Consider the following 144,179-nt stretch of genomic DNA (forward strand, 5'->3'; position numbering starts at 1 on the left):
CGTCCATTCTATTTTCATTCAAACTTCGATTTAAAAATTGTTGTCGTCGTTTTAGAAATCCAGTTAAATAATGTTAGTACTAATTGTTGCATTTAGTACGTTGCTGTAACAAAGTGACTGTATTCACTCTCTGCTAAATGTTTTGACAACCATTCAGATTTCAATAAGTGACTGGTATATAGAAAAAGATCACACTCAAAGGCACGTCTAAAGAAACAGTTGAATTTTTAATTGTTCGATTATCTTTCTACGGATCAAATTAATTTTTGGAATAAAGACAAAAACATCATTTAAAAACTCCTAAGGATTTTATTCGTATTGATCCCCTGTTCGATTACTTATCATTGTACGAGCACAATCACTTAAAAGAAACACTCGTTAAGTTTCAGTAAAAAGCGTGCAGCTGCTAATCTTATTCGAACGAGCACTGGAAAAGTATCCTGTATATGGCTTTGACGACAGATGGACACATTTATCCCATCATGAATCCATAATATCAGCTTAATTTTGATCGAATGTTCATTTACTCCCCAATTCGAAATAGGTCAAATTCACGTTTGTAACAGAGTGTCGATGACAATGTCCTTATGCCTATATTCAACATGGCACAAAAAGGGTTTAAGGTAATTAGGATCGCAGAGCAGACGCTCGTTATTTGTGTGTAATATGATGCCAGTGTTACACATATTTTGATTGTGTCTAACAACATGACTTCTTGTATGAGCCTATACTCGTCTCATTGCACACTTGCACTTTTTAATGCAATAAAACATAAATAGTATGTGCCTTTCTACATCTTTACGTGCAGAACGAGAAAATAACACAAGCACATAATCCAGAACTTTCATAGTATGTTTAAATGACGTGGACAATGTTCTGAAACAATTTTGCGCAAACATTTAAGAAAATAGCGAGCCGTTTTTATTTTGGAATTAGACACACGTTTCGTGTAAAAGAATCGATGAGATTATATTTTCAAATAAGCATATACAATGTCAAGTCACATGTGTCTGATTTGAACAATCAGATTTAAACGCACCGAACTCTATTAAATGATTATGCTGACTAACACTCGTATCAACTGACTGACTGTGCATTAAAATCTCACATTCTTCTTGACAAACTGATTCAATTTCCATAATTTGATATATTGGCTTTTAAGAAGAATGACACATTATTTGTATCAACGTTAAGGCCTTTCAGATGTGTCTTTCGAAGATGTATATACCTTACGCATTGAGGAAAAAGACTCCACGAGCCATCGCCCAGCCTTGCAGGTTGTATTGCATGTTTGTCACACTGCATAAGTAATTAAAGCCGTTGTCTTCAAAAAATCATCAAAATTGTCATTGGTTTCCATGTCTTAACAAATGGGTCACGGTATGGAAAAACGAGCCCTAAAAGGAATCTGTAAAAAAATTGTCATTCCAGATAAGCTTGTAAGGGCTTTTTTTTCTTCTTAGAGAATGGCCGTGGATGGCTATTTCACACTTTCGACATGGACATTTCACAACGCTAGCAAAGGCCACAATACTTGACAAAAACTGCAAATTTTAACTGTGAAAATCGGACTTGTTGGTCTTAAAACTGTCAAAAATGGCCATTTCACAATTCAAAATTTCAATTTGATTTAATAGTTTACAGGAGCGAGACAAGATATTGACATGGGTTAGGATTTTCTATGTTTTTAGATGAAGTTTACCCCTCAGAATATTTTTGATCTAAATGTAAGTTGTTATTTGTTGAAAGAAAGTGTCAATGAAAATATTATTTTAATGCATTATATAAATACATGTTAATATGATGCAAGTATTAAACGTGCTTTTACTATAGCAATTCTTAACCAACTGAAATTCTCAATTTTTACAAGTCAGCGACTCGTTTTCCTTAATTTTCAGAAGTTCGCGACTCATGTTTACAATTTTGAAAAGTTCGCGACTCATTTCTTCACAAAGTTATGGGGTCGGGACCTGTTCACAACATCAGTAAACATCTGGGACAATTTTTTTAGGCACATGTGTTAAGCCTCCTGTTCCCAGAGCAAGGCAAAAAGTTTTTACACCAATGATATTCCACCCCCCCCCCCTTTCACAGTAAAATTTTGCTTCTATTTCATAAGCCACCGCACTAAGTACTGTTTAACCAGCTTTCCTTGGAGAAGTAATGTTGACGATTGCAAAAAAACACAAATGAATCAAACGTTTTTGTCATACACAGAGAGCAGTGTTACCGAAGAACATGCACACGGTAGAGATGCTCTTGAACTGTGGGGCCGATCCCACCAGTCAGGACGCTTCCCCCTTAGCAACATCAACTGGGACAACATACGGACGTATGAACTCACACGCTTAATCAACGATAACGTGATGACTATCATATTTATGCTTGTCACTGCAGGGGCTTTTCTCAATACATACAGGTAAAGCCAATTAATATTTCGTTTTTCAGGCAACTTTTTAAAAGCGATTTGCCTAATCATGACGATTCTTTTTAGTGTTTTTTTTTTGTATGTTTGAACTTACATGAGCATGAAAGGATTTGGTCGAGCTTTTAGGACCAGCCATGGTCCTTCTTTGTGCATCCAAAATTTCTGTTAATGACATTTCCCTAACAACCTGGCCAATTTGTATGGTCCTCATAACCAGTTATGTAAATTGTTGTAGTTTGTTGCATATGAAGGGGCTAAAATCAGGTTGCATATTTAAGTATCACATTTAATCCCTCATAGACCACTCATTGGAATTGATAAACCTTGACAAGAGATGTTGATATATTTTAAAGTTGTTTAAATAACTTTCCTTTATCAAGTCATTGAGCTAAAATTAGGATTTGGGTATTAAAACTTTAAATGACATCCCTACATAAACAACATGATTATTTTTTCCAGATTTAATGATGTCTGCATAGTCTTGTTAGTTTTATTTAATATTTCCGGTGAAATAATTGTTCATAATGTAACATGTAATATGTTTAACAATTTAAATGTTATGGCAAAGTCAGATTTATCTTCTTTTTTTTACAGAAAAAAGTCTTATATGGCTCTCTTTCAAAGAAGAAACATATATTGCAATAAGGACTAAACATCGGTCGGGGTTGGTTTATTTTTGCTTCCATGTCAATATATGATAAGAAAAACATTTCACATTCCATGATTAGGCTTAATGTGCTTCTACCAATTAAAAAAGACCCGGACTGAAATAATATATTTGGATGTCGCCAATTTATAAGTTATATTTACAGTAACATAAAAAAACAAAAGTTGAGTGTATATACATATATCTCAGTGGTTATATGTAATGCCCTATCAAATGGGAGGCGTTAAGCATTGCTTTTGCCCATTTGTCTGTAAGTATGTCTCGAAGTGTTAGTTTTTTAACTCCTCTTTTTCTACTGGGTGGATCTCGCTTAAACTTTCACTGTTAAATGACCTTAACGTGAAGATGATGAATATAGTTATAGGTGCTACCTAATGTACTGGCAACAGCTTTTTAAGTTTTTGATAACCATATATTTTTTATAAATATATAGACATTATTGTGTTCAAAATATTATTTATTTTTTCAATAATAAAGTAATGCATCCAAAAAAATCAATCTTGAAACGAGAAAAATGATCCTAGCTTAAAGATCTAGCATTTTATAATTTTGTGTTGTCTAGCCGCAGGAATTTAAAGCTGGTTCAGTTGCTGCGGTATAGTGGATAGGGTGTCTGCTTACTGGCTTAAACACTGGGAGGTCTCTGTATTGATCCCTTAAGACGGAGCATTCTTTAGATAACCCTAAAGACACTAAGTACTGGTCCTTCCCTGGAAACAGTTTGTTTCATCAAATGTCTTAATTCAACTTAACACAGTGTGCAAAATTCGCACTAGCCCGAAGGGTTTTGGCTAGTGAAAATCCATTCGGGCTAGCGGGAATTAAAAAATTATATAGTCGGGCTAGTAAGAAATTTTACTTTTTATATATGTGTATAAGAATTTGGGCAATTGCTTGAAATCTGAATTTTGCACACTGTTAACAGCTTGCTAAAGCAGTTGCTTTTAGCATACAGGACACTGATTTAACATTATCAAAATCATGTTGTCAAATCAATTTCGATTGCCAAATTTGACAGCATTTTTATGACCCAGGAACGAAAGATCGGGATTATATTGTTTTGGCCTGTCTGTCATTTAATGTGTCCGTGTGTTTGTCCCAAAACTTTAACCAAAACTTTAACCTTCTTCCTAACTTTTGCAATATTGAACGTAGCAACTTGATATTTGGCATGCATGTGTATCTCATGAAGCTGCACATTTTGAGTGGTGAAAGGTCATGGTCATCCTTCAAGGTCAAAGGTCAAAAAATCATTCAAAGCGGCGCATTAGGGGGCTTTGTTTTTCTGAAAAAACACTTGTTTTTTAATCCAATAAGTTTAAGACTGTCAAATTACATCCACTAAGTATTGAAAGCCAAACCTGGAGGTTTCGTCCGTGTACTACGGACTTCATCAGAAGAATGATTTCTACTGTTGGGAAACGTTAACACCGCTAATTGTCTTTTTTTATAATCATTGTATAATAATGTGTAACAGCATGACAACATAATTGTTTTGCAATTAAAATATTTAATAAATACAGCTATCGTGCAGGGCTCTAAATTTTTTTGCAAACTATTGTTGAATAGTTTAAATTGTGTCGCCACTAAAAAGCTAGCCATTTTGTAGCAATTCTTAAATCACAGTCTAAACTGCATACACTCAGTTTGTAGCTCTATAGTTACAATTTGAATGCAAATATTAGAATGCATAATGTTATATCATCCATATTGTTTAATTAAAACATTAAAATAACACATACAATAAAACTTAGATCATCAGCAATCATATGTGCTTATTTATATGTCAGGCATTGTCTTTCTTAGCTATGCCGCTAGCAGAAGCATGTAAATGATGTAAGTATATATATATATATATATATATATTCAGTATATATATATAAGAAGGTATGTGGTATTGTGCGGAGGTACAAACCACTTCACATCATTTATTTGCACATGAAATAATAGTTACACAATAAGCAATACTAAAACACTGTCATCAACCTACAGTACAAGAATATTTACGTATATGCAATTACAAAGTGATGTTATCTTTTGCAAAATAGTGGAGTCAATGCAGTAACATTTTATTACCTTTTACAAAATTAACAATGCTGGTTTTGTACTAGCGCATAAAACATTGATCATGGAACAACAAGTAACAACACATTTACGGTATTAATTACACAATAGAAAGGAAACTATATTAATGGCATTATGCATTAACTAAACAAGCTATTTGCTACTGGTTAGAATTACACTATCTTACTAACAATGATTGCAACAGGTACTTAGTGCTTTTACATACTTGTATTAAGTTTTGTATTACTAGTTTGACATTTATTGGAAGACACTTGTCGATATACAGACTAGATTTTCATGGAAACCTTCATATTTCTTCAGCATAAGTGCCTTCAAATTGTTAATTTAACAAATTGCCTTCAAATTGTTAATTTAACAACCCTTTGACATTGTTTGCACATCTGATCTTATTTTGCCATAGCTGATTGTTGTTTCTAGATAGACATATATAGACTTCAAAGTTCTATAAAAGTTCACACATGTTCCATCCAAGTAAACCAACAGAACCAATAAATAAGATTACCACAAATAATTACTGTGTGTATAGCTTGGAAATTTTGATAGTTCAGGAATCTATCCTTTGTTGATTTCTTGAAACCAAAACTGTGAGTTTTGCTCGATAGAATGGCTTGTGTGATGCCCAGCTCTTGCCTTGGCAGAACAGATTCTCAAATCGGAAAACCAACAAATATCTTAAAATTAAATAAATGATGCAGACAATGTATGAATGTCTTGTTTTTGTGTTGATTTCGAATCTGGAAGATTTTTTACGTAAGATTTTGGTACGAAAATCCAACGGTATTAGATTTTGTAGTTTTAGGCCTAAACTTATTATAGTGATATGTAACCTTTCGGGATATCGGTAAAGTGCTAGCAGACGAGGTGTAAACATGTTAAAAACTAAAGCTAAAATACTAAAAAGTAAGATCGGAATATCTTTACATTTTGTGAAAAAATGTGTTTCTGATGGATAACAACGACAACTTACCAGAATATTGCTCATGATTACACGTAAAACTGCTTTCTGAGAGCGAATGGAAAATGCGTCACGAATTCTGACAAGTAAACCGTAGGTTGTCGTTATTGAAATACCGCGAGAATACTGTAGAATAGAACAAGCGTTTGTGATTTGTCATGATAATAATAACAATAAGATATCGAAAAGATCAAAGCAAATGAATTCAAAAGAAATCTGAGAATTGGGCAATGTATTGAAGACGAGTTATGTTTACACAAATTGTGTTTGGTAAAGACTGTCACTATATGTAGTGCACCAGTCTATGGCTTATACCCACTGAAGATGAGTATTCAGGGGAGCTAATTTGGTAATCTTAATTCTGGAACGGTAAACGCTCTATATGTAGCGGAGAAAAACAAATAATGCGAGAATATTTAGTGCGATTCGCTACACAATTATGATGCCATTTGTATACTTTTTCCTGAGGTATGTATTTACATGTGATTTATCATATGTCACAGTGTTTTTATTTGTTCAAGGTCATAAATAGCATCGCAAAAATATATGTCGCGTGGCAATTTTTTTTAAGGTGCATCCCTATGTCTTTTTTGCCTAAATTTCTATATGTATGAACGGTCAACGCCCGCTACGCGGGCTTTTGCCCGTATTAAAGAAGGAATTTATGATGCAACAAGTTGTTGAAGAATTATGATCCTTGGTTGGTTTTTTCACTACATAATATATGGTCCCAAAATTTGGTGTCTTCAACCCCTCTTTTTATATGCACTCGATCTTGCTGAAACTCTCACAGTTAATGTGATGTTGACACTTAAAAAGGGAATCTGTCAAAAGCTGCGGAAAATTATTCCATTTCTCTGTTTTTCCACTATTAATTTGATACACTGTAGTACAAAGCCTTTTTATGATATAAAACAAATCATATTTGAAGCTTTTTGATTGCATTTTAACACTGCAAAATATCACCTTTTGAGATGTCCATTCCCCTTTTTTTTTGCAACCAAAAAGATGTGGATCTCCTGTCCAAATTACTGCTACATCATACTTTTTGCAAGATGGGTGGAGGGTATTTATTCGTAAAATATTGTGATGAGCTATTGCTTCCATTCTTAAATTTTATCCTTCAAAAGATATAAACATTTCCTCAAATGTGTAATTGGGTATAAGCGGTAAGTCATGCTTTATTAAAGTATTATTTTAGGAAAATTAAAAACATTGACTTTTTGTATGGTTCGAAGAAATATAATTAATTCAGTTTTAGAGTTACCACCACAAACTACAGAGCAAAGCACGAGAGGTTCCGAACGCCTAGATACGTACACACACTGGCCTCAACATTTGTCCCAGAGCCCAGAACAATTGGCAGAGGCAGGGCTGTACTACACAGGTAGTAATAGCCTTGCTGTAAATTCGAGAATAATACCACACCATTGTTGACATAAGACGCAACATAACAGTATAACAATAAAAGTTGAAATGTTAAATGTTTAGACAATTTAAGATTCTCTTCAAATGTTCAACAGATAATAATAATAATAATGGGATCACTTAACGTTTATCGGCGCATGCCAACGTATATTTCATTGGTAAAAATGTCGGAAACATAAAACAAAAACTTGAAGCAATTGCAATCAAAATTCTTATCATAAAACAGTGTCAATCAAAATGAAATGTGACACTACGTACAGCAACCGTTGAAATATACCAAATTAGAAATAGTGTAGATAATGATCACAATCTTCATCACAACCAAGACATAAATTGTATGTTGGTCTTCCGTAGTTTAATTTACTTTAGTCCCTGGTTTGTGTCTAACGATGTAAATCTCATATGTCCATTTATCAAATGCCGTTGACATTAGTAAAATAAATTTAATTTCATTATTTGATCTTATCGGTCCATGATACCCGTTCTGATACATAGTATTTCACACGAGTTCAAATTTTAAAATGGTTAACGATCTTTCCCTGTACTCTTTTGTATGAACCCACTAACTCCGTTATGTAATTTGTCTCGGATATCCTTGAACAGTATCAATCTTCGAACCAAGTACTATTAATTGTCAAGTGATTTAAAGTTTAAAGAATTACAACCGTTGTGGTTTTGTTTTATATTACATGTGATATTTACAAATTTTTACTCATTGCAAGGTGTTGATGATCATTGTCGCTGCTTCGCCTGTGATGGTGGCTTAGGAAAATGGATACCAGGAGATGATCCCTGGATAGAACACTGTCGATGGTTTCCGGCTTGTCCTTATGCAAGAGAAATCAAGGGCGATGAATTTATCAACCTAATCCAACTCTGTGCCGATCATGCCTTGGAAGTGTGTTTCTTTTAATGAAATTATTAGTTACATATGACAGAAAATAAAAAGTTTTATTAAGCTATCATGTGTTTGCCGCCATTGTAATTTGTTCTGACACGAATTACAGGCTCTTTTCAGTATAATAAAAACATGTTTATGTTATCAAAGAATACGGAAACCGTAACATGTTAAGTTGCACTTCTCTGACGTTACAAAGCACAATGAGGTATACGTAGATTCTAGTTGTTAAATGCGATAATGCGTTTACTCTTTATTGCAGGAAAATGTATCAAATTCTCAAGACGAAACGAGTGGTGCTATGACGACGCAAATATTGAAATACTAGTGGAACAAAATAAAGACATTCTAGTTAAGGACATGGGGTTTTCTATTTCCGATGTAACAATCGCTATTTTCGAACTATCACAACAAGGTACATTCTGTTAAAATACTGATATGGTAATTTAATTAACGGATTGTGTTTTTGTCTTGAAATAGTTTGACATGATTATTTTACAACAATGAAACAACACAGTTACATGTTGAGCTGTTTCAGGCACCACTATCCCAGATATTGATGATATACTCACTCGACTGGAGGTTATAAGTGAGAGAAAGCAGCTCGAAGAACAATTAAAGCAAACACATGTACCACCAGATCCGGAAGGTACATTTTCGACAGGTCTGTGGTGGGCATTAGAAGTTATGAACGTTTTCGTTTATTCATTGAATTAGTTATACAATGACAGTTTAGTAAACAAAGTCTATATATTAAGATATAAGTTACAGTGTCTGAATGGCATCAATGTCCATGGTTTCAATTGTTTTCGTCATATGACAACAGTCTGTCCACATTCTAATCACGAAGCCAGTTTTATTGTAAGCGCTCGTATTGCAAATACTGATTATAACCACAATTCATGCAACAAAACTATGACAATTTTGTTTGATCATCTAGTTGTTTTTCTTGATGATTCAATATTTTGTAATGTGTTTAAAAATCTTGATTGTTATATCACTATGTACTTTGCAGAAAGACTACTGGAAGAAAACCAATGATTGAAGAGCCTGCTGCTGCGCTATTTATGCAACAAAAACCCAGTGAACGCATTGTTTCTACCTTGCACCCATCACAAATACTGTTTGGACTGCACAGAACACAGCGATAAATGTCCAGATTGTAACAGAACAATTCAAAAAAGGATTCACACATATATGACTTGAACCATTATCCTGATTATGATAAGTCAATATATTATGAGAGCTTTTGAGGCATCTAATTATAAGCGCTGTTTTGTTAACATTGAAGCAATCTCAATTCATATGATTTGCGTATTGTAAAAGTAACCATTTAAGTTTTACTTTTTTATAATTAGAAGATTATTAGATATATATGTGAAAACACTATGTGTAACACAATTTGTTCCCATTTTAGATGTCATTTTTACTTAATTAGATAAACACGAGTAACAGTCGAATGCCTCCCACCCACCTCAAGGTATTGCATTGACCCAAACGTATGAGCATGATCTTCAAAGTTGGGGACAACAAACACGTTTCATAAGTTGATTAAAATGTGTATTAATGATTGTTTTATATTCAATAAATGTTATACGGCTATGTTGTTGTTGTTTTTTGTGTGCGAAATATACACATATATAAATATTGATGAGATAATATTACAATTTACAATTTTTTTTTAAATATCTTCAATACTAAGGGAGTAATGCTCTGCATAATACTAGTTGACTAAAGGGCAATAACTCTGTAAATCCGAAAAAAAGAGGTATGGTTCATGTACATACTCACGGATAGAAGCCCGGATGAACGGACGAAATGAAATAAGGACGTTGCTATTACGATTCCGAATCCTGTGAGCCTACTGAAGAAACCGTCTCAGGACTCCAAGTGTTAAAGCGATCAAGAAAAGAAGCGATTACTATATATCTCCCTTCGGGGTTATAAACATATTGGATGGCTCTATTTTATTGCATATCAAGGTTATGATGCAGCGTCGTTGTACGTGTTATATCAAATGAAATACAAGCGTTTATCGAAAAAGGCCTCAATGGGCGTTTGCTTTAGAATATCTGAAATCGAAATATACATACTTACATGCAATATTGGTTTAAATGCTATAAAACATGGTACATGAAACATAATAAGGTTAAAGTAAATTAATAATAAAGGTCGTATTTGGACCATTTTCAAAAAAAAATATATATATATATATATATATATATATATATATATATATATATATATATATATATATATATATATATATATATATATATATATTATATAACTGTGTGAATTCTCCATACGATCAAAGCGCATAATGCTCTTCTTTCCAAGCAGCATATAGCAGTTGGTTAAAGCGATCTCAACTGTTTTCTTTATATGTCTCCTTAATCCAGATTTGACCAATACAGATTCAGGATTAAGTCGGCCAATACTGGTTTACTTGTTTGAACTCCATATTGAAAACGCTCAATAACTTTGGACTGTAAAACTTTGTTTCCATTAGATCACCGAGTTTCAAAACGAAACCTAGTGAACTTCTGACGACAACGACCCGGAAAACACAAATTTACTTCAAAGGAAATATTCACATTAATTTTGACATAATTAATTTGATGTACTTATTCTTTAATCTTTGGAAAACTGATTAAAGTAAAAGTTAGCCTATGAGCCAATGGAAACTTAAAAAAAAAAGATTAGGCGGCAATGGAAACTTAAAAAGAGACTACGAGACAATGCCGAAAATGTGTTATAATAATCATTTATCTAGTCGTTGTTATCCATCAAACATGTAGTGATTAAATAAGCCTATGGCCGAGCTTACATGGCATGGACTTTGTTAATTAAACAAAAGATGAGAGAATTTTAGCTTTCTCGACATCCCGACTCAGCTAACTCATGGCCACGAGTTAGTCAGCCAATCCATTTTTTTGGCACCGCTCTTTTTTTAATTGCACTCCTCTTTTATTTAGTTTTGCACTCCTCTTTTTTCTATCTCGTGGCCACGACATAGCTAACTCGTGGCAACGAGTTAGTAAGTCGTGGCCTCGAGACACTAAGTCGAGACAACTAGAAAAAAGAGCAGTGCGATTTAAAAAAAAAAGAGGCGTGAATGTCACCTCTATGCCAAAAAAATTGATTGGCTGACTTTCTCGTGGCCACGAGTTAGCTAAGTCGGGATCTCGAGATAGCTTAAATTCGCTCCTATTTTCTTTTATTCACCCTGCCTTTATTTACTGCACCGCTCTTTTTGTAATTGCATTCTTCTTTTATCTAGTTGAGCACTTCTTTTTTTTCAATCTCGTGGCCACGACATAGCTAACTCGTGGCCACGAGTTAGTAAATCGTGGCCTCGAGATACTAAGTCAAGGCCACGAGATAGAAACAAGAGGAGTGCGATTTAAAAAAAAGGAGTGAATGTCACCTCTATGCCAAACAAATTGATTGGCTGACTTACTTGTGGCCACGAGTTAGCTAAGTCGGGATCTCGAGATAGCTAAAATTCTCTCCTCTTTTGTTTTATGCACCCTGCCTTTATTTACTGCACCGCTCTTTTTTAAGTGCACTCCTCTTTTATCTAGTTTTGCACTCCTCTTTTTTCTATATCGTTGCAACGACAAAGCTAACTCGTGGCCACGAGTTAGTAAGTCGTGGCCCCGTGATACTAAGTCGAGGCCACGAGATAGAAAAAAGAGGAGTGCAATTTAAAAAAAAGAGGAGTGAATGTCACCTCTATGCCACCGTAATACACTGCCAAAAACCCATTTCCGATATTTGTGTTCGATCGTGCCCTTGCGAAAGTCACCCACGTCAGTGACACAGGTGGTTAGCGTGTGGCTATGATGTTAATTAGTGAAAACATCATTTTGAATGATAAATAATCATATAACGAAAAATTAACTTTTCTGAAAAAAAATATTTCACTATCAAATATATATATAACAAGGTATGCAACTCAAAATCACCCCAAAACGGGGTGCATCGCTTTGAACAGCCATATCTTCATCAATTGTGCAGCGATTTTCACGATCTCGGTCTTATTCAACGCAGAAATGAATTTCCTTTCTGGAAATGTATATGTCTTGCAATATTTTTACAAATGCTGGGTCACTTTTTAAGAAATAACACGATACACACCACGCATGACCCAGTTGACAGTGATCATGCATTCTTTATGAATGAAATCTCCAGTTGTAAAGACACACCTCCGTATTGGACCAATGAAATCACTCGTATGTATAAAATGTCAGTTAGTTAAAATGTATGTAAACAAAGGTTTCAAACGGCGCTGGACAGTTAGTCTTGATGCAGAATGTAACGACAAGAACGGTAATAATGTTTTTTTCATACGTTTTATTGAATTATGGTTTCGAACTACATGAACTTTGTAGGGAAGTTGCCCTTTACTCCGTGAAGATTTCAGTCTTAAAGACAGCATGATCACTGTCAACTGGGTCATGCGAGTTTGTATCGTGTTATTTCTTAAAAGTTGACCCAGCATTTGTAAAAATATTGCAAGACATATACATTTCCAGAAAGAAAATTCATTTCTGCGTTGAATAAGACCAAGATCGTGAAAATCGCTGCACAATTGATGAAGATATGGCTGTTCAAAGCGATGCACCCCGTTTTGGGTTTTTTTGAGTTGCATACCTTGTTATATATATATTTGATAGTGAAATATTTTTTTTTCAGAAAAGTTAATTTTTCGTTATAATATGATTATTTATCATTCAAAATGATGTTCACTAATTAATATCATAGCCACACGCTACCCACCTGTGGTCAGTGACACACTGTATGGTTATCAATAGTGCGCATGCGTTGTAATTCAATCACATTTTATTCATATTGATTTTTTACTACACCTGCGTAAAGTGACCCCGGGTCAAATTAGTATCATAATAACAATATATATTACGCTGTGTATACATAATAGAATAGACATATGTTTAAAAAAAAAATACAATTATTAAAGGCTATTTTTTTTTTTTGAAAATATAACACCGTATTAGCATTGCCGTGGATATGCCCCTTTAAAGCTGATGGACAGGTCGCGCTTAAATTAGATAATTATGTTGACGAAATATTGGGAACCCAGTTAAGCCAGTCTACCTGTGCCAAATACAGGACATATATTTTAAATGCGTGCAATTTATCTATGTCATAAGACCTACGGTATGTTAAGCTCTTATGTATTTCTTTATAAGCACTATTTCAGTGTAATTAACGTCATAACATTAGTTAAATGAAGCATGTATTATTGGATCTTCGTGATTTTTAAACATATTTAGTTTACATACGGAAGTCTTTTGAAGCCATGTTTGGTTTTTTACATATCGTAAGTGTAAAAAAGTGCCCTAATGTCACGATGCATATGCTTGAGATAGTATACGATTTTCAAAATGTAAACACTTGTTTTATAAAATCAAAATTGGTTGCATTTATGATGGCTATGAAGGTCCTCAATTACACGCATTAAGTTAATTAATATTGTTGATTTTACATATGACTGTTTATAACTTCTTAACTAACGTATATAATAATAATGATGATAATAATAATAAGAAGAAGAAGACGAACAAGAAGAAGAACGCCTCAATTTTACAATACATAAAACAAACATGATCACACTGATAGGCTTCTGTACTATTTAAAGGTGTTGTGTAATGTATTGGAATGTATGCCTGCCGTTATTTGCCATACTTAAGTTGCACACGGGTCTTATTTCAGAGTAAAAGGTAATCAAACTGAAAGGGCGACAGAGACCAACATTTGAAGCCGAAGCAAAAACACTGATGACATCTTGAAAAACCACCACCGTTTATGGTAATACACTTTTGAAACATAATTAACATAATGACATATAGTGATTTCAGGTTAACTATTTTTTAGTTACATTACTTACGTCAAATTATATTCATAATTATCACATTAATATTGCATCGCCATTTAATATATATTTATATATATATATTTGATGTTTTTGTTTTTTCAATCAAAATGCTAAAATGTGGTAACTAGTAATGATGAGGACGTTTCAACGGAGTTTGTCTTATACAGAATGGCGTAGACGTTCCACCACCGCTGTATGCCAGCAACAGAAATACTCTCATTGCCATCATTTTAAAAACGTCTACATTTCACGCAAGATATGTGCCCGCCAGATATGTTTCTAGCATACACATTATTAGTATCGCCAATGTTTCTACTGCAAATATACGGACTTCAGTTATTTGTAGAACGTATTCGTACTAGAAACATCCTTTTGATTAGGTTTGACGATTTAAATAAGACTCAACTAACATCGTTCGTAAAAGTCAATGGCATGAAGTGTTTTTTTCCAGTTTTTGAATTTTTTTAGAAACCTCCTCCCGATGCTGATACCCCTGTTCAAGTCACCGTAACAGAGATTATGGACACCCTAAATTAGAAGACAATGACCGCAGTAGCCCAAGGCAGCCAGAAAAAGGACAGGCATGATATAGGATAGGAAATGGAAGGCAGTCAATATTCAACATTCTATAAATGTTTACGACACTCTCAGATGTTTTGTCAGTGTAAATGTCATAAAAAAGAACACGCAGTGAGACATATTGAAACGTAAATTACAACTTATCCATAAAGGCCAAATACAATATAATTATATTAGATATATTTAGTACAAAAATACGAACATTCAAATCTTAAGTGGTGTTTGACAAAAACTCTACTGGTAACTTTGTTGGATTAACAATCAAACATTGTATTCTTATCACTTTTAGAATGTGAGTAAATTTAACAATTGACGCCACAACCCTTGCTGATTTATGTCGAAAAGGATTGTTATCGTTATATCTTAACCATGATAAACTTTAGCACTGTTTGAGTCGTTAGGAAAATACGACAATGATTAAAAATAGTATTACAGTAGCAAAAAAAAAACGCTTGCATAATAAAATAAGAACATTTCTAAAACGGTATCAGAACAGAAGTTCTATTTAACACCCGCTAGTCTCTACTTGAAGGGAAGTGACCGATTGCCCATCAATGAGGGACATTGCGTCAGCACTACATTGTGAAAAGTAATCAGGAAAAATCGAATGTAAATATGTCCATGAGTTTAAAATAGTGAATCAAGTATACAAAAGTGAAGATTGAGAGTCCAAGAAGTTTCTGTTGACGTCAATGTTGACCAGGTCTGCCGATGACATGTGTTCGTGTATGCCCTCAACAAATGCTACCGTTACGCCTTGCCACTGAACTTCTATTCCCATGTCACGGAACAGCAAACGGTGAAATGAGATCATGGGTGATCATCACTTGATCAAATACTTTATATATTAAAATGACTTTTTGCTATATATATATCCAATTATTCGCTCTGGAAACGAAGCGAACTATTAAATCTGAGAGTTATATGTGCTCTTTCTACCGTAAGCGAAAAAGAACATCATGATATTATGTTCGATTCCAATTTACTTCACAGTTAATATGTCTTGTCTAGGTATGTTTAATATATACATCAATTTATTGTTTTTTTTTGTACAAAGAAAAAAAATACTGTTTTTGTTTTAATCCTCCTTTGTATTTAAATAGTTGAAAAGACCATCATTACTCGGCATTAGCATGTAGTTCATGTATACGAACATTTTGGCGACAAGTAGATTATTCTCACTTATTATTGATATATTGTTGAGTTGGCTTAGAATAATATTTTTTCTTATTTGTTTACATAATCTTACTTTAAAACTATTTGAGCTTTTCAAATCTTTCGACACTAATTTCATCAAATGTGCACTACAGAGATCCGCAAATTGTATGGGAAATAAGCTCACAAATAGCTTGTATGTCCGCTCCAATTAACTGACATGCGTTATCTTTATTCACTTTTCACGTTCATTCAAAAGTGTTCAAGCGAAATAATATGACAATAAGATATAGCAGCAAAAACAAAATGTATTTCATATTTCACCAAAATACATTATTCCCACCGGCGCCTCTATTCAGCGACATATACCAACAGTTTGCTATTCAACACGCGCTTAATCGTGACATAATATGAGCTCGGCTACAAACCAGTCAACTTTCTTTGCGGTGGTTAGTGTTAACCTATTTCTGATTCAATTTGTAGTGTGTTGCCTTACCACAGTGTTAAAGCGGTGACGCTACCTCTCCGTTATTTATCTATCAAAATGCACAATTACTGCTATGTAATATGTCACTCACCGTTACATAATGATGTGTTTAGAGACAAATTACAAAACAAGAAGGAAAACAAACAGTTTCGACGTCTGTTTTTTGACAATGTAACACCGACAAAATCATTCGAATAATTAAGCTGTGTAACAAGCTTAATAAGCGTTTGTCCTATGTACAACTGCAATTATAAACGCAAATGAAATGATTGAATTCAAATGATTAAATTTCAGACATTAACACAGCGTTCAATATTGCATGTGAAAGTTGTATATATATTGTATGTATATGGTTGCTTATTATTCTCTTTAACCTTCTGTTTATGCTCCTGATATTACATGTAAATGTTCGTAACAAATGTAAATGCTGTCATACGGTAAGTTGGGCAAAAAACATTTATTTAGAGGAATATATGTACTCTCCGGTAGTTTTTTTATGAGGTTCTTGTCTCCTCGACCCCACCGCTAAAGTATACGACATTTGACAGCGTCAGCGCTAAATGTGTTTTTAGTAACGAGGTTAATATACCGTTTACATCAATAACATAAAAACGTTAATCTAGGCGGGATTCGAAACATATGCGGTAGTTCACAAGTATTGTCAGGCGATCTTTATATAAGTAAACTTAATGGAAATTATTGGATGGATCAGCCGAAAGATGACGCTGGGCAGCCAACAAGAAAAGAATTGTACAGTCCCGTCTTCAAGTCCGTTGTGGACACCCAATATCCATAGATGATGGACATCAGCGATCCCCAAACAATATGAAAGCTAGTTCACATAACCACTGCAAGGATTAAAAGACTTACAGTAAAATGATCATCAATATAAACTCAGCATGTTGTTTAAAGACGGTTACGAAAACATTGTACTGTAGTTTTAGAATACATACTTGAAAGATCAGTATAAGTAAAATAGATATGGAACATAATACTAAGGCTTCATGTTAAGTTTTTGTACTTTATAAGTCATAAACCTAGCATAAACTCACAGGACAAAACATGTCCCAGTACCGGGTATGTAATGTAGTTTATAATAAATCTGTATATGCCCTACGAAATATTTATAGTATATATCTTTATCTGTCAGACATGGCATTAATGTAATTAGATATTGGTTAAAGATAGTAAACAAACATGATCTAAATATGTAAAACTTGTTTATGATATAATGTTCCGAGAATTAGAAACAAACCCCAATTACAGATCTTGGGTCTACATGTTACAAAGTATGTTAGGTAATTATGGTTTTAACGATGTGTGGCTGAATCAAGGGGTTGGGGATGTAGACATATTTTTTTTTTAATTAGTAAGAGTTAAAGATATGTTTATACAAAATTAGAAAACCCTATTGAGTGAATCAACTAGAGCAAAATCATACATATTAATATCCGATTTTAAATTTCAGTCATCTTTAAGTGATGTAAACATTCGAAAAGACAGAATGGCCGTCTCTAGATTTAGAGTCACTGCACATAGGCTTAAAGGGGCCGTCCAACAGATAAAGCGTCGTATCGACGCGATTCGATATTTTGGGAAACTACGAGAATAGCTTATATAGCTAAACAATACATCCGCTCTGAATATGAGCGTGGATGGTCGAGTGGTTTAGGATGGAGGCTTTTTACTCCAGGACTCCAGGAATCCAGGGGCCAGTGTTTCGAGCCCTGTTGAGGGTTACTTTTGTTCCTTTTTTAAAATTGTATTCTTGTTTTTTTACTGGAGATTTATAGTTCACGTGTTTACATTTATCAATATAAAGCATTTAAAGCATTAAATGACAAGCTTCAATAAATGCCAAAATCTGTTGAACGGCCCCTTTAAAGTCGAAACGGGCAATGTCAAAAACCAATAGCTTTTCCTTATGAAGAAAGAAAATGTCCGTTATGCAATGTTTTAAAAGATAAGTACCACTTTGTTATGGATTGTACATTATATACTGATGTAAGCATATTTAAAACCATGTTATTACGTAAGACTTAATATGTTAAAGTTTATAGAAAATAGTAATATTGTTAGCAATTTGACTATGTTTATTTATAAAACATGGAAAATAAGAAATACTTATAATACATATTACGATTATGGTCGGATTTTTGGTATAGATTTTTACATCGCCTCTCGCTGTATATTGCATTCTCTAAAATAACAATATTTCGTTTTGACAATATACCGATTTAGTTTTGATGTTTATAGTTTGAATGAGCTGTGACTTTGTTTTATGTATATTTTATTGACAAATCATGTATACTCACGATCGTATTGTCTACTGTATTATCAAATAAACTGTAAACTGTATAAACTGGCTAAAGGAGAGGTTACGATTTCCACCTACGGCATGGTTACCGGATCGCACATATATTAATAAGTTACCTATGTTTATGTCATAGTAAAACATTGTATATAGCCTGTATTGTCGGTATCTTACGTTCATAACACACAGTGTTTCAATTACATAAGTGAATAGAGATACAAAACATAATTCGATGAAAACATACCAGTTAAGATATATTAACTGTTTTCTCTTGTATCTGAAAAACAGTACTTTGCAGCTAAATACATGATATATAACTTCAATATCTATGATGTTTGATGAAATCATTTAGACTCGTATTTTAGCGATCGCTATTGATTTATAACGTAGAGTGACTATACATGTGATATTTTGGTTATAGATAGAACCGATTTAACACCGTGTAACCTTATCGATCGGTCGAGCGTTTTGCGTCGTAATCTGACATAGATTGATACTAGACAAAGCGGTAGGTTTAATTCGCTTTTGTTAATAAATATAAACATTAAGCTGATATTGATATGTCATGTAATAACATATCATTATCTATACATATACTATCAATATTTCGTAGGGCATGTGCATATTTATTATAAACTACATTACATATCAATATCAGCTTTATATGTTTATCTCAATTGTGTAAATCATGCATATCTGTGTAAATCTATTTGTATATACACTGTTGGCATTGTTCTACTATGTAAAATAATAATTTGTTAATTGCAATTTCATATGTAAGTAGCATTAGGAAGTATCAAAAAAGAATGTATGTATTGTTTTCAAACAAATGAAATATAATTTCTGACTTATAAAAGTGTAACACAAATATTGGTTGGTTATGGATAATCATCAGTCGAAATCGGTAAAATAGTGACGTTAGTTGGTTTAAAAATAGGTATATGCACTGTAAATTTTATTGAAAAACAAAACAGTTCGACGAGTGTCGTTTGTGTCTGTCACAGTATTTTTGCTAGAGTGTTGAAATTATTAGACGTGTGTTAAACTTTTCATCGATACTTTTTGGTGGTTAGGGCGTTCGCTTAAAAAGTGAGCGATCAAAGGTTCAAACCTAACACGGGGCATGATCTGACATGGCTGCTTGCCTACCCAGCAGCTATTTAAATGAAGGTCTACCGATTGCCTTAATGCCAAGCAACTGACATAAAGGATAGGTTTAGGGAGTTAATATGTTCAAGAGCAAATGTGGCTCATACGTCAAACTGGTTCTTTATTGCGAGGGGCGACACTAAGAAAGAACATGTTTGTACTGACATACCGTTTAAAACGCGCTGCTATTTTCTAAAGCTTTAATTGAATCTTGGTAGATATTGCTTCCAATGGTCCCAGCATGGTATTCAAGTAGAGGCACAATGTCTTATTCAACTCTTTTTCTTGAAATTATAATTATTAAATGCTATTCCTTTTTTTTATATTTTAATTGAACAATTTCATGGTATTGTTTTAAAAAGAATACATACATATGTGAACAACTCCCTGTGAAAATGAGGTCTACAATTATTTTTTTCTAACATTTGTTTGTATTGTAATCAGTAAAGGCATTATTGCCTTTCCGAAAATATGTAAAGTGAGTAGGTTTAACATGAATAGTTGTGCTATGTTAATTCAATTCTTGTTAAATAACTGATGATATATATACTATTATTTTATCGATATTACATCATGTTTAACCGCATGACAACAACTTCACGGGGGCATGTGCATCTTCTATACGTAATATTTACACGCTGTTAGTGTTGATTTCCGTTTGTATTTTTATTTGTGACCTTGATTATGCAAAGGGACTGGTCATGTGTGCGATATCAAGTTCATCACTTCTTCTGTGAAGCTATTTAAAATTCCATCCATGAAACAAAAGACGGTTCTTGGAAGTGCTTATGTTAAAGATTGTTCATCAATACCTGATGTGAATACATATACCAACGTCAAAGTCATTATTCAACCCGTAAAGTTGTCACCCCGTACACTGGCCTATCCATATACAAATGATTGCATGATCTGTTTTTGTTCGCCATTTTGTTAACCTTACCAATATATTGTGCGTCCAACTGCCTTTACACTATGAAATGACAGCAAAGACGTCTCGTAACACCTCTTGCCAAACCCGCAGTAAACAGTTTGAATATTATTGGTTGGCGTAATAGTGCTCACTAAGTTATTGATAAAAAAGTCCTAGAAACAAATTTTAATCCACGCATCATCATACAAATGTTGCATCGGTAAAACGATATACCTTGAACTAAAGACCGTCCATAATAAAGTACTGTTCCCGATTTTTCTCCACAGATACCACTATAAATCGTATTTATACTGTACATGTATGCAGTTTTGAAAAAGGGGATAAAGAAATTATTTTTTTGAAAACGATAATTGCTTATTATGTTTCTCATTGTCACTCAAAACATTTTATATTCATATAAGATATAAGATCTTTCCGGTAAACATACTAATAATTATTATTAAAAATAATTTTGGGAACAGTAGTCTAATGGTAGGACGCTGGCTTAGGGATCTAGAGGTCCCAGGTTCGAACCCCGCCCTTACCACTGGAATTTCCTTGAGCAAGAAATTTATCCCACATCTGCTTCTCTCCACCCAGGTGTATAAATGAGTACCTTATGACCCGTTGATCAAAGAAAAATGTAAAGCGCCTCTGAACGCACATCTCGAGTATAAAAAGGGCGCTATATAAATGTGGTATAATTTTTTTTTGTCAATTATATACACAATTATTAGGATAACTGTACCTAGATAATATTTATGCTTTTGTTTTTGCACAAGAATGTACCCCAGAATCACGACAATGTCAAAACTTTGATAGACCTTCCTATTGTATAAATAATATTATCACATGTGTAATACAACATTTTTAAGCGTTTTGATTGGCTTAGTTTGCGTTCATAAACCAATCGTATTTTGTTACTTTGCTGAAATGACGTTGCAACGTCAAATGACGTCACGAAATGTCAAGAACATTCGGGATTTGTCATTATGTTTGCGTACATATTTATTTAATTTGCTCATTTAAAATCATGTCATGAAAAAGATCTGACACTCGTTGTCACATCATACCATATTTTATTAAACTCGTCCAGGAAATTCATTAGTAAGCTCGCCAAAGGCTCGCTTACTAACAAAATTCCTGAACTCGTTTAATAAAAAATTATATGATATGACAACTCGCGCCAGATCCTATATTTCCTTCTTTGAACTCTAACATCATTAACACACACACACACAACCATTGTGCATTAGTTGTTTGTATTTGCACGAAGGAAACGTTGCAACAACATACTGACTAACATGCAACAATGTACTTGCATTTAATCAAACAAGTTATTATAACGTACATGACATGTTTACACAACAACTATCATATAGGCTATCGCCTTGATGATACGCTCGCTGCTGAGTGGCGCAGGGAAGAAAGACGTTACCGCAGAGCACATTGGCGGAGTTTCATATACGAAAAGCACAATAGTAGTTCAATTAAAGGCAGTCTGTATGTTTCTTTCAGCTGTGTAAACTCGTATTCACTTTCCTTTTTTTAGAGACAGTGTTGTTTATGTTTTCTTTGGAGTTTTACATGTTTTGTTGTTCATCTACATTGTGTCGTAAAACTGAGTATAACTATGTAAATCAGTCAGCAAGAAAATATATAACGCTTACCTCTTTTGCCAACAGATGGATGCAGACCATTTAAAGATTCAGTAAATTGTACGCTGTGCTATAGAACATGAAATCTTGCTTACATAAATTGTATGCTGACTTAGTTATATCACTTGAGCGAGTGAAATAACTTAAACATGAGAGAGTGATGTTGTGAATTGCTTTAAATTACAAGAAGTTATACTTTAAATTGTAGATTTATCTAGAACAAATCTTGAGTTTGAAAGGTAACGCAAGTCTGGTTCCCTCTTTTGTCTTAATTGCGAGACGCTGGACTTTGAATAACATATCAATTATCGTACACAGTTTATTAACGCAAAGTATTCAAACATATGTACACTCATAGATGAAACAAATAGAGACTACCCCTTTCCAGATACCAGATGCCAATTATCATATCGTGAATTGAAGGCTGATGCTATCAAAACAATGACCAATTTCGACTTTTAATTATTTTTTCATTTTTGGAAGATTGCAAAAAATAAAATACCCGGGGTATTTGAATATGAGTTAGTGATAAGCATTGACCGTTCCAAGGCGGTGACTCCAGCCTTATTCTACTATGTTTATATGTTGTTTCGTTTTGTGCCGTACTGTACCTTTTATTTGACAATTGCTTCCTTGCCGTAAATAAAGGACCACAAAGGTGTGTATGTTGGGAATGCAATACTGCTTCTGGAGTTTTACTTCTTTATATTGATTCAAATATTCGGCCGATTTTCGACGAATACTCGAATATTCGTTCACATCCTTATTGACAATGACTGACCTATGACACTTACATGAATAGAACTTTTGCAAAGAGCCATGTCTTTTGATGTCATTTCTCATTCATTCAACTTTGCAAACATATTTAGAAGTTTCAAGAATATTTGCGTGCGCGTCTTGATATTTTGGTTCATTTTTTGTTCTTCAACCTAAGCGGATTTATGACCCGTTTGATTTACAAAATATAAACTCGAAAAGTATTGCTCATAGAGTGATGCTTCTTCACAAACCCATACATCAAAGTGTTAACTTGCATTTTTTACGAAATAAAATTTTTCGCATATTTTGACGTTATGAAATTTAATTGCGACACGAAGCTATTTGGTTTTGTATTGTTTGTACCTCTGGAAGTATTTTGCCAGAGTGGCGAATATTTTATAAACATATTTAACACCATGGCAATTTATGCAACATTTTATGTTGTCTCGTATTTTCTTATATACCGAGTGAGAGTCATGACCCACTTTAAGCAACCAATTACTTTTTGAATGTACGGACCTCGAAAAGAATTACTCATCATGTTATGATATTCTTCTATTATCAGAAAAAATACAAGCATTTGCTGCTTCTTTAATAAATAGTGTATGTACACCTAAATATAGTGTCTATATATTACTTGTTTGCTCTTTTCTTTTTGGTTGTTAATACGTACACGTTTGTACATAATGTTTGAACACTTTCATTGTAGTTTGTGTTTATTTGCATGATTGTTTTTTTTTTATTGTACTGATGCACTTTGACTATACTTTGTTAACTTGTATGTAAATGGTAAAAGGCGTTTTGCCGATATTCAAGCAAAAATCTTGAAGCTTGAAACTATTATCATACAGCCTATGAAGTCGTAAATTGATAATGTATTCGTTTTGAGTACCACTATGAGACAAAATTGGAAGGCGGATGTATCCTTGTCATATTGACACGTGTTTAGTTTGCTAGCTATTTTGTTGTAGGTCGGTCATTTAGTTACATTGCGCCGTGAAATTTTGCCCATCGACGGGTGTCCTCAAATAAAGGCTTTCACAGTGGTAGTAATTTTGTTGAGTATAAGTTTCTTCCCTTTTTGCAATCACTCAATACAAAAATTACATAGTTGTTTCCCTTTGTTATATTTCGCCATTACAGTTGACAAAAAAAATAATTAGCAGAGAGCATTTTGTTTTTCTCATTTTCATCATTCCAGGGTAATTTATAAGAATGATTTTATGGTATTCTCCTTTTATAAAACTTTGCAAAGAACTTATTCAAAATTTTATGATAGTGATTTCCTTGGTAAATACATCATGGGCAAAAAATTAAAGTGCAGTAGTGGTCGAATATTAATCATCAAATTCAACCGTACATTTGTGTATAGTACTTAATTGATTAAACAAAAATGAAACGTGTCAATGTATCTAAGATTTAAAATATTCGATGTATATTTCAGAGAATAATGGTGGATTCTGAACCACCGGATAAACGTGCCAGAACTGATTACTCATTATGCCTGGTTTGCCAGATTGACAATGGGGACAAACTTGTTGATACGACCTATACAACGTTTAAGGACACAACATATGATAGTTTGCTTGAAACAATCCACAAGAGAGCTGCTTTGGGACACCAAGAATATGTCATCATTAAAAAACGTCTCCATAATGTAACATCAGAGATTCTGAAGCATGAAGAAGCATCTTGGCATTCAGCATGCCTGGAAAGAACAATACAAAACTCAAAAAGGGATTACAAAAAAGCCGAAACCCAGATACACGGACAAGCAAGAAAACGAGGGCGACCAAGTAATATTTATAAATTATATATAATTGTTTATCTATTCCTATGTTTATATACTTTTCACCATGGTGAACTCTTAATGAAACCCCTGTTATATTTCTTGAAGGTGGGCCTTTTTAAAATGCATGGTCACTAGTAGTTTTGCAGCTATATGCTTATTTTAAACAATCTCAACAGAAATTAACGATCTTCTTTAACATTAATTCATACGAATGTTCCTCGGTTTACTTACGCTATGTATATGTAAATAAAACAAACAAGGCCGGGAGTTGGGTGGCCATTATTTAATATGACGATAAACAGATGATATTGCATCTTTAAAAACAAATTCATATGATTACAACATAATTTCATAAAATGAGCCTCAAACACAAACATAGCAATATCTTTGATCAATTGCTTTAAAAGGAATGGGTAAATCACAACGTTTAGCTTTGTATGTGTAAGCTCACTGCTCCGTCAAAACTTTCATGCCATGGGTCATGGGTCAGGTAATGGACTTATATGCATTTGGTTCTTAGTGAACTTTACACTTTTTTCAAACGTGCTTGCAGATGCTGTTAAATTTTGTAAATAACCAGTATCTTAAATCCAGGAGTTCCCATTCTTTATTCTTGTTGCTGCACTTTGTAACGGGGGGGGGGGGGGGGGTGCGGTATCGTCATTTTTCGCTACCTTTTGTCACGATTGTTGTATAAAGAACGGCTTCACATATTCAACTAAGGTTCATGTATTATTGGCATATGTGAATAACCATTAACTGCAGGTCATATGTCAATTTTGATCTCAAAATACCAAATGCTTAACGAGTAATGGAATCTTTTCGATTATATATTTTCGCTCCATAAAGATTGTTATAGAAAATGACTTTGGTTACTACTAATAACGTCATATACGAATTGGTTACTCAGTAATGACATTTGCGGAACGTTGTTACAATCCGTAAACAATTACCCAAGAATTCGTAAAACATTCGAATATGTATTATTCCACATTTACAACATAATGTTTTTATGTTTAACTTAGATGAAAATAAATACATTTTTATATAGTTGAAGTTTCTGTTGTGAACAAATATTCTATAAACATTTTTTCTTGATGGTTTCTAACAATATGAGACTTGAATATGTAATATTTCATGTAAAACGGTTCCACATTTTCGATATAGGTTATAAATCACAAACAGCGTATATTACCCATTTAAACTTGACGAATACTGGTAAGTATGTGCAACATTTTTAAATATCAGTGCAGGTCCGTTTCTTTGATTACAAAGCTGTATAAATTTAAAGAGATATGTTCACTTTGGAGTTGTTTTCCTTAATGATATGTTTCTGATTTAACTTTTTACATCATTTCATTCTGCGAGTTTGACATAGTTACATACAGGCCTAGTTTGACTTTGGTTGTAAACCACACAGAACTGACATAGTCATGGCCACTTTTCAAATTCCCAAAAGTCACTGTTTCCAGACGCATTCCATTTAACAAAACTCCAAACAAGTCTTCGCTGCAATATTTGAAGAGATGACATGGCATATACAGTTTTACTCTCGATATATTGATCATGACACAAGTCTTGATTTATGCACATTTGCATCTGTTCGTGTTCATATAACAAGCCGGTTTATTAAATGGCATCTCTTTAAATTATTTTTTTATTAACTTCAATTAGACATTGTGCAAGTATACTTGAATTCAATAACGAAACGAAAGAACAGTACTGTTACATCAATATGGAACATAAATATTCATCTTTCCCAGCAGAAATGCATTGCATTATCAGTGGTTTGTGTTCATTCAATATAACGTATTGTTTTGCAGCGTTAGTAATGGCGTTCTATCGCAAAGGAAACAAGTGTGTGATTATTGAATCATAACGGAGCAAACCGTTTGATAGGACGGGATCAAATGTGTGACCTTGTTTCAGGAGGTTCATTGAACTATGTATTTCCACGCTACACGAACCCACTGAATGAATCAGAATCCCCAAATGAAGAAAACGCTGGAACAGAAAACCAGACATCACAGGACGAGAACAACGCAGGTTTGTCATTGTTTGTTTTTACAAGTTTCCATGATACAAAATACACTGCTATGATACGTTAACTCGATAGAGCAATGGACTAGTAGGCCATTGAATATGATGCAATATGCGTCAAAAGCATGCACTATTGACCGACGGGTTGCCTCACTGATTTGTTTAAGTGAATGATATTACCTGAAAGATAACATTTAACCAACAACTCTATCGTATGATTGAAAAGTATGAGTCAAGAGCACACAGGGTAAGATAAAATAATGACAAATAATGTTGATGATCATAACATGTATGCAACTGCATAGATCTAATTATTTGGTTGGCATATTTAAATGTAGGGTTGTATGCCCTATTCACTTTTTCAAAAAGTCGTCCTTAAATCTTAAATCGAACAATACGTGATAATTCGATTGTATTTTATTATAACAGACGACATAATGTTATGAGCATAATTACGAAACTTAACGATAATTGAAATCTAATGTAGGAGTAATTTTAGATAAATTGGTATTATACATATGTCATTTAATATTGCTTAATACATATGTGTGGTTTATTGGTGTAAACGTTAAGCCTCTAAATAACGAACGAGTTTAACTTGAAGACCCCTTTGGAGATAAGATCGATGTTTGCTACATGTTTTCAGTATCATTATTTAGTTTAACTAAGAAATTAATGTTGTGGCTAAAGATCGGAGTCTACGGTATGAAACTTGGTCGTTGGCGGTTTGCTCTCCCTTAGAGTAAATAACTCGTGAAAAAAAGACAGCGAAAAGACAGTTGCATATGTTAAGTTTCGGGTACTTTCCATCATATCACAGGGCATACATATCGATTTCCTGTTGTCAATTCAGCCTAGTATGCTCTTTATAAAAAGGTAAATTAATAAGGGTAAAAAAATGCTAAATGCGTTGATGTTTCCTTAAATATTGATAAGTCCTTAAACTATTTGATAATTTGCATTTATTGGTAGCAGTTTAAGTTGCAATTCGGGTTGAAACGCTATAAGGCTAATACGTATTTACAATTAGTTGTATTTCAATTGCATATCAAAACAGTGGAACAGAGTGGTATGTACCTGAGCAGATCAGAGGACGTTGGTCATGAAAATAATCTAAAATGGAAGGTATATAGTTATACTACTACAATTTGAATCCAATTATGGTGAAAAGTATTTGTTTCGAATCGAACGCAAACTCCTTTTCTTATTGTTCAGCTTTAACAAGAAAACAAATAAACGTCCTGTTAATACATGTACCATACATTTAATTTTCGTCTTTAATATGCAGAATAATTCTTGAAAGTTAAATTGACTGTAAGCAGTGTTTTTGTGTCGTCAATTATGCATTGTTTGTAATTTATTTTATCAGGCAGCAAAATATCCAAAGTATGCGGATGCTGACAAAAGATTGGCAACTTACCACGGATGGCCGTTGGCAGAACCTAACCCGAACACTCTTTGTGTCGCTGGATTCTTTTTCACAGGTATCAAACAAACAACGAGTGTGGATGACACAAATGAAACTCCAGAAAAAATATCAGATGAAAAATTCTTTACCGCTAGTTTATTTTGTTATTTAAGGCAAATGCAACTAATTGACTGCACAAGACAATATATAAAATGCAGCATTACACAAACACATAATGGCTGAAACTGGGGTAACCTCCTTGCAACGACCAATTTAATGCAAAGGGGGTTCAACCGGTCTGTGGCTAGCCAAACCTCACACTTAGCCCAGAATCGCCCACAAACACACAAGAGTAAACAAATATTAACATTGAAACACCTTAATTAAAATGTATAAGCGATAAACGAGAATAACTTGAATGTATTGCACGTTAATTGTTTTGTGATTAATATACACCAGAGCAACTTAATTAAAATGTTCTGAAGCTAGATGAAATGACAAACGTACACGTATCAGCTAAATCCCTTCTTGTTATCAAGATTTCAGAACCTAGCATCATATAGAACAAAGACCAAATCATCGTAATGCAATTCTAAAGAAGTATTATTACAGGGTGCAAATTGCCCAATTACTTATGTTGGATGTTATGCAAAGTACTAAGAGTCTATATCATCAAGATCGAACATGTTTTAATTAATAGTTTAAATCAATTTTATTTTGTTGTAAATCTATTAAATTCATTACACAGCCGAGTAATGTTGACAAACTAACCAAAATTGTTTACCATCTTTTGAAGAAAGCATTATACTTCCATTATTCAACTTATTTTGAATCTTAATACGCTAATTTGACCAAGATAATAATGATATATTTTGAATAAGGTTTCAGTGAAACCAAATGGAATTATTAAATAACAATATTCTACTATATGCAAATGCAATTTTGCTGTCAAACATTTCTAACAATATTAGTTTTCTGTATTATTTATTGTTTATTCAAGGTCATGACTTCGACTGTGTACGGTGTTTCTGCTGCGGTATCGGTCTTAAAGACTTCTCTGACACAGATAATCCACTGCTGGAGCACGCAAAACACTCGTCCAACTGTCCGTATATTATTGATTATTTTGGAAGCCGATCTGCTTTAGAAGCATATAAGGTAGCTATCGTCATAGATGAATCGTTATTTCGAAAATAAAATGTCAACAAAAACATTAAACCATAATGAATAACAAAGATTTTGATATTTGCTTATCTTTTGTCCTTACAAAGAATACATTTTTTAGTCGACCGCTACATTGCTATTTCAGACAAGTAAGTACGTAATTATTGTAAATATCTTTATTTATAAATTTAACATTTTAGAATACCTAGAAATCTTAATAATTTTATAAAGCACATATTTGTTTTAGAAATCCAAGAAAATGTGAATAAATATCCGATTTCAACGGAAATGTAAGAATTTTAATGTAATGTTTAGTCTACATAGGTATATGATTTAGAAACTAACACAAACTTGTGAAACCTCCCAACCGGGGAAATGTGTTCTAAACCTACCAACCAGGAACCACAATTTCCAGACATTTTAGAACTCTAAAAAAGCGATAAACAACTCACAAGTTTACCATCCAAAACACGAGTTGTTCATGAACATAGAACATTGATTATGTATCATAAATAAGTGCTCATTCAAATCTCTTCCATTAAAAGAAAGGAAACAATGACCCAAAAACTTACCTTCCTGCCTATCTCAAATTAGCACTCATCGAAATGTTATATTTTATTTTTAGCAAAGGTTTGCGACCCAAGATCCTGAGGAAATAAGACGCAGTCAACGAGAACTGTATGAACGACAACAAGGTAACTTTCCTACACATGAATCATAATTATCCATCACAACTCAGCACGTATCTACCGTCCAAATTCGTATATATATGTAAACAAAGTGTGTTTGGTCTAATCATGGTGTAAAAAACAAATTACGTAATTATTATCGTTATAATTAGTTTGCATTATTTTGCGCATCCAGCTCTAATTATTCATTTGTACTTAAGATGGACTTGGTCATAGTTAACCTAAAAATCTGAGAGATGTGCCTGGTAAAAAAGTTGGTTGGCATTTTTAGGCATGGCTTTTTATGTTTTTTGGTATCTACATACCCTCTGCTAAAATCTAGAGGGGATGTCACCTTCTCAGGTGCTTGACATCCTTTTAATTAGGTCAAAGGTCAATCGGTACAGTTTTCAGTTATTTAGGAGATGAAATACATAGCATTGTGATGTATAACCAACATTGACAAGTTTAAGGTAGTAATATTGTCTGAAAATGAAACTGCTTAAATCTAATTAATTTTTTATCTATTCTAGTGTTCACTTATATAGGTCAAAAGGTCATTTAGTACACTTTTATGCCAAAATAAACATGACAACCTACATTGAAAATCAACGGAATAAAATATTATGTTCAAAAATTATTTTTTAAACAATGGGATAGTTTTTTGCTTATTTTGATTAACTCTATAAACAAATTTGTAGTAAAAAGAAAAATTAAAAGGTTCCATTATATATAAAAAGAAGTACAACGTACGCTTAAAAAAAAATTGAAACTCATTTGTGTATATCAGTATCTTATTACAATGTTTTTAAGTGTACATTTTTCATCCTGTTTAAACTGCATATATTTTATAGTGCTGATCTTATCCCTGCTGACTTCATGCTTTTACAGAAAACCCAATATAGTTAACCTAATATTAGTTACTGTGTCTCTAAAAGGAAGAAACTGACTCCTAAACATGTTGGAATTGGACTAACGCTGCATCAAGCAACTCGCTCAGAAGCACTTGTAAATTTGTTCCATGCATCAAACCAGTGTTTTCCGATAGTAACAATAAGATAATTAGACAATGCTATTGCTTATAAACTTCTAGAGAAGTACAGACAAAACGGGTATTTATTCATTCCGTCCTCAATTGCGCCGGATGTCCTTACACACTACTATTTTGACAATTTAAATGTATTTGAGTGTACCCTTGATGGAAAAATATATTTCACAGTACTCACGTTATGACATGACAACCTCAAACAGATGACCAAGAAACTCCGAACGTAGAGTTTGTTGTGAACATTGATAGCACAAAGCCCATTGACAAAGAGCTTATGGATGTATAAAAAACCATCGAACACTCCAACATGTCAGCAAATAAGCGTGCAACGCCAATAGAAACATACAAGGCTCTTGATATAAAAACTTGGACAATCGATACGAAAAGAGTAACAGATGACAAAGTTTTGACCTGGCTACTTTCTCGACATTCATCATCTGGAAAACAGTCTGTACCGCTCTGGGGCGCATATAATGAAGCAACATGTCAACAAAGTCATACTGTAACCAGACCGGGAATGCCACCTATTCTGTGTGCACCGGCGGATAAGTACCACACAATCGTAACTATCATAAATAGATTTGAAGGAATAAGTAGGCATGTTAAACAGAAATACACTGTTATAACTGCTGACCAGCTATTATATAGCAAAGGCAAAGAAATATTATGGGCAAATAAAGAACGTTACAAGAATGTTATTTTCATGATGGGAGGACTTCATGTATGCTTTAATTTCCTTCGAGCGATCGGTCAACATATGGAATATTCAGGATTTGAGGACGTATTTCTTGAAGCAGGTGTATTTGGACCAAATGCTGTTACTAAGGTAATAGATGGAAAGGCATATTATCGTGCGGTTAGGGGCCATATGATTGCATTTGAGGCGAATTCGAGATTAAAGTTAAGGTATTTTCGTCAGTGGATAGAATCTAAGGAAGAAGAAATTCCAGAACTTGAACATCTAGTAAGAGAGTTAGAGTTTGCTTTTGAAATGAAAAGTCGCTTGAACCAGGATGATATTCGTGAAGCTAATGATAATCTTCTTGAAGCAGTCGATGAAAAAAAGATAGGTGAATTACTAGATAGATTCGACAAAGAGATGAGTGAAGTGAAGAATTTTTTCTATCTGGAATTCCTTCCTACATTTGGTTGACATCCTTATGAAGTTCATTAAAGCACAAATAATAGGCGATTGGCTGTTGCATATTGAAGCCTTTTCCGAGATGCTATCGTGGCTAATGGTGTACGACCACATAAACTATGCCCGTTGAGGTCCTGTATATCTAGCAGACATAAAAGCATTAGAATATGCAGCACCTGAAGTGTTCAAAGAGTTAATTGAAGGTCCCTTTGTAGTCAGGCTGAAGGAAAAAGCATTCAACGGAGTACCTGTCGACCAAGCTACTAAGTGGATGAACAGAATGTCTAAAACGACAGGGGGTATTATTGGAATTACACGACAGGACCAGGCATGAAATAGTTTTTTTATTACGTGGTCAGTAAGATCTGAGGTTTCTAATAATACCATGAAATTGTTCAATCAACATATTGATGACGAAGATATTGGAATATTCAAGAATATAGCAGATGGAACTCGTTCGAGAGTTTCTTCAGAGGAAGAGTGCATCAAGAAAATGATGCAGCTCTTTGGTTCATATGATATATTAAGAGTGCATGAAGAGGAGAACAGACTGTTCTCAATAGCATCTAAGGCAGTTGCAACTTATGATATCAGAGATGATTTATTAGCCTGTGAAAGTACCAACGAAACTTCCATATTTTCAGAGAAACGGCTGAAAGAGCAGAATGTTGAATGTTATGCTCCTATTCAAAAGGTACAGTCCAAAACATTTGCATATCTGTATAACAGTCAGTGTAAAGCAGAAAGTGAAAAAGATTGTAAAGGCTGACAGAAAGCTAATGCAGAGACTTTTCAAAGCAGCTAATTCAGAGAGAGCCGTAGAAACAGCATCTGTACTAGAACATGAACTTTCTGATGTGCAATTATCATTTGCAAAGGCTAGTGGGATAAAGCGAGAAACCATGAAATTAAACATACTCCAAGTGCTTACAAAGGACAATGATATAGTGACGCCTCAAGTTGTTCCGACAACTACTGATGCAAGTCCACACGTTACTCTTCCGCAAATATTGGAACAGTATATCACACACGATGACAATAAAGCAGACTTGGCTGAATTTCTCTCAAACGAATTGCCAAAACAGTCAGAAAATCTTCCAGCAGGACCAACTATAGTTGTAGGAGGTGGATTACTAGGTGATGTTGATTCAAAGTCGAGTACTTTTGATGCGACAAACCTATGTGTAAATCATGAGGAGACAGATGCGCGGATGATATTGCACTCAAGGGACGCTATTGATAGAGGCTACAAGAGCTCTTATTAATATACCACCTTGGAGCTGACGCCGAGGTATATATGATATTTTGGTACAGGAAAACAAAGAAAATGTTAGTATGTGCACATAATATCTGAAGAAATAGGCGGCGATGTCAGAAGAAACATTTTGGGGTTTCTCGCTTAGACAGGATGCGACACCACGTCTGCTCTAAATGGAATAAGTAAGACACCCGCCTTGGTGAAGTATATCGCACAACCTGATACATTTGAGGGTGTTGGTAGAGATGGTAACGCTCTAGCAGTTTCTAAATTTCTGCGTGTGCTGTATGGCTGTTGTCAGGACCACCCACCAAACATTGACACATGTAGGTATCGGTTATTTTTGAAAGCCAGGCAGAGTTCGGATTTGTTACCCCCTAGACATGATGCGCTTGAACTTCACATTAAAAGGGCAAATTATCAGGCAAACATATGGCTAAATGCCACAGATAAGGATTTTCAGCCTGATGTTCATCTTGATACTGGCGCATGGAAACTTGAAGAAAATTCATTGAAACCGGTATGGATGAGTAAACCAAAGATCCCTGCAGCATGTGTCCAGTTAGTATCATGTAGCTGTCAAACCAAGTGTAGTACAGCACGATGTAAGTGCTATCGATCTGACCAAGGATGCTTGGTTGAATGCGAATGTGAAGCGAATGGCTGTTTAAACCCTAGATAAGTATTGTAAACGATAAAAGATACATATACTGCCATAGGCATTCATGTTTTGGAACACAACTGTGAATTTATGTAACGTATGTTAAATAAATCATCGCACAAGACCGACATTATCTTCAGCATGATATTCAGTCATAATAGTGCATTTGAGTAAAATGAACATTTGTTTCATATTATAAACGGTACTTTCTAATTAAAATAATATCTGTTTTACGTTATTCATATCAATCACAATGAATACTAATTTGGTGAAGTAAAAATAACTTATCTTGCATGAATATGACATTATAGAACGTACAGTATTAAGAACTTCACTAGAGTATAATTTTTGAGCTGAAATCTTTTCTGAAATTTAAAATAGTATTAAGCATAATATGCATTTAAAACAATATATATATTAAGACTGTAATAAGTATTAACATTCTAACAATTAACATTTTTTTCTTTTAATTGAGGTAACGTTATTTACAAAGTTAGGAACATTCACTTAAGATACAACAGAAAAATGCTCTTTTCATCATCAAAGTATCCATCTCTCATTGAAAAGTTACTTACAAATATATCGTACATGGAACTTTCGTTGGTTTTAACATACACTACAATTTACGTTCGTTCTATACGAGTTATAAAAGTGCACTTGATGACCTTAAACCTACTTATGAAAAGCCAAAATCAGTTTAAAAATGAGATAACCCTTCAAGTATCAAATATAGGTCAGTTCAGGAGTAAAATCAGTAATAGTATCTGATATTTCACAATTTTGGCAATTTTACCTCCATTTTTAAAGTAAAATGCACTCATTGACCTTTTGACCTAATTACAGGGTCGTCAAACATCCCAGAGGGTGACATCCCCTCCAGATTTGCTTTAATGTAATTGCAATCATTATAACATAAAAGGAAGCCATGCATAAGAAATGCCATCATATGTCAGATTCAGGAAATGTTAGGCCAACTATCACAGATTTTTGTCATTTTGAAAACAATATCATTAAATTAATGTACCAACGAAACTTCCATATTTGGAGTAGGTTTAAATAAAAGAAGTAACACTAAAAATGAAATAAATATGCCTGTTGGGACCTCTAGAAGTTAAAACCCTATGTTGGTAATACACGTTTTTGCTAAATTATCAATGAAAAGCGTTACAAACGATTGTGCAATGGCAAAAACGTACCCTAATACATCATTTGGCGCACATGGCGTTTCAATTTTAAAACTAAACTAGATGGTGCGATAATATCTCGCCTCAAAACGTTCACACACTGGCCTCAACATTTATCACAGAAACCAAAAGAGCTGGCAGATGCAGGGATGCATTACACAGGTTGTAACAAACTTTCTGAACAACATCAAGGACTGGCATTTAAAGGGACTTGTTCACATTTTTTTGCATGTTTTGAAGTGTGTCATTAAATACTTAAAGTTTATAAATGTAAACATATACAGTAAGCTTCAATATACAACAAAAATAAAATTATAGAAACAAACAAAAAATATTCATTCACACCTGGGCTCGAACCACTGACCCTTGGAGTAAACGTTAACAATCCTCGTAATGTCACAAAACATAACGATAACAACAGAACTTTCCAAATTATTCAATCCTTTTGCATTTGTAACGCTTTATAATTTTCAGGTTTTTAAATCGTCATAAGATGCATATAATATATATTTGAGAGCAGGGTTAATGCTCAGTGTTAATGTTTCCTTGCAAACAAAAAAACATTACTTCATCGACAATTTGCAAATCTGAAACTCTTTTTTTTGATTTTGTCAGTTTATCAAAACGTGAACAGGTCTCTTCAATATCAACCAAAAATACCATTGACCGTCCTTTTGGTTAAACTAACATCCATACATACAGTTTGTCTTTTTTGTATTTACCTTATTCTGCAAGTTATATTTACGTATTTTACTCATTGCAAGGTGTTGACGACACTTGCCGCTGCTTTGCATGTGACGGTGGTTTGAGGAACTGGGAACCAGGAGATGATCCCTGGATAGAACATTGCAGATGGTTTCCGGCGTGTCCTTATGCACGGGCGGTAAAAGGCGACGAGTTTATTAGCATCGTCCAACATTCTGCTGATCAGGCCTTGAAAGTATGTTTGTTTTATTGCGTCTCCTATATTACGAATACGTGGATTTTGAAATGCGCATAAAATGCCACCATAAAACAGAGTATGTGTTTGCGGGCGTAGATTTTGTGAAAATAACAAATATATATATATATCTGTTCCGACTTAGCGTACAAATAATAATCAACGCAATTGCTTGGAGCTTACTTTTATACAAAGCGAAAGCATACATATTTAGTCGTTCAACAAACTAGTTTTTTGATGGCTCTTTTTAACCGTAGCTATCTTTATAACGGGACGATTATCCTGTTCTAAATGCTTCATGATTTTAATACATCTTCAAGGGACGCGTCTTATTGGACGACTGATGCGCCTCTTAGCTGATAGCAAAAGCGAAATGAAATTTGTTTCTTGTATATAATAAGAATTCAATACTGCTCCAGCAGCTGGAGTTTTACTTCTTTACATTGATTATAGGAAAATCGTCGAGATGAGATTAGCGATGCTCTGGCTGCTTTAATTCAGCGCATAATCGACAGATTTCGAAGCATGCTTATACAGGACATGGGGTTTCCTATCAACGATGTAATAACCGCTGTTCTCGAACTTGTACAACAAGGTGATTAATGATTCTAGTCTTATGATATCAATGAAAAGGAAGTAATTGTAGCTTACATTATTTAACGTGTATTACGTTTCTCAGAAATATAATCCAAACAAAGTGTTTGCATTGTTTTAAGTTTCATAGAATGAAATATTTTTTAAGTTGATTTTGAACATGATATATTTTCGGCTTATTTTGGTAGAATATTTGACATGTTGAAAAAGTAAAAACAAAAAATGTATCGTGCCTTTCAGCCATCACTGACCCAGATATTGAGGATATCGTATTTCGCCTGGAGGTGATAAATGAGAGAAGGCCACTCAACGGCGCACAGCAGTACAACCAGAACCAGGTTTGAAGCAATTTATTTTACAACGTTGAATAATTTATTAAATCTAATCTTGTATTCAAACTATATTCAGGGGTCGGTTTTGGAAAATTTGAGTTCCTGAATAAAAACCCTGCTAAGTCATGCGAAAACACTGAGTAAAGTATTGCTAGTGCTCCCTTAATTTAAGGCCAGAGGCAGCTTACGGAAAGCGGGAAGCGGAAAACTACAACGAGCGAGGCCTGGTATTGTAATGCGCATGGGGGTTATAGGGTTAGGGGTCGGGTAAGGGTTAGATTTAGCCTTAACCCTAACCCGACCCCTAACCCTAACTCAGGGTTATCTCCCCTATACCAGGCCTCGCATGTTGTAGTTGTCCGCTTCCCATGGTAAGCTTGATTGCAAATTACAACTATGACATATTATATTTTCTCTTATATTAATTTCCTCATTTGCTCGATAGTTTTCATATAGATACTATATATCTTATTTACGCATTTGTTTCCTTATAAAGGTAATACAAATTAATCTTCAACATATGCGAATTAACATTTCAGAAACATTATTGAAACAAGACCAACTATCAAAAGACTTGCTATTGTGCCATTCCTGCCACTCCAACCAAGTGAACTGCTTGTTCCTACCTTGCGGCCATCACAAGTACTGCTTGGAATGCACGCAATACATTGATAAATGCCCGGATTGCGGCAGACATGTAACGGAACGGATTCGCCAAATGGCGTGAACATTGTATTATTTACATGGCGAAACGAAAATGGTACATTATATGTTTGTAAATATTGTAATTAACTTGTGTGTGAGTGTTATAAAAATAGGATATTGGTTGAATAAAACGTATACATGTTTAATGTAATCAATTTGGGTGCATTTTCATGGACATGTTAAAGACTATATATGTTGCGTTTACATCATATCTACGCAGATCTTTTTAGCTCATCTATTTTTTGAAAAAAAAATATGAGCTATTGTCATCACCTTGGCGTCGGCGTCTGCGTCGGCGTCGGCGTCCGGTTAAGTTTTGCGTTTAGGTCCACTTTTCTCAGAAAGTATCAATGCTATTGCATTCAAACTTTGTACACTTACTAACTATCATGAGGGGACTGGGCAGGCAAAGTTAGATAACTCTGGCTTGCATTTTGACTGAATTATGTGCCCTTTTTATACTTAGAAAATTGAAAATTTTGGTTAAGTTTTGCGTTTAGGTCCACTTTTTTCATAAAGTATCAATGCTATTGCATTCAAACTCGGTACACTTACTAACTATCATGAGGGGACTGGGCAGGCAAAGTTAAATAACTCTGGCGTGCATTTTGACAGAATTATGTGCCCTTTTTATACTTTGAAAATTGAAAATTTTGGTTAAGTTTTGTGTTAAGGTCCATTTTACTCCTTAAGTATCAAAGCTATTGCTTTCATACTTGCAACACTTACTAACTATCATAAGGGGACTGTGCAGGCAAAGTAATGTAACTCTGACTGGCATTTTGACAGAATTATGTGCCCTTTTTATACTTAGAAAATTGAAAATTTGGTTAAGTTTTGTGTTTAGGTCCACTTTATTCCTACAGTATCAAAGCCATTGCTTTCATACTTGCAACACTTATTAACTATCGTAAGGGGACTGTGCAGGCAAAGTTATGTAACTCTGACTGGCATTTGGACGGAATTATGGGCCCTTTATACTTAGAAAATTGAAAATTTGGTTAAGTTTTGTGTTTTGGTCCACTTTACCCCTAAATTATCATAGATTTTGCTTTCATACTTGGAACACTCGCAAACTATCATAAGGGTACAGTAAAAGGACAAGTTGAATAACTCTGGATGTCATTTTTATGGAATTATGGCCCTTTTTTGACTTAGTAACTTTGAATATATGGTTAAATTTTGTGTTTCGATCCACTTTACTTCTTAAGTATCAAGGCTATTGCTTTCAAACTTCAAGTACTTTCATGCTATTATGAGGTTACTGTACCTGGCAAGTTTAATTTTACCTTGACCTTTGAATGACCTTGACTCTCAAGGTCAAATTATTAAATTTTGCTAAAATTGCCATAACTTCTTTATTTATGATTAGATTTGATTGATACTTTGACAAAACTACTCTTACCTGACATACCACAATAGACTCCACCCAAACCATCCCCCGTGTCCCCCCCTCCCCCCCCAATCACCCCCCCCCCTATTTTTTTTTATTTTTTTTTTAAGATCATCTCACAAATGACCACCACACCCTCACACTATACCCCCCACCCCCCCAATTTTTTTTTTTAACGGTTAAAAAACACAACTACTTATTTTGATTATTTTATGTTTGAAATACCCTTCAACCATCGCACCCAAGAATCCCCCCCTCCCCCCACCCGAATCCCCACCCCCTAATGTTTTTTTTTTTTTAAGATCATCTCACAAATTACCACCACACCCTCACACTATACCCCCCTCCCCCCCCACCTCACATCCCCCCCCCCCAATTTTTTTTTTTTAAGATCATCTCACAAATTACCACCACACCCTTACACTATACCCCCCCCACCTCACCCCCCCCCCCAATTTTTTGTTTGAAACGGTTAAAAAACACAAATATTTATTTTTATTATTTTATGTTTGAAATACCGTCCAACCATCGCACCAAAGAATCCCACCCCCCCCCCCCCCTCCACCCCCCCCCCCGATTTTTTTAGTTTTTTTTGTTGCATTTTTTCGCATTTTTGGAAGATAATGTAATAAATGTCCACACCCCCACACTATACACCCCTCTTCACTCCACCCCTCCCTCCTTTGTGATTGAAAATGAGAGTCCCTTCACCTTTAAAAAGAAAATAGATGAGCGGTCTGCACCCGCAAGGCGGTGCTCTTGTTTTAGTATAGATTGAAGCAATTATCTGCCGTCATACGAGACAATTATGATGTACAATTAATTTTCTTTTTATTATTTATGGTTTCAATTAGTTGTTATACCATGCATTTGCATTATTTACCGCAGCGTATAAGAACTAAAACGTCTATGTTGCAAATGTAAATGAGTATCAAACTGCCAGAATTGTGTATGTTGGTGCATTGGTGACAATTAATCGATAGAGGCGGTAACCGCTGAGAGTAGTGTGGTTGGATGTGCTAGTTACAAAGAGAACCAGAACGGTAAAAGAACTGCTATTGTTCTAGACCTGTACTGATTCACCCAGGTGTATTGCGGGTGTCAATTGCGGTCAATAGGCATAGCGCTTTTCGTTTTCAATTTTACGTTAGAGGCATTTACCCGTGGCCCATCTAGTATTTACATAACAGTTGAATTACATTTTAAATGTTGCAGCACATCGAAACATGTCCTAAACAAAATCGAATGTGCTGTGGGTTATGTATTTATAATAACTCTATTAACTGGAAAATTATTATTGGCATAATGTACGGTGGAATGAAAATGACACAGCATGCACAATAGTGGAAAACAAAACATTGTGGGTTGGTAATTATGTAAAATTGAATATGCAAATTGTAAAGTAAGTGGAAATTGCAATAACGCGATTTCAAAAGTGTAATTCCAAATAACAGTATGTGTTATCTTTATGTTAGGATCTGTTAACTTTTATATAATTGAAAAATTGTTCATGTATGATTATATTAATTGCAGAAACCTTTAAGCTTTAGTAGTGGCAGTTGTTATGGTAGTAGCAGAATTACAAATTAGTAGCAACAAACGTTAAATTAATCGTAGGAGTAGTTTCATGGTCATTTCATATACGTTAATAATTGGTCCACATAATACAACCAAGCTTGTTAATGAACTATTGCTTTGGTAGTATATAAATATCTTATAGTAAATATACAATATAGCATGCCAAATTCAATAGTGTCTTTTAGAGTTGTTGCTTATTGTATAATTTACTATTAACAAAAAATTAAACTTGTGGTTTTTCCACACTTTATTAATATCCATTTATTTTACGGTTATAATGCGTGTTATTGCTGGGATCCCAGTATCGTTTACCTGCGAGAAATTCTTTTATCAGCTTGTCCGACCCATAAATATGAAAGGGGATTCTATATCATGCTCTTCCAATATAAAGGAAAACGCATCAACGATAAAGATTGTAAATTATTTTCAAAGAATATTGCTATATTTTTCACATGCATGCAAAATTAAGAACTGCACCACTGTAACTGAATTCCTTCACACGATAATTTGTACCTTTTAAAGAACCATACGATAAAACAATCGAGTGCATATACTGTCTTGAATATGGCCGTTTTGCTCCTATGAAGATATAATTGTACCTTCTGCCTTAAGGATGCTTGTGCAATCACAATAATAGTAGCATTTTTTTTATAAATCCCCCTTTTTTACCTTTTCATAACTGATGAATGTGTATGCAATGCTCTTATAAATATTGAAATTAACTACATTTCTCTCTACATTATGTCAATTGCAACACAGGGATAACGTTATTTGCAGATAACAAGCGCGTTATAACACTGAATATGAACATCATTTACTTAATTATGTTGTAAAATTAATACTTATGTAGCTTTCTGACAAAGTCAACGTCCTATAAGAGTGTGTTAACAATTGTATTGTTTTATATTTTACTTCGAAATAAACATTAGGTGTTTGTAAAACATATTTTATGCACATCAAATACATATATTAACAAGAGCCGTGTTTGTGAAACACGATGTCCCTACTGCGCAAACAGCTATTTAGATAAAATTGTTTAAACCAGGTTAATATATGCAAGCGTTTAGGAAACAAATCATGAAACGTTTTACATTAAAGAAAGTCCAATAACCGTAACATAGCCAAAAATCAATGAACCGGAACGAAATTCCAAATTGAACCGCAAATCATGCAGGTAGACTCACACACCAAAAACCACGGAAAACCGAGTGCGTGTATGCCCTTGCTTTATAAATTCAAGCTGTTATCAATTTTTCTCCGATTGACAAATCTCAAAACTAAGGCGCAAGCGGGCGATTGACACAATGCAACATAATATATTTAGCAAGTACAGTGTTTATATTAAATGCCCGTGGGTAACACCTAATATAAATTGTAAATGCTTTGTGAATAAGACTTCTAAAGCAAATTTGAACTAATTTAAAAAAAGTAAACATGATATTATACAACTTTCCGTTATACCGACAAGCTTACATCAGCATGTAATTAAAATCTAAGTCAAGTCACAAAAACTGGGCAGTATGCTTTAATTTCACACTGATATTGCTCTCAAATTTCGCAAACGAATATAAACTATATATCTTCAACATATATCAATTAACCAAACTTGTAAAACGATTCCCTTACAAACAAAACGCTTCATCATATTATATATTAACGGGATCATTAAAATCATTATTACGGAATAAATTAAACAGAATCATTTGATTAATTGTAATTACAGAAAATTAACAACACTTCATATGTATATACACTGAAGTTATTGCAATACTCCCTATGTGTCAAATTATGTCACCCAAAATTGCATACAATAAATATAAACCCTAACTACTTAATGTATCAACAAAGTACTCATGTACTGAACGATGTTTTCAGAGCTGGATGTGCTTACAGAACAGAACAACTCTTTATTTACACTCAAGTATACAAGGTTTACAATAAGTGCAACATAACTAAACGAGTTCTAACGAGATTGTCCGGTTCTAGTTGATATCTGTTATAGCATGCACAATTCAAGCAGATAATACATATAGACTATTATGTGTGTTTTGGATAAAGATCAAGTTTATCATGCTAGGCTTAGAACCATGGTTCAAGACGAGCATGATAAACATGATCTTTATCCAAAAACTCGCATAATATTCTATTTATCCTATTACTTCCTCCCATTTTCCATTAATATTTATAAAATATCGCAGTTTTTTAACGATTTTATCTTTCCGTAGTTTACAAAAACAAATTCTCTAATTTTTGAAAAAAACCAAATCTGATCTAAAAATAGCGATAGTATAAATCTCAAGTTTATACGATCGTTGTTATTATATAGATTTTCATCTGGTAATAGGATAAAATACTAGACTGCAAGATACAAAGGGAACTATTAGATGGAGTGTTCGAACATATTCAATTTTTACTAGTTCGTTGGGAGGGGTGGGAATGAACATATCTTGACATGTATTTATGCAATAATTGTATATCGAGATCATGAATCCAACAGGAAATAGAGAAAAAGAAAACCGAAGTCTTTTTTTTTTAAGTATTGGACTTTATAAGTATATTTTATTCAATGCCAATCAATAATAGTCGTAGTTATGTGTAACTTGAGTTAATTTTTTCGAAAGAAAAAATCTACAGTTGCGTTCAAGTCATTTATATATACACAATGCGTAATAAACAATATGCCTGCACAAAACAATGCAATACAACACATATTTTATATATTGTTGGGTAGGCATATTAACAAAATTTCAAAAACAATGATGTGAGTAGATATTAACACCGACATTTATAAATAGCTTTCATAATATTTACATTTTAAACTTATTTTACTTCAATCAGACCCTCTATATGAATGCTTGTATTATTGAATCTTTCACTGACTACTATCTTAAACCTTTTATTAAAAATGCACTTAACAAAACTAGAAATCGTATCAAAATTAAGTTTTGTAACAAAGGTCTTGATTTAATTGACCTTCCAAAAATATTCAATGATAAAAACGTACGTCGGTTGATTCCCCCTTATTTCCGCAATACTGAATCACCACTTATTCGCTACAAATATAGTAAACCTGTAAGAAGTATCGTTTTTAATTATAATTCTATTTCCACAGATATTAATGTAATAAGAAATTGTCCTACATCATGTGACTGTTCTAGTTCCAAATATATATATGGTCCAGTTGGACATGTTATTTCTGGGGACCTTAATTTCATTCAAAATAAAAACCTTAGAAATTTACTACGCAGAGGTCCTAAGTATAGATTGCCTATTTCTGTTGATTTTGATGGCTGCATTAAGAAAATCGTAGCATCCTTACAGGATTATTGCACTAAATAGTGCAGGAAGGAAAATGCTGAAATAACTGCACTCAATGATTGGAAAACAAAAATATTTAGTATGGCGATGAATAAAATATATTTTTATGATACAAATCCTTTGGCCTTACCACATTCACCTAAATTTAATAGACAAAATCTTTATAAATTGCTCGAAGACTTAAAATCTAAATTCGTCATAGTTCCTGCTGATAAGGCTGCTAATAATATTATTATAATATGACGAGTGTTTTATGTTCAAACTATTTCACAAGAACTTTCACAAACTACATCATATTGTGATTACAATAAGCAACCTAATGAAATTATTGCCGACCATATTGCCGAATGCAAAAAATTAAATGTAATTGTCAATATTACTGACAGGAAATTGCCATCACTTTACTGGATACCAAAATTACATAAAACGCCATATAAAAGTCGTTTTATCGCTAATTCAGTGTCTTGTACCACCAAGCAATTATCAGTGTATCTTACTTCTGCATTGAGTGCTATTAGATATCATATAGCTAAATATTGTAATAAAGATTATGAAAATAGTAAAATTAACCTATTTTGGTCAATACAAAACTCCTTAGAAGTTATTGATAAAATTGAAAAGAAAAAATATAAGGTGTCACAAGTAAGTACTTATGATTTTTCTACATTATAAACAACGCTTCCTCACGCTTTAATAAAATCCAAACTTGTTTCTTTGATTTAAAAAACTTTTGCTAGAGAGAAGTGTTCATATCTAGCTTTAAACACTAAAACAGCTTTTTTTACTAATCAGATATTAGATAATTACATCATTTGGACTGGTCTTGACTTTTGTACAGCACTTACTTTTCTTCTGGATAACTTGTTTGTTGAATTTAATGGTAAAATATTTAAACAAATTATTGGCGTTCCTATGGGTACTAATTGTGCCCCACTTATAGCTGATCTTTTTTTATATTGTTATGAAAGCGAATTTATGTTAGAATTATCTAAAACTAAACAACTAGATTTGATTCAATGTTTTAACCTTACCAGTGAAAACATTGATGACATACTTAATTTAGATAATCCATTATTTGAACAATATATTCACAAAATCTACCCAAACGAACTAGTCTTAAATAGATCGTCTCAATCCAATACAGACGCTGCGTATTTAGACTTACATCTTACTATTAAAAATAATATGATTAAAACTAGTTTATACGACAAACGGGACGACTTTAACTTTGATATTGTGAATTTTCCGTTCCTAGATGGCAACATCCCTAAAGGTCCTTCCTATGGTATTTTCATTTCACAGTTGGTACGTTATGCCAGAGCATGTTCATGTATTAAAGATTTTAATGATCGTAATCTTATATTAACAAAGAAATTGCTAAAACAAGGCTTTTTGTATCATAACCTGAGAAGTAAATTCGCTAAATTTCACTCAAAGTATAGTGTTTTAATTTCTAAATATAATGTTTCTTTAAAATGGCATTTAAAAAATGGAATTTCCCATCCATCATTTTATGGAGATGTTTAGAAGCGTGTCCGCAAATTAAAATATGTTATAGGAAATGTTCATATTAAACTTTTTAATTTAATTAACTCGTTTTTATCAAAAGGATATGATGTTGATGTACTTAAAAACACGTGCTTGATGGTTTTCGATTCACTATATCTTTCTTCTCTTAAAATTTGGAATCATTAAGTGATATTATTGGCATTTGTCTCTGTTAAACATAATTGTGTCTTTGTGTCGTAGGAACAAATCTACTTGATAAACTACATTTAGACTCACATCGTACATTGAATCATGAATTTCACAAGCGTCTGTTTATTATACAATTTTAATATAAGTAAATTAATAAATACAATAAATAAAACGACACATAACTCCAAAAAGTTAACCTCATTTTTTCGGCGTAAGCTGTATTAAGCCAGCTTTTCACCCTGACTTGACCTTTGTAAGTGTCCAATAATATTCAAATAAAATTTCCCGCGGCTAGGTACGAATGAATACACTTCATTTATTCCATTGGCTTATTTGAGTATAACACCAGAACATTGGAAACATATCCGCGTCATTGGATACACTGTTTTACTGCATGAAACAATTTTATCTCTAATGAAAAGGCTCAATAGATAGAACAGTTTTACAATCAATTTTCGACATAAATACAGTTCGTGCGTTCACCTTTTATTTTCAGAGAATAACCAGCGCAAAAGCGTTTATACTAAAGGCTATATTCTCATATTTAGTACTTACTTGCATTGCATTCAACCCGCGAGGTTTCGGGTCAATTCGCGGCCAGTGTGTGAAAGTCAGAGTTTATATACAGTTCATTACCGGAGTTCGCAGAAGGGGTTGCGATCTTTTCATTGAAGGAAAAAATTGGAATCTATGCTATTTTTGTCTGATGGAGTAAATAGTTCGTTTAGTCGCTTTGTCGATATATCAATATTTTAGGCACAGCTGTTGCCTTGGTCGTGTACAGTTGGCGTAAACAAGCCGTCGTTTCAGCAGCAGAATTGTTACCTAACTTTAATGCATTGCATTCCAATCCGCAATGTACCACTGAGGTCAGTTTGCGGTCAGTTGCAGAAATCTTTATATAAACGCCGTCTCGTAAACTTTGTGCACTTGAAGTCTGTTTTGATCAGAAAGATACTAAATAAAGATATTCGGCGATATTATTGTGGTATGTCAATCATCGATTTTTAATATGTTTTCAACATTTGCATGATAAGGATCAATTTTGATAAAATTAATTAGAAATATTTATTCATTTACACCAGTTTACTAAGCATGAGCACAATAATTCACTATACTATAATTATGCAATTAAATAAGATTCGAGTATTGCCGGCTGACCTATATGCACTCGTTTATTTTCATGTTTCTTGTGTTTTTCTATTCTGTAAATAAAGATATCTGAGTAATAATATCACATTAAGCAAAATAAGCCACGAAATCTGGCGCAACACCCCGTAATTGATTTGCTTGTGATGTAGCTAAGAACTGCGCAGAAAAAAGGCATCCGCTACTTTTTATCTCATAGAGATAACTTTCGATCGTTCATAAACATTGACCACAATCAACGCCGTATATCTTTTTTAAAGATATTTCTTGTTACAATTTCATTTATATCATAAACACCGCGGGCGCCAGTCTAAAGCACATGGCATAAATCAGCGTGAAGTTGTTTCCTGTGGCTGCATGTTTTTACAAGACAATAGTTCTATTGTGAATTCGCACTGGAGAATCGTTAACGCATATCTGTATACACCCCTGAAGAAGTCATACGACCCACTTTCACTGTTGTAATCTTCGTGCATAGGTCATTGGTTTTATATCGTTCAATTTTAATTTCATTTCATCTCTGAAAGGTGTTTCTTGTTAGATTTATTTTTTAGCAATCGCATAAACAACAAAGGTATGTAATATGGATCCTGTACACCCATTATTGCTCCTTCTTCCTGTGTTTGCGCGATGATGATCTGAAATATTAACTTTATGACGCTATATTTTAAAATCTTTTTCTATAAAGAAGGAATGTAGTAAATACTTGTTAGTAGTTTCATTTTATCGTGCCTCAAAAAGTCGTAGCTCTCTTGCTCTGGTATCTTTCCTACCATCGAGTAATTAAATGATAATTAAATTGAATGCGTTTTAATTCCCTTTTATTATTGTTTAATTTGAGTTACAATGCTATGAGGTTAATTTTTATTTACAATTAAATGTAACATGAATATTGCTGGGCCAAGTGTGAGGTTGAGCGCTCTAAAACCGGTTTAAACCCCCAATGCTTTGCATTGACCGTTCCAAGGCGGTGACCCCAGCTTTATTCTTATTTGTGTTTATGTTGTTTTGTATTGTGCTGTTTTGTACTGTATGGGCAATTGGTCACTTGCCTTAAATAAAGGACCAACTGATTGTTTATGATAATAATTCAATACTGCTCCAGCAGCTGGAGTTTCACTTCTTTATATTTATTTTGACAGTTTTTGTATAAAATGACATATTTGGTACATTTCAATACATGTTTTCAGTAAATTTACTTCATCAGTGAAAACTTTTCAAACCTACTTTAAAATTAGTCATTATTAATATTCAGATAACTTTAGTTTAAGTTGTTACACTTACCATTGCGCAAAGTTAGCCAAGTGTGTGAGCCTTGACCTTTACTTCCAGTTAATAATTGCAGCGCTTAAACAACTGAATCTTGATTGGTCATTGTTGGCCCCATACTACTTAAAAGTACCCGGGGTACTCTTAAGTACACTTCAATGTACCCTGGGTACAGAGTTTTATTCCTGCCTAAAATCTGATGTCTTCAAACGCACTTCCGAATACGAAACAAAATCCCCTTTGAACAAAACGTAACTCAATAAGCTTTTTTGAGTACGAGTTTCGATAATATCATCGCGGAGGCCATTTCACCGAATGTAAACAGAAACATTCTTAATTTGAAAATAGAGTCAACAACAGCAGATTTAGCCTAAGTATTCCTGGGTTTGTTTAAGTATATTTTCTGTACCCAGGGTATATTGTAGCATAAATAAGAGTACACAGGGAACTTTCAAGTAGTACCAGAGCTGACAAAGACCAATCTAACTCAACTTAGCTAACATGTCGACAGGTTGTATTTCACAGTCTCTGCAGTATATTTTATTTTACGCAGTTTTGACAAAATGATATATGCATGATATTATTTCTAAAGAAATGGATCTTAATGCAGAACTTCTGCTTAAACTGTAAATGTGCCAAATTCAACAATTAAGTGACAACTGTATACACATTTATAAGAAGCGCTGTTGACATATCAATTAAAATTGTATACAGTAATCTACGTTTTTGTAAATAGTTGCATTTATATTATACCGCTGGTATTAAGTAGTTAAAGTTGATGTTGAAATTAAAATAATAAATCGCGAAGTCCTCAGATACAAATTATACTGTGCTGTTACGAAGGGAATACAATCACATAGTTCAATGAACAATACTTTGTTAAGGTATGTTCCCTTATATTTGAATCTACAACGTTGTAATTTCTTGCAGTTTATTTCCGCCAGTTTTTTTGTATTCATCGTATAAAAGAGCTGCATTTAGGTCCTTGAAATTCAACACGATTTCTTTTCAACCCTTTCAACTTATTGTGAATGCCTACGCATCAATATACATAAGAAGACCATTATGTTACAATTCAATACATTATGTATTGGCAAACTTTGGATTGGCGAATCGCATGAATCGCAGTTTTACCTTTAGCCAGTTATGTGTGTGTTTTATTATTGATCCAAATCGCAAGTTAAGGTAGCTCGGGAGAAATTGAAAATCATATTAGCAGTGAAACTAGAGGTCAGATTTACGCTTTTATATAAATATTAGTAAGGTATTCTGTATATCTAACTTTCATTCATGGATTAGAATATACTGTTCACTTTATTAAAATATTAAATGCATATCGGAACTATTATGGCAATGCAACAAAACGCGGGTAATTTGCTATTGTTTTTATTAAATTTTATATAAATTAAAATTTGACTTGTTGATAGGAAACATAATTTCATTATATGTAACAGTAACGTGATTCACGCTCGATTTCTCTATAGTCAACATATTTCGAAGCCTGACATGTACGCTTAATCTTAATTCGTACTCTATAGTCGTGTTTATTGAGGCTAATACGATTTTGGTTTTTAAATATGTGTGCTATTAAAACTGTGTAAATACGCATCGTTATTTCACAACTTAAGGAAAATTTACAGCGCGTCGTCTGCTTGTGGTTTTCTAATATCTTGGTCACGTGAGCGAAGCGATCGCTTTTTCACGCTGGTAATGCGAATACTTCGATGGCAAACCGATGGCAATAGACTTATCCCGGAATCAATTCTATCACTCAGCAAACGTCACATTCGTTGAGTTCAACTTGGCGTCTTGTGATGGATAAAGCCTTGTTCAAAACGAAAGTTGAATGAATTGTCAAAAGGAAAATCGAACAAATCATAACAACAATCGATTCGAACATGTAAAATTTCCTCTTTTAGCAAAACTCCAATCCACAATCGCACACAATAGATCCTGCACAATCAACGCAGGATTTCCGTTACAGTATCTTCCCATGCCCTACCAAGATCTTAGTATAGATAAAGGTTAAAATTAACTAAAATGATGTTGCGCTCGTAGATTTCGTAGTCTACGTTCGGTTCTCCGAAATATCGGTGCATACGCCGCCATACTTACCCTAAATTACTGAGTTACGTGAGCCTTTGAGCACACGTAACTTTACGTGCAAAAATACGGTAAACGTAACTTTACGAAGTTTATAGAAACGCTACTAACTGAACGTTTTGCACTTACGCATGATTTTTGAACGTACGTAGTTTTAAGAAACGGTCCCCAGGTACGTGATAAACATGAGAACGTAAACAACGTGTTTACTCTGTTTGAATTAGATTTACTAGATTTAAAAACACGAATATATAAATGCTTTCCGTTGTATTTCTGTTGATTCAGAAAATATTGAGAGCAATTACCATTTACTAAAAATAAGCGCAAAAGCATTTACTTAAATAGGTTTTATACTGATATTTAGGGCTTATACTAGTTGCAATTGCATTCAATTGACAAGTGTGTTTTAGAGAATAATACTATCTTGGACTTCTTTAACAAGGTTTCTCAAAAGTGCAAATGAGGAGTCACTTCTTTGTGCATATATAATCGATATTTGTTGATAACGTGTATCAACAGTTTGTTTACAACCTGTGTAGTGTACGCGTTCAAAAACAAAACACAGCAAAGTATATTCTGTTAAAATATCGCGCATCTATTTAAACGTTGCTTCAGCCGTAGAAAAACATAAATTAGAAATTTGAATGTTATCAACAAATGGTGGAAACCATCTGTTTGATTTGTGAACCATTCATATTATGGCATAGCTTCCTGAATTTGAAAACCAAAGAAGAAAAATAGAACAAACACTGACTAGAAATGTATAATTGATGTTTGTTCAAAAGTCAAAAGGGAGATGCAACGTACCAAGTAAGTTGCATATGCCTGAACAGTATTTCCAAAAGTCTGATTGTCAGTTTATAGTATGCAAACGTACTACATGCGTTATGCTATCATGAAATATTTAAAGTTCTTTCCAAAATATGCATTTTTTATTTTACTTGAGGTATTTTAAGTCAAATGCAGAAATAGTAGTATGATGATGAATTGCTACATATATGTAGTTGGGATGATCTGCAATCTTAACAATTAAATAGACTGATCACGTATTAGCAATGTTCTACTTTCCATTTCTGTTGTAAAAAATAGATGATCATAATTGTTTTAATTTTTAACTTGCTAATTAACCCAACCATTATAGGGAAATGTATAAATACAAATTCTGACTAGAATAGCAGCATTTATATTTATACTTATCAGTGTAATCATATATATTAATTGCATTGCTGAAACGGTAATTAATACTGTGCCTACATGCAATTGTGGGATTGCACAAAGTTCTGCATCACAAAACCCACCCTATTCAGTTCACAATCTGTCAGTTGCCAACTGGTCAACAGTTAAACATTCATCTTAAAATACATTTTGTAAAAGTAGAGTACTTTAACGGGAATACAAGCAATATTTTTTTGTTTAATGAAACGCTAATACAGCTAATACTGTTATTACAGGAAAGTTCAGTTACAAATAACTTGACAAGTATTTTAAAGTTTAACAACTTCCATGTAAAACAGACAAAGAAATATCGTCAATTCACATGAAATATTATCCCAACAGAAATATTTGAAATTTGTTGGAGCGAAACAAGTGACAAAAAGCAGGAAGTTTATCCGAAAATTGACAATGTATCAATAGACCAGACCTTACGTGTGGTATTTTAATGGCAATCAAATAGATTTAATTCGGAACTCGCGCGCTGTGGGTTTTTCCGATTTCTGAGCGGGAGGTACAAACATTGTCATTAATACAGTAATAACCAGTAACGTCGATATCCAATTTGCTTCCCATTCGGTAGTGGATAAGTATTTAAACGACAGTAGTGTTTATTTTAGAAAAATGTCAAAGTTAAAGTATTTTGTGGTTGTTATTACTATTATTATCAATAATATTATATAATAATATTAATTATTATTGATAATGACACATAACAAATCTAACACGTATATACATGTATGTCAGACGTTTAATACAGGATACAAGTATGAATACACCGTTTAGATGTACAGCCGCCTATACGAATGGGTCCAGTAGCTAACATCCTGAAAAGACATGAAAACATACTTTATCAGCTGTATGGTAATGAAGGAAACTATCCACACGGCTTGACATGCAATATTTCTTCTAAAAAAAATTATTCATGTTCTTGTTTTTTCGGCATGCTTTATAGATAATTATAGCAAATAAAAGTTATGTATGGTAACGCTCTTTAGTGATGTGCCTTCTAATCTTTTAAAAGGTCTTAGTCTTTAGCGAATACTTTTTTTTTTACTTTTCAGATTAGATTAAAGAAAAGCATCACACAAGTGCTATATCAATAGACATATAAATATCCAACTGATATGGAACGATATATTAGTTCTAGTACTGCGAATGGACTGAGGATAGTAAGGTCGTTGTTGTTTGGTACTTGTCTGTATGATTTTTAATATATTTGAATGGCATAATATATAAATGTCTTAGTAGTTTCGATGACAAACTTCCTTTAAAACTGTATGCCCAGGCCTACGCACAGTATATGCAATGACAAAGATACGTGACCGAAGCTGTTTACATGTACATGCAGCATTATATCGTGTTACATAGTATTCTTACAATTTAAATATGATCGAGAGTACGAAAAATGATTAAATCATGGTATTTTTATGATCTTAAACGAACGTTTGAGCAGAAAAAGTGGTGTTTACTATTCAGCGATAAGAGAAATTATTGATTCACTCTCTTTTAAAATATGCTAGTCAGCTTTTGTTTGTACCTACCCCGCGTGCTCAAATATCGGAAAAACCCAGACTGGAGTGTTCCGAATAACAACTATTAAACCCGTGACAATCTGGGTTTTTCGCTAATTTGCATGAAACATAAATAAACATGACGTCAATCTATTGTGTAATACATTGTCAATTAAAGTGAACACATTTCTATTTCAATATGCGAATACTGCAACTTTAATGCATAAAGGTAATAAGTTGTTTGTACAAAGGATAAAGATCAGTTCCGAAAAACAGTATTTCAAAGATCTCTGTTAAAGAAGCGACTGGCCGGGTGCTATACAGCATATGCTTACATGATTCAAGTACAAATATTCTGCATACTAATCTCCGCTTTCAAATAAAAACAAATAAAAACAATTATTCACACTGGGATCCCAGTGATATACTTAATGATTTCGTTTATAACACTCATTTTTAAGACGGATTATTAAATTGTGCATGGGAAACCACTTTAATATAAAACCTGTCTACAATACGCAACATGTTTTGAAACACGCTCATTAAAAATACAAATCTACTATTTTAATTCGCCCATTATAACATACATAGGAAACCTTGTATTAGATTATTACTTTTTCACATATCCCAGTTCAATTCTACGGAAAGGAATATTTGTGAATATAAGATTCATGTAAATGACTATTTCTTGTGTATACATGACTTAATCTTGCCTATAGATTATATTAAATGTGGTATCCCGAATTAAAAATCCATTTAATAAAATCTTCTTACGAATAAACCATTTGTTTTTGGAATACCGACATTTATACGTTACATACGTTGCATGTTAATGACAGTTTAGGTATTTGCAACTGCTTAATTTTAAGTAGTGTTATAATCGAATGTTAGTTATAAGTGAACAGTATACGAAAGTATATTCGGGTTAACGTATATCATTGCTTTGTCGCCGTTCAATAGTTTAACATAAAAGTAGGCACTCTGGTCAGCAGTAGATGAATAACATTAATCAATAAATCTATCTTACGGAGGATTCAGGAGAAAGTCGATGTTTCACGATTGGAAAGTAGGCTGTATTTGATGCATATCAAGCGAAACAGAAACTACGCCCGTAAGATAATAAAAATACCAGTTTGTGTTTAAATCAAGTTTTGTAATCGAAAAAGATTATATCGAAAAGCTCAAAAAGTTAACACCGAACTGCACTGGTCAAATTTTCGTCGTGCTAGAAATAAAGTTATTTTACTTTTACGAAATTCTAAATTGGAATACTTTCAGAACATTGCACATAAACGTAAGTCGTCTGAACTCTGTGCTAAGGACTGGTGAACAAAAAAATTGCGCACTTTCATGTACAAACACAAATAAATCGATTCCACCCCTATACGATGAACACTCAGACACATTTCAGACAAATGACACATGCAAAGCTGAAATCATTAATAAATATTTTGCAAATCAATCCTCAATCGATAGAACAAATCATGATCTTCCAACTCATCATACCGCCAACAATAACATCTTAAATTCAATTGATATAACTCAAGAAGAAGTCATAGATGCAATTAAATGCCTAAAGGTAGGGAAAGCTTCCGGACCTGATGGAATTGATAATCGTATCCTCAGGGAGGCAATGATTCAACTTAGCTCTCCTCTATGTGAACTGTTTAAATCCTGTCTCTCTGCTCGTAAAATGCCTTAATGTTGGAAAATTGCAAATGTGTGTCATGTATTCAAAAAGGGTGATCTCTTGTTTCTAGTTATCGTCCTATATCTTTGCTTAATACTGTCGAAAAGGTATTTGAACGAATAATTCACAAACATATTTTTAATTTCCTCCGTCTTAACTCATTCTTCACACAGTCTCAATCTGGCTTTATTATGCCTGGTGACTCGACAGTTAATCAGTTAACCTATATTTATGATACATTTTGTAAAGCTTTTGATAATGGTCTAGAAGTCAGAGTAGTCTATTTTTAAATTAGTAAAGCTTTTGACAAAGTATGGCATGATGGTCTTTTGTACAAATTTAAAGCAGCAGGTATTAGGAGAGATTTATTAGCATTTCTTTCAAATTATCTTGCTAACCGTAAACAAAAAGTAATTCTACCTGGCGCAGAATCATCTCTTGTAGAAATCATCGCTGGAGTTCCCCATGTGTCTATATTAGGCCCTCTTCTCTTTCTTGTTTACATAAATGATATAGTAGCTGACATACACGCCAACATTAACTTTTTTGCCGATGATACAAGCCTATTTATGGTTGTGAACTCACCCAATGAAACTGCAACTGTTTTGCAATCTGATAAAGATACAATTTTACGATGGGCTGATCAATGGCTCGTACACTTCAATCCCTCCAAATCAGAATCAATGCTTTTATCTCGTAAAACAAATAAACCGCACCACCCTCCACTCTCAATGGGTTGCGTTGACATACCTACGGTAAATATTCACAAACACTTAGGAGTATATTTGGCAAATGACTGTACTTGGCATGAACACATTACTTTTATTAAAGAAAAAGCATGGAAGCGGATTAATATAATGCGACGTCTAAAATCAATGCTTGATAGAAAATCTCTCGAAACTATCTATTTTGCCTTCATACGACCAATACTCGAGGAACGTCGGTTGATTCCCCCTTATTTCCGCAATACTGAATCACCACTTATTCGCTACAAATATAGTAAACCTGTAAGAAGTATCGTTTTTAATTATAATTCTATTTCCACAGATATTAATGTAATAAGAAATTGTCCTACATCATGTGACTGTTCTAGTTCCAAATATATATATGGTCCAGTTGGACATGTTATTTCTGGGGACCTTAATTTCATTCAAAATAAAAACCTTAGAAATTTACTACGCAGAGGTCCTAAGTATAGATTGCCTATTTCTGTTGATTTTGATGACTGCATTAAGAAAATCGTAGCATCCTTACAGGATTATTGCACTAAATGGTGCAGGAAGGAAAATGCTGAAATAACTGCACTCAATGATTGGAAAACAAAAATATTTAGTATGGCGATGAATAAAATATATTTTTATGATACAAATCCTTTGGCCTTACCACATTCACCTAAATTTAATAGACAAAATCTTTATAAATTGCTCGAAGACTTAAAATCTAAATTCGTCATAGTTCCTGCTGATAAGGCTGCTAATAATATTATTATAATATGACGAGTGTTTTATGTTCAAACTATTTCACAAGAACTTTCACAAACTACATCATATTGTGATTACAATAAGCAACCTAATGAAATTATTGCCGACCATATTGCCGAATGCAAAAAATTAAATGTAATTGTCAATATTACTGACAGGAAATTGCCATCACTTTACTGGATACCAAAATTACATAAAACGCCATATAAAAGTCGTTTTATCGCTAATTCAGTGTCTTGTACCACCAAGCAATTATCAGTGTATCTTACTTCTGCATTGAGTGCTATTAGATATCATATAGCTAAATATTGTAATAAAGATTATGAAAATAGTAAAATTAACCTATTTTGGTCAATACAAAACTCATTAGAAGTTATTGATAAAATTGAAAAGAAAAAATATAAGGTGTCACAAGTAAGCACTTATGATTTTTCTACATTATATACAACGCTTCCTCACGCTTTAATAAAATCCAAACTTGTTTCTTTGATTGAAAAAACTTTTGCTAGAGAGAAGTGTTCATATCTAGCTTTAAACACTAAAACAGCTTTTTTTACTAATCAGATATTAGATAATTACATCATTTGAACTTTTGTACAGCACTTACTTTTCTTCTGGATAACTTGTTTGTTGAATTTAATGGTAAAATATTTAAACAAATTATTGGCGTTCCTATGGGTACTAATTGTGCCCCACTTATAGCTGATCTTTTTTTATATTGTTATGAAAGCGAATTTATGTTAGAATTATCTAAAACTAAACAACTAGAGTTGATTCAATGTTTTAACCTTACCAGTGAAAACATTGATGACATACTTAATTTAGATAATCCATTATTTGAACAATATATTCACAAAATCTACCCAAACGAACTAGTCTTAAATAGATCGTCTCAATCCAATACAGACGCTGCGTATTTAGACTTACATCTTACTATTAAAAATAATATGATTAAAACTAGTTTATACGACAAACGGGACGACTTTAACTTTGATATTGTGAATTTTCCGTTCCTAGATGGCAACATCCCTAAAGGTCCTTCCTATGGTATTTTCATTTCACAGTTGGTACGTTATGCCAGAGCATGTTCATGTATTAAAGATTTTAATGATCGTAATCTTATATTAACAAAGAAATTGCTAAAACAAGGCTTTTTGTATCATAACCTGAGAAGTAAATTCGCTAAATTTCACTCAAAGTATAGTGTATTAATTTCTAAATATAATGTTTCTTTAAAATGGCATTTAAAAAATGGAATTTCCCATCCATCATTTTATGGAGATGTTTAGAAGCGTGTCCGCAAATTAAAATATGTTATAGGAAATGTTCATATTAAACTTTTTAATTTAATTAACTCGTTTTTATCAAAAGGATATGATGTTGATGTACTTAAAAACACGTGCTTGATGGTTTTCGATTCACTATATCTTTCTTCTCTTAAAATTTGGAATCATTAAGTGATATTATTGGCATTTGTCTCTGTTAAACATAATTTTGTCTTTGTGTCGTAGGAACAAATCTACTTGATAAACTACATTTAGACTCACATCGTACATTGAATCATGAATTTCACAAGCGTCTGTTTATTATACAATTTTAATATACGTAAATTAATAAATACAATAAATAAAACGACACATAACTCCAAAAAGTTAACCTCATTTTTTCGGCGTAAGCTGTATTAAGCCAGCTTTTCACCCTGACTTGACCTTTGTAAGTGTCCAATAATATTCAAATAAAATTTCCTGCGGCTAGGTACGAATGAATACACTTCATTTATTCCATTGGCTGATTTGAGTATAACACCAGAACATTGGAAACATATCCGCGTCATTGGATACACTGTTTTACTGCATGAAACAATTTTATCTCTAAAGAAAAGGCTCAATAGATAGAACAGTTTTACAATCAATTTTCGACATAAATACAGTTTGTGCGTTCACCTTTTATTTTCAGAGAATAACCAGCGCAAAAGCGTTTATACTAAAGGCTATATTCTCATATTTAGTACTTACTTGCATTGCATTCAACCCGCGAGGTTTCGGGTCAATTCGCGGCCAGTGTGTGAAAGTCAGAGTTTATATACAGTTCATCACCGGAGTTCGCAGAAGGGGTTGCGATCTTTTCATTGAAGGAAAAAATTGGAATCTATGCTATTTTTGTCTGATGGAGTAAATAGTTCGTTTAGTCGCTTTGTCGATATATCAATATTTTAGGCACAGCTGTTGCCTTGGTCGTGTACAGTTGGCGTAAACAAGCCGTCGTTTCAGCAGCAGAATTGTTACCTAACTTTAATGCATTGCATTCCAATCCGCAATGTATCACTGAGGTCAGTTTGCGGTCAGTTGCAGAAATCTTTATATAAACGCCGTCTCGTAAACTTTGTGCACTTGAAGTCTGTTTTGATCAGAAAGATACTAAATAAAGATATTCGGCGATATTATTGTGGTATGTCAATCATCGATTTTTAATATGTTTTCAACATTTGCATGATAAGGATCAATTTTGATAAAATTAATTAGAAATATTTATTCATTTACACCAGTTTACTAAGCATGAGCACAATAATTCACTATACTATAATTATGCAATTAAATAAGATTCGAGTATTGCCGGCTGACCTATATGCACTCGTTTATTTTCATGTTTCTTGTGTTTTTCTATTCTGTAAATAAAGATATCTGAGTAATAATATCACATAAAGCAAAATAAGCCACGAAATCTGGCGCAACACCCCGTAATTGATTTGCTTGTGATGTAGCTAAGAACTGCGCAGAAAAAAGGCATCCGCTACTTTTTATCTCATAGAGATAACTTTCGATCGTTCATAAACATTGACCACAATCAACGCCGTATATCTTTTTTAAAGATATTTCTTGTTACAATTTCATTTATATCATAAACACCGCGGGCGCCAGTCAAAAGCACATGGCATAAATCAGCGTGAAGTTGTTTCCTGTGGCTGCATGTTTTTACAAGACAATAGTTCTATTGTGAATTCGCACTGGAGAATCGTTAACGCATATCTGTATACACCCCTGAAGAAGTCATACGACCCACTTTCACTGTTGTAATCTTCGTGCATAGGTCATTGGTTTTATATCGTTCAATTTTAATTTCATTTCATCTCTGATAGGTGTTTCTTGTTAGATTTATTTTTTAGCAATCGCATAAACAACAAAGGTATGTAATATGGATCCTGTACACCCATTATTGCTCCTTCTTCCTGTATTTGCGCGATGATGATCTGAAATATTAACTTTATGACGCTATATTTTAAAATCTTTTTCTATAAAGAAGGAATGTAGTAAATACTTGTTAGTAGTTTCATTTTATCGTGCCTCAAAAAGTCGTAGCTCTCTTGCTCTGGTATCTTTCCTACCATTGAGTAATTAAATGATAATTAAATTGAATGCGTTTTAATTCCCTTTTATTATTGTTTAATTTGAGTTACAATGCTATGAGGTTAATTTTTATTTACAATTAAATGTAACATGAATATTGCTGGGCCAAGTGTGAGGTTGAGCGCTCTAAAACCGGTTTAAACCCCCAATGCTTTGCATTGACCGTTCCAAGGCGGTGACCCCAGCTTTATTCTTATTTGTGTTTATGTTGTTTTGTATTGTGCTGTTTTGTACTGTATGGGCAATTGGTCACTTGCCTTAAATAAAGGACCAACTGATTGTTTATGATAATAATTCAATACTGCTCCAGCAGCTGGAGTTTCACTTCTTTATATTTATTTTGACAGTTTTTGTATAAAATGACATATTTGGTACATTTCAATACATGTTTTCAGTAAATTTACTTCATCAGTGAAAACTTTTCAAACCTACTTTAAAATTAGTCATTATTAATATTCAGATAACTTTAGTTTAAGTTGTTACAATTACCATTGCGCAAAGTTAGCCAAGTGTTTGAGCCTTGACTTTTACTTCCAGTTAATAATTGCAGCGCTTAAACAACTGAATCTTGATTGGTCATTGTTGGCCCCATACTACTTAAAAGTACCCGGGGTACTCTTAAGTACACTTCAATGTACCCTGGGTACAGAGTTTTATTCCTGCCTAAAATCTGATGTCATCAAACGCACTTCCGAATACGAAACAAAATCCCCTTTGAACAAAACGTAACTCAATAAGCTTTTTTGAATACGAGTTTCGATAATATCATCGCGGAGGCCATTTCACCGAATGTAAACAGAAACATTCTTAATTTGAAAATAGAGTCAACAACAGCAGATTTAGCCTAAGTATTCCTGGGTTTGTTTAAGTATATTTTCTGTACCCAGGGTATATTGTAGCATAAATAAGAGTACCCAGGGAACTTTCAAGTAGTACCAGAGCTGACAAAGACCAATCTAACTCAACTTAGCTAACATGTCGACAGGTTGTATTTCACAGTCTCTGCAGTATATTTTATTTTACGCAGTTTTGACAAAATGATATATGCATGATATTATTTCTAAAGAAATGGATCTTAATGCAGAACTTCTGCTTAAACTGTAAATGTGCCAAATTCAACAATTAAGTGACAACCGTATACACATTTATAAGAAGCGCTGTTGACATATCAATTAAAATTGTATACAGTAATCTACGTTTTTGTAAATAGTTGCATTTATATTATACCGCTGGTATTAAGTAGTTAAAGTTGATGTTGAAATTAAAATAATAAATCGCGAAGTCCTCAGATACAAATTATACTGTGCTGTTACGAAGGGAATACAATCACATAGTTCAATGAACAATACTTTGTTAAGGTATGTTCCCTTATATTTGAATCTACAACGTTGTAATTTCTTGCAGTTTATTTCCGCCAGTTTTTTGTATTCATCGTATAAAAGAGCTGCATTTAGGTCCTTGAAATTCAACACGATTTCTTTTCAACCCTTTCAACTTATTGTGAATGCCTACGCATCAATATACATAAGAAGACCATTATGTTACAATTCAATACATTATGTATTGGCAAACTTTGGATTGGCGAATCGCATGAATCGCAGTTTTACCTTTAGCCAGTTATGTGTGTGTTTTATTATTGATCCAAATCGCAAGTTAAGGTAGCTCGGGAGAAATTGAAAATCATATTAGCAGTGAAACTAGAGGTCAGATTTACGCTTTTATATAAATATTAGTAAGGTATTCTGTATATCTAACTTTCATTCATGGATTAGAATATACTGTTCACTTTATTAAAATATTAAATGCATATCGGAACTATTATGGCAATGCAACAAAACGCGGGTAATTTGCTATTGTTTTTATTAAATTTTATATAAATTTAAATTTGACTTGTTGATAGGAAACATAATTTCATTATATGTAACAGTAACGTGATTCACGCTCGATTTCTCTATAGTCAACATATTTCGAAGCCTGACATGTACGCTTAATCTTAATTCGTACTCTATAGTCGTGTTTATTGAGGCGAATACGATTTTGGTTTTTAAATATGTGTGCTATTAAAACTGTGTAAATACGCATCGTTATTTCACAACTTAAGGAAAATTTACAGCGCGTCGTCTGCTTGTGGTTTTCTAATATCTTGGTCACGTGAGCGAAGCGATCGCTTTTTCACGCTGGTAATGCGAATACTTCGATGGCAAACCGATGGCAATAGACTTATCCCGGAATCAATTCTATCACTCAGCAAACGTCACATTCGTTGAGTTCAACTTGGCGTCTTGTGATGGATAAAGCCTTGTTCAAAACGAAAGTTGAATGAATTGTCAAAAGGAAAATCGAACAAATCATAACAACAATCGATTCGAACATGTAAAATTTCCTCTTTAAGCAAAACTCCAATCCACAATCGCACACAATAGATCCTGCACAATCAACGCAGGATTTCCGTTACAGTATCTTCTCATGCCCTACCAAGATCTTAATATAGATAAAGGTTTAAATTAACTAAAATGATGTTGCGCTCGTAGATTTCGTAGTCTACGTTCGGTTCTCCGAAATATCGGTGCATACGCCGCCATACTTACCTTAAATTACTGAGTTACGTGAGCCTTTGAGCACACGTAACTTTACGTGCAAAAATACGGTAAACGTAACTTTACGAAGTTTATAGAAACGCTACTAACTGAACGTTTTGCACTTACGCATGATTTTTGAACGTACGTAGTTTTAAGAAACGGTCCCCAGTTACGTGATAAACATGAGAACGTAAACAACGTGTTTACTCTGTTTACAGATACATTTAATATTGGCAATAACGGATCGACATTTTAAATCGACATTGAACTAGATTTACTAGATTTAAAAACACGAACATATAAATGCTTTCCGTTGTATTTCTGTTGATTCAGAAAATAATTGAGAGCAATTACCATTTACTAAAATTAGGCGCAAAAGCATTTGCTTGAATAGGTTTTATACTGATATTTATGGCTTATACTAGTTGCAATTGCATTCAATTGACAAGTGTGTTTTAGAGAATAATACTATCTTGGACTTCTTTAACAAGGTTTCTCAAAAGTGTAAATGAGGAGTCACTTCTTTGTGCATATATAATCGATATTTGTTGATAACGTGTATCAACAGTTTGTTTACAACCTGTGTAGTGTATGCGTTCAAAAACAAAACACAGCAAAGTATATTCTGTTAAAATATCGCGTATCTATTTAAACGTTGATTCAGCCGTAGAAAAACATAAATTAGAAATTTGAATGTTATCAACAAATGGTGAAAACCATCTGTTTGATTTGTAAACCATTCATATTATGGCATGAAGAAAAATAGAACAAACACTGACTAGAAATGTATAATTGATGTTTGTTCGAAAGTCAAAAGGGAGATGCAACGTACCAAGTAAGCCTGAACAGTATTTCCAAAAGTCTGATTGTCAGTTTATAGTATGCACACGTACTACATGCGTTATGCTATCATGAAATATTTAAAGTTCTTTCCAAAATATGCATTATTTATTTTACTTGAGGTATTTTAAGTCAAATGCAGAAATAGTAATATGATGATGAATTGCTACATATATGTATTTGGGACGATCTGCAATCTTAACAATTAAATAGACTGATCACGTATTAGCAATGTTCTAGTTTCCATTTCTGTTGTAAAAACTAGATGATCATAATTGTTTTAATTTTTAACTTGCTAATGAACCCAACCATTATAGGGAAATGTATAAATACAAATTCTGACTAGAATAGCAGCATTTATATTTATACTTATCAGTGTAATCATATATATTAATTGCATTGCTGAAACGGTAATTAATACTGTGCCTACATGCAATTGTGGGATTGCAAAAAGTTCTGCATCACAAAACCCACCCTATTCAGTTCACAATCTGTCAATTGCCAACTGGTCAACAGTTAAACATTAATCTTAAAATACATTTTGTAAAAGTAGAGTACTTTAAGGGGAATACAAGCAATATTTTTTTGTTTAATGAAACGTTAATACAGCTAATACTGTTATTACAGGAAAGTTCAGTAACAAATAACTTGACAAGTATTTTATAGTTTGACAACTTCCATGTAAAACAGACAAAAAAATATCGTCAATTCACATGAAATATTATCCCAACATAAATATGTTAAATTTGTTGGAGCGAAACAAGTGACAAAAAGCAGGAAGTTTAACCGAAAATTGACAATGTATCAATAGACCAGACCTTACGTGTGGTATTTTAATAGATTTAATACGGAACTCGCGCGCTGTGGGTTTTTCCGATTTCTGAGCGGGAGGTACAAACATTGTCATTGATACAGTAATAACCAGTAACGTCGATATCCAATTTGCTTCCCATTCAGTAGTGGATAAGTATTTAAACGACAGTAGTGTTTATTTTAGAAAAATGTCAAAATTAAAGTATTTTGTTATTGTTATTACTTTTATTATCAATAATATTATATAATAATATTAATTATAATTGATAATGACACATAACAAATCTAACACTGATATACATGTATGTCAGACGTTTAATACAGGATACAAGTATGAATACACCGTTTAGATGTACAGCCGCCTATACGAATGGGTCCAGTAGCTAACATCCTGAAAAGACATGAAAACAGACTTTGTCAGCTGTATGGTAATGAAGGACACTATACACACGGCTTGACATGCAATATTTCTTCTGAAAAACATTATTCATGTTCTTGTTTTTTCGGCATGCTTTAAAGATAATTATAGCAAATAAAAGTTATGTATGGTAACGCTCTTTAGTGATGTGCCTTCTAATCTTTTAAAAGGTCTTAGTCTTTAGCGAATACTTTGTTTTTACTTTTCAGATTAGATTAAAGAAAAGCATCACACAAGTGCTATATCAATAGACATATAAATATCCAACTGATATGGAACGATATAATAGTTCTAGTACTGCGAATGGACTGAGGCTAGTAAGGTCGTTGTTGTTTGGTACTTGTCTGTTTGATTTTTAATATACTTTAATGGCATAATATATCAATGTCTTGGTAGTTTCGTTGACAAACTTCCTTTAAAACTATATGCCCAGACCTACGCACAGTATATGCAATGACAAAGATACGTGACCGAAGCTGTTTACATGTACATGCAGCATTATATCGTGTTACATAGTATTCTTACAAATTAAACACGATCGAGAGTAGGAAAAATGATTAAATCATGGTATTTTTATGATCTTAAACGAACGTTTGAGCAGAAAAAGTGGTGTTTACTATTCAGCGATAAGAGAAATTATTGATTTACTCTCTTTTAAAATATGCTAGTCAGCTTTTGTTTGTACCTACCCCGCGTGCTCAAATATCGGAAAAACCCAGACTGGAGTGTTCCGAATAACAACTATTAAACCCGTGACAATCTGGTTTTTTTCGCTAATTTGCATGAAACATAAATACACATGACCTCAACATATGGTGTAATACATTGTCAATTAAAGTGAACACATTTCTATTTCAATATGCGAATACTGCAACTTTAATGCATAAAGGTAATAAGTTGTTTGTACAAAGGATAAAGATCAGTTCCGAAAAACAGTATTTCAAAGATCTCTGTTAAAGAAGCGACTGGCCGGGTGCTATACAACATATGTTTACATGATTCAAGTACAAATATTATGCATACTAATCTCCGCTTTCAAATAAAAACAAATAAAAACAATTATTATGGTATTGCGCAAGGGGGGGGGGGGGGTTAGAGGGTTAGGGTTAGGGTTAGGGTTAGTGTTAGGGGTCGGGTTAGGGTTTGGGTTAGCCTTAACCCAACCCTAACCCTAACCCGACCCCAAACCCTAACCCTAACCCTTTTTGGGGTTATCACCCCTGACCATGCCTCGCCCGTTGTAGTTTTCCGCCTCCCTTGGAAAGTAGGCTGTATTAAACGCATATCAAGCGAAACAGAAACTACGCCCGTAAGATTATAAAAATACCAGTTTGGGTTTAAGTCAAGTTTTGTAATAGAAAAAGATTATATCGAAAAGCTTTAAAAGTTAACACCGAACTGCACTGGTCAAATTTTCGTCGTGCTAGAAATAAAGTTATTTTACTTTTTCGAAATTCGAAATTGGAATACTTTAAGAACATTGCACATAAACTTAAGTCGTTTGAGCTCTGTGCTAAGGACTGGTGGAAAACATCGCGCACTTTCATGTCTACAAACACAAATAAATCGATTCCACCCCTATACGATGAACACTCAGACACATTTGAGACAAATGACACATGCAAAGCTGAAATCATTAATAAATATTTTGCAATTCAATCCTCAATCGATGTAACAAATCATGATCTTCCAACACATCATACCGCCAACAATAAAATCTTAAATTCAATTGATATTACTCAAGAAGAAGTCATAGATGCAATTAAATGCTTAAAGGTAGGGATAGCTTCCGGACCTGATGGAATCGATAATCGTATCGTCAGGGAGGCAATGTTTCAACTTAGCTCTCCTCTATGTGAACTGTTTAAATCCTGTCTCTCTGCTCGTAAAATGCCTTCATGTTGGAAAATTGCAAATGTGTGTCATGTATTCAAAAAGGGTGATCCAGCTCTTGTTTCTAGTTATCGTCCTATATATTTGCTTAATACTGTCGAAAAGGTATTTGAACGAATAATTCACACACATATTTTTAATTTCCTCCGTCTTAACTCATTCTTCACACAGTCTCAATCTGTCTTTATGCCTGGTGACTGGACAGTTAATCAGTTAACCTATATTTATGATATATTTTGTTAAGCTTTTGATAATGGTCTAGAAGTCAGAGTAGTCTTTTTTGATATAAGTAAAGCCTTTGACAAAGTATGGCATGGTGGTCTTTTGTACAAACTTAAAGCAGCAGGTATTCGGGGAGATTTATTAGCATTTCTTTAAAATTATCTTGCTAACCGTAAACAAAAAGTAATTCTACCTGGCGCAGAATCATCTCTTGTAGCAATCATCGCTGATGTTCCCAGGGGTCTATATTAGGCCCTCGTCTCTTTCTTGTTTACATAAATGATATAGTAGCTGACAAACAAGCCAACATAAACCTTTTTGCCGATGATACAAGCCTATTTATGGTTGTGAACTCACCCAATGAAACTGCAACTGTTTTGCAATCTGATATAGATACAATTTCACGATGGGCTGATCAATGGCTCGTACACTTCAATCCCTCCAAATCAGAATCAATGCTTTTATCTCGTAAAACAAATAAACCGCACCACCCTCCACTCTCAATGGGTGGCGTTGATATACCTCTGGTAAATATTCACAAACACTTAGGAGTATATTTGGCAAATGACTGTACTTGGCATGAACACATTACTTTTATTAAAGAGAAAGCTTGGAAGCGGATTAATATAATGCGACGTCTTAAATCAATGCTTGATACAAAATCTCTCGAAACTATCTATTTTGCTTTCATACGACCAATACTCGAGTATTTAAATGTCAGTTTTGACAACTGTACCCAATATGAAAAAGAAGATTTAGAGAAAATTCAAACAGAGGCAGTACGTATTACATCAGGTTGTACTCGATTAGTCTCTCTAGAAGATCTTTATAATGAGATAGGTTGGGAAAGTCTAAGTCAAAGACGACGTAAACACAAGTTAATATTAATGTACAACATGAATTTTAAAGAAGCACCTTACTACTTACAGTCACTCCTACCTTACACAGTCGGAGCATCTAGCCAATACTCTCTTACAAATGCATCACATTTACAATCCATTTATGCCCGAACTGCATCTTACTCAAATTAATTTCTACCATCTACATTAACCGATTGGAATCGTCTTCCAGAAGAATTAAGAAATGCGGACTCGATTCATTCTTTTAAAAAACAAATCAATAAAGATCGACCCATTCAAAACCCATTGTTTTCTTATGGAGAGAGGCGTCCTCAAATTCTACACACACGCATTAGAACCAATTGTAGTGCGCTTAATGAACATCTCTTCATGCGTAATGTAGTCGCATCACCTCTATGCCGATGCGGACTAAGGGAGTCACCTTCTCACTATTTCCTTGAGTGTCAGCTCTATATTAATATCCGTGCAGGACTCCTGAACACCATATCAATGTGTTACGTCCCCTCTGTCCAAACTATCTTATATGGAGATAGCATTCTTGACTCTCAAACTAATACCAAAATTGCTGATGCAGTACACACATATATTAGCAATAGCAAACGATTTGAAACATAGTTTTGCCTCAGAACGTCTCTATAACTCACTTTCTCTAACTAAGTCTTCTCTTTATCTTCACTACTATTTTCACACTCATCCCATTTTTATTCGACTTATAAGTTAACTAATTATGTTCGCTTAAAACATGCAACTAAAATAACCTTTATGGAAAAGAACTCTATAAGACGTAGTCTTCCGTTCTTATCCAAATGAAACTTGTTTGTAAACAATTGTTGTATGTTTCGTATATATGTATATGCATTCTCGAATACAATATGTTTAAACTAAGTTTTGTTTTAAAACATAACACTAAATGAGAAGAACAACATGCTATTGCAAGTATGAAAAGAAATAGGAATGTAAAAAAAGACCAGAGAAAATTTAATGTCGTTTGTGATGCAAGGATATCTCCATACCGGTGAGTTAGTAATACCTTTGAGAGATAGTTGCAATAATTCAACTCCTAAAGGCGTTTTGTTATGTAAACTCGATAAAATGAGCCAAATATACTATTTTATGGCATAAAAAACAGATCATAAATATATTCATAATGCGCACATTAAAACACATTTAAGTGATATGGTGTGCTCGCAGAATAATGATATTAGTCAAAGTTTCAAACATGTCAACGGTTTGTGAAAATGTGTACGTTTTTGCAATGGACAGCGCCGAGTATTCCGAAATTGAAAATATGCTTAAACTACATATACTATCTCCGGAATCCTCCGCATGAATGATCTCGTGTCTAATCAACCAATCGTGGCAAATCGACTATGTCCGAAACCTCCGTAAAATAGATTGAATCGTTAATTCAAAACTTCCGCGTTCGATTGGATAACGTTTTGTATCAATTTTTTGTTGTGAGCATTTCTCCACAAAAAACACGCAAATCGATGCTGATTGTTACAGGTATTGTGTTTGTTACGATGTATTCGGTTTATTGAACTCGACTTTATAGACATTCGTGAGGCATATTTTTTTACATTTAGTTTGCCTTTACGAAGAAGAACTTTGAGCTGAAGAATGCATGACATATGCATGAGCTTGCAAGAAAGCAAACCTTATAAAGCTGTACTTATATTGTTTACATTCGATTTGGAATAATTACCCAAAAAAACGTTTAATAACGTAATTTACTTCCGTGGTGTTTCTACATAAGTAGTATGGGTCTCGGAAATCCATTGATACTTAACTAAAAAAAGATCTATTTACATTACGGGATCCCGATATTAGCGGGTGCTATTAATATCTTTGTTGTGTGTTTGTTTAATTAAAATGTTTAGTCGTTCATACACCGGCATTAAAATGTAAACATTTGTGTTAAATATTTACAGAAATTTGGATGATGGCTTGTTAAAATGTAAGTGTGTTAGCATTGTGTTTCATCTATTTCTATAAAGAGCCTCTTTATGCATGACATATGCATGAGCTTGCAGCCATCGAGTTTGTTCAGGTCTGTTTGTTCTGGCACGTGTTACCAATGCCTTTGTTCGGATATCATTCGACTCGAATTACATTTCAATTACATGTTTACATAAATAGCTTTTCAACAATAACAATACAGGTTCTAGTTCGAACTCGTCAGTAGACGCGCATACACATAAGTCAATTCGAATGTTAAAGTGTGCATTGCTATGCAATCGCATTTTCTATTTTTACTTTTTGCTCATCATTCGCCACGTATATATTGTACATTTTGCTGATATTTTTGCAGATCGTTTAGTGGTATAAGTGTGTCAACACTGGACCGATCCGATATTCTGGTAAGGAGTTGTTTTAAAACCGACAACGATGGCCAGAGAGATGTCAAGAGTGTTGGGCAATTCCAATTTAGGTAAGGTTGTTTCAAAATCCATTGAGTTGGCAATACTATATTATATTAATAACAATAATAAAAATTGTACTTTCCTCCAAGTTTTGTTTAGAAAAATATACGATTGATTAACAAGACAAAAACACTGTTGCCGCGTAATTCTTCTTTAGCGTTTTAGTATAATCACTGTGTTAAACCATTGTGAAATACCGTATATTAATCCCTGCATAATTAAATTGTTTGTGTGGGTTTGTCGCCGTTTTCCAAAGTCATTATCACGGCGGTAAGTTTGCCTGCTTCAACATTTCTTGAGTTATATGGGTCGGTATTCACAAAGTTCCTTCCGGAAATCTGTATTTATGTTGTTTTGTAGTTAAAGTTTCAGATACTGTTTTCGATGTGAAATTCTATTTTCTGCTTACAAAAGGATATAATAATCATCAGTTGATCAATATTTACTTGTTTAACAGGTTTAAATTTAAAATATATCAACACAAAAAGCCAGTAACTTTATGAACTTGATGAGTAAACGAAATGCCCTAAAGGTTTCCCTAGTGATTTTTGTGAATAGATATCCTGGTTTACCAGTACTAAGTTAACACGCAATTTTAATTTACCGGTATACCGATTTGTAGCTTATTCGTAAATCTCGTATTACCATTTTCTGTGTATTAAATGAATATACAATCAATGTCAATGTGTATTGTATTGTACAATTAAAAAAATGAACATTAGACTGGTTTGTTGTTGCGTGTTGTGGTGGCCTCTGTTCATTTCACTCTCATCTAAAAGAAAAATAATCTCCACTGCCGATGATTTACATTATTCTGGAGTTGCCTTTTACCATTTATGGATAATGCGGTCTGTATTATCATGTTAAGCTAGTTATTCCTATTCATCAAATATGAACTATGCTAGTGAAGCTTGGGGATTTGTTAATGGTATGTCCTCCGAGATAGTAAACAAATCCTCGGTGTTAAAAGATGTACACAAAATGACTTTGTATATGGTGACCTTGGTCGTCTTAATGGTAAATCTGCCAGATATATTAACTTTATTAAATATTGGGTTTAGTTGATAAGAACATCAAAAAACAAGTTTACTAAAAAAACGTTTATGAAATGTTAGGTTATGATTGCAATATTCTTCCTAATAAATTCAACTGGTGTTCATTACCTAAGAACTTGCTTTGTAACTTTGGGTTGTACGAGGTATGTCTCTTTTAAGATGTCGGAAATGATAAGGTATTTATATCAAATGTTAAACAAAGATTACATGATAATTGTGTTCAATATTGGAATGGGAGATTGTGCAACTCAAGCAGAGCCATTTTATAAAAACAAAGATTTTCTAAATTAAGATGCTTTTCAAATGGAATGTAAGTAGAAATTGGAAGATGGGCCAAGCCTTCTCCCGTTCTTATGGGCGAAAGCAAGTGTAATGTGTGTAATATGTAAGAAGATGAATTTCACTTTGTTTTAGAGTGTCGAATGTATTCAGAAATAAGATCTCAGTGTATACCATTTTATTACAGGCACCGACCTAACATGAATTAGATTATTGAATTACTAAAAACTGAAAATTAAACGTTGCTACACAAACATATACAAATCATTTTAGTGAGGTACATAAATTCATATGTTCCGCGTTGACCTATGTATGTGTTAAACGGTCGTTTTAAATTGTATTTAAACTGTATTTCAATGTGTGTTTGTTTTTGTTGTTGTTGTTTTTAAATATATAAATATTATATGCATGTGCCTCATGAAACGAAAATTGTTACTTGAGGTTCTAATAGTACAAAGTTTTACTACATAGACCTAACATATATGCATAATAATATATTTGATATGGTTGCAATTAATACGCTCAATTAGAATTTGAAGTTATTACACATATCTAATTACATATATACCATCGATAGTTGTAAATATAATAATCTAGTATTTAATAATACATTAATGTATTGTTGCAGTGAAATGTCTAATTACTTTGTTTGATCATAAACTATTTACTTTGTAAGCACAGCATGCTTACTTTGTCCGCGTGGGCTTTTGGCCTTCTGGATGTATTGTTTAATAAAACTTTCAAACTTTCAAAACTTTCAAATTTTCATCAAAATCATTTAATCTGTAATAGGAAATATTTGAATTGTGTCTATACCTTGCAGATTGTCACAAAGGATAGGACATACGATGCCATTAAAACGCTCCGTTAAAGGTATCAAATTATCACTACATAAATTGTCAAATATACTAATAATGAAGTATATAGATGGCTGTGCCAGAAACTCTTCGCACTTCAGAAAAAGCACGTGTCTGACTGCATCGAACATTTAATTATTAATTTGATATCGTTTGAAAGCGTTTATATTTTCTTTTGGGAAAAACATACGCTTGATTGGATTGGAAAAAAAATCCGAATATTGCGGTTTTATGTCGTTACATTTGGTTTAAGGTTGTTAGACGCTTATTTAAATGTCAACTGTTCATTCAATCGCTCATCAGAAAGATTCCATTCATTTTGATCCGATGAACATTTAAACTGTGGAGTTATTCAAATGTATTTAACCAGCATGGCAACTTCATGGTAACTCGACCTCTCTAGTTTGGTATAATATGTACGAACAACCAGATTTATGGCTACTTTTTGAGCAAAAAAAGTCCATATTTTAACTTGTGTCGCGCGTTACAGAAAGTATTGTTGTGGTAAGTGGGGGCATCCGTGCATTACATCTCAAGCAATTTAATTTGAATTGCATTTTATGAGGCGTATGTTGATTTTTTAATGGTATAATGGATACTCAATTTGAGGTACGCTATGCCCTCAAACCGGTTTACACGATTTACACTTCCGGTTTTATTGATTGTTGAATGTTAAGTGTTCTGCTTCTCAATGAATCGTTCTGTATTGTATTGTACACTTCATAGTCGAGATTCAGTTTGTCCATATATTCCGAACTGAGTTTGTGCATAACTGACACAATACTAGAATAATGTGTAAAATAAAGCAAATGATAGTCTATAAATATCAAGCAATGTCGAAATACTGACTTACTTTGTTTTCATTATTAGTGTTAAGTTACTCTAAAATGGTATTCGTAAAGCATAATGCAGCCCAAATCTCGGTTTTAATACTGTTTTACAATTACCATACTATTGGCGCTTCATTTTACAACACCTTTATGTTGAAAACCACCGCTTTAACTGAATGCAAATATACTATTATGCGATGAAGTTAATATATTTATACTTTTCAAATATTAATTTAGTTTTTCGTGTTTTATTTCAGTCATAAAGGATGATTCTTTAGAGGTTATCGTTTACCAAGTTATCATCAAGACTGGATTTCTTAACAAAAGCCTAACAAATAGAAAACCTGCTGAGATCAAATGGATTATCGACGGTCTACATGCCTTCGGTAAAAATGGAGGCTTGAACACGCCCCCACTACTGTACATCAGCAACAGATATATGTATGTTGTTCTCGAAGAGGATTCATTGTTTAAAGGTCTACAATGGAAACCTTTACATCTGGAAAAGGAAACATTTATTCCTGATGTATTTCTAGCGTATAGAAATGAATATCGCCAATATTTTTTCTGTACTGTTTCGGACGTCAGTTCGTTTGAGAAACGCGTTGGTACTGGAAATATCCCCTTCATACACTTTGACGATATTACAAAGTCGGACTTATCGGAAGGTTTTGGTGATTGTTCTATAAATGAATTCCACTATCCCATGTCGGAAAATTTGAATCAGCCCCCATATGATTCATCCCAATTGAGGTTTCCAATACAAGCTAGCGACGATGTCGAGAATGAACCTATCGAAACAGTGGAAACGAATGGTATGCAACAGAACAGATCAGAGGACTTAGATCATATAAATAACCTAAAATGGAAGGTATATATTATACTAGAAAAATGTGTCTTCAATTATGGTACAAAACATGTGTTTGGAAACGAGCTCCTTCAACATTTTTAATTACTGAGTTTTAACGAGAAAACAAGTAAACGTCAGGTTAATACATATAACGTAACTTTAATCTTCGACTTCAATATACAAAATAATTCTAGAAAGCCAAAATGACTGTTTGCTGTGTTTTTGCGTATTTGTCAATTGTTTTTCAGTGTTGTTATTTTATTTTATCAGACAGCCAAATATCCAAATTATGCGGATGCTGGCCAAAGATTTGAAACTTATCGCGGATGGCCGTTGGAAGAACCTAACCCGAACACACTTTGTGTCGCTGGCTTCTTTTTCACAGGTATCAAACGGAACTTGAGTGTGGGAAAATATAAAGTCATGCACGAGAATAATACGTCGAAAATATTACAATTAAATTGTTTTATGATTAAGATACACCAGAGCGACAAAATTAAAATGTTCTGAAAGAATGATGAAATGACAAAATAACAAGTATCAGATAAATCCCTTCTTGTTAACAAGATTTCTTAACCTAGCATCAATAGTACAATAGTCTGATCATCGTTATGCAACTTTGGAAGATGTATCTATACCGGGTGTTAATTGCCAATTGCGTAAATTGATTGTAAATTCAAAGACTCAGATTCTATATAATAAAAAACAACCGTGTTTTAATAAATAGTTTTAATCAATTTTATTTTCTGGTAAATAAAATATTTCAAATTCATTAGACAGCCGAGTAATTTTGACTAACTGGCCAAAATAATTTACCTTCAATATTTTGTAGACTTTTCCATTATTCAACACATTTTAAAACTGAATGACCTATTTCGACCAACGATCAATAACTATTTATATATTAAATGAGTTTCAATTTAACCAAATTTAAATATCAAAATACAATATTCTACTATGTTAAAATATGTTTTATTCTAGGTCACAGTTTCGACCTCGTTCGATGTTTCTGCTGTGGTATCGGTCTTACAGACTTCTCTGATACGGACAATCCACTGCTGGAGCACGCAAAACATTCATCGAACTGTCCGTTTATTATCGAATATTTTGGAAGCCCTACGGCATTAGACGCATATAAGGTAGAAATCGCATGATGTTACACACTTGCTTACATTACACATATTAACAAACATGTCAAGCCATAATAAAGAAAAAGGTTTAAGTAAGTTTTTATCTGTTGTCCTAATAAATAATACATTACATTTGTCGACCGCTACATTGCGTTTATATAGTATAAAAGTAAGTACTCATTTATTGTAAAGTTCTACCTTCATTAGATTTATAAACCGATTACTTTGAAAAACCAAAGAATATATAAATATTCAATTCAACGTCAATAAATTAACAGCAATGTAAAACTATTCACTTAATTTATTATGGACATAGATTTATGCTTTAGAAATACACACATACTTGTGAAACCTTCCAACCTTGGAAACGCGTTCTCAACCGGAACCACAGCGAGTCACTGTAGAAATACAAAAGCGATAAATAACTCACTAGTTTAGCACCAAAGACACGTATTGTACAGTAACATTATAATAGGTAATATATATCAACGAAATTGTTACTGCAAACCAGCGAATACCGATTATGGAATTAGGGAATTGCAATGTGTGCAGGTGTATTCATGCGCGTCAAATGAATTAGCACAATTTATCCTGAAGCTAGTTAATAGCTTATACAAAACGGGGAATATAAAAAATCTTTTTGGGAGGACATAATTATACCATTTTTCAAAAGAGCGATATCGAAGATGGAAAGAACATACAGAGGCATCACGTTGATTTAATGTTAACATCCGCCCCACACACACACAAACATACACCCGCCCACACAAAAACAAAAAGAAAAACCCACTCACGACATTCAGACTTCATATTACATAACAAATATGAACTTCAATTTAAAGGTGCTACATGTTTTGATAAAAGTCATGCTCTTTTATTGTGTACGCTTGCGCTAAAATGACAATTGTCACTAGAAGTTTGGGAAAACCTGTCGTAATACGGGATGCTACTGTTTGAGCATTCCGTTTTCCGAGTGAATATGTTTACTAGTATTGCGATATTGTTATTTGTGCACAACGCCATTTATAGGCAATGTTTATTCCAAAGTGTTCGCCTCACGTCCATATACAGTAGGGTTTAGGTTCCTTACCTGTACCATCACTGCACCAAATAGTAAAGCAAGATTGTATTGGCATTGTATTGAAATAGTTGCATATCTTCACAAAAAAACTATATTGAGCAGGATATTCAATGTTATTTTGAATTATTGCTCCGTATTTCGTTATTGTTCTACATTGTTCTCATAGTGTCCACTTCTTATATTCAACGTTTTGGTCGACTTTTCATGAAGCAAGTATTATATTTCTTTGCGAAATCATGTTTCTGTATGTGCCTCTTACAGTTAATCGACTTTGTATAAGCAGATACTATACTTAAGCAAGTAAACACCTTATCATTAAAGAAGTAAACCTTGTAATCATGTTTAATAGCCTAGTCTCGTTGTTATAATTCATAAAGGGCCGGCCTTTATGTCCCATGTACATGTACAAGGACATGGCTGTCATTAAATAGTAAGTGAATGCAAAAATCGTCATTTAAATAACGCGTTCCTTGAGTGTCAATGTAAAAATAAAGTGACAAAGTGACTTATTTGCAAATATACCACTTCACCACTCTTTATAAGGAAGAGTGTATGACGTGTTACCAGATAAACTGGAAACTGCTTTATACGAGAAAGCACACATCACCAGCTAATCAGGGCAGGTTTAGATTTTTTTATCATAGTTGAGCGACTGATATTGTAGTGTTTTAAGAGAAATTAAGCTTAAACCACTCGTGGAATTTTTCGCATGGTAAGTGTTCTCCCGGTAGGTTCAAGTGTATGAATACGTACTTCCCCGTTTTTTAGGTTTTACCAAGTCACGCATAAATGATGTATCATACATTAGTGCTCATTAAAACCTCGTTCATAGAAAGAAATGAAATAATTGCACACACAACAACTAACTTTGCTGCCTATCTCAAATGAGCATTTCTCGAAATGTTTTTTTTCCAGCTACGTTTTGCAACCCGAGAACCTGAGGAAATAAGACGTGAGCAACGTGAACTGTATGAACGACAACAAGGTTATACATGAATCATCATTCTCCATCATAACTCAGCACTAATTTACCGTTAAAATTCGTATATAGATATAAACACCGTGCGTTTGGTCCAAGCGTGATGTAAATAACAGTATTACGTTATTTGTATCGTTTGCATTACTTTGCATTATGTTTAGCATGCAGCTCTAATTAATCATGTATTCTTAAGAGGGACATGTTCGCAGATTTTCGTTATTTTGACAAATATCATTTGATTAGCTAACAAACGAAACTTCAATGAGTGGAGTATTTTTAAATGAAAAAGTATTAAGGACAAATATTGAATAAAACATGTGTCTGTCCTGGGACCTCTAGAAGCAACAAATAAATCGCTATCACTTCCGTAGTACCACTCCGTAACGTGGTTTTAACCCTACGTAGGTAATACATGTTTTTGCTAAATTTTCCATGAAAAGCGTTACAAACGATCCAAAAACTGACGTCAATACATCATTTGGCTCACATGTCGTCTCAGTTTTAAAATAAATTTTCATGAAGCAAGTATTATATTTCTTTGCGAAATCATGTTTCTGTATGTGCCTCTTACAGTTAATCGACTTTGTATAAGCAGATACTATACTTAAGCAAGTAAACACCTTATCATTAAAGAAGTAAACCTTGTAATCATGTTTAATAGCCTAGTCTCGTTGTTATAATTCATAAAGGGCCGGCCTTTATGTCCCATGTACATGTACAAGGACATGGCTGTCATTAAATAGTAAGTGAATGCAAAAATCGTCATTTAAATAACGCGTTCCTTGAGTGTCAATGTAAAAATAAAGTGACAAAGTGACTTATTTGCAAATATACCACTTCACCACTCTTTATAAGGAAGAGTGTATGACGTGTTACCAGATAAACTGGAAACTGCTTTATACGAGAAAGCACACATCACCAGCTAATCAGGGCAGGTTTAGATTTTTTTATCATAGTTGAGCGACTGATATTGTAGTGTTTTAAGAGAAATTAAGCTTAAACCACTCGTGGAATTTTTCGCATGGTAAGTGTTCTCCCGGTAGGTTCAAGTGTATGAATACGTACTTCCCCGTTTTTTAGGTTTTACCAAGTCACGCATAAATGATGTATCATACATTAGTGCTCATTAAAACCTCGTTCATAGAAAGAAATGAAATAATTGCACACACAACAACTAACTTTGCTGCCTATCTCAAATGAGCATTTCTCGAAATGTTTTTTTTCCAGCTACGTTTTGCAACCCGAGAACCTGAGGAAATAAGACGTGAGCAACGTGAACTGTATGAACGACAACAAGGTTATACATGAATCATCATTCTCCATCATAACTCAGCACTAATTTACCGTTAAAATTCGTATATAGATATAAACACCGTGCGTTTGGTCCAAGCGTGATGTAAATAACAGTATTACGTTATTTGTATCGTTTGCATTACTTTGCATTATGTTTAGCATGCAGCTCTAATTAATCATGTATTCTTAAGAGGGACATGTTCGCAGATTTTCGTTATTTTGACAAATATCATTTGATTAGCTAACAAACGAAACTTCAATGAGTGGAGTATTTTTAAATGAAAAAGTATTAAGGACAAATATTGAATAAAACATGTGTCTGTCCTGGGACCTCTAGAAGCAACAAATAAATCGCTATCACTTCCGTAGTACCACTCCGTAACGTGGTTTTAACCCTACGTAGGTAATACATGTTTTTGCTAAATTTTCCATGAAAAGCGTTACAAACGATCCAAAAACTGACGTCAATACATCATTTGGCTCACATGTCGTCTCAGTTTTAAAATAAAATAAAAAGCTCTACAATATATCACACACTCGTGCATTACAGGCCGACCAGTAACAATCTACAGAGCAAAGCACGAACGATTCCGGACGCTTGAATCTCGCCTCGAAACGTTTACACACTGGCCTCAACATTTATCACAGAGACCAAAAGAGCTGGCAGATGCAGGGATGTATTACACAGGTAGTAAAACACTTTTAGAAAATCAAGAATTAGCATGAAATATGAAAAAAAAATACCATTGACTGTCCATTTGTTTAAACTAACATCCAGACATGAAGTTTGTCTTGAGAATTTACCTTATACTGCAAGTTATATTTTCTATATTTTACTCGTTGCAAGGTGTTGACGACCATTGCCGCTGCTTCGCATGTGACGGTGGTTTGAGGAACTGGGAACCAGGAGATGATCCCTGGATAGAACATTGCAGATGGTTTCCGGCGTGTCCTTATGCACGGGCGGTAAAAGGCGACGAGTTTATCAACCTCGTCCAACATTCCGCTGATCAGGCCGTGGAAGTATGTTTCTGTTATTGCGTCCGTTAAGTTATGATTAAATGCCTTTGAAAGTGTACTAAAATACCACCATAAGAAGTGTATTTGCGGGCGTTGATTTTGTCAAAATACATATATTGGTCTGTTCCGGCGCTCCATACAACTATTAATAAACGTTATTGCATGGGGTATTTTTTATAAAATGCAAATATATACATGTCGTTAAATAAATATGTGTATGACTCATTTTACCGTCTCTAAAAGGACTATTGGAAACCTTAATGCATCATGATGGTAATACATCTTTAAGTGGCACGTCTGATTGGATGACTGATTAACCTGTTTCTTGATTATAGGAAAATCGTAGAGATGAGGTTAACATTGCCATTGGTGCTTTAACGATCGATGACTCAAATATTCAGCGCATTGTCGAGAAAAATCGAACCCTTCTTATACAGGACATGGGGTTTCCTCTTAACGATGTAAAAACAGCTGTTCTCGAACTTGTGCAACAAGGTGAATGATTTTTCTGTTCTATACAATCCAAGGAAGTAATTGTAGCTACAATTATGAAACGTATATTAAGTTTCTCAAAAATGTAATCCAAGTGATTGCACAGTTTTAAGTTACATATAGTGCAATCCTTTTTGAAAATGATTTAAAAAAAAAGATGTATGTGCGACATATTTCAATCGAATGTTTTACTTTATAAAACAAATATGCAGAATATGTATGTTCCTTTCAGCCATCACTGACCCAGATATTGAAGATATCATAACTCGCCTGGGGGTCATAAATGAGAGAAGGCCGCTCGACGTCCTATTCCAACGCACAGCACCACTAGAACCAGGTTTGAAACTATTTGTTTTATTACGTTGAATGAATTTCCTCGGGAGGATTTTTAAAAAGCCAACATTGTACTTAAACTATATTCAGGGCTTGTTGATTGCTATTTTAGTAATTATGTGCCAATACATTAAAAGTAGTATTCAGATTCTTGTACGTTTTTGGTATATTTGTTTTACGGAATTACGCCCATGCCAAGACACACGAAATTACTGAGTACATTAATCAGAGTGCCCCCTTTATTTTAGGCAAAATATAGCTTTATTGAAAGCTCTGTTGATTGAAAATCACAACTGTGACGTATTGTTTTCTCTAATATTGCTTTTTCCTCATTTGTCCGTTATTTGTTGTGCTGACAATATATTAATTATTTACGCAATGTGTTCGTTATCAAGTTTTGAAATAATTTGTTATGTTCTTTTTATACTCAATACAAATTAACCTTGATCAAATGCAAATTTACATTTCAGAAACAGTATTGAAAGAAAACAAACTATTAAAAGGCTTGCTTCTTGTTTCTACCCTGCACCCATCACAAATACTGCTTGGACTGCACACAACACAGCGATAAATGCCCGGAGTGTGACAGACCGATAAAGGAAAGGATTCGTACATATATGGGGTGAACATTGTATTGTGCATATGGTGCAACGAAAATACTATGTTTATAACTTTTAAGTTTGTAAATATTTAAATTAACTTGAGTGTGCATGTTGTTAAAAGAACGATTGTGGTTGTATACAACGTAAACATGTATAATGTACTGGAATTAGATGATTTTTCATCAAAACTGTATAGGTCTTCATTACTCATGTTTGTCATTACTATATAACAACTTCATATGAACAAAGCGTTTGCACTGCAATATATTGATGTTTTCTACAATACTAAATACATGCGCTAAAATTAGAAAAGAAATCAGCTCGTGTAATAATCTTAATTGAACAAGTGCGTATTGATATTAAATGAAAATGACGTAATGTCAAATATTATATCCAACAGAACATCGCAAACAGGTATCGGTTGCAAATAATTGACAAACGGTGCGTTAAGGGACGAACAAACTTGACTTAACCCAGCTTACTGAAATAAGTACCTTTATAGATTTTAATTAGACTACATAATGGATATATGGGCCCAGTATCACGAACATTCTCAATTTTACTATAATATATATCAATTATGTAGTCTAATTTAAGATTATAAAAGTAAATACAATGTGAGAAATTAATAAGCTATGAATTCATATATGATATAGAATAATGAAACTCCAGAAACATGATCAGGAGAGAAATTCGTGTTTGTCCTTTAATTAAGTCCAGTAACCAATTACCTACAAAATACAGGACAAAACATACAACACTACAAATAGCAATTCAGAAATAGTAACATAAGAAAGTGTAAATAATGTAATTGAGAGATTTAAGTATAAAATAAGAGATTTACGTAGCCATTGTCTATTTAGGCAACTGGTAACGCTTACAAGGATAAGGTAATGAAACTGGATGGAACGTTTTTTTTAATAATCTTTCCAATACTTTTGGATAGCAGTTGGTGATTTATTACAATTAAAAGTCGTTTTAAGGGATGTTGTATGGGTATCAATGGTACCTAAAATGACTTTTGAAAATATTTTATTTCATGTTCAAAGCCCTTGCGATCTTGACCTTTGACATGTTGACCTCAACATCGATAGGAATTTTTATATCCGTAGAAGTAGCATCATACCAGTTTGTGCAATCGTAGATATAAGCTTTATTTACATCTTGTGCGGAAACGAAATGGTCAACGGAACGACCGATCGACCACCGTACAGGTGCAAAGCAATATAACCCCGCTTCTTCGGAAGGGTCATAATTGTAATAACTTAAAATTTGCTAGAGCAACAGAATTCAGTTTTCTGTGGCAAGAAATGAATTCTTTAGTAAATACGTTGTTTTTCTTACACGAGCAAAATAATGATTCTAAGAAAAAAAGGAAGTAAACTGTATTTTAAATTTCACTCAAGAATTTGATTATCACTCAAGAATTTGATTATATGGTGAAAGATATAATTTGGCAAAGATTATTTGGCGTTAACCATTCGAAACACAATTTGTTAAGGATGTTTAATCTGTGTGTGTATATTTTAAATCAATAATTAAATTAGGTACGCGGATAAGTAATAAATATTGATATTGCTCTTTAGATAAAATTGAGTGTGAATATTAATAGCAATTTGATGTTTTATTTAAATGAATAACTAAGATGAATATTATTTTAAATTTTTTTAAACTGGCAACGTTGAAATAATGTTGGCCATTGAATGCATTTGATTTAACAAAAGTCTTAATCGGAAAAACATTGAAGAGAGTCATATGTTTGTTTAAAGAATAATCTTACAGGCTGAAACAATGTGTGCACTAAAGCAAAATAAATCATGATGTGATGTTCGAATAAACTTCGTATATAATGGTCAGGGATTATAAATTGTTAACACGTGTACATCTTTAGGACAAGTATTCACCACGGTAGGATCATGTGCAAGTTTCTTAGATAAAATTGATATAAATTATTCTTCGACATTGACTATCTTTAGGCTTAGCTATTGTATAAATCTACATAATTATACGGGTAATCGAGTTTCGCCATTGGGGTCTCAATGTTCTTGTGTTTCCTTCAGTTAAAGAGATGTACCCCAAAACATGTTTGCAATGACTTTGCATCTATAAATTGTTGTGAAATTATTAAGTATGTTAACTAAATTGAGTGTCAATTGGAACCGGCTGCCTGTTAAACGTCGCTTACAGTTGTCTGCATTTTTTTTTAATTAAAAAAAGTGTATTCAAGTTTGAAATCATTGGAATAAATCAATACAACTTGACATGTTCTTTGCTATGTCTTTTCTTTATGGTTAAATAAGTGATGCTTGCGTAGGTAAGGCTAATAATCAACTCGACGGTGGTGATGCTGTTCACAGTGGTGATTCGAGGAGCTGCTGATGTTCTGATAATGTTGCTGATGTCGATGGTGGTGTTGATTAATTGAGCCGTGGTAGTGCTAGTGTCCGATATCGTGGCACTGCTATTGGTAGGGCAGATGATGATGACAGTCGTGGTGATGTTGATGTTGGTGGTGATGTTTGATGGTGATAATGCTGCTGATGTCAATCGCGGTGATGCTGGAGTCAGTGGTCGTTATTTTGATTCCGACGGTGGTGATGCTGATTTCAGTGGTGATGAAGCTGCTGTCGATATCGGTGATAATAATGCCTTTGTTAGTTTTGTTTATGTCGGTGATGCTGATGCTAACATGTATGCCGGTGGCGTTTATGCCGATGTCAATGCTGAAGTTGATGCTAGTGATGGTGATGCCTGATGTGGTGTTTCAAATGGTGTTGTTTGTTGCTGATGTAGAGGTGATGCATAAATAAATCGAAATAAAGATGTCTGTGTTATTGATGATGTCGACGGTGTTGATATTGATGTCAGCGATGCAGGTGATGGCGATGTTAATGGATTGTCGATGCTGGTGTTGATGGTGTGATGTCAATCTGCGTTATGGTAAACTAGTGACGATATAACGATGATTCTTATGTTTGCGGTCGTGGAGATGGTTACGAAAGATTTGGAGGCACTGCTTATTTCGTTGATTCTTTCACAGAGGAAATGTTTTTTTGTTAAATTGATGCTTTAATTACTGATGCTTAATATATGTGGATGGTTGGGTAATATCGTCAACGATATTATTATTTATTATAGGAGATCGAAGATTCGAAACATAATAATAGCATATGTTTGCAAAGCATATGACATATTAAACTATTGTAATTGAAAGTGTCTATAATATGGACAAAATCAAATTCATTCGAAATAGAAGGTTTTAACGTCGCGTTTCAGTGCGGCTACCTAAACTGAGATCGCAATAAGATAATACCATGTACTATATAAATCTTTAAAACTAGAACAATCCATCGTCAATGAATGTGAAACTAGTAACTGAATACCCAGTTTCACCATGAACGACGAATGAGGATAACAGTTTCACCGATTTTTAACCTGACGCAAATAGAGCATTGGTGTGTCAAGGTGACAAATATCTTTCAATTGTGTTACTCCTTTCAGCATCTCCACCGTCGGAATCAATATAAAGTTTTTTCCGTTGCCGTATTTTCATACATAAATTGCTTCTGTTTACTTTCAAATACTATCCTTCGATAAATTCGTGTAAGAGAAATCATTTAAAAAGACATTCCAATCAATGATGTGCTAAATGATGCAAAAGGCTGGGTTTGGCTATCAAATTATAACAGAAGATCTGCTGCAAGTGCTATTGCTTTTGCTTAAGCATTGGTGACGGTGTTTAATTACAGAATTTTGTCATGTGATCACTTCTCTGAATTGTATTCTAATAATAAAAAACAACAAGCTATCGCTAGTGCAAAGGGTAGTTTCCCTGACATGTCCAAATGAAAAGACACATCAAAAGGCAAAATTCACAAAGTTGTATTATGTTCATATGTTCAAAATAATCTAAAATGCTTAAATCTAAAACAACAAAGTTACGAGTTACTCAAATGCAACAAGCAAAGTATGTTAGCTCCTTTGAAATTGTTAAGGATAAAAATGGCTTACTATAGTAAATATCATGACTCAACAATGTGAATAAAGTAAAACAGTTATACGTATAACTTGTATAACATTACTTGTACCTCAGAATCAGATTTATAATATAACAACTGAATTTGCATAGGAGAGAATCGCTAAAATAATAAAAAAAAGTTTTATATCTATATAAACTGATTGTTGGTTGCTTAAGATTTAGTTGATTTGCTTTATTTATTTTTTTGAATAAAATGTTTGCATAATAATATATTTGCACCGCACATTTTTGAGGGCAACGCCAATTTTATTTCATATTGTTATTATGTGTAGTAAGCATTTATCACCATTTCCAATATATTTTTTCATACATAATTTTATATTATTGTTTCTACAAAAAGCAACAATTACTGATAAGAGTAACCATGCATGTAGGCGATGCATAGTTGCTCACTGAACGATATACAAACCATATTATTGCATAAACTCTATCTATAATGCCCTCTGGCGGGGTGCAGAAACATGGCCAAAGGAGGGCTTCAACGGGAGAAATCGTGTATTAACAAGGCGATTCACGTGCCGTTCAAGCCCTGTTATGTGTTTTTCATATCCATAATCTGGTCCACGCGCATTTACTTCCCTTCTCCAGCCTTCGACGACTTTCCAAGCATAAATGGAGAACTGAATACGCACCAGTTTCTTCATGCATGCAGGGATAATGACTATTTCAATCCACTTTTCAAATTATACCATCTGTACTCTCTTGACAAGAGCTTTATTTTATTGGCAACGTCAATGAAGTTTAGGTTATTTACTCATTACTTTCAAAAGACTACGCTGTAAATGTAAGTGTGTATGTACCTTCAACGTTCCTGCTGTAAATTCCAAAATAATTCCTCATTTCTTACTTTGCGCGGCTGCATTTCAACTTTGCATTAATCCACTGTTTAAACACATTTTAAATCGAAAACTGCCTATCCGAAGGTAAAGCCTGGTCATTTCGGATGATGACCTAGTGAAACATATGTAAAACACAACATTGAACTGTAATGAAATAATCGAATTATTTTGTCGATGTCGAATGAACAAAACATATTTTTTTCAATGTTATTTTTATTTATTTTGGTATGTGTGATTTGCTAATGCAATGATAGCGAAAATACACGATTTCGAGGGCATGATCATCTGCGGGCGCTCTCAAAATCGTTTCTGCCCTCGTGCTGCGAACTCGGGCAGGAACGGATTTTTCGAGCGCCCGCAGATGATCATGCCCTCGAAAACGTGTATGATCCCTATATTCTATTCTAGCATGATCGGACAAATATTCTGTAGTAGTTGTAGTGGGTGTGGGGGTGGGGACACATGGTAAATCAACTCTATGGAGGTTTATGTCCATTTTTTTTGCAGACGTAGACCAATACAGTCCATGATGGAAAAGACCTTATAAAAAGTGACATGTTACAAACAGAACAACACAACCGATAATACGAAATATGAATGAAATGAACATCACAATAATTAAACTAATTCACACACATTTCATAATGCAATAATACACAATGTTCACGAAATGAAAAACAGTTGAACAACTCTCCAGGTTGGAATACAATGAAGACGACGCGGATGGACTTGCGTCCACTAGACGGTCTAGGCAAATGCAAGCGTGGTCAGTAATTTAATAATAAAATCAACAGTAACATTTGAATGACCAATGAAAATCTTGCATCGGATCAATTCATTATTATGATTGGACAACTATTGCATCAGCCTACATGGGTGAACGAACACTATACTACTTCTACTACTACCAACAGTTATTTTGCTACTACTATTACTACTACTACTAACGCTGATGTTATGTATGTACAACAAAAAATTAATTGTTATGATAATTGAATACAGAAAACAGTTAAGGACAACGTGCTGTTTTCCTTACTTGGCTAAACAATGGTCTTCTTACACCAGCTATGATGACGATGTGTTCCCGACCGTCTTGATCGCTAATGGCAGCTGGGTATGATTCTACCACTGTCTACTTCACAGCGCCATGGGGGTGTGCATGTTTGCGATGCAGTACTGTCCTTCTTTAAATAATGGTCTCATTTTGAAATTCCCCATAAAGACATAGCCAATACCACTATGTTGTACATCTTTATTACTCATACATACAATTAGTTTAACTGTTTGCCTAAGTATTATATATTTGCCACAAGAAGACAATTTTACTGGCATTAAATGTCCCTGTGTATTTAAGGTCTATCTACATATAACTTTTTCAATGTATTGGATATTAAATTTGATGTATGTTTGCATAATCTAGTATACATTTGTGGAAACCCGCTGTGTGAGTGGTGGGTGGGCTCCTGGGTCTGCTGGCTTGGACGGGTTGATAAGCATTGATTATCATCTCTGCCTGGTCTGTCGGCCTTGGTTGTTGGCCTGCCTCTCACATTTCGAATGTCTGTCATTCATCTGGATAATGTAGGAATTTGTGGGTAAGGGAGGTAGCCCTCAATTAGCAAATGTTATTTGGATTTTAGGGTTATCTCTCTTCCATCATCTGTTCTGATTTACCAATATAGTAATGTTCGTCTAATGTACTAAGAATGTTAACATTGAGTCTCTAATATTTCTTTTAGAAAGTTTTTCACGATTGTTTTATTGAATGTATATGTAAATATTATGTATCATGAAGAGTGAGACTGAAATAAACTATTAAACTATTAAACTGTATTTGATTGAAGACATAAAATTGTCAACAAACTTAATTCAATGATACGTTGGTTACACACGCATTACTGCAAACAAGCGTGACTTAGTTCATATATGCCAACGAAATTTCAGGCTTTAGCTGAAAATCAGAACGTTACATTTTTCATATCTCCTAATTCATTGCAATAACCTTGATCAGTATCTAGCTAAAGATTCCCAGGTGTTATGTAACTTGATGAACGCATCGATATGATATTGAAGCTCTTACAATATCTTTCTGAGAGTTAGCTGTATGTAGTACCGACAGTTTTAGTTATGTTGGCTGCTTTTTAGAGCGCACACTGTTCATTTCAATTTATATTTATGCCATGATATACATGCGTATAATACAAACACAATATATGGCGTAAAGTAATAACTAAGATCATTTATTTGATCTGGAAATATGCTGGATTAATAAAGGGTATATAACATCAGTATATATTGTGTGTTATAAGCACTTCATAAACTGTTTGCATGAATAACACGTTTACTTTACATAAATGTTACTTTATTGGTATGTTAGCTATTTTTTACAATTAGTGTAATAATGTTTTATCAAACATGCATCTGCAAACGATATTGCCAAGTACAAACATGACCCACTTTAGAACCTCCGATTGTTTCTTACAAGAAACAGAAACATACAGCGTAAGCTATTTCTTAATAGCTATCAACGTTGATCTGAAAACACATTTCTTAGACTAAATATGACCAAGTTTTAAACCTCCATTTTTTATATTTTTTGTCGAGTTTATAACAACGATCATTTTGTTTCTGTCTATAAATACGATCAGCAAAGACCACTTAATAAAAGAGTAATATTTGTACAGCAAAAGGCAAATAACTTAATTGAATTCAGCGAATTTCATGCACATCATATAATGTTATGCCAATCATCTTTATATTTCACGCGGACACAGAAAGAGGCATTCTAAGGTATCAATTTAAGGCGTCCGAAAGAAAATGTTGAAACCACGCAATCCAATTATAGAAAGAAATGTAACCCGGAAGTGTTAAAAGCATACGTATAATTGTCGAATTGTCAAGTCGCAGATGACAAGATAAAATAACTAGCGAAAAAGCCAATAGTTTACATTAGAATACAATATACATTAAATGGTCTTACCAGTTAATTTGATAATCGTCAACAAGAAATTATTTGATAAAGTCATGCAAATAGGAGAATTAATACAGATGAAATTCGTATAGTCCATTGGAGTTTGTGTTTGCGTTTGTTTTTTTTACCTAGAGCAAACGGTCACGACAATCCTGCTAACATATTCAGCTTTTGAGACATGACGTTTTACAAGGCTTTTGATAACATAGTAGAAAACCTAATTGAAAAAGATAAAATGTATCGCTTAACAATGTGTTTTAAGGTAAACTACATGTGTGTAGACAAAATGAGTATCAATGTGACTTGCATTTATGTTTTATAGCCTTCTTAAAATATTACAGTTTTTAAGTATTTGATTACTTAGGAAACCCTAGTATAACACGCATTAAGCTCGAATCATTCTTTAGTTAAACTCACGGTATTGAAATCGGTTAAACATGCTTTACATTTGATAGCTTACCATTGTATTGAATATCGCTAGTCTTTTCATTGCGTAGCGTTTGACTCATCGTCAATGCATTTTAGAAAATAATGGTATGTTAACTATTCGACAACGTTGCAATATTAAAGACTTTAATAGTTGATCATTAACGCTATTAAAAAAACAATAATAAGCACAATTGATACCTTAATTAAGAGTAAAAAGTTTAACATCTGAGATGAAATTATATTGTTTTTGAAAATCTTTATATTAGAAGAAGTAGTCGTTGTTGTTGTTGTAAGTAGTAGTAGAAGTAGTAGTAGAAGAAATAGAAGGAGTTGTTGTTGTACTAAGTAGTAGAAGAAGAAGTAGTAGTAGTTGTTGTTTTTGTAGTTAGTACTAGTAAAAGTAGTAGTAGTAGTAGCAGTAGTAGTAGTAGTAGTAGTAGTAGTAGTAGTTGTTGTTGTAAAAGAAGCAGTAGTCATAGTGGTGGTGGTGGTGGTGGTTGTGGGTTGTTGTTGTGGAATGGTGGTTGGGGGGTGGTGGTGGTGGTGGTGGTGGTGGTGGTGGTGGTGGTTGGTGGTGGTGGTGGTTGGTGGTGTGGTGGTGGTGGTGGTGGTGGTGGTGGTGGCGGTGGTGATGGTGGTAGGGTGGTGTTGGTGTGGTGGTGGTGTGGTTGGTGGTGGTGGTTGGTCATGGTGGTGGTTGGTCTGGTGGTGGTGGTGGTCATGGGTGGTCCTCGTGGTGGTGGTGGTTGGTGGTTGTGGTGCTGGTGTGGTACGCGTAGTATAGCTTATTTTCTAGTTTTATGTAGTCGTAGAAGTGAGTAGCATCTATTTAGTTGTAGTCGTAGTCTCGTAGTTTTGTCGTAGTCTTAGTAGTTTTCGTAGTTAGTTAGTAGTAGTCGTTAGTCAGTTAGTATAGTAGTTAGTAGTAGTAGTAGTAGTAGTAGTCGTATCGTCGTCTCGTAGTCGTCGTCGTAGTCGTCGTAGTCGTCGTCGTCGTCGTCGTCGTCGTCGTCGTCGTTGTCGAAGTCGTCGTCGTAGTCGTCGTCGTCGTTGTCGTCGAAGTCGTCGTAGTCGTCGTAGTCGTCGTCGTCGTCGTCGTAGTCGTCGTCGTAGTCGTCTCTCGTCCTCGTAGTCGTCGTCGCCGTCGTCGTCTGCGTCCTATGGTAGTCGTCGTCGTCGTCGTCGTCGTCGTCGTCGTCGTCGTCGTCGTCGTCGTCGTCGTCGTCGTGGTCGTCGTCGTCGTCGTCGTCGTCGTCGTCGTCGTCGTCGTCGTCGCCGTCGTCGTCGTCGTCGTCGTCGTCGTCGTCTTCGTCGTCGTCTCGTCGTCGTGGTCGTCGTCGTCGTCGTCGTCGTCGTCGTCGTCGTCGTCGTCGTGTGTTGTTGTCGTCGTCGTCGTCGTACTCGTCCTCGTCGTCGTCGTCGTCCAGTCGTCGTCCGTCGTGGTCGTCTCGTACGTAGATCGTCGTCCGTCAGTCGTCGTCGATCTCGTCGTCAGTCGTCGTCGTACGTCGTCGTCCGTTTTCGTCGCGTCGCCGTCGTCGTCGTTAGTAGTAGGAGTAGTAGACGTATTAGTAGTAGGAGGCGGAGTAGTCATGCAGCCAGTAGATTATCCTAGTTGAAGTCGTTGTCATCCATCATCATTACTTCGTATCTAAATCATGCACCGTCTTTTCTCACCCTTTTAACGTGGCTACGGCCGTGATATATGCTCACGAATCTATTAATAGTTCATTGGACTCCGTGTTCAGAAAATCAACGATAATTTCTACAAAGATTAGAAATTACCACACAAACTAAATTCTGCATTAAACATGAAAATGCTTGGCTACCTTAGTTATCATTGGATAGCTTTTTTGCTTTTCGGAATTTCTTATGTGGTAAGTGAACATACTGTTTCATCTTTGCGAAATTAAAGACTTTAATAGTTGATCATTAGCGCTATTAAAAAAAAACAATAATAAGCACAATTGATACCTAACTTTTAGGTTTAACATCTGAGATAAAATTATACTGTTTTTGAAAATCTTTATATAAGAAGAAGTAGTCGTTGTTGTTGTAGTAAGTAGTAGTAGAGGTAGTAGTAGTAGTAATAGAAGTTATTGTTGTTCTTGTACTAAGTAGTAGTAGAAGAAGAAGTAGTAGTTGTTGTTATTGTAGTTAGTAGTAGTAAAAGTATTAGTAGTAATAACAGTAGTAGTAGTAGTAGTAGTAGTAGAAGTAGTAGTATTTGTAAAAGAAGAAGTAGTAATAGTGTTGTTGGTGGTGGTGGTTGTAGAGGTGGTGGTGGTGGTGGTGGTTGTGGTGGTGGTAGTGGTGTTGGTGGTGGTGGTGGTGGTGGTGGTGGTGGTGGTTGTGGTGGTGGTGGTGGTGGTGGTGGTTGTGGTGGTGGTGGTGGTGGGGGGGGCATGGTGATGGTGGTGGTGGTGGTGGTGGTGGTGGTGGTGGTGGTGGTGGTGGTGGTGGTGGTGGTGGTGGTGGTGGTGGTGGTTATTGGTGGTGGTGGTGGCGGCGGCGGCCATTGGTGAGGGTGTTAGTGGTGGTGGTGGTAGTAATGGTGGTGGTGGTAATGGTGGTGGTGGTGATGGTGGTCATAGTGGTGGTGGTGGTGATGGTTGTAGTAGAAGTAGCTGTTGTAGTAGTAGTAATAGTAGTAGAAGAAGAAATAGTAGTAGTAGTAGTAAAAGTAGTAGAAGTAGTAGTTGTAGTAGTAGTAGAAGTAGTAGTAGTAGTAGGAGTAGTAATAGCAGAAGAAGTATTATAATTAGTTGAAGTAGTTGTCATCATCATCATTACTTCGTATCTAAATTATGCACCGTCTTTTCTTACCCTATTAACGTGCCTACGCCCGTGATATATGCTAACGAATCTATTATGAGTTCATTGGACTCCGTTTTAAGAAAATCAACGATAATTTCTACAAAGAAATTACCACACAAACTGAATTCTGCATTAAAAATGAGAATGCTTGGATACCTTATTTATCATTGGATAGCTTTTTGCATTTTGGAATTTCTTATGTGGTAAGAGAACATACTGTTTCATCTTTGCGATAATAAATTTCTAACTGAATCATTCATTCTGTATGTAGCGCGCGATGCAGTCCCAGTAATCATCAAATTAATTGGTATACCCCGACTAGACTTCAAATAATTTGTTTAATCGATGACCCTATCTCATACAATTCATCCAATTAGATTTCGAAAAGTATGAGTAGTAGTGGATGATTGTTTTTAACGTACAAATCTCATTACAAGCCCGTTAGTTTATGCTCGTTTTAAGGATAATGTTGCTTATGATGCCGTGCAATTACAAACAATTGTTTAATAGGTTCTTAAAGTATACTGTTTGGTACTGTATAAACTTCATTTCGATGTTATCCAATTATAGCTTTTTTACCCAAATCCTAACATAAACTCGCAGAAAAAAACCGTGTATGCATTTACACATAACGTGCATTGATTAATTATGTATTTGTATTAATATAAGTCGGGTATGCGTAATGTTTATATCCTACTATTGAAGCATTTAAATAGTTTAGAATGTGGGTTAAAAGAGCCAATCGACTTTAGGTAACGCAGCGCTCCACGCATTTTATCTATTAATAGGGGTACTATTTGGCGCAAAGTTTAACTGCACCGTTCTCTACAAGAGAGTTCAAGTCCCAATAGAAGCTAGTCTAAATATATATATATATACACATGTATATGTTTTCAGCGTATTGTTTTCTCCTGATGCTAAATGTTTCATAATAACTATTAATTACGTACATATATACATGCTATAAGGGAACATGGATTGGTTTACAAGTATCTTATTTCGAAAATACTGTGGATGTTCTCTCGTGTTCACGGGGTTTTGTTTACCAAAACCTTTAACATTCGGAATAGTTTTATAAAATGAGAATGGCAAACAAAAAACGCTGAAAGTTGTTTAGTCTTCATTGGGATTCGATGGATTTCGTATATGAGCAAAAGTATATACTTCTTCTACAAAATGCGTTTAACATATTACAAAATGTTTTCGATTTTAAAAGATAATCTTATTATCCATAAGCCGAAACTTGAACATTTTCTTAGCAAGGAATAAACTGTTTGAATGTAATGAATGAATTATTTCTTGACTTTCCCAGTTGTAATCTACATGCATAGGTCATTGGGTTTATAACGTTCCATTTTATTTATATTTTCTCTCTGATAGGCGTTTCTTGTTTGATTTAATTATTTTTAATTTGTTTAGCAGTCACATAAACAACCAAGCTATGTAATATGGAATTTTTACACCCATTATTGCTGCTTCTTCCTGTATTTGCGCGATGATTATCTGAGATATTAACTCTATGATTCTACATTCTCAAATCTTTTCCAAAAGAAGGAAAGTAGTTGACAATTGTTAATAGTTTTATTTGATCGTTCGTCAAAAAGTTGTAATTCTGTTACTCTTGTATCTTCAATGCAATTGAGTAATTAAATAGTAATTAAATTGAATGCGTTTTAATTCCCTTTTATTATTGTTTAATTTGAGTTACAATGCTATGACGTTAAATTTTATTTACACTTAAATGTATTATGAATATTGCTGGGCCAAGTGTGAGGTTGAGCGCTCTATAACCAGGTTTAAACCCCCAATGCTTTGCATTGACCGTTCCAAGGCGGTGACCCCAGCTTTATTCATATTTTGTGTTTATGTTGGTTTGTATTGTGCTGTATTGTGCTGTTTTGTACTGTTTGGGCAATCGGTCACTTGCCTTAAATAAAGGACCAACTAATTGTTTTTAATAAAAATTCAATACTGCTCCAGCAGCTGGAGTTTCACTTCTTTATATTAATATATGGTCATTATAAGAAAAATTCGATGTACTCGATAACATGTTTTAGTAACACAACCGATGGAAAAGAATACCGAATAATAATGTGACATGTGTTGGTCATATTTAAAGTTATATAACTTAGGCGTAGCAATGGATACAAGTTTCCCTTGGCCCCCGATGGCCACGTAACTTTTGTGGACTTTGGTAACGAAATTATTTTCGACGGCTAATCCCCCTGCCTCTGATTCAAGAATTAACTAACAGAAATATGTGCACACATAAGTCGTAAACCAACTGACCAAGGAAAATATTACGAGTTGTTGAACTGACTTCCTTGATATGGATGAAATACGGTTAAAAGGTTTGATTACACTTCATATAGAAGCCATTATTCATACATGTGTAATTAGAGAAGATGCCGTGTGACATTTATCCGCGTCTGTTTTCTCTCAGTCCGGGATTTAACACAACGTATACAATAATGCATATATAGATTGCTCACCAGTGACACTTCTGTTTTGGTTTGTTTTGTCAATATATAGGCAGTATTTTATATTTTCTTACAACAATATTGGAACGGTTTGACATCGATATTTTAATCTAAACGCCCCCAATGCTTTACATGACCGTTCAAAGGCGGTGATTCTAGTTAAAATTATCTTCTGATATTGTTGGTTTTCTTTCATAAGGCTACCAGATTGTAACATACATTTGTCTCCTGCAAATTAACCATGGTACACGTGAATGGCTGACGAACCATTGTTAACAGATTGTACATAAAGCAGTAACACGAATACATGGCTGTCGAACCGATGTTATAAGATTATACATTTAGCAGGTAACACGCATGAATTGCCTCATTAATTGTTTGCTCGTAGAGCAGTTTACGCGTATGTTTGGCTGATAATTTAGTATTCAATCAAAAAGGGTCTATTGTAGTTTTTTTAAAAATATTTGGTATAGATATTGGTATTTTCTCAAACTTGCTTATTTATATTTGATTTAAGAAAACATAGTGTGTTCTTTTCAGACTTCAAAGACCTGCGGACAGACGCCATGTGGAGGTATGACAACTAGTGTTTATGAAAAGTCGTCTGTTTGATCATAAGCTGTGTTGCGCTGTAATACATAAGACCTTATTTAAGGTTAGGACATAAAACGTTTGTTTAAAATCCTAATCTATACAAAGTAGTCGCTTACATGTGTATGGTGGAAAACGATAGCTATCCGAGTAACACCATTAGACAGAGGTCTCATTCAGAAAGGAGATAAATATGCTTAACACATATACTGCAATTATTGAGAAACAATTTGTTGAAACGGGAAACGAATAAAAAAAATCATCGGCTTCGTGTATGTTTAATACATAAGATACAGAACATCAAACCATTACCTATTTATTTGCTGATCCAGCCTTCGTAGATGAGCTGTTTATATTTGAAATATGTACAATTGTAAATACCCACCCACTGTTGTCGTAGATACCTATGCCAAGTTCTGCTGTGATGAAAACATGGCGAGAATAGAGTCCGGTCATTGCTGCTGCACTTATGACGGGACAAGCTACTCTGTGATATGTCAAAGCAGCTCAGGCGGCTTCCCATGGTGTAAGTAATCAACAGCACAGTCGAGCGGTATTAGGATCTTATAGAAATGCAGACATTTTCCAACGGTGTAAGGTAATGAAATCAGTACAACGTCGTTAGAATGTCATAGTATCTAATACAGTTTCAAATGGTGTAATTCAGTAAAAGCACGTTCACTTTTCGATAAAAGTCACAATAGTTACAACGATTTGCCATGGTGTATACTTCATTTAAAGCACACCCACACGTCGATAGAATGTACTAGTAGTTAAGACAGTTTCATGTGGTTTACTTTATTGAAAGCACGGCCAATGGTCGTAAGAATTTTAGAACCTTCGTTGTTTCAATGTAGATAATTAACTGTAAAGTTTAACCTCGCAAGAACGGAACTCTCCGTCCTTCACAAATACCGGTATATTGGTATTTGTTTCCAATCGGTAACTTCAGGTATTGTGAAAATGTATTTGTTGAACTGGCTAACTGGTAAGAAACGTGTCCATATGTACATAGTGAATGACATTTTGTGAAACAATTTAGACCTTACATGAACGTTGTAAAGATCCTTTTATTAAATGGTTATTAATATATTATTTAATCAACATTATAAAAATACGGTTATTTATCTATTTTTATAAATCTGCATGTTAAAATCCTTTCTTTTTATCGTATACTTAAACTTAAAATATGAAGTATAGATGTCTTCTGATCTTTTACTCATATTTACTTGGGGACACTGGTATTAGTGAAATCAACATTCGAATACTTCATGTTGTTTCTAAACATAGCAACAGTGGTATTGTGAAACTTGTATATTGGAATACGCATGCTAAAATACAATGAGGACATCGGCGCGCGGAAAAGCTTCGTCAAACCAAGTCAATCTTAACGCAATAGCATACGAAAACATAAACGAGAGCGCCGATGGCGTTAAAAGCATAGATGCAAGATACAGGGAAGTTGCTGCTTAAGTAAATGTTAAATGAAGCAATATGTTTAATTCATATAATACATTTAACATTAATGCACAATATAAATTACAATAATACTTGCGATCATGGTGAATCAGCTACTCAGTTACAAAATGGCGTCACGTGGTATAATTTAGTTCGATATCGCCATCCGCGAATTTCTCAAATCAATAATTTCAAACAATTACCGACTATTTAAATAGATAATCTTTCCATTTACATCAGTGTTTGAAACGCTTATGAAAAATAATTACCCAAGCCTTTCAAACTTTAAGCACGGACAGATCTGTATCGAACTATTCTTTTCACAAATGAAAATAGACGCTACCCTATTCGTCTGCGTCAAGAATTTGTCGTTAAAATTGTGGTAAGCGTTAGATTCAGACGTGCACAACAGATTTAGTTCTGAATACAGATTTCTGAATGCAGATTTTTATAGAAACTCCTCACAGCAGTTACTTCCCTTGCTTCGGCCGGTCAGAAACTTCTAGTATAAGGGAGACCACTGCGTAGGAGATTGAGATTGATAGTGCAGATAGAATTGTTTTACGAACGAAATTTGTTTTAGGTTATACGAAGATTTTTTGACATAAAACGGTCTTCACTAAAATTCACTAAAAACGGTGTCAGCAATATTCTTGGAAGAAAACGTTAGAAAAATGTTTCCAAATAAAAAATTGTAGAATTACCAAATACTTTATTAAATAGAAATTTCGTCTGATTTTTGATCAGGTAAGGCTTCATAATGGTCAACCGTATCATGTGCATTTTCGAAATGTAGTATATACCTTAAGCATAGGTGCGTTGCACCTATGCTAAAAACCGAGTAAAACGCTGATCATATAGAGGGCCGTTCAAAAAGCCGCGATGTTGTCTTATTACCAATTGAGAAACCTATACTTACCATAAATATTTCAATCATTACCAGTTCAACGTTTGATTTTGATAACAAAATTGGTATACACATTTTACCTATTTGTCTTTGTTAAAAATACTTATTTAGGTTTATGTATCAATTGATTTCTTCCAAATGAGTAACGTATACATCATCAAATATGTCGAGTCCAAAATAACCTGTGCAAAAGGTCTGGAGTATATGTACAATTGTTTATTGCTTCCAAACCATGTGTATATTTTCGTGAAGGTAAGGAATTGAATAATTTGATGTCTAATATTTCTTCTATTTACAGGGGGCGTATTCCTTATTGTACTTTTCATCATTGCTGTATTAGTTGCCGTGGGAATTGTGGTCTACAGGAAGAAACTTTACTCTAGATTTTTTTAGAATGACACAAATGGTATTGGCGTTTTGAAACATATCCCAAAACTTGCAGACATATTTATTTGTGTTATTTGTCGTTAGTTCGAATGATCAACGTTGTGAATGAAGTACATAACACATAAGGACAGTTATGCATGTTATTTCTACGGTCATATACTTCACAGGTGAAGTATAGATTGTTGTTTATACAAGATCTACTTGTTTTTACATATCGTACTCTTGCTTACATTTTTACTGACCTTTCATTGTTGACTTGCTTAGGATGTTGTTTTTTCAAAAACAGTTGGGTGCTCAATATGTTGATTGTTTGTGTAATGTTTTCCATGTTTCAGTTTTCGCCATGTTTTCCCTTCATTTAATCATGTTTATTGTTGCTAGCTCTCTATTTATTTCATTGAGTGGCCAGTGTTTCATACCAAATATATCCTATTGGGACCGATTGAGAAAGCGTATGGTGCAATTAAAACAATCGCATAAGCACAACTATACTTTACTTCTTTTTGTGAGAACATACCAGAAATTAACCGATACTTTTTGACTGCAACATGCGGCATTATTCATGTACCATGTCTTTTGATTGTTATTACAAACAAGTAACGCCTTGGCTTTTTAATAAGTAAATTGCATATGTGTACAAATGCTATGCAACTTGCCTTAAATGATAATCTTCGTTTTGATGTGGTTTTATTCACTAATCGTTTGTCAATAATAAAAGGACTTGTTCACAAGAGGTTTGTATTATTTTACAATATTATTACGCACTATTTACTGATATATTTGAAATACTTTTATAAATCATCTCAGTAATTAAAAGTTTTTTTTATGGTGTAAGAACCCATGGAAAATAAAAACAAAAGGTATTGTGCTCTATTACAACTCACAGACTTTTAAAATTGGAGTTTTTTTATGATTTGACGAAGAGCATAACAAAAGCCTTAGTATTGCTCCAAATAATAATAATAATTAATAATTGATATTAAGCTATCAATGCAACACTCAGACTTTTAAAATTGGGTGGGTTGGGGTATTTTCGTTCTGACGAATAGCGTAACACACGCATGATTATTTTTCCGACCTCGATATATGATTGTGCAAACGGAATGTATGCATTATATTAAAACAAGCGATATAGCATTCACCAGGATAAATATATATATGATTTATTTTTCGCTAGTTTTAATATAATGCCTACATTCCGTTTGCTCAATTATTTTTTTTACAAATTACAAATTTACTATACATTTATACAATCGGTATTATTTGTGTTTAACCACGTCCGTTGATCGTACAATGGTGTACAATTTCGATTTTATTCTCTTAATGACTTTCATAAATTTTGAACTGTATAAACATATGGCTATCAGAAACCTCAACAGCTCTGTATGACGCATGTGCTTCAGAACTCTTTGTATCAGACAAATCGGGGGATATGCATAGGGAAACATGTGTTCCCAAGAAATTGACAGCGCATCTGGTGCAAAAGCCATATGTATTGGATGCTACGAGGCAAATATTGCCGTCTGATAACTCAATTTGGACGCAAACAGGTCCATAAATGGGTGACCCCTCATAAAAACAAATATTATGCACTTCGACCGTTTTCAATTGCCTTTATTTTGAATCGACTCAAATGGTCTGCCACAAATATGCAATACCCGTAGATACACGTTAATTCAGAATAGCCCTATTCCAATTTCCCAAGTTTGTATGCACAACTTCATGGAGCGATACCCCCCTGGTGATTGATGAAGTGCACACATGTTGTTTGGTCTGTTTTGATCAGAATAGGTGTTTTACTGATTTGGTTCCTAAAATGTTTAACTGTCAAAATTATTGTTTCCATTTCTAAAATATTGACTTTCCAAATTCGTCGCTGTAAATTTCAACTTCCTAGAACTTCTTAATTTTCCATGAGTCACCATACGTTATCTGGAATTGAACTGTTGTGATAGTGCTCTCTGGGAATTTATTCGGAAGATATTGAAGTTGAAAATAATTTATTCTTGACTCCACCAGACACAATTTGTCTTTACGTGAGCAGTACACGGAATCATTTTGTCTACTAAATGTTTGTAAAGGTTCCAGCAACAAAACATATGTAATTGAATTGGACGCATGTATGAGCTGCCACTAAAGGCTTGCTGAACAACTGTATTGCTGATTTTTAACAACTATTTCCTCCGTACGATCTTTTATTCCTTCCTCTAAAAGGAACATTGCTCACAGATGCACTGTTTTAGTGGCATTTAACTGAAATGTTTTCTATGATGATCATTAAACCCAATGAAAACATCAGTTCGAGACATTCATTCCGATCCTTGATTAAAGCTACTTTGTTTTAATTCAAATTTATCCAATCATTGAACTAGACGACTGCTCATCGTTCTTAAATATGACGCAACTACAGACACTTACTGTGTCAACACTCCTGGGGCTGACATTGGACCAAAGCACATCATCACTTTTGATTGGTAACACTGATCTTGCAAAGTGAGTCTTATTTTAATGCTGTGACCCTTGAATAAAAAGAATGCGTCGGCCAAAGTTATTGGTATTGTCCAGTCATTTGTTTTCCCTAGATTTATGTCTTTTAAAAAGTATCCATCGTATAATGTTTTTGTTTTTTTAAAGTTATCGTTTAAGTGATCTGAGCTTGATAACTGGCCTCATTGTTCCTTTTTTTGTTTGGATCTAGGACGAGATAAATTTAAAAACCTATTTGAGTATCTTTTGGAATCCCTTTTTCTATCGAATATTACTATATGTATTTATCTCTTTTAAAAGATGCACGTTTTAACAAATGTCTCAATGGAACAGATCCCTGTATCATGTTGCATTTCAATAATTTATAATGTGTTACCTGATTCTACGATTGAAAGAACCCGTTGATCTGAAGATATTTCCTGCGATTGTTTTAGATATAAACTCACACGTCCCCCTACCGGTATATGTGGAATAACAGTCAAACTGTGACTGTGTAAATTGATTACATTTCAGTTATGTGTTTCTGTGGGATGCGATATGGTGGCGCCGTCATCTACGCCTTCTCCTTAGGTTTGCCGCTGGCACTTGAATGACCTTGCCCATTTCCCGGTATTGTTGAATTGTGTGTGAGATAGTATTCCTTTAACGTTAAAAAGGCTGTTTACTGCTTCTTTTCTGGAAAATCTTAAGAGAAAGAATTAGGCGAATACGATTATTTTCAACAATGTCAAGCACTAAGTCACGTAACGATTCTTTATTTTCTTTATTTTTCTTTAGCTTGTCTTCCAAACCCTCTCCAAATATAAATATATCATTCAAGGATAGATAAAAGACTTTCGCATTTACATCTTCCAATGAGTTAAGCCCCGTATCAACACCATTGGTTTCCTTCCTATCAAACAGTGACCTACATCTGCTCTGACGATACCGTCTAAAGTCTTTTCAGATATTGAAAACAGGTAAAGCAGTGTATCTATTGCATGGTCAATATTGAACTCACCTTCTGTCAATGACATAAATTCATCAAGGAATCTAACACTTGTTGAAAAAGAATGCCAACGATGCAATGACATAATGCGATGTCATTAGGTCTTGTTAACCAAGAGATTCAATTGCCTTCGATGGATGTCTGTGAAGTTGACTGCTTTTTTCGCAGGCTTTGGCTGATCTGAAACCGCTTTTTTCCTTAACATAGTCGCTATTAATTCAACTAGTCATGTAACATTTAAAAATTCATCAGTTACTGATCGTGGAAAGAATACGATGGTCAACTTTGTTAGTTGTTAGTCTGTATTGTTTCTCCATACGCCACGGTATCTGTTAAGTTAAAGTTACGTTAATTTTAATTTTAAATGAATTTTATCATAAAGCATACGTAAATATTGACTTAAAGATAGGAAATAGCTATCACGAGACTTGCTGTCATTTTACTTAGTCGCGAAAACACATAACACAGTATTATTAATGCATAATTAAATGAAATTAACTAGTTCAAAACAAATCAATCACACACAGTCATTATAAAAAAAATATTTTAACAAAGAAACTTATACTACCTTCAAAATAGAACTCATATTTAATTATATTTTAAAAAGCCATTCTACTTCAACTCATAAAATCCTCCTGCTCTAGTGGGAAAGAAACAACGACAAAAAGACTCAATGCACAGAAACTAAAATATGTTATAGGGGCCTTTTCACAGATTTTGGAATGTTTTAAAGTTTGTCGTTAAATTGTTTATATTGATTAATGTTAACATTGGATACAAAAAGCTCCAGTAAAAAATCAAGAATACAATTGAAAAAAAGAAAAAAAGGTAACCCTCTGCTGGGCTCGAACAACTGACCCCTGGAGTCCTGGAGTAAAAAGTTTACCACTTTGACCACTCGGTCATTCTTCCGAATACAATGCCAGATGTATTTTATACTGTATATAAGCAATCTTCGTAGTTTCACAAAATATAACGACAAAAACAGAACTCTCCAAATTATTAATTCGTTTCGCGTTGCAACGCTTTATAATTTTCGGGTTTTTAAATCGTCAACAAAAGATGCATATAATGGCTATTTAAGAGCGTGGTCAATGTTCATTATTAGTGTTTCCTCACAAATATAATAACTAAAACGAAAATTTGCGAATCTGAAACAATTTTTTTCAAGTTTGTCAATTTACCCAAACGTGAAAAGGTCCCTTTAAAAAACAACTATGTACACACAGCAGACAACTTTCAAATAGTATGTGTTATAAGTCCAATATGCTTTATGTCTGTGTTACGGTAAGTTGCGTATAAGTGGAATAAAATGACTCAAAGTTGATGTATCAGTTATTAAACCGTTGGTTATCGCAGCGAGATCAATGTAATAATGTATATAGTTTAATGAAATCATAGCTGCTTCAGCTTATAACTTCCAAACCTAATCAAATCCTTCTATAATTGTAATCCGAATATGTTTATTCCGTTTAATCGTTACACTTCAGGTAAATTGCCCGGGTTGAACTTGTAGTTCAGGCATATTTACTGTTATTTAAAGTAAAACTTTAAAATTTTCTCTTTTCCAATGCAGATCATTGTGAGTTTATATTACTGCAACGAACATGTTGCATTATTTGACTAGGCATATACATCAACATGATAAAAAAATACATAAATAAACTCTATAAGACAGAACAGAATAATTTAGCACACGTGATCGAGTAGGTTGGGCTAAATATACCGCCGTGATGCTAATGTAGAAACTATGTGTTAGTGAAAGCAGTTCATTTCTGTATTATAATGACTAATAATAAACTTCCGTGTGTATTGTTTGAATTATTAAACAAATAGTGGCTGTACCCAATACCTGTTAAATACAATGAAAATGATTTAAACAAAAGTGTGTCAAATGTATAAAGCGCTGTGAATATCGGACTTCCAGTTTTACCAAGGGAAGATTGATTGTAAAACGCATTATTCAACGCAATAAAGGAACAGCTATTTAAAGTATGAAGTAAAACGTAATGCCGGTGTGCGCTACAGGTTTACATTACAAGTCTGTACCTAATGTTAAATACTAGCAATGTATTGCATCATCCATTGTTGTTATATAGCTGTTTACAGTCCCGTCCCAAACTCAAATTATTACGGGTATCAAGTAACAACTGACGGAGACTTAGGTGTTAGTATAAGGTGTATTTGCTAATACTTCATTCGCTAATAGATGAATTAACGTATTAGGTATTTCTATTCATGGCGTAGCATAGCTCATTACTGAAGTTAGGTAAGACCTGTTAAAGACGCAAGTAACAAAATGAAACAATACACGAAAAGGTTTATGTACAGGTAACGTAATTGTGTTATAACATAAATTCAAAATTCAATGAGCTGTCTGCTAGGAAAACCGGGTTTATTGCAGGTTCATAAACTGTCGTCCCATATTAGCCTGTGCGGTCCGAACAGTCGGTAGTATTAATATGTAATTTGTAACACCTCTTTTGTAAGTTATATTGGTAGATTGTATTACGTTTTGTTTTGTTCGAACCTGGTTTGTTTGAGAGCTCAATCATACATCACACCACAGTTTCACTCCGACCTTAGCACTTATTGAGGTACTCCCATTTAAACCGTTTGTTGATTGTACAAGTATGGAATGAGTGATGTATTGGACGTCATCATTGATGACGTTCATTCGAACGAATGATAAAGGGGGCTAAGTTTCGTTAAGCTGAGGCATATAGTCGCGATTTGGGAGTCTTGAAAACTGGCCGGTTACTTTTGCTGAAATTTGACATGTGTATGGACAAGAATGCGATCTACCTGTTGGCGTAGGCGTTATACCTGGGAAAAATATAGTTTTTGATTAAATCACGAAAAAGTTTCGCAAGTTTTACATAACCGGAATTACAAAATGCGGTATGTGGATATACCGAAGTCCTACCGAAATCCCCGAAATCAAACTTTGATAAAGCATTGTTTCATTAGTGATTTCAGTGTATTTCGCAACGATCTATATTAAAATACGCAGTTTTTCAATACACAATCAATATTAATGGGGATTTCGTGGGATCTCGTGGATTTCTGGGGATTTTGGTAATTACGGGAAATTCGGTATTTCTTCACACCCGTCAAAATGGTCGACTTCGTCAGAATGAACGCTTAGAAAGTATTTACAAAAAAACATCATCTCAAACGATGTAAAGTGAACGCTACTTATCTGTTTTGTAGATAAGTATACGATCCATTGGAAAACACTAACATTTGACATAAAAAAAAACGCCAGTGGATATGGAAATCTTCATCGTTTGAAATAGCAGACGGCGTCGACCAAAGGCGAAAAGATCGCGAGAAAGTATTCACAAAATAACATAATTAAAAATGATGTCAAGTGAACGCTAATTCGCTGTTTTGTAGATAAGTATACGATCTATTGAAAAACCATAACATTTGACATAAAACACCCGTGGATATGCAAATCTTCTGCGTACCAAATAGCAGACATCATGCGGCGTCTAATCTGAGTCTACGCTGTTTGCCAAGGCCGATAGTATAATGAATGGAAATGCACAAACTCAGCAACTGGCAAGCATATATGCATTAGTAGATTGTTTCGTGATTATTTAGAAACGACTACATAATTCTTTTGGTTCAGCCAGTGCAACTTAACAGAAATAAGTATAATAGTTTCTACACCTGACAACAATGTGCCAACTTTATACAAGGTAAGTTGTTTTCATTATTTAAAATATTTCAAGCTTACAGTATACAACAATAAACAGCTGGTACAATGTAATGTCATCGTTTTAATTTTAATAAGCCCGTGGTTAATTACCCTTTTTAATCTTATGGTTCAATGCATCTCTAACACCTTCAATTGACATTCTCGGCTCGGGTACTACTTACCGGTACATGTACCCCGGGTACTCTTAACTTTACTTACATGTAGCCCGGGTACGGTAAAGAAACTTAAACATACCCGCAAATATTAGATTGTATCCGAGTTGTATATCTGCCCAAAATCCGATGTCGTTAAACATGCTAGCGATTAAAGTAAAACAATATTGTTTACCTTAAAGAAACTTCTCTTTAAAAAAAATCTGCATCAACATGCTTTTTAGTATGAGTGTTGAGAGGACGCCATAGGAATAATCAAGTAATCAAGAATACGTCTCTGTTTCTGCTTTTATTTCCTTCATGTATAATGACAATAAGGATTGACGACTAACATTGACGGCAATGCTAACAATCATTGAAAACTAACACTAACGACAAGGATTGGCGACTAGATGTAACATTGACGATTCTCTACAATAAATGAAATTAACAATAAAGAATGAATAATACGATTATAGTAAAACAGATCTGCTATTCGAAGTATAATATGATAGCATACACTCATTAGAATAAAAGGTTTCATAAATAACAATTTGAAACATTTTCAATAAATATCGAAATATCTTATACAATATTTATTACACAGCATGAATTATTTGTTAAAACATAATATAAATACCAAATATGGTGTTCCCCATTTAACGGACCTCGCAAACCAAAAAATGTTTCTTTAAAAAAATCTATGATGGTAAAAAGTGAACGTGCGACATCGCGGAAAATATACTTGACAACGTCATACAATGACGCGACTTTAAACAATTTAAGATTTTAAATTGAATCACATTAATGATTGTAAAAATGAGTTTTGATAATACATTGTATAAATGCCATTTAACAGAAAATTGACATAAATGTAAACATAATTAATTTTTACAAAATAGCCGACAACAACCGATTTAGTGTTAAAATTCCCGGGTATGTTTTAGTATATTTACCGTACCCAGGGTACGAGCCTTACTAACTGTATTATTATTATATCTCACCGACTACCTTTACCTTGTTGTGTTTCAACCTGAAATTTATGTAAAATCCGGCTTTCTTTACTTTTATTTTTCATTCATTTGATTACGCAATTGTTGACGTATCTCGTGGAAAATTATTTGAATCTTTGGATTTTAGTGACGACAAGCTGGAAGTGTCAATTTATTTTTTACAATGAATCTAAGATGTATTTAATTTTTGTGTGTTTGTCATGCATAGTTCAGTGTTTTCCAGAAAAATTTGAGTAGCCAGTTATATGGCCGGTAACTATGCAGTAAAACCAAAGCATTTGTGACATTTACTTGATATATTTGGGAAAAGTAGCCGGCATCAAGAGTTAATGTAACCGGCAAGATCGCTAGCAGCCGGTATTTAAAGAGAACACTGATAATAGTAAACTAAATCTCTACGACGGGATTACAGCTTTGTAAAATAGTTTTTTGGGTGATAATGGTTAGTAATTCATACTAATGTTATTAAAAAATATCGGCTTTAAATTTAATTTTGAGAATGCGATGGAAGAACAGAAAATGAAGAGCATACAGGGATGGAAATAAGTGGTTTACCGTGAACCCGGGGCAAGTAGATTTTGGCCTGGGCAACTCAATTTCAAAAGTTGGTAAACTTCTTTTTTTTAAAGCTTAAAACAATTCACTGCAATAAAAATTGAAAAACAATTGATCACCATGGATCAATACTAGTTTAATAACATTCATTATTTAGGAATAGGACATGATTCAATTCAGGCTCATAATAAAACATCATGCATTGAACATGTGTTGTCAGCAAATGTATTTAATTATCTATTATTTTATTAAAAGAATGTATAATATTCACATGTTCATATTTCTGGGCTCGTTATTCTTTATCTGGGCAACCAAAATACTAAAGATGGTTGCCCACAATAGTAAACAGTTAGTTTCAATCCCTGGCATATCATTGTATCTCTATTGTTATAAGCATTGCATTAAAGTTGTGATTGAGGTTAGCCTGTTGTTTATGGTATATTTACATTTTAGCTTGACTGTTATATATATATATATATAGTCGAGCTATCCTACTCAACCCGGCGTCGGCTTGCGCATTGGAATGTTTGCGTACCACCTCAAATATATTTCCTATGTCCATTGACATATTGCTTTTATATTTTGCATACTTCATTACCGACATAAACCCAATCTATAAACAAGAGCAGACAACTCATTTACTGTATCAAGCATTTTAACAGAATTAGGCCCTTTTTCACTTAGAATAATATGCATGTCCCTTGACATATTGCGTTCATACACCATGTATTTTGCTTATTAACCAACATGACCCCAATGTATAAACAAGAGCAGATAACTGTATCAAGCATTTTGTAACAATTATGGCCTTTTTAACCAGGTTTTCGGAAGGAAAAAACTGGTTATTAGATTGGCGAATGCGGGCGGGCTGGCTGGCGGGCTGGCGGAATAAGCTTGTCCGGGCCATAACTATGTCGTTCATCGTCAGATTTTAAAATCATTTGGCACATTTGTTCACCATCATTGGACGGTGTGTCGCGCGAAATAATTACGTCGATATCTCCAAGGTCAAGGTCACACTTTGAGTTCAAAGGTCAAAAATGGCCATAAATGAGCTTGTCCGAGCCATAACTATGTCGTTCATCGTCAGATTTTAAAATCATTTGGCACATTTGTTCACCATCATTGGAGGGTGTGTCGCGCGAAATAATTACATCGATATCTCCAAGGTCAAGGTCACACTTTGAGTTCAAAGGTCAAAAATGGCCATAAATGAGCTTGTCCTGGCCATAACTATGTCATTCATTGTGAGATTTTAAAATCATTTGGCACATTTGTTCACCATCATGGGACGGTGTGTCCCACGAAAGAATCACGTCAATATCTCCAATGTCAAGGCCGCCACGACTAAAAATAGATTTAAAAAAAAAAAAAAACTTTCAAAGGGGGTTAATTTTTTTTGGTCATTTCAAAAGTTCAGTTTGAGTTTTCTCCCTTTATCAGATTTTTTTTTCACAATGAAAACCTGGTTTTGTGACAATTTTGTCCCTTGTTTTCACTTAGAATAAGCATATAATTGATAAATCTATTATTAAGTTTGCGTACCACCTTTAAATTGCCATAACTTGTTTATTATGCTCCCCCCCAAATTTTTTAGGGGGAGCATATAGTCGCCGCTTCGTCTGTCCGTCGGTGCACAAATTTGTTTCGTACCCAATTTTTTTTGTACCCAAATTTATATATGTACCCTTTTTTTTCGTACCCAAATAGTTTTTTGTACCCTAATTTTTTCGTTCCCTATAGGTTTTCATAACCAAATTTTTTTTCGTACCCAATTTTTTTTTACACAAATTTGTTCGAACCCAAATTTCTTTGAACCCATTTGTTCGTACTCAAATTTTTTTCGTACCCAAATTCGTTTTGTTCCCAATTTTTTTTGTACCCAAATTTTTATTTGAACCTTTTTTTCGTACCCAAATAGTTTTTCGTACCCTAATTTTTTTTCATAACCAATTTTTTTTTCGTACCCACATTTTTTTGTACCCAATTTTTTCGTACACAAATTTGTTCGTACCCAAATTTCTTCGTACCCATTTGTTCTTACTCATTTTTTTTTCGTACACAAATTTTTTCGTACCTTATTTTTTATTTGTACCCATTTTTTTCGTTCCAAAATAGTTTTTTCGTTCCCTTATTTTGTTTGTACCCTTTTTATCGTACTCAAATTTGTTTTCGTACCCAAATTTGTTTTTTTTTCCTACCCGCATATTTTTTCGTACCATTTTTTTTAGAAATAATCGATTTTCAATTTGATTTCATCTCTCCACTCATTCCATCCCGCGAAACCCTTAAGGTGTCGCAAGTCTAGTATAATAAAAAGTGTACAGGTGTTTAAAAGTTTTTTTCGTAAGCATTCAAGTATCGTATTATTGACCAAAACATTTCAAGTACAGAAACATCGTACAATAATTTAAAAAAAAGTAAGATACTTAACCCTTTGCATGCTGGAAAATTTGTCGTCTGCTAAAATGTCGTCTGCTGAATTTCTAAAATTAGCATTTTCTTCGATTTTTTTTCAAAGAATAACATTAGAAACGTTCTGTGGCGTCTCATATGGATCCAAACTGTTTGCAAAGGCCTTCGAAGTTCGGTTCCAGCACTAGGAATAGGAGATACAGTTAGTTCATGGGCCAGTATAACAAAAGGAGTACCCCAAGGGTCTATCCTGGGGCCCTTACTGTTCAATGTCTTTATTAATGATATTTTCTATTTTATAAACAAATCTACCCTTTACAATTATGCAGATGATAATACTCTTTCATTTTACACAACAAACTTTGATGAACTTATAAGTGTTTTACAACATGAAAGTAACATTCTTATTGATTGGTTTCATTTTAACAAGATGCAAGCTAACCCTGACAAATTTCAATCTTTTGCAATAGGCAAATTAACTTCTTGTAAAAAAACCGTCATTAAAGATAGGTGATGCTACTATAACTTGTGAAAAAGTTGTTAAACTACTTGGTATTGACATAGACTATAAACTAAATTTTGATACTCATATACAAGGATTATGTAAGAAGGCAGCCACTCAAATTAACATCTTAAAAAGAGTTGGTAGAAATTTAAGTGTAAAAAGCAAGCTTTTAATTTTCCATACCTTTGTATTATCAAATTTTAATTTTTGCCCAATGACCTGGCATTTCTGTTCAGAAACTAATATTAAAAAGATGGAAAAAATTCAAGAAAGGGCAATTCGTTTTATATACAACAACTATAGCACTCAATATATCGATCTTTTACAAAAGGTAGACCTTCCGTCCTTGCAAATAAGACGTATAAGATCAATGGCTATTGAAACATTTAAAATCATAAATGAAATTTCTCCACCTTTGTTAAATGATTAAATTGTTAAGAGACAGTCAACCATAAATTTTAGATATACCAATATTTTACAGATACCACAGGTACGCACAACAACATATGGTAAAAATTCTTTTAGATATGCTGCCCCCTCGCTGTGGAATTCCCTACCAGAAGATTTTAGAAAATGTACAAATTTTTCGCAATTTAAAACTTTAATTGGGACATGGAATGGAAAAATCTGTAGGTGCAAATGCTGTAGACTGCATGGGATTTCAACAGCAAGGGAGCATCACATCACTTAGTTTTAAGTACATTTTTCTGCTATAATGTTATATAGTGTCAGTTTTGCTTAGCTTTGTGTGCTTTGGTTGCTTAGCATGCTCTATATGCTTTATCTTTACTTAAATGTTATATGCTGTTAGTGTTTTTCTTAGCTTTGTATGCTTTGCGTGCTTTGCATGCTATATATGCTTTGTAGGCCCTATATGCTTTATATGCTTTGTGTGATCTGTATGCTTTGTACACTTTGTGTGCTTTGCATGTTTGTGTGTGCTTTATATACTTTATATGCATTGTTTGCATGTATACTTTGTGTGCTTTGCATGTGTTTCTTGCTCTATATACTCTATATGCCTTGTTTGCTAGGTGTATTTTTGTGTGCTGTGTATGCCTAGTATATTTTGTATGCCTGGCATGCTTTATGTGCTTTATTTGCGTTGAATTGCTATGTATGCTATGTATACTTTATGTGCCCTACGCTTTGTATACTCTGGTTGCTTTGTACGCTCCGTACGCTTTGTATGCTCTGCATGCTATGTATGCTCTTTATGCTTGATATGTTTTTTTATGCTCTGCACGCTGTGTCTAGTTGATATTTTATTCTTTCTCTTAAAAAATTATCTGACTTTTAATGTAAACAAATCTAAATTTTTTAGTACCATACCTGATGTTGTAATATCATGCTATATATTTATATGTATATCTGCCTTTTAATTGTAGAACAAATTGTTTCCAATCTTTCAGCTTTTATACACTTGTTATTTCTTATTCATCATGTTTTATAGTCGGTTGTACAAGCTGTCTGAGCTTATGTTTGTTGTTTAACCCTTGCCGACTCAAAATAAATCTTATCTTATCTTATCTTATCTTACTGAAAGAGTTAATTAAAAGGAACTTTACATGCAAGATTCCATATCTCTCATAATAAAAATCACTTAGAGCGGGTGTACCTATTTCCGAACACTTAAGCCACTTATAATGATGTTCGGAATTACGATCACTTTCAATCAAAGGGAGACAAAAATCAACTAGATATATGCATACGATATACTTAAGTCCAATATAGAATTATATAATGGTCCAACCAAAAACAAATTATTTACAAAGCATGCGGACATCCAACTGTTCCTAATTCCGAACATATGTTCGTAATTCCGAACCGAAGTGTTCGTAATTCCGAACATGATGACCTTTTAAAAATAAAAATCCCGATGATTCGATTTAATTGACACAGTTTGAAAAATACCAACTTAGAAACAAGTTCTGTAATAAAAACGATTACATGTAAGTTCGATAAATGACAAGGTCGTAAAAAAAAAGTAATATAGAGCAATAGATCTGGAGGTTTCGGTAAATTGATATTTTTAAAAACGTCAACGAAACAAGGATATTAACACGCATTTAGATACTTTACAGTTATTCACGCCCTTTGTCCAGACATATTCAACTCTTTTACCTTTTTGCCGAACTTTTCATTTACCAAACTGACTGTCAATTAGTGAAAATGCAAAGAACACTGTAATCCATTACCACAATAGGATTTGTGTTATTTATTCAAATTACACAAATAAACATTACATTTAAAAAGTAAATTGTAGGACTGACGGATATAATTACATACGAATATCTTGGCGAAAATCAACCAGTCTCTATTCAAACCAGGCAGTGTTAATGTCAGAAGTCGCGTTGATGTCATCCACAAGTGTGAAACATAATTTTGGTTATGTTACGTTTATAATTTCGGTAACTTGAAACGAATTAATGTATCATTTTAAGTCCCCAATATTTAATGCTTAATGGCATGAGCACTAAATACATATTAGCTATTTAAATACAAACATCAGTTAATTTGATACTCAATGCAAATGATTTCGTTCCAAAGAATTATTTTATGTCTATTTTACTCATTTCATATTTCATAGATTCTATCTTGCAAAACGCAGTGTTGCAAAACGCACACTTTTATTTCCTCAAACTTAATACAGCCAGGATTCGATCATAAATTTCGTGAAATTATGTACAAAAGCATGAAACTGTATTCACCCGTTATTCGGTAATAAATCTTGTGACAACTTGTTTTAAAAAGTATGTGCTCGTTTCGTTGTAGTGCTTCGTTGCACCCGACTTTGGTCCATGTGAATTACCGTGTCGCTAATGTAGACTAACCACAATAGTTATATCATCCCGATAAATTAATGTGTTTTGAAGCCCAATTAACACTCAACATCAACGATTATTTCGTTACTCATTTCGTAAAATAAAGTTAACCCATACAAAATCAGTGTTTCGTATATAATAACCATAATTTCAACGCTAGATGTGGTCTGGTAACAATGGATCTTGTTAAATCTATGTTACCATACCACATCTAGCTTTGATTCTGGCTATTTTGTATTTAGTAAATACACAATGTTCTGGTCTAAGGCTATTTCTTGTTTCGCACAAAAGGTTAAAATACTTCTTGAGGCATCCATGCTTGTTTTTGAACACCAAAGAAGGTGGTTTAATATATCCTCGCGTAAATATGGTTATATTTACGTTCGTCGTTGTAAAGTATTTCTTATTGAGCTTTCACAATTTGGTACAGGCCTAAATGCACACATTTGGATTGTCCAGTGATTTCCTGTTTCATTAGTCCAGCTTGTAAACCCATTGTACCTAGAAAAAGATATAAGGCCAATCATTTACACTAACATACTCAGTGAATTTTTGAAAAAGTTTTTTAGTAAATAAAGAGGGAAAAGTAGGTTATATGTTTTAGAGGATTGACAAAGAAACATTCTTCCACTTATTACAACCTCGGCAGTTTGATCCATCATACAGGGGTCGTATGACTGCCTCTTCTCTCCAACTTGACGGCTCATTACTGCAAAAGAAAAACAAAACCAATTATTATAAGTCATCGGACATGCAACATAAAAAAGGATCAAATTTAGTCAATCGTTCGGTATTTGTATCAGTCCTTGAATGTGGTATGTAATTCCGAACACTATCAATTCCTCCTTTACACAACCATACATCTTGATCATGAGGGTCACACATGATCAGAACATGTTTCTAGATTATTATCTTTCATAGAACGCTACTGAAACGAAATTATTTTTTTTGATATAACCTTAGCAAATAAGTGTAAAAATTGGCGATCAAATAATTTCACTAACCGGAAGGCTGTGTATATCGGCAAATGTATTTTTTAGAAAAACTGGCTGCACCTTCACCTCAAAATTGCACCGAAAAGAAAGAGAAAGGAAGTGATGTCAAACTAATTACGTTAGATTCCTGATATCTTTTAGGGCACATGATTGGATAAGAAATGTATGTTGTGTTTGGAATCAGGAACATGGTCGGATGAAGCACCCGCTCTAACCGGAACTGTTTTTCACACAAAGTTTATTTTCACCAAGAAAACGTATAATTTAGAACCATCACCATTTCATCTCTAATCAGATTATTTTCTTTGTGCATTCATTCAATACCTGTCGAAAAACATCGACGCGTACGAGCGTTTATATTACGTTATGCCAAGATTCGTGTCGAATCAATAGGCGGGTAAAGGGACGGAAAATGGGACCCACTGAGTGAGAAACATTCAAACGTAGGTGCATTCCAATAACAGGTGAGACATCAATTTTTCTATATAAACCCGAATTTTCTCCTGCGACTTATGTTAATATGAACACAATGTATTTACGTAAAATATTCACTCTTGTTGGAAAAGTTGCATCGTGATCGTCGAAAACAAAGAGTCCGTGCCAATGAGAAAATAGGACTTTACCATAAAACTATGAAACAAATGAAGAAGGAGATACGGATATGAGACTGGTCATGCGAAAATAGGTCTTATGTAATATGTATCCCAAAACAAGAATCGTCAGGAGCTACCCTGTCCGCTTATGAGACCACTTAACATAACATGACGTTATAGCTTGCAATGATATCCATGTTTTTCAATCGTTTGAAAAATGCAACTTTTGTACAATAAGTACTCACATAACAATGGCTACGTTTTAATTGAATATCGGGTGTGAAAAGCGTGTACCATGAAGTAATTATTGAGACTACGCAACTTCTTTCTCTCAACTAATCTGCTCTTGTGTTTTGTTTTAAAGCCAATTGACCGATTTATGATGCATTCATATAGTTAATAAAACATAATACATCTTTCGCATTAACAGCTTCAATTCAATTGTTGGTATTGTTAGAATTACACACATGTTCAGGATTTTAATTACAATCTTTATGTGCCTTGGATTTCACTTCTCGGTATGTACGTATTGTATGCATTGTGGCTGTTTATGCTTACGTTAGGTATATAGTTGAAAGGATACAAATGAAAGAAATCAACATAAATAATTCACTTGAGTTTCATGAGTTCTAAATTTGGTAAAATGCACATGACACGAGTACAATTATAAAGCTAATTACTTATTTGACATTTATTTTTAAATTGTTGTCATTAATCACTGTTTCTTAGTAAATTTATACCATCACTCATTTTCAATATATATTATTGTTCAAAGCATTATTTTCCATTACAATAACTAATAAGCCATTTGCAAATCTCAAACGAAATGTTGTCACGTTTTTACTAAATCATGTTTGCAAATGAAAGCTTAATTAAATGGTTTATTTCTAGGAATCCACGACCTGTGGGCAAACAAAATGTCATGGTAGGTGAAACGATGATACAATGTATAAATAGATTTGGGTATAGATAAACAATCTACAGTTGGTTCGATAGCATTTCATTCGCAAACATATTTTGCAAGCCTGACAGAGCCAGAAGCAAAACAATTGACAATCAGTTCCGACTTGCTTCTATTTGACATTTCATCTCCCTTCTACCTATTTAAGATGTCCATAATCATCCTAGTTCCATGTTTTTATGATAAATTTCCTTTTCATTGATGAACATATGTTCATATTATTTATGATCACATTTCGATTGTGGTGATCACATATTCGTTTTAATTGATTTTTAAATGCTCATTGTGTATACGATCCAATGTCTATTTCATCAAAATTCACATTTCCATTTTAACGATGTTCACAAAACAACCAATTAAAGTTGTATTTTGCGTAACAGTATTACCGGTCAAATATTTGGTATTTAAGAGCGTCAACCAATTGATTGCAATTCCTGATTTGTGAACATTTGTTTTATGCTTTCCGGTGATTTATAGAGATATATCAGTGAATTAAAACTGATAATTTCACTGTTAAAACAGTGAAAATTATTAGTGGAAAATTATCGATAGTTTTCACTGTTTTACCGGCACTATTTTTTTTACCCCATTGTGACCCCCACGCATTCTTCCACCAAGAGCGAGAAATCTTCGATGAATATTTATATCAACATACGGAGTAACTTCCCTTGAACATACATGTACACACTGTCGTCTGCTTTTTAAACCTTTACTCTGAAACTTAAGAATGCATGAAATGGAAAACGATAAAATTAATTTAATGTTCTCGGATATTTTTGATTTTGAAGATTATTTTAATGAAAATACAGAAAATCTTAATGAGACATCAAGTTTAGCAGAAGAAACAACAGCAACAGTATCAGCAGCAACATATCTCAAACAAAAAGAAAATGATCACTTACCTTTAAATTAGCAATTATCACCATTTGTTCAAGATTCCTTATTTTCAGAAGGATGCCTTCTCCGATTTTCCAGATCCATGCACTGTATTCTTTTTTGGATGAAGTTTTTCAAAGGGACACAAAGCAATTACAAAAGCTTTATTTTAATTGTAATATGCAATGTTTTCTTTTGATTTTTTTCCAAATTTATAGCCAAGACTATCAATAAAATAACTTTTTTTACAGTGCAAGAAAACACTTAATCCAGACATTAAATGATGAGAACATCCCAGCTCACCAGATCGTACGAATTTCAGGCCACACAAAATGTCAATAGTCTAAATAAATATAGTGGGATAAACAAGGATCAATCAAAACAGATTTCAGAGATTCTCTCACATTCAAACCAAACTGCGACCATCTGCAGGAAGATCTCCATCGGTTGTGGCAATGGGAGAAACTCTGGGGAATGTCATTCCACACAGAGAAGTGCAGCATCCTGCGAGTCCACAGAAAACGATCCCCAATACTGCACAACTACACCCTCAAAGGCCATATACTTGCCAGTGAAGAGACGTCAAAGTACCTCGGAGTGGAACTGACGAAAGACATGTCCTGGAAACCTCACATCCACTACGTAACACGGAAAGGAAACAGCACGCTGGGTTTCCTCCGCAGAAATCTAAGGATTGGCAACGAGAATGTAAAAAGTGCTGCCTACTTTTCACTCGTCCGTCCACACCTGGAATACTGCAGCACGGTCTGGAACCCATACCAGAAGGGCCAGATTCACTGGAGATGGTCCAGAGAAGGGCAGCCAGGTATGTGACGAACCGCTACCATAACACTAGCAGCGTCACATCCATGCTTGATCACCTGCAATGGGAAACCCTGGAGTCACGGAGAACAAAGGCCCAGCTGACGATGATCTACAAGATATCAAACAATCTCATAGACATCCCAGCAGCAAAATACCTCTCCCCAGGCTCAAGCAGAACCCGATCAAGCCATGACATCAAGTTCCTGCCTATCTCCACATCGACATCCTACTACAGGCATAGCTTTTTCCCCGGTATTATACCGACCTGGAACAGCCTACCAGCCGCTGATGCAGAATCCCCTGACTTGGTATCCTTCAAGCAGGGACTAGCAAACTTAAGTTTCTAATCAAGTCGTCAGCGCCAGCTACAAAGTAAACCCCAATGACACCTCATGGCTGTGCCGGTTGAGGTTCAATCCTCTCCGCGGCCACCGTAGCCGGAGAGGCATGAGGTAGAGGGATGAAACGTAGCTGGGGACGCATCTGTACTGTCCTTCTGACTTTTAACTATCAAACTCTTCTCACTTTACTATTTTCCCATTCTTACTTTATCTCCTCACCACCCGTCGCATAATTGTCAAGTTTGACGGCAGCGACGTACGATGTAGATGTAGATGTAGAAACTGCTGTAGCAAAGCAGAATCTGCAACCACGTCAATGAGTGATTTACTGATGGGAAGAGGATTCTTTGTAAACTCAAATTTCCACGGCAACGTTACTTTCAATTTTCACAGCTCTGAAATGGGTCTGTCCCAGAAGAATGTGTTTAATCAACAAGTGAAATCTCCAACACCAACACCGAATGTTTCGTCTGATTTTCCTGATCAAACACGCTACAAGCGTATTCGCATGATTCCAGACAGTGATAGCGATTAACTAGTTTGTGATAAAATTGGCCAGAACACTTACTGTTGATTTGTTTTCCAGTTAATTCCATTTAATTGTTAACACCCCTTTCATGTGCATTTTGTTAAAAATGGCGAAGCAGGTTAGCGTTATTTACGCTATAAATAGACTCCGCATATTAATACGCCAACATGACATAAACAAATTGTGTCATCATATGATTATTTATTTTTTAAATGATGTTATCGGTGTTTTTTTTCTTTTCACTTGATATGTGTTGCATTGTTAATACAAAAAAGTTATTGTTAAACGTTTGTTTTCTTGTGAACTATTTGCAACGCTTATTGTAAAAGCGGTAATGATATTTTGGGGCGCCCAATGGGAAATTGGTTTGAACGGATTGGCAAACGAATACAATTATTAATTTGTGAGCATAAAATAAAAAAGAAAATTTGTTGAATTGGGTGTTATATCGATTTTAATTCACTCATGATCATAGGAAAAAAAATATTTTCACGAGTGGCGCAGCCACTCGTTAAAATATAATTTTCTATAATCACTCGTGAATTAAAATCGATATTCCACCCAATCAAACAAATATCCTCTATATGATTGATGTTATGGTATCAATACTTACTGGTTCCTTCTCTTCAGATACGTTAGAGGAGCCGTATTGTTGCAATAAGACGGGAGGCAGTATTGAGGAAGGGGAATGTTGTTTCTCCAGATCTCAGAGCACATATGTGGACCACTGTTCTCACCCAATGGTGAACTCCACAGGGCTACCGTGGTGTAAGTGATATGAGAAATGATTCACTCAGTCGCAGTAATAATTCTTAATTCAAATAAATGTATATGTGTTATTAATTATAAGATTATGGTCATTCGCATAAAACGGGATATTGTGTTACTCCGAATTTAAGTCAATACATTGATTACATTGATGTATACCCATAATAAAACTTATTTGCCTTCAAGTAATAATACAACACTAAAATAACATATGTTTATTGACTTCAGCACAATTCATAATTATCTTTTTTCCAATTAGCAATTACGTCAAAATAAACGGACTAAACTTTTCTTTATATGTATGTATTATACAGTGGACAGGAAAAGGACCCAGTCATAGGGGTACAATTATCAAGTGATGAGCTCGTTAACATAGACTCTGAGAAGATGCTATAAAAACATGGGACCTGTCATAAAAAGCTAAGATGACCTTTCTGCCCTAAAGTAAGGGGTCATAAAGTGTCTTCTAAGAAAATTAACAATATTGACAGGTTAGCTTAGAAAAAAACATAGAATTATACGATTTATTTATTTATTTTTTGTTGGTGAACCAAATGGCCAATGAAATCTATTAATTGTACTGTTAAGAGATAAATTACTTGATTTCTTTTGCTTTTTGCTAGTGTTCAGTCAGATTTTTGAAGTGCTGTCAACATTTATTGTATGTTATTGTAAAATTGATTTTGTTTAAAACTGTGTTAGTAATACTCTTCATAAAATAATGGAGAATAATGAATATGTTGATTTAGTGAACTTTCTCACTTTGGAAACTTGTCCTGTGCTTATGAAGGGAACTGATCGTGTAAATATCAACAGGCGTCACCAGTTCAAAATTAAGGCAAAGAAATTCTTCTTGAAGGGTAGGATATTTCAAAATTGCATTTTCTCCCTGAATTTCTCAGATCAAAAATTAACTACAAGTAACGGTTTCTAGAATAGCTCCCAGATGTGATCATAGTGTTTATTTTAAGTTATTAATTACCCTTAGGCAGGTTGCATATTTCTTTATGAAAACTGGCAATTTAAATTAATATCTCAAAGACCTATATAGAATACATGTTATCTATAGGTCTTTGAATATCTTAAGATGAAAATAATGAACAAAATAATATGGTGGTAGTTCTGTTTGTTCATGGTTATGTGTAGCAATACATTTGTAAATTTCATTTTGCTCGTTAAACTAGCTTTAAGATTCACAATACTATTGCTCATGCAGTTGGCAATAATGATGAATATGGTGGTTGTGGTAGTTAACAAATAGTTAAGCTCAGAAGTGACATTTTAAAGACCAATTGTGATGTAAATTAAATTGACATGGGTATAGGTGTTGTGATCCTGGTTAAGTGTAGCTATCAGAGATTTTGTAGACTAAACTCTCAGGTAGCTATAATTATGTTGCTGATGGTAGTGGTGTTGTGTACATTGTACAAAATGTCTAGCCTTTAGACTAACTCTCAGATAGCAAATGATGTTAACCATGTCTACATTAATATGCATTTCATGCCCCACATTCTTCAATAATATATCAATACATTTAATAAAATTATTAAAAGTTGTTTTAATAACATTAATGACAACATACTTGTTTGAATTTGAACATTTCTTGATCATACGGCCCCGACCATACGGTCCAGCTTAGCGGACTATACGGCCCAGATTAGAAGTCTATATGGTACAGATTTGAGGACCATACAGATTTTCTGAATTAATATTCATTTCGTGTTCCGCTTTTTTCAATATTGTATCAATAAATCAATTAAAATATTAAAGTGTCTGTAATGCCATTAATTACAACATAGTTGTTTAAATTTTAAAGTGGTTGCAATGGCATTAATGACAACATACTTCTTTAAATTTGAATGGCAATTGTTCTATTATTTCATCGTTTAATGACACATCAATTATCAATTAGTGTAATTGTTAATATGAAATAATATGTGGAACACTGTATTATGTGAATTTGGAATAAGACATCAACTTGGGAATGGATATCATTTTGGTGATTTTCTCAAACAAAACCATTCATGATCTCAATTAATTTTTGTAATATTTTATCTATACTTTAAGCTTAATAAGCAATTTTCCATGACTTTTTATTAACAGTGATTGTATTTTTATCCCTTTTAATGTATTTTTAAAATGTGTTCATGCACTGCATTATTTAATGGGGATTAAAAACAAATTCAATAAAAAATCCAGTTGTGTAGTGTAGTAAAATCAATTTAAATGATGCTTTTATATATGCAAGTATCTATTTGAATTATAATATTTCAAACTTAATAAATACAACATGTAAAACTTCATATTATGCACTGTTGAAAAATCACAATTTATTCCCGAATTGACGTCTTATTCCAACTTCACATAATATTGTATTGTGTCATAAATTGGACGTTTTGCTTTTATATTTTGCATACTACTTTACCAACATAACCCCAATCTATAAACAAGAGCAGACAACTGTATAAAGCATTTTGTAAGAATTATGACCCTTTTTCCACCTAGAATGCATATTACCTGGTATTGATAAATCTATGTGTACCCACCTCTAAATTTTATGTCCCTTGACATTTTGCTTTTATATTTTGCATACATCTTAACCGACATGACTCCAATCAATTAACAAGAGCAGAAAACTGTTTCAAGCATTTTGTTAGAATTATGGCCCTTTTTTCACTATGAATATGCATATTATTGATAAATGTATGTTAAAGTTTGCGTACCACCACAAACAAGAACAGACAACTGTATCAAGCAGTTTGTAAAAATTATGTTCCCTTTTTATATTTAGAAAATTGAACATTTTGTAAATTTTTATGTTTATGTTCACTTTATTCCTAAAGTATCAAAGCTTTAAATTGCTATCATACTTGCAACACTTACTTTCATGAGGGAACTGTGCAAGCAAAGTTATGTAACTCTGACTGGCATGTTGATAGAATAATGGCCCCTTTTATACTTAGATAATTGAATATATGGTTAAGATTTGTGTCTTGGTCCATTTTACCTAAGTATCATAGCTATTGCTTTCAGACTTGGAAAACTCGCTAACTATCATAAAGGGAATGTACAGGGCAAGTTACTCTGGTTGACATTTTAACGGAAATAGGGCCATTTTTTGTCTTAGTCACTATAAAATTTTTGTTAAATTTTGTGTTTGGATCCACTTTACTTCTAAAGAATCAAGGTTATTGCTTTGAAACTTCAAATACTTCTTACTATCATGAGAGTACTGTACCTGGCAAGTTGAATTTGACCTTAACCATTGAATGACCTCGAATCTCAAGGTCAAATTAATAAATTTTGCTTAAATTGCCAAAACTTCTTTATTTATGATCAGATTTGATTCATACTTTGGCAAACAACACTAACCTGACATACCACAATGGACTCCACTCATACCATCCCCCACACATGGTAAAACAACACACAAAAATTTAATTTATTTTTGAAGGACTGTCCATCCATCCCATCCAAGCTATTGCTATCAAACTTGAAATAAAATCTTATTAGTTTATTTTAAGTCTTTACAAATGTTCAATATATTGTGGAAAATATTCCTGAACTCAGAATCATCTATAACATACAACTTCTTTAAAACATAAGCGATCAATATGTTAATTATGGTCCTCTTCTACTTAGAAGATGACTATATTACCTTGACCTTATTGAATGTGAACTATTTCCCCATGATGGCTTAGGTTATACTGTCAAGCACTGTCTTCTGCCAACTCTTGTAAAAGTATAGCAGTTATATTTCCAAGACCCACTCACTGATGGCATTAATGATTTTGATGGTAGTGATTTTGATCATGATGTTGTTGTCCTGATCAAGGCAAGTCTCAAACGTGCAAGATCAGCTCTCAAATACAAAGAATGATGGTAGTGGTGTCAATTGTTTTTTATGCCCCTCTTCGAAGACTTTGCTTTGTATAAATAATACTCATATAAGTCGCCCCGTTGTTATCATTATCAATTGCAATGTTATTATGTTTATCTTAAAATTTGTCATATCAGGTTTGTCATATCAGGTGTATAAAGAATTGAATGTAGGAACACCTACTTATTAACATTTTTGATCTACAATTAAATTTCAAGATATGGACCATCTTTTGTCTCTTGTTTGTTTCTTACTGATATACATGTCCCCCGTGTTTTTATCACACCTATGCATACCTGGGAACACACCAACATTGCCAATGCGCCTGGCATATAAAACATGTTATAAAATATTTTAGAAATACTTTCTATAACATCTTGAGTAAATTTCAGTAATTCAATTTCTTTCTCGCGAATCTTACACATACCTTGTATTGCTTGAACGTATGAATAATGAATGTATATTCATTGTTGGCTTCTCACATTCATTCATAACTTGAGATATTGTAAGCATCAGCTGGTCAAGACAAATGTAAGTCACAACCACAACCATTATTATGATTTGTAATTACTTGGTCTTGAAATTCTCACCGGCAATATATATCAGCTGTTAAAGCCATATATAAGACACCACCGCCACCAAGATCATTATTTCACACTAATACTTGGTCTTGCACTTTGCACAGGCCATACATATCAGCTGTTCAAGACAATTATATAAGACACCACCAACATCATTAATTCTAACAAATACTTGGTCTGGCACTTCTCACGGGCAATACATATCAGCTGGTCAAGCCTAAAATACGACACCATCACCACTACCATCATCATTATTTCAAACAAATATTTGGTCTTGCACTTCTCACAGGCCATACATATCAGCTGGTCAAGTCAAATATAAGACACATCCACAACCAATTTCAGGATTTTAGACATTTACCTGGTTTTTGCGCTTCTCATGGGCATTACGTATCAGCTGGTCTTTCGGGGGGCAATTTGTATCAGCTAAGTCAAGCCAAATATAAAACAGAACCACCAACATCAATATGTCAGACAAATAATTGGTCTTGCATTTCTCACTGGCAATTCCTATCAGCTGGTCAAGCCAAAGATAAGACACATTACCAATGCCAACATCATTTTTCCAGCCAATTACTTGGTATTGTACTTCTCACTGGCAATAAGTATAAGATGGTTATGGCAAATTAAGACAAAACCACCACCAATTTTATTTTTTTAGACAAATGATTGTTCTTGCACTTCTCACGTGCAATAAGTATTAGCTTTTTAAGCCAAATATAAGACACAACCACCACCAATATCATTATTTCAGACAATTACTAGGTTTTGCACTTCTCGAGGACAATTATTATCAGCTGGTAATGCCAGTTTGTATGTTGGTTTTGCAAATCAAAAAGGCAAATATTTTTGCAAGCAATGAAAAATATAATACACTGCTACCAAGTTACCAATATCATTATTTCAGTCAATGTTTAAGTGAGTCTTACATGAATCAAATGTAATTATATATTATAATAAATGTATTACTAGCTTTAGACAATACATCCAACACATCACCACAATGTTAATTTGAAACAATATTTTGGGAATATAAAAAAGTGGGAAAAAGCTAGAAATAGCCAAAAGAAATATATAATATTTCCAACACCATCACACTTATTTTGGTTAATAACTTGAAGAATAATGAAATAACTGTAAATGTATTACACAATAAAACAATATTCACTTTTTGGTTCCCATATCTTAACTAATTTTGGCAGGATTTTTTTAAAATTAATTTACCAAGATAACAAATCATTATAATTCAATCTAAACACTTACAGACACTTAATACCTTAAGAATTAACCATAATTTCTACATATAAGCGTTCACAGAATGTGCGATATCTAAACGTTTTAAGTACACTTGTGGTAACACTTCAGTATAAACATATTCATAAAAATTTGGGTCCGGTTATAAGCACATTGATTTTAAACAGTGACCGTTTTAACCTGTCAGGCCGTTTTACCTCGGGGCCGTTTCATTTTTACCAGCAATAATTTTCACCATTAATGTCCGGAAATAACAACAATCCGAACAGTAGTTTTTTGCATTCTTGATGTAAAAAGTCATTTTGTACTTTTAATATTAACAGAACTACTACAAATTAAAATTAAATAAGTGCTACTTGTATCGGACATCGGTCTCAATGTTTTCACGGTCAGCGGGTTTGTAATTCTCACGGGGTAACGTTAGAAATGCAAGACTTCCGGTTTATCTTAAGAAATTCACGGTCTTGCAATTCTCACGCGACACCGGTTGTTTTACAATTTCGTGGAGTCTGGGCGCTTGTTCTTTCAACCCGCGGTCTAAGAAACCTGCCACTGCGATATATGACTTGAGCAATTATGTGTCATATAAGCATTTCAAATACCAATATGAATTAAAAATTTGTGTTGCCAATGACGCAACTATGTACCTGTATAAGGTAAAACCGCTTAAATTTGGTACGTCTTTCCGTCAATTGTAAGTATATATTAAATAATCGCCGTGATAATACTAACATATTAAAAAACACGCCATGTACACATATTTATAGCACATTTTTCAATCGAAACGACTAAACAATCACTTTGATTATAAAATGCGTGCAGCTATGTAGACAAGTTTAACAACGTACCCAATCAAATAATTTGAAACTCGATACATACAGTAAGGAAATCGTACACGGGGGCATACATGTTAGCTTTTGAATTCTATTGAATCAATAAGGAAGTTATTTCAGTCCAATCGACTGCACTGTAATGCGGTCCGTTTGTTAGAAGTGTGTGTCAAGTTTACCTTGAACACGTTTTACTGATGAATATGATTGAAAAGTTCATTTGTGTACATACGATACTATTATTTTGCATTGGATTGCTAAATGTGGTAAGTAATTTGTGAAAAAAAATCACTTTAATTTATTATTATTACAAGAGGCATTTTGTCATTTGCATTACACAACAAGACAAGCGGGCAAGCATTTCATTCACGATAATTGTTCTCGAGCTTCAGTAATCTTATTAATGTCATGAATTGTCAACACTGTATTATTGTTAACACTGTATTATTGTTAACACTGTATTATTGTTAACACTGTATTATTGTTAACACTGTATTATTGTTAACACTGTATTATTGTTAACACTGTATTATTGTTAACACTGTATTAGTGTTCACACTGTATTAGTGTTAACACTGTATTACTGTTAATACTGTATTATTGTTAACACTATATTATTGTTAACACTGTATTATTGTTAACACTGTATTATTGTTAACCTTTGAAAATCATGGAACTCCAGAAGCATTATCAGGCGAGAAATTTCGATTAACATCCGCTTACCTTTTATTTAAGCTAGGTGACCAATTGCATAAACATTTAAAGACAACCCAGTTTTAATAATAAATAATGATAAAAACTGAGTTTACCGTTTAGAGCGGTCAATGCAAAGCATGGAGAGTTTAAACCGGTTGAAAGCATTGCCAATCGCAGCATTAGCTCAGCCTCTTGATGAACCAATTACGGACACAACTCCACAAAGTTCCGATTGGAATTTATTTTGGCTGTTAAACCTTACTTACGAACGCTTTCCAAAGTCCACAGAATAGTCTTCTCAACCATATATATGCGAGACCCTAAATCGCCTGCGAGAACAAAATTGTGAATCCTATATATTAATATGTTTATCGTGTACTGACTAACCGATTTATAACAAAAAGTGAATAGTTATATACCCATGAAACAGTAAACGGCTATATGTCATAAAACAGGAAGAGGTCAGCAAATTTTGAGGGGAAATAATTAATTATTACTATTGAGGCATGTAGGATTGGCAGTATCTCACAAACCGTCTGGGTAAATTAATGTATACATCTGGGTAAATTAATGTATACATCGACCTAAGGCAACACCATGAAATCGTTGTTTTTGTAAATAAAAGATTTTATGAAATGTAAAGTTGATTATGTAATTTCGTAACTTTCGGAATAAATCACAAAGCACACACGTGTAAATATACATTTACCTTATGGCATCGCGATTTAAATTATGAAGACAATTATAAGACAAACTTGAACATGTCTGCTTTGCAATAAATAAATTGTATATGTAGGACAGTCAATAATATATTGTGTATATTCGTCAATGCGTTCGTTTTTCAGAACAGCATGCAATGTGGCGAAAGAAAATGCAAAGGTATGTCAAAAGGAAAGCATTAGACTTGTAACAAAGCTCTAAACGTTCCTTTCCACCAATATCTTTAATATTCATCACTGCACAGCATATTGACTAGAATGAAAATTTAGAATTCTGAGTATATACTACAAGTATAATGGCAAATTAACGAGATTGATACATAGAGAATACTAGGTTAGCGTTGAATACAGAGAAGTTTATGTTGCGAGGCTTAGAACGCCGGAAGCGCGAGCCTTGGCGAGCGCTTTCGGTGTTCGAGCCGAGCAACATAAACTTATCTGTATTCAACGCTAATCCTAGTATTCTATTTATCCCATTTGATTTTTTTCAACGTGACATTTAACATAAATAGATCTAATAACCTTAACAATAATTTTAATTCAGTCATAAAAGCGCTTAAAATATAACAAATGTAACCATGCGTAGTGATATACATGTTTTTGTTCTGGTACGCAAAATAGTCTTTAAGAAATTCACACACAAACTGTAAAACAAGTAAAAATATCACCATATGCCTACATTCAATTTTACGCAGTATGCGAATTTTAACACATAACGACCGCGAAAAGAAGATTTTACTTTACTATAATTCATTTTATTTTCGAAAGAAAATGATCAAAATCCAATATGGCGGCGATGGCTCCTGACAAAATGCTGTCGATTTCAACCTACATGTACACCATCGACGACCTAGTTCTGGCTACCATAACTTTAAATGTCGCTTTTTATGATTTTTGACTGGCGCGACTTTGTACAGGTCTGTCAATACTAAATAAACTGTACGCTAACGTTTCTTTAGCTATCGAAGACCTTGACAATTTTGACGAGTAAACAGCCAATTGCAACGACTGACACTTTGTTTGACAAAAAATCGATATACAGGGCAATACGTTTTCCGACTTCGGATGACGAATTTAAGGACGCGCAGAACGTGTTTTTTTATATAATGTTATGGGTATGTCGTGTGTGATCCGATGCATCAATGGCGCCCATGTTAAAATCATTTCCCCGAGAACAGGGAACGACAGAAGTACAAACAAAAATCAAAACACGTAAGAACTAGTATCTTACCTTGAATTATCCTTTAAAATCCATCTAATAATCCATTTAACTCAATAATTGACGATTTTGCATCTAGGGTCATTAATAATTATTTTAGCATAGTTAAATAAAGACCCTTATGCCATTCTATCACTTTATTCAAATGAGTTTATGAACGCGATAAACTTTCTTCTTCGTCACACGCTACGTCATGTACTCTACATTACTGCTGTTCAAATGAACCGGAGCAGTTTATCTAATAATAGCCGTTGGTAAACTCGGTTGCATTTGCAGATTTCTGCATACAAACATAATTATGTTTAAACTTGCACAATGTTTTATTTATCTATGGTAAATGCCTTTATTGTACGAGAAAATAATTTGATATATATATACACAAAGAATGGAAAACATTCCAGTACACAACAGATAAATGAGTAGAAAATACCCGTGTACAAAATGGGACGTTCCCAATTCCAGTGTGGTGCTGTTTTTACCATCTTATACTTTACACAGCTCTATGCCTAACGTGAATTAAATAGGAAAGCAAACATAGCAGATTATTCATGAACTGTGCGATATGTGTATGGCTTGTTGTACATTCTTAATCTTTAAGTTAAATGTCAAAAGTATATGCTTTGGTTATAAACAATGCACATTACTAAAAAATACACGAAATAAGGAAAATGTGATCAATTGACAATTCAGATACGTCGACATACAGTACATGTAGAAAACATGTGAAATAAGTCGCGTTTATAATAAATCGTCAAAAAAAATGGGGAAAATGACGCAATAAGTATGTCATTTTATGACGCCATCAATCAGCTGATTGATTATACGGATGGCGAAAAATTATGTCATATGATTAGATTTAAAGGTTGAAGGTCGTATAATTTTGAAGCTTAAGTTTTGTCGACTTTGTTTCTGATGAAAAATCATTCAGTGGTAAAGTAAATATAAATAAAAAAATAACAAAACAAAAATCGTGTAATTTTATATTTTATTTCAACATTTCTTTTGGTGAATATGTCATATATATATTTTTTCTGCAAAATATGCACATTTTCTTCTAATGAGTGACCTATTATTCGATCAATGAACCAAACAATATCGACCTACTTTTAGCGCATATCGCATGACGTCATTTAAAAAGTAGTCCGTGCACGCGACAGGTATATTCCACAGTGTTGAATACAAACAAGTATATTCCACAACGTGTTATACCGTCACTGTCGCGTTGAAAATGGGATAAAATTATTTTCTTTAAGTTAACTGAGTCATTTTTGCATCTGTTCAATCAATTAATAGTAAAGGTACCTTCTGGGAAATGTGTCAAGTAGTATGCAGGATGGTGTAATTCGTATGTTAACTACAGACTACAATACTTCTTCATGCCAAAGTAGCATGTACAATTTAAACAAAACATCGTTATTTCTGTTTCCAGAAAAAAGTGCAGCTAAAAATGTATATTGATATAGTTTAAACTGATCGGAGTTCACTGACCGAGAGCATCATAACAGAATTAGACCACTATCACAAAGTTCAGCATCTAGTGTTTTTTTCTAGAGGAACTAAACGGAACGGAAGTGTACTGCTGCAACAAAATTGGCCAGGTGTCCGCTATAGGAAGCTGCTGCTGTAAGAGAGTCAATGACAGCTTTGTCGGACACTGCGGGCCATTTGAAAAGTCTTACAATGGTTTAGCATGGTGTAAGTTATCAACATTTTATAGATTGCCACATTCTTGAACGTAAAATACGATTTTACTGGCTGAATAATTTATTCGCTTTTGTTTGAATCAAAATCATTTTGGCTTAAATCGGTAAAATCCATCTGTGTTTGATACAGAATTTTCTTACATAAGTCAAAATATATCAGTGGTTCTCTGAATCTTTGCGCGACAAGTAAATGTGCTACGTAAAACCGCTATATATATTATACTGTTTTAACAGTAAGGCCACATTTGTCTTAAATGTTTGTAACGCTAGGACAACCATCGATTACATTCGAGTTATATTTGTCCCGTTTAAGTTATTTTTCAAAGCGTTATCCCACACTAGATTAAATAATCACAAACCACATTCCATTCACAATGTGTTCCTTCTTTATCTCTATTATGTATTTATGATGTTACACATGTGTTGTCTAAAATCTTTAAACATTGCATGTTTGTTCTTTATTCAAGCATTAATACTGTGTGTTAAAGCCTTTTAATTTGCTTTAGGGATGGCTGCCATACTCATCATTGCGATAATTGGCGTAACCATAGCAACATTCATTGTTGTGAAGAGGTGCCTTTGCAAGAAAAGACAAACCACGACCGCACTGACGCCACAACCAGAGATACTCCACCTGTCCGACGATCATGAGATTTAAAACAAATACATACACACATAAAATATAGTAACGAACATCATAGATTTGATTTGCTGAGAGCAAAAGTATTCTCAGGGAATGAAACACATTTATGTTTGAAATATTTTTCTCAATTTCCACTGTTGAATATTATAATACATGTTTTGAAAATAATGTTCTATCTGCCAACGATACTAACTAAGATATTTATGATTTTGGTATTTCCAAGCGTACTATCCTATGCGAATGCTAGTTATGATCTCGATTGTCATTTTTATCGCAGGTTTGATGACAAACTTTAAAAAGATAATATATAAACATGTGCCATCCTGCTTTGTGATATCTGTTTATTTCCACGGAAGAAAGAATATATTTGCCAACGTTCGGTTTGCTTTTGTGATATATCTAATGACCTACTTACTTTTAAAGGGGCCTTTTCATACATTTTGGCATGTATTGAAGTTTGTCATTAAATGCTTTATATTGATAAATATGAACATTGGATCTAAAAAGCTCCAATAAAAAATAAAAAATAAAAAAAAATAAAGAAGAAAAAACTAATCCTCGACTGGGTTCGAACCACTGACCCCTGGAGTAAAAGTCTATCACTAAGACCACTCGGCCATCTGAGCTCATACAGTAACGTAGGTATTTTATAATTTATATAAGCACTCCTCGTAGTTTCACAAAATATATCGACAACAATAGAACTCTCCTAATTATCAAATCGTTTCGCGTTGCAACGCTTTATAATGTTCAGGTTTTCAAATCGTCAAAAGATGCATATAAAGGCTCTTTTAGAGCATGGTTAATGTTCAGTATTACTGTTTCCTCACAAATATCATAACTTAAACGAACATGTGCGAATCTGAAACAACTTGTTTTTATTTTTGCAATTTACCAAAACGTAAAAAGGCCCCTTTAAGTAAAGAGGCTATATTTGTGCTACCTTATATTTCGAAAACAATTTCATGTTCAACTTCCTGTGAAGCTTAGGTTATGAGTGTGTACTTTTGGAATATAATTCTCCTGACGCTCCTGTCTAGATTATATAGTGCAATAAGCAGATATAGGATAAATATCCAATTTCTTGCTTTTTTCACTAATGCTTCCGAGCGTTTGTATTACTTGCCGTCGTTTTTTATTCAAATAGTTTTCAAATTGTATTTACTTAGCAAGTTATCTCAGGACTGTTGGACGTGAATTGAATGAGTGTATGTAATACAAATGTGTTGTGCAATATATTACCTTGATAATATGGCAATATAACACTTTATGGTTTTTGACCAGTCTGGCATTGTTTGTATACAGATTGCAACTCTAGCCAATTACGCTTCATTTACATATTGTATTAGTGATTGGAATGGTGTTTTAACGTTAACAGATATTCCCATACCTATGCATTTTACAAACCCATAAATGTTGTATATACAAAATACAGCGAGAATTATAAGTAAACTACGTTACAAAAACATGATTAACGGAATTGAAATAAGTATATTATAATAGTTATTGGGCATGCCGCTTTCAATGCATCTACATTTAAATATTAATATGCATATAACAACATACGTTCAATAAAAAATAACCGCAAACGGAAATAAGGACGAACATAAATTAAACATTTATACACAACAAACCGCTTTAGATCTTAGCCGGGCGGTGGGGAAGCCAACAACTATTATAATGAACCGTATCAATAACGTATAAAAATAACAGAAGGAGACTTAGTAACCATACACAGTATAAGTAACTATACATGATTACCTACACTTACTATGGTACTATTTAGAGGTTAAGACCTCGTTGCTTGAGGGCCAGAAGTAATAATCGGCCCGCTTAGTGAATAATCGCCCCTAAGGCCGTCGGGTAAATATTCACTCCAGGGCCGATGATCACGTCTGGCCCTCAAGCAACGATAGTATTAACGTCTGTAATACCTAATCCCATTATTTATTACAGAACCAGCTTTCCGTACTTAAATTTTTATTAATTGATCACGCAATTTATAACGTATCTCATGTGACGTAATTTCTGTGACGAAACACAGTTTTAGCTAGACTCTCTCTATATATATATATATAAAGAGTCACTAGTATTCATCACATAAAACAAAATTAAATGAAACGGGGACTATTTCTAACATCAACGTTAACTTTTCATTCGCCATAACAATATGGCGCCAGTCTCAATGGCTTTATAGTTTTTGGTTTTACCTTTAAAAAACAGGTTTGCGTCCTACTGTATTGATTGTATATCCCGTTAGCGCAGTGGTTTGTATGCGCTCTTCTCACTTTGCTTTCATTACCACTACAGGCGCTTGTGACCTGGTAAGTGGTCACCATACCGGAAAGAGTTGGGAGGGTCTTCAGGTACTTCGGCTGTTCACATTACAATGTCACACGATATTGATGATACCAGATTTGAAATGATTTATATTTCACTGTGTAACAGAAACACAAAATAGTCATTATACCTACCAATATGACGTCAGTATCAGCGTCTTCATATTTAGTTTTTTTGGTAATTAAACAACAGAGTTGCGTAATACTTAATACTTTATACGTATACGTAATACTAGTGCTTTCTTAAATAAAAGTCCTAGAAGAAGTTTATGTAATTCTTTAATACAATGCCATTTAGATTATGCATTCTCTTCGTGGTATTGTGGGCTCACGAAACAGCTCAAGCACAAGCTACAAATAAAATCGTTCGTTTTATTAACAATTCCCATAGTAGAACATCACTTGGTGTATCGAATTTCTACAATAAATGCCCGAGCTATATGAAAGACAATTTTATCAAATGTACAGATGTCCATCAATGTGGGAATAGATCAAGATTAAATTGTTATGTACCTCAAGTTGATGGCTTTACTAGTTCTTCATTTTACTACAATGGTATTAAGGATTGGAATTCATTACCTGATAATATAAAGTCCATCAAATCGAAATTTACTTTTAAGAAACTTGTTAAGAAACATCTATAAAAATGAAATGAAGGAAAACGAGCATTCCATGTATTTTTACTTTTAGATTTGTTTTATTTTATGAAATTGCTTATTTTTATGCTAATTTGTATGAGTCTGTGTATTATCATGTCAGCGTTTGAAAGTCTCACTGTTTTAATATGTAAAAGAAATAATTTAAAGATCATGTCGTTTTTATCTTAAGAACTTAAACAAACTATATATTTATAGTATAGGTCACTTAATATAGGACCTGTTTAACAAAATCCAGGGACCCCGTTTGAAATAAGCTTATTCATGTTTACATGTCTAGGCTTTACGAGTTATCCTGTGTAAACATCATGTAGTTATATTAGTTAGATCTGTGATAAAAGGCACCATTTACACTTAAAGTTACAATGTTAGCTATATCGTAGTACTTGTATTTGTACTTAACATGTTACGATATTGTAATGCATTGATTATATTGAACTGTAAAATGCTTGACATGTATACACAAATAAAACTAACTAATTACTTATTGATTATATTTCCCGTTAGCGCATTGGTTTTTACATGCTCACCTCACATTGTCACTTTGCTGTAATCCCTTGGTAAAAGTTGGTAAGTAGTCGCCATACCGGAAAGAGGTGGGGGGAGGCTCCAGGCTTTTCACAGCGCACAACATATGGATAATACCAGATTTAAAATAATTTTTATTACAAAATATAACATTTAATCATTTTTACGTGAAGAGAAAAATATAACACGACCGATGCATGTATTTCCAAATACCTACATACTTTGTGTATATACACAATAGTCACTCGTCAATTCTGAATGTATCCCTTTTATAATTCATTTGAAGCATACCTGCAGATAGTTGATAACGTAATGTATGTCAGAAACAATCTGTAAATAATATGAAAGCAAGTCAATTGTTATAAGTTATCTGCCTACTACTTAGTGAAGCTAAATAGGGATATACTATTGAAACGACTTACATCGTTTTTTTTGACAATAATCACAAGATTTGTTATGATGGGGCGCTTTCATTATGACACTCATTTTAACATAATTACCCGAGAAGAGTATACAAAAACGCGACATTTTCAAAATTTAAGTTGTAATAAACGCTCGATGAAGAAAGATTTCGAGTGATTTAGTAGCCACCTCTGCGCATAGATTTGACTGAAACCGACATAGCTTGAACAAAAGCTTGCCTTCATAACAAACCAAGCGCTGATAGCCTAGTCCCGTGTTACAATACTTTTATTTTTGGAATATTATACTTTTTTAATTGAGGTATCTTAGTTTTTGTTTCGAATCTTTACTTTTACACTATTTTGAAAACATAAAAGAAAATGATACTTCTTTCTTAATATAATACTTAAACAAAAAACGACAACTCTGCGTGGAGAATTATGAAGTAGCTCGCGAGTTATAGAAATTCATAATGACACACGACACCTATTTTTTACAGTGAAGTAAATTATATATATAAGTTATTTAAGCGTATGTGAAAGATTTATATTTTAAATTTTAAATTTGGCCAGTTTTACCTTTAATATGGATTCAATAGCTAATGATCGCATAATCCATTTGAAATGGACTCGAGACGCCAGTTGATGCCTGGCTTAGTTGCTGTATCTTGTATTCTGCACCACAAACGTTCCAATGGACGACCATCATAGACAGCCATATCGTCATGTCTTTGTAAAAACAAACTAGTATAGCATTAAGCTTCGTTAACCAGTGAGTATTCCTAAGAACGATATCAATCACAGACCAGACTATTAACCACAAACCTTGTACGGCATTGGAATTGAACAATTAATTTAATGAGGTTCTCACATTACGGTCCTTTCGTATTCCGAAAGGTAATTCGTGTATGCTTCCGATTAAAGCATCGTTAAAGGTGTTTATGACGCTCAGTATTGAAAAGCTCAGCTGACGTTCAAGGTCACGGCCTCTAGATAAAAAAGTTTCCTGTAATATATGGGTGTCATTATATCAGATTAACGATCACACTTAATATCTTAATATCTACCTTAAAAACATTCACTTTCGTGTAAGCATTACAGTTAAAAAAGTTTCAATTTACGTGAATGAAAATTCTATTTTGACACGATATAAATTAAATCTGTTCAGTCTTTGCAACATTCCAGTATTTTGTTTGCACATCTAATGTTTTCGAATATGATCAAATGCATTAAAAAATCGAAAATTCAGCCTGTGTTTTCAAAATGTTTAGGATTGACACGTACGAATTATCGTCGAAAGGCTTAGTGGAAACAAACAATTGTTTTACTTTACCTCACTTCGACTGAAGGACGAGATTCGTTAGTTGATTCAGCAACCCCAACATGCCTGCTTTAATTTTAACGTCAATATACTGTCGATTTATGGGCAAATTATGCGACAATTTGCGAATATTGTTATGAACGAAAGGAATTCATCGGAAATTATCATGAATAAACAAGGCATGCCTTAGAAACCAATAGCTTCTTGTTCCTATTTGATTTCTATGAATATTGAATTATTAATAGCGCCGTCGAGATGACGTTGTGATAAACACAAAAATCATTAGTTTATCTACGCGGTATGAATACGGGATGAAAACAATGTTCAATTGTTACATATTGTAAAACTTCTGTGTCTTGATTTCTTCATTGATGGGGAAGCCTTAGAAACCTTCTTATTCAAAAGGTAATAAAAAATCCCGTGTCATTTTTTGGTACTTTGGATGCACACGATACTTATGTTTCTGCCTAATAGTGTATAAAACATTTTGTTTGTTCACAGTTTATTGATTTCGGTGACGGTTCTACTCTTTTTTTTGTTCAGAAAACAATAATAACTCGTGCACATCATCTAATAAGATAGATATAGATTTCGTACATGGTAGCATTACATGAGCATACAATTATATTACAGTACAGTATCTTTGACCTAGCAAAACTGCAAATATTGAATGTATAAGAAATAACCTTCATATAATGATCAATTGTGTTAATGAAAAATCCGAATTTTTTTAAAGTAACGTTTATTTTTGCCACCAATATTTTAATCAAGTGCAAAGCATACATTTAAAAATATTGAAAAAAATAGAATGAAACATTATATAATTATAAAGGATGTTGACAGGAATTGCGATTTATCAGCACCAAAAGTATTTATATTGATGTTATCGGTATTGCTCTTTCTGTGCATAACAAAAGTTCAGACTGTCATTGTCTTGTGCATAAACAGTATTGAATGGGCTTTGGGGAAAAAGGTCCCCATAAAATCGCCATAACTCTTTCTTCTTTACATACAGGGTTTTCTCACTTTGTTTATTTTCGTGTACTATTATTAATTTTATAAATGAAATTATTCAACTGAAATTGTATACATTTACAGAGAACATGTTAACTACCAAACTGTAATTTCCCTGTACAAAGCACATTTTGATAAGTATTAAATGGATTCACATCAGAATTTAAATAAGTGCTACCATCAAGTGAAACTTTATATTACGATAGGTGGCTTTGAGGGGAAGTTTTGAATATTGTTACCATACGTCTTTTTAAATATTTGTGAGATTTGGGCTATTGTTTCGTGTGCAAAATCATACCTATCAGTATAAAATTTACCAATCATTCGGTTCAAAATTATTCTTTCTAGACTTAAGTGACAGCAATTGTTTACATAATAATTGACTACAATGCAACATAAATAATATTGCGTTCTGGAAAGTTTTTGTTGTTTTGTTTTTGCAACATGCAAGAGCCGTGTTTTTGTATCTGTCGTCTTTTAAATGACGTAACAACATTGTTTGGAATGAATTCTCTATTTTATTATAAATGTTTAAATAATAGAAACACCTATGTTTCAAAAAAATTATAAGTTATTTTAAAATAGCATAATTTCACTTTTTATTCCTATGTGCACCGTGTATTAAAACATATACATGTATCCATTACAAAATAATCACTCGCCAATTCTGAACCCTTGTATGAGCCATTTTAAGCATCCATACGTACACTATTTTAGAGATAAGCCAGAAATAATATGACAGCAAGTTAAAAGTTATAAGTTGTATGCCTACTACTTAGTCAAGCTAAATAGGGATTTACTTTTGAACGTCTGATACTGTCACCTTGTAAGACATGTAACATTTATTTTACTGTACATAGATCTACAGGTTGTTGTTTTGAAAAGTTTGGGATCTGCGCGCGCAATATCCGAACCGGATATCCGAACCGGAAACCAGAACTGGAAATTTTCGAAGAAAATAACTGGCGTCTCCTGATTGATCATAATGATGAAAATGATCAAATGTACGGCTTTTAAATATTCTACAATTCTTCTCTGTATTTATTGTGACTATATTTCAAATAACGCATCAGAATTATTTGTGTAAAACGCTAGTTGTCTTCATTCCGAAAGTTCCTCGTTCGATGACGTCATCGCCAAATTGAGCACCTGGATTCCTTGTTTTTAACAAGAAAGATTTTTTTTCGTTTTTGAAATCATTATAAAAAACACTTAATTTAGTATAAACGTCACGCTTACCTTAATGACATCGTTAATCCATTGTTTATAACAATAAAATTGACAACTTTAATCCACGATAATTATGCACTTCCACTTCTATTCTTCCATGTCTTTATCGAAACTTAGTTTAAACAACACTGTGACACTATGTTATGATATTATTATCGAAGTTTACATTTATGTATGATAAACACACAATCCGAAATACGTTTTGCATTCGTTCGATTATTTAAACAAATAGTTAAATATTGTAGAGAATACATGGTTGGTGCCGAGATGGAGAAAGATTATCCGGTGAGGCTTAGAAAAAGAAAATAGGGCGAGCTTTAGCGAGCCCCATTTTTCTTTTTCGGGCCGAAACGGATAAACTTTCTCCATCTAGGCACCATCCATGTATTCTATTTATCCTGCTTCATGCCGTTGACACGTTTAATCAAAGACAATGATAAATTGACAAAACAATATAAATATATTCGTCGAGCCTCCTACATGTACACAACATTTCAGACGACCGAACAACTACCGATTGTGTCACGTAAAAAAATAGTTCCACTTTAAACTGTTCCTTTTAATACTTTCCTATTGAAAATATGAGAAGAAATAAAAAACGAATCGAGAATGTGATATTTTTCTTGGTAAAAAAAATGAAGAAAACAAAATGCAGCAGCAAAACAAAAACTAAATTTAATTTACCTTAAAGACAACTTTAATCCATTGCTTATAACAATAAATTTACAACGATATACACATTCATTCCATCCCTTTACCGAAATCCATTTCCTGTTTTTTCCATCCTATTATCGAAATGTATTTTAAACGACACTATTTTTTATAGCGTGTGCATCTAATGCCAACCACTCTGACCCAAACTCTGAGAAACTGGATAAAATGTTTTGTCTGAGAAATGACGTCACACTAAAGTAGATACGTCATAAATTGCGTAATCAGGTAGATGAAAATGATAAATACGGAAATCTGGTTCGGTAATTTATTTTAAAGAAGAAAAAAAGGATGATATATAATATAACGATAACATGCATGATGCGTCCCAATAAATTTGAAAGGTCAAATATTAGAATATGCTAATCGTCACAGTGTGCGTAAGAATACACTACTTCCTGTTGACCGGAGATAGGAAAATGTATTCGAACCTGCTTTATTCGGTCGATGTTTGCAACAGAGGCAGGATGAAAGAAACACCTCGTCCAACATGTCCTTAAATACCAGATTGTTTAAATAAAACTTTTGTTTTTCGTCACAGAAATGACGTCACACGATTTAAATACTACGTAATACATTTCGTAATATCAAATCAAAGCGCTGAAGGCTTTTCAAAATGAATTAAACACTATCTTATGTAATCGTATGATGATGTTTCGATTAAAATTAAATACAAAGAAGTTTGTAAATACAGAAAGGGGCTTTATGTTATTATATTGTATTTTAGCCAAAGGTGTGGATGTCCGACAAACTGTAGTTGTTTGCTCTTTTCACCTTTTTAATATTGATTGATTTTATTTGGTAAACATATGAACATTACATAGTTACTACATAATGCAGACAATATAAAATATATTATCACAGCAATATACATAGCAAACCATGGAATGCACGGGAAATGAGGTTCTACTTTTTAATGAGAGCATTATGGTTACCTAATGCACAGAAAGAATCGGCTTTCAATTTGAATGATTTGAACTCCCCACTCATTCCATCCCGCGAAACCTTTAATTTTCCTAAGCATGGTAATAATGCTAGTATACAGCATTGCAGTTTACCTATTTATTTTTCAAAAGGTCAGATAGCTTAATTGGTAGAGCAACCCAGGCCGGTATCATTAGATGGCTCATGGGTGGTTTCGGGTTTGAATACCGATCTGACCTTCGTAGGTTAACGTGTGGTTGCATGGCTGGTAACTGATAGCATGACAATCTGTTTTGGGTGGGGTTTTGGGCTAACAGTTCAGTTCATCAGGTCACAAGAAACCCTGTTATAAGGCCCGTTTGTTGTTTACTTGCTGATTAACAAAATAATTAAAAGTTCATTTCCTTATTGTTTATACCAGTCTTTACGAACTCCACGTTCATCTGCTAGGAATTGCCTCCCAGTATTTGTGTAAAAATTAGCAATACATGTCTTTGGAACATACAGTAAAGGGTATTATTGAATCAGTATTTCTCGGAGTAACACTTAATGCACTGAGAATGGGTTTTGCCGACTCCAAACACTTTCGCGATTAAATTTACGTGCATTTTTAATCTTCGACACTTCCAATACCCGAATTTTCTCATTTAACGTTAACACTTTCCGTTTTAACATTTTAATTTCTGCATGTAAGCTTATATATATCTGACTCGATTATGGAACATAGAGAAATAAATAAAACACCTTGATTGAAAACTAAATAAACACGCCTGATTGGAAAATTTGCTAACACCAACTAATTAGCATTTAGCATAATAACAATAACATTTTTAATGAACAGATTTCGCTACATGTTACCGATTAATAGTTTATATTTTATACCTCTCGAGAACACTGTGAAAATTGATACGCAGTCAGCATTAACACCGGTCAGAACTGGTCATCGAGACTTAAAAGAATGGCAGGTGTGAAATCAAAACAAACATGTAATCGTTCATGTTATCGGCTTAGATAAATAATCAACACTGATTTGGCCCTGAACGGTCAACAGATTTACCACTTTAACCTCAAAGTGGTCGCTTAATTAAAGATTTGGACATCAAAATACCTGAAAATCAGTGGTCGTTGGTCGCGTAAGACAAAAGTCGCTTAATACAATATGAAAATAGAGTTAAAACGCTCGGGCGGGATTTAAGTGGTCGCATAAGACAAAAGTCGCTTAATTCAAGTGGTCGCAAGCACAAGATTGACTATATTAGGAACATACAGTAAAGGGCATTATCGAATCAGTATTTCTCTGAGTAACGCTTAATGCATTATCCTGTGTCATATTATTCACTTTAAAAAATCCATTGTAAATTACATGTGTTGGATAATTTCTACTTTTACAATATTAAAATAAAGTATTTAATGACTGATTAAATATATCATCATCAGATAAGATACGTCTATAGCGCTTAGCCTAACTTTTCGGAATTCTCCGTTTAAATGACATGGGGTGAGATGACGAAAAATATAAGTATACATTCATATTAGAAGTTTACAAAATATATTTGTAACAAAAATGTCTTGTTCACTTTTTGATATAGAAGGAAAGATACAGACCATTGAGATATACTAGAGGTAAATTTTATTGTGGAATGGAAATTATTTAAGGTATCAATAAAAGTTTTTAAATCTTCTAAAGAGCCATTTCATTTAATAAAAACGTCATCAAAAAATCTGAGCCAAATATATGGTTAATAGGCGTATTGTTAAGAATCTTCCTCAAATTTTCAAATAAAAAGCGAAGCATAAGATGATGCAATAGCACTACCCATAGCAGTACCCATAGCACTACCCATAGCAGTACCCATAGCACTACCCATAGCACTATTCATAGTTCAAAATAAGTATCATATTTAAAATCAAAACAATTATTTTTAATGACAACTTGAATTAATTTGCTAATATCATCATTATTTAAATTATTATTTATAGCTTCTTTTCATAGAAAATGTGTTCAAGCTTCTATTCCCTTATTATGTGGCATGTTAGTGTATAAAGAAGATACAACTAGTGTAACAACGTAGCATTCTTTTTTTTAATTCAATATTCTTAATTTTGTTAAAAAACGTCTGTGGTGTCTTTAACATACGAAGGTAATAGCTGCATAAGTGGATTGAATACAAAGTCCAAGTATTTCGAAATATTGTATGTGCTGAAACTGCATACAGACACGATGGGCCGACCTTGATATATGTAAGTATTACAGCCGCGTATAGCATAAGACCCATCGTCGCATACCGCGGCTCATATGAAATGCTTGTCCGTTGTTTCAGACAATGCGGGAAGGCCTACCCAGCGGTCATAAATATGGGTGTTTCACAGGGCAGAGGCTAACATTCACCATGACGTCATAATTATCTCCCTAAACGTTGATTACTTCAGAATTCTTTCCATTACTGGTGATGACGTCATAATCATCTCCCTTACCGATTACATTGTCCCAACAGGTTGTTTCTGCTAGAGAGGTGGGTATATCACAGGGCGGAGACTAAGGCTAAAAAACTCACCAAGCTGCCATCGCTTTTCGTCTGGGAGATCGGCAGACGAACAAATAACCAAGCGCATGCACAGGGCCTTGGACGCCACAATCAATTGGAAGTGGAGAGACTGTTGCGTGAATATTTGAATGCGATTTCTGATTTCTTAGGTACATTTCGTTTACAACCAAATACAAATAAAAAAATATGGTCACATATTAAACTCTTTAAAGACTTTAAGTATTTCAATTATAAAGGTAAAAAGGCACGATACATGAACAATTAAAATGGCTGTAGACTGTTAATTATTGGGATCCCTTAATAGAATACATTATTCGGGTTAATTTCAAACTTTTTTTGTAAAATCTGTCTCATAAATGTTTGGCGACATTATCGCCATATTATTTTTTGAATTGCTCAGACTTTAATTCCCCCAGGAGACAAGAAGTTCCTATTTGGTGACGATGCATGCGCCGCGAATTGCGCCGTGTTCAATAAACTGTGTCAGGTGATGTGGCACGTGCCCAGTGTGGTCACCGCGAAGGCGTAACTTGAAGGTCTGTAAGAGAAATGTGGAACCAAACTATAGCAAGTGTTACCAAACATCGTGCGAAAAAGTTGAGCCTCGTTCTGGGAAAAACTTGACTTAATGCATATGCGTTAAGTGTCTTTCTAGATAAGCCTGTTCAATCTGCACACTTGTTTTCTGGGTACGAAGGCCCGATGTGAATACGAGTTGCAAGGTTAAGAATAATATGAATCGAGCTTCTGTCTGGTAAAACGGACCTTAATGCTTGTGCGTTAAGTGTCGTTCCATATTAGCCTGTGTCGTCCCAGAACGAGGCCAATTTAAGTTAAGACTTACAACTTTTTTAAATAAAATAGTTATAAATGCAATAATTTCACGGTAATAATAATGTAACTACTCACTTGTTGTATACACACGAGAACACCAGAACCGCAACTTTCTGAGGCTCGTTAAAATGAAACCGAATCGAGTATTACCTACACACGACCGTTAAAAACATGTTAAATGTTCTTATCTTACAAAGACGAACTTTTAAATCCATAAAGACATTATTTGAAAACTACTTTTTCTAATTAAAAACGCACGCGACTCAAATGTGCTGAAGTCAACTTACACAAATAAATGTAAGTTATGTAAACATATTAGAAAACAGTACATAAAATAAGTCACTTTAAAATAGCTATAAATATGCATTGGCGCCACCTCCTATTCTTAGCGCCATCACCTTGGCATTGGTTCCATCTCTTTTTGGAAAAAAAAGCAAATTCTATTAGATCTATTACATCCGACAGACGCCGATGTTTTTGTGTATGTATTAACTTGTACATGTTCAAAGCAATCGTTTTATGTAAAGAGCGATATAATTGGCTGTGAATGTGCTCGTGTCACAGACAAAATACATCAATTTGATTTTCCTATTGAATTGATATATATTTGCTTTCATCCGTAAAATTATTTTTACGCAACCACTCCTTTTGTCATTACAAATAATTACTTAGAGTTCACCTTAATTGATTACACAGGGAATGGTGAAACCAAATTGATTATGTGCAAGGTTTTTCACTATTAAAACTCTTCCTGCTATCCGTGCAAGTCTTTTCTGCAGTGAGCACGATTTACCCTACTTGTTTTTGTACTAATAAGCTTTATACAGTATTGTCACGCTGTTCACGTTTTCCATTTAAATGAGATGTATTTGCTAACACCCTAGGGTTATTTTTACGCAATCACTCCTTTTGTCATTACAATTAAATTTTGTAGCGTCTACTTTAATTTATGTCAGTATGTCACTGGCTTTGTGGCCAGCTCACCGGTAAACACTTCGCACTCTAGCAAATAATTATAATCCAAAATGGGAGACAACCACAGCCGAATCTAGAATGATTTAAAATTAAACTCATGGATTAACCTTCCCTGGTGTGATATCCAAATGTGTCCAAATTGCTTTTGTCCAAATGACTTAGTCATTACGGAACCAATTTAAATTTTAAACGAAAATACCGCGATCTGAAAGGTCATTTATTTGCACTTTTCTTTTGCTGATGTAATTCAAATCGAACTATTTATCTTGCAGCTAGTCGACTTGTCAACTTCATGACTCGTTGTGACTTACCTTGTTATGAAACTCTTCAGCTTAAAAGCACCATATTATTACTAAATGTCCAATGTATTGAACATACATATTGAGCACTACTATGCTGCAACCATCCGCTTTTTCATTTATCTCGTATGATGTTGTGTTGTTTATCAAAGCTCATTTTATTTTTCAACATCGCATTTTGCTTTCCAATTACCATTTTTCTATTTTGTTATGCTTTTTTCTCAGTCCTGTCCAATTCATTTATTAAGGCTATGTCGCTGCCAACTTATCTTGTTCTACAGCCTGGTTGGTTTAAACCCCCTGTATTGTTAACATTACTACCCAATGGGTAATGACGTTACTCAATACAGAATGGCTGTTGGAATTTTTAATTCAAGTGTAAGGATTTGTCGTCATAAGTATACTATCAATTATGATTTTAATTATGTATTGATTAAATTTTTGTTGAGTCTTCAAA

At 33.8% G+C, this 144,179-nt stretch overlaps 4 protein-coding genes across 4 annotated transcripts; all 4 read left to right on the top strand.

Moving 5' to 3' along the window:
• The first annotated feature begins 19,674 nt into the window (after positions 1-19,674).
• On the top strand, positions 19,675-80,936 carry LOC127835877 (E3 ubiquitin-protein ligase XIAP-like). Its single transcript, XM_052362302.1, has 12 exons — positions 19,675-19,802; positions 24,819-25,170; positions 27,096-27,212; positions 28,264-28,331; positions 28,576-28,690; positions 29,615-29,772; positions 30,404-30,473; positions 79,071-79,208; positions 79,368-79,543; positions 79,876-80,035; positions 80,265-80,369; positions 80,836-80,936. The coding sequence occupies exons 1-12, from the start codon at positions 19,779-19,781 to the stop codon at positions 80,934-80,936; spliced, it is 1,584 nt and encodes a 527-aa protein (XP_052218262.1). The 5' UTR covers positions 19,675-19,778.
• On the top strand, positions 35,821-38,455 carry LOC127834616 (E3 ubiquitin-protein ligase XIAP-like). The gene is made up of 5 exons (XM_052360622.1): positions 35,821-35,900; positions 36,503-36,678; positions 37,132-37,273; positions 37,513-37,556; positions 38,144-38,455. Exons 1-5 carry the CDS (start codon positions 35,888-35,890, stop codon positions 38,153-38,155), a joined length of 387 nt encoding a protein of 128 aa, XP_052216582.1. The 5' UTR covers positions 35,821-35,887; the 3' UTR covers positions 38,156-38,455.
• A 10,057-nt stretch (positions 80,937-90,993) lies between the features above and the next one.
• LOC127833597 (uncharacterized) lies at positions 90,994-98,618 on the top strand. The gene is made up of 4 exons (XM_052358945.1): positions 90,994-91,122; positions 95,083-95,116; positions 95,534-95,659; positions 97,797-98,618. The coding sequence occupies exons 1-4, from the start codon at positions 91,057-91,059 to the stop codon at positions 97,889-97,891; spliced, it is 321 nt and encodes a 106-aa protein (XP_052214905.1). The 5' UTR covers positions 90,994-91,056; the 3' UTR covers positions 97,892-98,618.
• Positions 98,619-125,092: 26,474 nt separating this feature from the next.
• Positions 125,093-130,318, top strand: LOC127833596 (uncharacterized). Its single transcript, XM_052358944.1, has 4 exons — positions 125,093-125,230; positions 126,506-126,539; positions 129,150-129,293; positions 129,808-130,318. The coding sequence occupies exons 1-4, from the start codon at positions 125,162-125,164 to the stop codon at positions 129,957-129,959; spliced, it is 399 nt and encodes a 132-aa protein (XP_052214904.1). The 5' UTR covers positions 125,093-125,161; the 3' UTR covers positions 129,960-130,318.
• Positions 130,319-144,179: the final 13,861 nt, after the last annotated feature.

The sequence above is a fragment of the Dreissena polymorpha genome, chromosome 6, assembly GCF_020536995.1.
Source record: "Dreissena polymorpha isolate Duluth1 chromosome 6, UMN_Dpol_1.0, whole genome shotgun sequence".
In the NCBI taxonomy this organism is placed as follows: Eukaryota; Metazoa; Mollusca; class Bivalvia; order Myida; family Dreissenidae; genus Dreissena; species Dreissena polymorpha.

Excerpts from the sequence above, each read along its gene's own strand:
- LOC127835877 (XM_052362302.1), top strand. The coding sequence starts at position 19,779 with ATGGATAATCATCAGTCGAAATCG. Across the intron at positions 28,332-28,575 it reads AAAATAATCTAAAATGGAAG|GCAGCAAAATATCCAAAGTA; the intron begins GTATATAGTTAT and ends TTATTTTATCAG. Across the intron at positions 30,474-79,070 it reads ACTGTATGAACGACAACAAG|GCCGACCAGTAACAATCTAC; the intron begins GTAACTTTCCTA and ends CGTGCATTACAG.
- LOC127834616 (XM_052360622.1), top strand. Across the intron at positions 36,679-37,131 it reads CTGCTGATCAGGCCTTGAAA|GAAAATCGTCGAGATGAGAT; the intron begins GTATGTTTGTTT and ends CATTGATTATAG. Across the intron at positions 37,274-37,512 it reads TCTCGAACTTGTACAACAAG|CCATCACTGACCCAGATATT; the intron begins GTGATTAATGAT and ends CGTGCCTTTCAG.
- LOC127833597 (XM_052358945.1), top strand. The coding sequence starts at position 91,057 with ATGAAAATGCTTGGCTACCTTAGTTATCATTGGATAGCTTTTTTGCTT. Across the intron at positions 91,123-95,082 it reads TTTTCGGAATTTCTTATGTG|ACTTCAAAGACCTGCGGACA; the intron begins GTAAGTGAACAT and ends TGTTCTTTTCAG. Across the intron at positions 95,660-97,796 it reads CTCAGGCGGCTTCCCATGGT|GGGGCGTATTCCTTATTGTA; the intron begins GTAAGTAATCAA and ends TTCTATTTACAG.
- LOC127833596 (XM_052358944.1), top strand. The coding sequence starts at position 125,162 with ATGAATATGATTGAAAAGTTCATTTGTGTACATACGATACTATTATTT. Across the intron at positions 125,231-126,505 it reads GCATTGGATTGCTAAATGTG|AACAGCATGCAATGTGGCGA; the intron begins GTAAGTAATTTG and ends TTCGTTTTTCAG. Across the intron at positions 126,540-129,149 it reads TGGCGAAAGAAAATGCAAAG|AGGAACTAAACGGAACGGAA; the intron begins GTATGTCAAAAG and ends GTTTTTTTCTAG.